Raw genomic sequence first — 144,179 nt, forward strand, 5'->3', positions numbered from 1 at the left:
CTTGAACTAACGGACCTAGACCAAACCATGAAAAACAGCCCCAGAACATTATTCCTCCTCCACCAAACTTTACAGTTGGCACTATGCATTCGAGCAAGGAGCATTCTCCTGGCATCCGCCAAACCCAGATTAGTCCGTTGGACTGCCAGATGGTGAAGCGTGATTCATCACTCCAGAGAATGCGTTTCCACTGCTCAAGAGTCCAATGGCGGCGAGCTTTACACCACTCCAGCCGACGCTTGGCATTGCTCGTGGTGATCTTAGGGTTGTGTGCGACTGCTCGGCCATGGAAACCCAGTTAATGAAGCTCCCGACAAACAGTTATTGTGCTGACGTTGCTTCCAGAGTCAGTTTGGAACTCGGTAGTAAGTGTTGCAACCGAAGACAGATGATTTTTATCCACTACGCGCTTCAGCACTCGGCGGACCTGTTCTGTGAGCTTGTGTGGCCTACCAATTCGTGGCTGAGTTGTTGTTGACCCTAGACGTTTCCACTTCACAATAACAGCACTTACAGTTGACCAGGGCAGCTCTAGCAGGGCAGAAATTTGACAAACAGACTTGTTGGAAAGATGGCATCCTATGACGGTGCCACGTTGAAAGTCACTGAGCTATTCAGTAAGGCAATTCTACTGCCAATGTTTGTCTATGGAGATTGCATGGCGGTGTGCTCGATTTGATACACCTATCAGCAACGGGTGTGGCTGAAATAGCCGAATCCACTAATTTGAAGGGGTGTCCACATACTTTTGTATATATTGTCTATATGGGGGATACAACCATCTCAGCTCTGCAGAATTTGCTGTGAAGAGACAGAATCATTAGATCACTTGTTTTGGTACTGCCCATATGTAGCTTGTTTTCAGTCACAGGTTCAGGAATGGCTGCAGAATTGCAACATTTACCTGGAGCTAACTCTGCAAATAGAACTGCTGGGTGATTTAAAAAGTAATAGTCAATCGATCAATAATATAATAATACTCTTAGCAAAGATGTTTATCTTTAATTTACAATCTGTAGAAACTATGAGAATAGAAAGGTTCAAAACTTTTGTGAAACATCACAGCAGAGTAAAAAATATATGGCAATTAGAAATCAGAACTGGATGGTCTTCAGGGATATATGGGAGGGGTTGAGGGTAGCTGAAGGGTGGGACTAAAAACAAACAAACAAAAGAAGATAACTGATGTAAAATATACTGTGTCCATAAAATGTATATAGTATGTATAAGCTGGAAGTAGAAGCCTAGGTATTGTTGTCCATTTGTTTACTCCAATTAGGGGAGGGATGGGTAGGGTTAGGGGAAAATAATAAAGAAGGAAAATACATTTAAAATTATATATACAATACCAGTCAAACGTTTGGACACACCTGCTAGTTTTGAACCTTTCTATTCTCATAGTTTCTACAAATTGTAAATTAAAGATAAACACCTTTGCTAAAAGTATTATTATATTATTGATTGATTGACTAGTACTTATAAATACACCTATTTCACTTTTGCATGTCAAATTCCCGAATGACCACTGTTGCACATTGCCACTTTTTTGAACAGATTAGATTATACTATTTAGAACGAGCAGCCAGCTCACGAATGAACGAGTGCACCAGGGAGAATGCAACAAGCAGCATGCAGATGCAATAAGTTAAAATACATTATCTACCTGGGGATAGCTAGCTAACATAATGTCACAAAGCATGATATGCGCTAGCCAGTTAACTTTCATTCTGAAATAACTTCATATTTTTCCGAGTTAGATATTAGCATAGAAAGACTTGGTATTGGCATGGGAGCTAACTAGCTAGCAAGCTACCAGCTAGCTATAGCTAGCTAGCTGCTTATGAAAGGTAGATAACTGGTTAATTTGACCCCAAAAATCGACCAAACTATTTCTCAAAATTACTAATGATTTTGATTATGCTTTGTGCCCCACTGGGAACTGTAGTTCAGGGAGACGGTTGTGTTCAGCCCAACTGGGAATTGTAGTTCAGGGAGCCGGTTGTGCTCAGCCCCACTGGGAATTGTAGTTCAGGGAGCCAGTTGTGCTCAGCCAAACAGGTGGACTGGACACGCATCATGAGTTCAGCCTAATTAGACAGTAGTTGGCTGGGAAGTCCTTCCACGGAATACAATGAAATAATAATATAATTGTTGGCCTTTTAAGGTTGAGGTAATTATTCCCTGTTTTGTAACTGGTAACTGCTCTGTGTTTGCTTATTGCAAGTCTTATCTTAGATATATTAATTATTACAACTTGATTGTTTCTCCTCATTAGGAAACAAAACATTTGGAACACCTTCCTAATATTGAGTTGCACCCCCTTTTGCCCTCAGAACAGCCTCAATTCGTCAGGGCATGGACTCTAAAAGGTGCTGAAAGCATTCCACAGGGATGCAAGCCCATGTTGACTCCAATGCTTCCCACAGTTGTGTGTAGTTGGCTGGATGTCCTTTGGATGGTGGACCATTCTTGATACACACAGGAAACTTTTGAGAGTGAAAAACCCAGCAGCGTTGCTCTTCTTGACAAACTCAAACTGGTGCGCCTGGCACCTACTACCATACCTTGTTCAAAGCCACTTCAATATTTTGTCTTGCCCATTCATCCTCTGAATGCCACACATACACCAAGTCTCAATTGTCTCAAGGCTTAAAAATCCTTCTTTAACCTGTCGCCTCACCTTCATGTACACTGATTGAGGTGGATTTAACAAGTGACATCAAAAAGGGGTAATAGCTTTCACCTGGATTCACCTAGTCAGTCTATGTCATGGAAAGAGCAGATGTTCCTAATGTTTTGTACGCTCAGTGTATGACGTAGGTTTTTTTAATATGACTAGCAAACTCTACAGTGGCACCAACCACAGGATCCTACTCAGTTTATTATTCAGAGTTATTTCTAAACTGCATATCACATATCCAGTAAGTTGTGTTTCCATTTCCTAGGAAGTAGGGGTAAAGTGCTTAGCTACAGCTGAGTCAGATTTGGTATAGTATAGGTCACCTCCTTTAACATTGAGGTTTTCAATCTCAGACGCCGAGTGTGCAAAGCTGTCATCAAGGCAAAGGGTGACTACTTTGAAGAATCTAAAATATATTTTGGTTACTACATGATTCCATATGTGTTATTTCATAGTTTTGATGTCTTCAATATTATTCTACAATGTAGAAAATAGTAAAAATATAGAAAAACCCTTGAAGGGCTGGTGTTCTAAAACTTTTGTCAAAAAGTTTAGTTATATTTCAGTCTTCTGTGATGTGTATAAAGTGTAATATTGGGATGCAAACTCAAAATGTAATACATTTCAACTCTGTAGCTGACATGGTACAGGTGTCTTATTTTTTGTAAACCATGTGTGTGACGTGTATACTTTTGTTTCAAAGTAGATTTGTTTAAGACTACCAAGAAACACTGTGTGACCCTTGTTTAGCACACTGCAGTAAAAGGTTACAGCAGAAAGATTCTATCATATCAACTCAGAGCAAGTCTTGACCATTACTAGCTCATCAAAGTGACTAGCTAACCAAATTATGCCAGTCTGCTTTTGGCATCAGCCTCTATTGTTTGGTCAATCCCAAGGCATAAGAAAGTTTTTTTCATTGGATGAGTGAGTCACCATCAACCACATCCGTTTCTGCCGGGACCATACTTAGCACAACAGTAGGGAAAGGAGCTCTGAGCTGGCATACTTCAGAGGTGAAATATGAATGTTAACAGACATAAAAGAAACCACAAAAAAAAAGACGTCTGAGATTGAAAACCTCAATGTTAAAGGAAGTGACCTATACTAAACCAAATCTGACTCAGCTGTAGCTAAGCACTTTACCCCTACTTCCTAGGAAATGGAAACACAACTTGCTTCAAATGAATTATTGGATATGTGATATGCACCATGCAGTTTAGAAATAACTCTGAATAATAAACTGAGTAGGATCCTGTGGTTGGTGCCACTGTAGAGTTTGCTAGTCATATTAAAAAACCTATGTCATACACTGAGTGTACAAAACATTAGGAACATCTGCTCTTTCGATGACATAGACTGAATCCAGGTGAAAGTAATGACCCCTTTTTGATGTCACTTGTTAAATTCACCTCAATCAGTGTACATGAAGATGAGGAGACAGGTTAAAACATGATTTTTTAGCCTTGAGACAATTGATAGTTGGATTGTGTGTGTGGCATTCAGAGGATGAATGGGCAAGACAAACAAATTTAAGTGCCTTTGAACAAGGTATGGTAGTAGGTGCCAGGCGCAACCATTTGAATGTGTCAAGAAGAGCAACACTGCTGGGTTTTTCACTCTCAAAAGTTTCCTATGTGTATCAACAATGGTCCACCATCCAAAGGACATCCAGCCAACTTGACACAATTGTGGGAAGCATTGGAGTCAACATGGGCTTGCATCCCTGTGGAATGCTTTCAACACCTTTTAGAGTCCATGCCCAGACGAATTGAGGCTGTTCTGAGGGCAAAAGGGGGTGCAACTCAATATTATGAAGGTGTTCCTAATGTTTTGTTTCCTAATGAGGAGGAACTATAAAGTTGTAATAATTAATATATCTGATATAAGACTTGCAATAAGCAAACACAGAGCAGTTACCAGTTACAAAACAAGGAATAATTACCTCAACCGTCCCTGAGCGGGAACAGACTCAAAGCTGAATAATAGACTATTGTTGTCCACTCCCAGAGGCTAAATTCTTGGGAGGATTTGAGACCTATGCTTCAATTTGAACTCCCCCTTTTTGAATTAACTGCCAAAGGATCTGTAGGCATGGGGTTGTGTGCACACTCCAGACTTTGAGCCCAGACCCATCACCCCACCCAACAATTATATTTTTATTTCATTGTATTCCGTGGAAGGACTTCCCAGCCAACTACTGTCTAATTAGGCTGAACTCATGATGCGTGTCCAGTCCACCTGTTTGGCTGAGCACAACTGGCTCCCTGGACTATAATTCCCAGTGGGGCTGAGCACAACCGGCTCCCTGAACTACAATTCCCAGTTGGGCTGAGCACAACCGTCTCTCTGAACTACAATTCCCAGTTGAGATTAACATAACCGTCTCCCCGAACTACAGTTCCCAGTGGGGCACAAAGCATGATCAAAATCATTAGCCAGCTACAGTAAGTTTGAGAAATAGTTTGATAGATTCCTTGGGTCAAATTAACCAGTTATCTACCTTTCATAAGCAGCTAGCTAGCTATAGCTAGCTGATAGCTTACTAGCTATTTAGCTCCCATACCAATACCAAGTCTTTCTATGCTAATATCTAACTCAGAAATATGAAGTTATTTCAGAATGAAAGTTAACTGGCTAGCGCATATCATGCTTTGTGACATTATGTTAGGTAGCTATCCCCAGGTAGATAATGTATTTAACTTATTGTATCTTCATGCTGCTTGTTGCATTCTCCCTGGTGCACTCGTTCATTCGTGAGCTGGCTGCTCATTCTAAATAGTATAATCTAATCTGTTCAAAACAGTGGCAACATGTGCAACAGTGGTCATTCGGCTTTTGACATGCAAAAGTGAAATAGCATGCAAAAAAACATGCTGTTTTGTTGACAACTCCAACCACCTCGCGACCCGGTTATTCAGCCAATCAGCGGCCGCCACTGTGACTGACGTGTTTGTGACAGCAGCATCCTGATATGTTATGTGCATGATAGCTGGAGCAGTAGTTAGTGTGACACCCCTCCATCTCTCCTCCTCTCACACATTTTTTTATTCTCACACCTACTTCCCACAGGTCCCTGGTGACCAGTATACATGCACATCCCCTGAGGGCAGAGCCATGATGGGCTGAGTGTCCTACCTCTCACTAGGTCAGCTAGCTCCTCTCTGGACTGTTATACACTCCAGAACCAGGCAGATAACAGCTGGCTGTAGCTGATTGATATGGCCTTGATGACCTTTTGACCTTGATTTGGTGAGGAGGACATAAGAAGAGATATACTAAATATCTGTTGTATGCCCTCTGGATATTGACCAGAAAACTCAAGTCACTATTCGTATTTACTGTAAACAAACATTTACAGGAGGCTGAAGAAATTTGGCTTAACACCTAAAACCCTCACAAACTTTTACAGATGCACAATTGAGAGCATCCTGTCGGGCTGTATCACCGCCTGGTACGGCAACTGCACCGCCCACAACCGCAGGGCTCTCCAGAGGGTGGTGCGGTCCGCCGAACACATTACCGGGGGCAAACTATCCGCCCTCCAAGACACATACAGCACCCGATGTCACAGGAAGGCCAAAAAGATCATCAAGGACATCAACCACCCAAGCCACTGCCTGTTCACCCCTCTATCATCCAGAAGGCGAGGTCAGTACAGGTGCATCAAAGCTGGGACCGAGAGAATGAACAACAGCTTCTATCTCAAGGCCATCAGACTGTTAAATAGCCATCACTAGCACATTAGAGGCTGCTGCTGCCTATTGAAATCACTGGCCACTTTAAGAAATGGAACACTAGTCACTTTAATAATGTTTACATATCTTGCACTACTCATCTCATATGTATATACTGCATTCTATTCTATAATATTCTACTGTATCTTAGTCCATGCCGCTCTGTCATTGCTTGTCCATATATGTATATATTCTTAAATTCCATTCCTTACTAGTTTTGTGTGTATTGGGTATATGTTGTGAAATTGTTAGATATTACTTGTTAGATATTACTGCACTGTCGGAGCTAGAAGCACAAGCATTTCGCTACACCCGCTATAACATCTGCTAAACACGTGTATGTGACAAATAAAATGTGATTTGATTTGACAACAAACTGATATGAAATTAAGTGTTAAATACGTATTCCTCCTCTTGGTAGAAAAAGGTACAATCAAAAAATGTTGGTCAATAGCTACTTTTTATTCATAAGAAACAATGCTGAGTTTGAGGAATAAACAAATAAATAAAGAGACAATCGTCAGCTCCAAAATTAGCATTTTATTCAGATGGTTGGGGTCAGAGATGTATCATTTGTATTCCAGTACATACGATTATCCACAAAGCTTCAGACAAAAACCTTTCCCAGTCTTAAAGCTGATTCAGTAATTAGTGCCAACGGTGGGTGCCACAACACCCCACTCACACCCTTTTTTTTTGGTACAAATTCAAACAGTTGTGCTGACAAGATAGCTATTTTTTCATTTGTTTTGTTCAGATGTTTTTCTTTATTTTATACAAAAGACTCTCTTAACCTAACTTCTACACATGTAATGTCAGCCGGTTGAAATTTATCTGCTTTGTAAATACATTTTGTAAATAACATTTTTTCATTATTTTTGTTGTCGTGAAAAGATAAAAACATGCAAAAACTTTAATTTGTAGTCCAAATTATACATTTACAAGTTCAGAACTTTTTGCACTGCTTCATAGACTACATCAAAAAAAAAAGAAACATTATGTACAAACATTTTCTTTACAGTGAAGAAAAAGTTGAAGGTACCAGATGATGACCAAGGCAAATGAAGTGTACATGGATTAGAATAAAATAAACAGTTGCTGTTTTTGTAAAATACTACACCACTTCAGAAAAAAAGGAAAAAAATGTATTCCGCTACAAAAGTATCATTTATGACTCCCTTTATTTGCAACCAGCTGCATAAGTTAAATGTTTTAGTGAAAAAAGTCAAAAATTCTAGCATACTGTACAGTGCTGTTCTCAATTGTTTCTCCCCATCCAAGTTAACAAAGGATCCTTCATCATCTCTTGCTCTTGGTAATTCACTTAAATAATCATTGTTCAACAAACAGCAGTATTGTGTAACCAAAAAAAGCATGTAGAAGCATACCATAGTTTAACATACTTTATGTTTTGAAAGCACTCCAAAAGTCAGTACCATTAAAGCCTTGAACATAAAACTAATCATTCAGATCCCAAAAAATGTACAAAAAGGCACATTATATCCCAGTGCTTCTGTACTGTGAAATTCAAGTGTAACTGAGCGCTCTCAATATCAACGATCCAAACAGTGACAGTTCTCCAATGTTCCCTCCCCTTCTCCAAAACTGGACCACACTTAAGCCTTCAACAAGCATATGTATGCGTAGACTACAACAATAAGCATAGGTTGGTTGTTTTTGGAAAATATTTTGAAATTATGCTGTAATTTTTTGTACTTTTCTGTCATTGTTCCTGTCACCACTCTTTCAGGGGAATATCGGTAATCAGAAGCTGTCCACGTCCATCGAGAGGAAAACAAAATATATTTTCTATTTTCCTGGGTTCACCATTCTTTGTCATCTTGTTTTTTGTAGGCCTTGTCTCCTAGTCGTCGCTCCCTCCGTACATGTCTGCCAGTTTTCTGAAGCGAGGGCCCCAGTCGTTGAGGTAATCGTAGTCCTGGTCCCCTCCACTGCTGGAGGAGTTGAGGGAGCTTAGGGAGCCGGCTGTGGAACCACTGCCCTCGTAGTCGAACACCAGCAGGGAGTCGTAGGGCGGGGCTGTGGGGTCGTAGTCTGCCGCCTTAAGTCCCTGGACAGACAGGATGAAATAAAATAACACGGTTAGAGGAGTGAGGAGATTAAGGCCTGCCAGTCCACCACGACAGACCCAGACCCTGTCTGACTACAGCTACAAGATGCCATTCTTATCCCCCACTTCCACCTAAACAGGCTAATTTTAGACACATTTCTTTCATGTTTTCCTCCCTTCTGCATGATCAGAAAATCAGGTCCGGCTCTAACTGTCTGTCTGCAGCACAGCATTTTGGCTGTGATTCTCCCTGATGTTTCTGGCATTCAGGATTATCCAGAACTTGATCAAATGCTGAGATTGAGCATGACCAAATGCCTCAGCTCACTGGAAGGCTGCCACTGATGAGCTAGCCCTCCATCCTCAACCCTCCTTTACTCCCATCTCCACGGGTGCTGCCTGAGGGGCTTGGAGCGCTGACAGGAGGAGATCACTGTAGTGGCACTGACAATATGCCAGCTATCGCCACCACATTCTGGACCATGATGTAGTACTACATACCCACTTCATTTAATGTGTTCCAAAACTATGAATGAGCACTGGGGAATGGTGAAGAAGTGCAGAGCAGCGTGTGTGTGTGTGTGTATGTGTGTGTGCGAGTGCATGTATGTATTTGTTCCAGTGCGTGTGTTCCAGAGGGTAGGGTGGGAATGGGGGGGGGGGTTAACATTCCCAGAAACTCTCATAGCTGCGTGAGATGTCCTTATGGGTTGATATTGTTTTCCAAGCCCATTCCTGGATAGATTGCTTATCTAGCATTGGAGATGTGCTCTGGCCATGAACCGAATTGGGCCCAGGCCCGAATCCAATCTCTTATGACTGCCACTGAGGAAATCTAACAAATAATAACTAAATTAAAAGAAACCGAGCACAACACAGAGACACAACCGAGACATTAGGCTCATTGGAAACATGTCAGAGATGTATTGGAGCTCTTCCACTTTGTTATTACAACACTGCTACCACTTTCTCTCTCTTTCTCTGTCTCTCTCTCTCTCTTTCTCTTTCTCTCTCTTTCTCTCTCTTTCTCTGTCTCTCTCTCTGTCTCTCTCTCTGTCTCTCTCTCTGTCTCTCTCTCTGTCTCGGTCTCTCTCTCGAAAAAAGAATAGATTGAAACAAAGTGCCTCGACGCGTAGTGATTATTTTCCACTTGTTAGCCTTCGCTAAATGTTTGCTCAGGGCTGTAGCGCTGATAATTTGGTGGGAAATATGACAGAGGGATCGTTCATTACAATTACAGCGATCACTGGTCCGGTGGATAGAGCCCCATCCGGCATTACCACCACCCCACTGGCAGTGTGACAAAGTAAGCCAATCACAGAGCTTCATCCTCCTAATTCCACTAAGATTGAATCATCCACTGTGTGAGAGAGACAATGGTCCATCTTAAGAAAACATTGTGCTGTCCTGTCCTTCTTTATCTACCCTGACTTCCCCCGCTGTTCCACTGGTCACAATACAGGTCTCTGATTGAATTGAATAAACATCCTATTCAGAGATTTGCAGTAGCAAGTTTCTCTGTTCATTTCACCAGTTGAAATGTTGAATTGAAAAATGTTCCTCCCAATAACACTATCCAAATCTTTAATCTAAAACTGTGTGTGAACTTTTCATCCAGCATCTGTGGCCAACAAAAGGTGATGTCCGGTGAGGCTGATTTCCCAGACATTACCTCCCTGAGCGGGAACAGACTCAAAGCTGAATAATAAACTATTGTTGTCCACTCCCAGAGGCTAAATTCTTGGGAGGATTTGAGACCTATGCTTCAATTTGAACTCCCCCTTTTTGAATTAACTGCCAAAGGCTCTGTAGGCATGGGGTTGTGTGCACACTCCAGACTTTGAGCCCAGACCCATCACCCCACCCTCACCCCCCTCCACCCCCTATCCCTGGGCAGCCAGGTCAGATTCCAACCCCAATGACAACAAGGCATAAACTAGCTGCCAGCAGGGTGTAGTGTATAGAATCTACCATGACCGCCTGTGTGTGTGTTTGTGTGTTTGTGTGTTATGGGAAACAGGCTGACATGTACTGCCTGTAATGTGGATGTCTGGGTCAGGATACTCCGGCCCACAAAGAACACATAAAACAGCAGACTTTTCTCTGCTCCAAGAAGTTGCTCAGTTTCGCAACTTTTTTTTACACACTGGACAAAACACTCAAACTCACTCTATATAAATTGAGCTGACAAGAGCATTACGTGTATTCAGGACTTTTCTGAGAGAGTGAGAGAGCGAAGGAGGGGGAATGGGAGAGATATAGCGTGAGTAGGGGAAGCTGAGCTGAAAGGGCACGTTCTAATCTAAAAACATGGGAATAGGCCAAAAACTGGGAGAGGGAGAGAACTCCCTTTGTAATACTGTGAAAGTATTGTCTGTTGGAGCTGGTGAAGAATATATGACTGTCTTTTTCATTATAAATTCCCTCGCTGGACTCAATGGTGGCCTGAGGCAAGCGAGGCCATGTTGAACAGAACAGGGTGCCTCTATGGAAAGCCAATGTGCTTCTCTCTTTCTCATCCCACTAGATATCTACAGAGTGACGTCTAAAGCTATAACTCCATCCCATGCTGCACGGCTAAGATAAACGTGAACTCTCTTTGAATCCTCATAATATTATAATTACATGTGTGGATTTAGCTCATTTAAATTGGACACATTATAAATAGTGAAGTTTTATCAGAGAACAAAAAAAGTGAGTATCTCAATAACCAGGTTTCCATCCAACCTTTTTATGGAAGTAAAGTACATATTGGATAAAAAATGTCATGACAGGCCTGATGGAAACAGAAACCATTTTTGGTAAACTTTCCAAATAATTTCGACAAAACAACGCTAGACAAGGTGGGATCTTTTTATGTCAGTCAAATTAATTAATGTGAGAAATGTCAGTGGAAACACTTTTCTGCGCAAATATCGATATAATAACCATCATATCAAAGAACATTTGGAGTCACATGATGAGATGTTTTGTGGTCCTCCAACTACGACTTGTCGGGAAAGCATGCAGTTTATTAGGCTACAGATTAAATAAAGTATGATGAACTTCACAGGGTGGTGAAAGTGCAAGGTGATGTGGTCCTCTGTAGCTCAGCTGGTAGAGCACGGCGCTTGTAACGCCAGGGTAGTGGGTTCGATCCCCGGGACCACCCATACACAAAAATGTATGCACGCATGACTGTAAGTCGCTTTGGATAAAAGCGTCTGCTAAATGGCATATTATTATTATTATTTATGAGCTTGATGCTCCTTTCCAATAAATATTGAGGGTCTTATTCTGGTGACCTGATAATTGATGCTTGGTTGACGTTTGACAAATACAAATAATCTTGCTCTTTTGTCCATAATAATAATCTCATCATGTAGGCTATACGTGGACTCTATCTGCACTCTATCTGCGCTGTTGGCTAGAGCGCATGTGCCAATACCAGAGTGGACACACTTTATAATGCAACATTTCTTGTGAGAAAACCATCAATAGAGTTGAAAATGCGATGGAAACCCATTTAACTTGTATTTTTTATTCGGTACATTGGGAATTTAACCGCAAAAGGTATTTTTATGTGCACTACATCATCACGCACAGCCTTTTATCTGCAACAAGTCAATCTGATGGAAACACATCTCTGGTGGGAAAATGTAAGTTGTTTTTATGCAGCTTTTAGAATATTTGCATGACAATTGAATTAAATAATTATCTGAATCCTCCTGATCTTGCCATTGACAATGGACTTTGAGAGGGAGGCGATTTCCTCTCCCTGTTGCATTACTCTAGATGTTTGTTTGTTTACCTCGTTGATGAAGTCTCCGATGTCCCCTGGGTGTGGGGCTGCTGACCTTATGGGGTACTGGGGCTCGGGGTGCAGCGGCCTCTCGTCCATACGCCGGATCCCCACGGGCTTGATGGCATCAGGCTCTATCGTGTCGGGCTGCTGGAGCTGGCTCAGGTCGTAATCCTGGAAGGGAGGGGGAGAGGAGAGACAGATGGGATTCAGCAAGGAGCCAGAGACAAGTGGATATCCTCACAGAGCTGGGGAGAGGAGCTTGGCATGGGCAGAACCCCCCAACCGGACCCAGACTCAGATCCATACACAACACAGGAGGTTGGTGGCACCTTAATTGGGGAGGACGGGCTCATGGTAATGGCTGGACCGGAATCAGTGGAATGGTATCAAATACATCAAACACATGGTCTACATAACGGTGCATTGTTGATACTGTTGCTACCTTGTATCATTAGAGCTAAGAAACCTATCAATGGGTGGACTTTAGACTGTTTGTAAACACCACTTAGACAGTTAGCTGCTTTTAACCAGATCCAGCGTCAGGGTTAAGGCTAAGAAACAGAGCATCAGTCGACAAGACAGTTGCAATAGAGAGGTGTTCTTCTGGAAGCGTGCGCAGGAAACTGTTCTGCTCTAATCAGGCCCGAGGCATGGAATAGCGGATATGCATAAGCCATTAATTATCCTATTAACATTGCCAAGGCAACCTGACTGGCTTGTTTGGTTTGTGCAGTGTCGAGAGAGAGAGAGAGAGAGAGAGAGAGAGAGAGAGAGAGAGAGAGAGAGAGTTGTGATGTGGATGAGAAGACAGCAGTGAGGAGCTGGACTGATATGCTATCAGAGAAGATATGATGGAGAGAATGCCATGGGAGAATAGCTGTGTGTTTAATAAGCGTGTATGATGGATTGTCCCTCAGCAGATCTTCAGTAATCCATCCATCTCTAATATCCCCCTTCAAAATTGTCCCTGCTCACTTGCACATATAACTATGCATATTTACACACACACACACACACACACACACACACACACACACACACACACACACACACACACACACGCACAGACAAACACATGCATGAACGCACACACATGCAAATCCTCCCAAACATTTGCATGATTAAAGATGGACCATACAAACACATACAGTGCCTTCAGAAAGTATTCACACCCCTTGACATTTTCAAAATGTTGTTGTGTTACAGCCTGAATTTAAAATGGATTACATTTAGATTATTTATTTTTTTACTGGCCTACACACAATACCACCTAATGTCAAATTAAAAATTAATTAAAAATGAAAAGCTGAAAAAAGTATTCAACCCTTATGTTATGGCAAACCTAAATAAGTTCAGGAGTAAACATTTGCTTAACAAGTCACATAACAAGATGCATAGACTCACTCTGCGTGAAATAATAGTGTTTAACATGATTTTTGAATGACTACCTCATCTATGTACCCCACACATACAATTATCTGTAAGGTCCCTCAGTCGAGCAGTGAATGTCAAACACAGATTCAACCACAAAGACCAGAAAGGTTTTCCAATGCCTCGCAAAGAAGGACACCCATTGGTAGATGGGTAAAAAATACAAGTTATTGAAGTTATTAATTACACTTTGGATGGTGTATCAATACACCCAGTCACTACAAAGATACAGGCGTCCTTCCTAACTCAGTTGCCGGAGAGAAAGGAATCCGCTCAGGGATTTCACCATGAGGCCAATGGTGACTAAAACGGTTACAGAGTTTAATGGCTGTGATAGGAGAAAACCGAGGATGGATCAACAACATTGTAGTTATTCCACAATACTAACCTAATTGACAGAGGGAAAATAAGGAAGCCTGTACAGAATAAATATATTCCAAAACATGCATCCTGTTTGAAGAAGGCACTAAAGCAATACTCCAAAGCAATTCACTTTTTGTCCTGAATACAAAGTGTTATGTTTGGGGCAGGCAAATCCAATACAACACATTACCGAGTACCACTCTCCATATTTTCAAGCATAGTGGTGGCTGCATCATGTTATGGGTATGCTTGTAATTGTTAAGGACTGGGGAGCTTTTCAGGATAAAAAAAGAAGCGGAATGGAGCTAAGCACAGGCAAAATCCTAGAGGAAAACCTGGTTCAGTCTGCTTTCCACCAGACACTGCGAGACTAATTCAGCTTTCAGCAGGACAATAACCTAAAATACAAGGGCAAATCTACACTGGAGTTGCTTACCAAGAAGACAGTGAATGTTCCTGAGTGGCCGAGTTACAGTTTTGACTTGAATCTACTTTAAAATCTATGGTAAGATCTGAAAATGGTTGTCTAGCGATGATCAACAACCAATTTTGAAAATAATAATGGGCAAATCCCCCCTTTCCTTTCCTTTTTGGAAAGCTCTTAGAGACTTAGAAAGACTCTCTGCCAAAAGTGCTTCTACAAAGTATTGACTCATGGGTGTGAATACTTATGTAAATGAGATATTTCTGTATTTCATTTTCAATACATTTTCAATTATTCCTAAAAACATGTTTTAACTTTGTCATTATGGGGTATAGTGTGTATATGGGTGAGAATTTTTATTTATTTAATGTAACACAACAAAATGTGGAAGAAGTGAAGAGGTATGAATATTTTCTGACAAAACTATATATGAATAGACACAAACAAAGACACACAAAATGTTGTTCATATAAACACATGTATCATGTTTATTTTAATATAAACACATGGCTCATGTTCATCTTAATATAAACATATGTATCATGTTTATCTTAATATAAACATCCAAACACACAGATTGACAGTGCGTGTAAAACAACAATTCCATGGCGAATAACCATTTCCCCTCGCATTGGCTGGAAGGGGACAATGGCCGTTACACATCCTAGAGCAGAACACCATGTGTGCGTCCCCTCTTGCCGCCGTCCTCCTCCCAGCCCATCTCCCTGTGACCCTTCTATTACCTTCTACACTACAGGGTCATCCCAGAGGTCAGGGCTTAGTGACAGAAAACTGCACCATCAAATTACAGACACAGAGCCACAACTGGATAATGATAACACGCTATGCCCTCAAGGTAACCATTCTTCACACATCACACAACTAAGCACCAACCCACGGACATATTGTTTCCCCTGCCACGCCCGGACAACACATTGAATCACAAACACTGTGGCTGGACATTCCAATGTTGGACACTGGCCTCCACTTGATCTTAAAATGGGTGGAGCTGGAAAGTTAACAACCACAACAACATCGGATAAACAAACTCATCATGTAAGGGGAGGCCATATTTTCACTTAAAATATCTATTTAATATTCTGCTTAAAGCGAAGGTATGGCTGACGATGGCCCTGAGCTGCACCTATTGACTGACTCTGCATCCTTCCTCTAAGAGTATTTAAGAGGTTATTGTTTTCCACCCTTTTTTGTCTTTTGACAATTTAATTATTAATTAGGACACCTGCTGTGGCTGCATAAACAGGTTTGTTCTGTCAAGACAAAATAGTCCGGTGGTAATTTAATAACAGGACTGTTTTTCCAGATAATGAAAGGACGCATCTTCAAACTATTTTGTTTGTGTGGCCTCGAAAATATCAATTTCCATATGTATTTGGAAGACTATATCATATGCAGCTTTCTACTGTGGTCCTTTGAAAAACTTGACAGCGATCAACAGGTCACACTTTATTTGGATAGTCCCATGTAGATGATCTAAAGATTGTCATACTATCAACAAACGACCTGTTGATAAGCAAATGCTTGCTAAGGTTAGGGTTAGCTTTAGAATAAGGGTTAGGGTAAGGTTAGGGCTAGGGTAAGGGTTAAGTTCAGGGTTAGGATAAGGGTTAAGGGTTAAGGGTTAGGGTTAGTGGATAATTAGTTGAAATGTTGTTGACAGTTATTCAACATATACAAAGTTACTCCGCATCTACAAACCATCTACTTGGGACTATCCAAATAAAGTGTTCCCCAAAAAAGTACTTCAGTTTGAAACTGCATTTATGTGCAGGCAGGGCTAAATGAACACTCATCACGATTGAGTTTATCTATCAACTTACAAAACTTTAACTTCCACAGAAGTTTCTGGAATTTGATATTCTTTGTGCACCACATTATTCTCCACTTCACCACGTGGTAGAATGAGTGCCACCTGGACTAATAAAAACCCAGGCAATGGCAGTCAGCAACTAAAATAAAATACTTCAAGAGCGCCGAGCGGCCACTGGTCTGACACTTCAATTTCCTCGCCAGCGGGAGAGATAGGGAGAACAGAGGTGAGGCATTATATAGTCCACATCACTGGGGCAGTCCGGTTCATTTTTTACCCACAATACAACCCAGACGGACTGACTTCCAGATTCCATAGACAAGACCATTTCCTTCTGATGTCCAGCCCTCCTCCTCCACCTAGCTCAAAATGGAAGCTTGTTTTCTTTCGATAAATATTAAATATGTTACCCTTCCTGCTTCTACGTTCTTTGAGGAGGGTTATGTCACAGTGTCTTCAGACATTACTGTTTGTGTGTGTGTGCACATCCTTATGCGTGTGTGCCTCTGTGTACGTGTGCCTGTATGTGTGTGTGTGCTTGTTCGTGTGTGGGCCTGTGTGTGTGTGTGTGTGTGTGTGTGTGTGTGTGTGTGTGTGCCTGTGTGTGTGTGTGTGCCTGTGTGTGTGTGTGTGCCTGTGTGTGTATGTGTTCCTGTGTGTGTATATGTGTGTGTGTGTGTGCCTATGTGTGTGTGTGTGTGCCTATGTGTGTGTGTGTGTTTGCCTGTGTGTGTGTGTGTGTGTGTGTGTGTTTGCCTGTGTGTGTGTGTGTGTGTGTGTGCCTGTGTGTGTGTCTGTGTGTGTGTGTGTGTGTGTGCCTGTGTGTGTGCACGCTCCCTCCTGCCCAATCAATGGTAGATATGTAGATGGAGCTTCATTATAACACAGCAGCAGATGTCTGTCTCCCAATTACATTATCCCTGCAATAACCCGCCCTGAACACTCATCTCCAGTCTACACTACCTGGCCCAGTGTGAGGAGTCCATCACAAAATGGGCCCATGGCAAGAACACACTCCATTTGTGAATGATATTACCAGACATTTACTAAATCATTCCCTTGTGTTAACTGGAGTTTATTACAACAAGTGTGGGTTAGTATTGCAAAACATCTGATGTCTTGTGTGTGTGTGTGTATATGTGTGTTTTTCTGTTTGTGTGTGTGTGTGAATGTGTGAGTGAGTGTGTGTGTGTGCGCCTGCGTGTGTGCGTGAGTGTATGTTTGTATATATGTGTGTGTGTGTGCATGCCTGCGTTCATGTGTGTGTGTGCGCATGCGTGCTTGTGTTATTATATGGGAGTGTGTGTGTTTGTTTGTGTGTGTGTGTTACTCTACCTGGTCCTCTTCTCCTCCTCCCTCCTCGTCATACTTCAGGATGTTGTCTCTGACATCGTCCTCCGGGTCAATAAGCAGCTGCTTGGCCTGACGCTCCTTATCACGACGCTTCATCCATACAACAAACAACAACACAAGAACTACAGAGGAGGAAGGGAAAGGGAGGCAGGGAGGGAGAGAGAGATAAAGAGAGCGAGAGAAAGAGAAAGCGAGAGCGAGAGAGAGAGATAAAGAGAGCGAGAGAAAGAGAAAGAGAAAGCGAGAGAGAGAGAGATAAAGAGAGCGAGAGAAAGAGAGAGCGAGAGAGAGAGAAAGAGAGTGAGTGAGAGAGAAATAAAAAGAGAGCAAATTATCCCATATTACAAAACATAAGATATTTTGCATACACATGTAATTCAATCCAGAATTTAGAACTTGCCACGAGACTGATCAGGTCTATTTATCTTTTGGGTAATCCTGAAATAATCTACTGGTATCTCTTGGGCATGACATTTAGCTCCCTTCATAATCCCTGCAGCAGTGTTTGGGGATGGCAAGGGATGGCATTTATCTTGTTTTGTATGTGTGTGGTGGGCGGGGTGATGGGGACACTGGTGTCTGGTGTGTGTGTGTGTATTTGTGTGCATACGTGCGCTGAGGCAGAACGGCAGTGGGACACTCACTGAGCAGGATGATGATGCAGAGCAGGATGGCGATGATGGCGCCCGTGCCCAGCCCTGCAGCGACAATGTGCTGCTGGTCGGTGCAGTCCCCATTGTGGTCACACTGACACACCTTGACCCGCAGGTAGGAGGTGTTGGACATGGGCAGGTTGCCAGAGTCAGTGATTATGATGGGGATCTCGTAGATGCCGCTTTCCAGGAAGCCAATCTTCAGGCTCAACTGGGCAAAGTCACCTGGGGGTGGGAGGGAGTGGGGGAGGGAGGGGGAGAGGGAATGAGAGAGGGAGGGAGACGTAAAGGAAGGGAAAGAGAGAGAAATATAAACATTTAACTCAATTACTAATCACTCAATAACACAAAACAACACTAACCTTAATCTCTACATAAAAAATCCAAGTGCAACTTTTTCTAAACAGATAAGTCCATCTCCGAACTTGCCATTTGTATTGAGTGTACAAATTAGATAACCAACTTATTACTACTGGGAAAAAGCTGAACAGAACAGCATAAATTACTATACCTGGAAGTTGTCAGCATATCTAATCCAAAATATGGTCAGGATTTATATTTATATTTTATAAACCCACTGAAGACCTTTTGATAATGCCGCTTAGGCTAAACCTCCCCAGTTCCTATAATCCATTTGGTTGTTATACTGTTAAGATATTTATTCACTGTGGTTTACATTCACAACATCTAAGCACTAGCAACGCACAACAAATGAGTAATTCCTCCTTTTTTGTGTTGGCATAATTAGCATAATCAATTAGTGAGCTGCTTGATGAAGCGAAGGCCTGCTATTAATCTATTTTATAGTACATTGTCTTCATTAAGGCCATGTGAGGAACTGAGAGCATTGTCTATTGTTATAGGTCACTGCACCTTGTCCTATCGAAAGCCAGAAACCACGTCACCCCATGGACATGAAGCCTATACTGTACTGCCTCTAAGCTAGTGCCAAGCACATACAGTCCCAAACCCTACAGTGTTATTATCACCATCCAAATGACCAGGGCCACACAGTACTGGTGGTTCTCCATTCTCACTGGCAGTTGATTGATGAATGTCAGTTATTGGCCAGAATGGCTCCTGGTGACCCAGGTCTAAATCGGTCACTGATTACATGGGAAGAATGAAAACCAGAAGTACTGCCGACCCACAGGCCCAGGTATATTGATTAGCCCTGATTTTGTTGTTCTTGTGTCTTACCACTGAGCCGTGTGATGGTCCAGTTTCTCCTTACGTCTGAGGGCCTGTTGGCCAGCTCGAATGCGAAGGGTCCGGCGTTGGGGTTGAGGTCTCCGTCCAGCGCTGTGATGTTGATGCCGTTGGGCTCAGGTTTCTCACACACCTCAGTCTCTTGGGGGTAGACGTGGGGCGCGTTGTCATTGATGTCCAGCAGGAAGATCTGCAGGGTGCCTGTACCGCTCGCCGGGGGGACGCCTGGACGGGACAACACACACAGACAGACAGGGACACACGCACACACACACACACACACACGTACATTAATAAAAATATTGATTTTAACAAATCCACATAACGATAAGGGGAAATATATAATGAAGTGATCTGCCTCATTTTAATGCATGATGTCTCACTGCGCTGTGGTAATGCATAAAGTCCTTATCCTGAGCCTGGTGCTTGGTGCTAAACTAAGGCATAGAGGAGCAGCAACAGTCACCCTGCAGAGACAGGACCCTCCAGACAGGGGGGACGGGGACGGTGGTGGGGGGAGGGCAGAGGGTCTGGGTGTGTGTGTGATCTGAAGAGAATGTGTCTTCCTGACGAAGGGGGAGGCCACGGGGTGAGAATACTAAAGCAGACAGACAGAGAAGAGCCCACTGTCGCTGCCTTAGCCCCAGAGCCTCAACTCCTTTATGTATTCATGGGGCTAAGAGGCTTTTTTGCCATTCAGGCCACGCTCAAAGGAGCTAGTCATCCAATTCTAACCTATTAATGCTGAGAAACCTCTATATTGGGTGAGTTTTTAAGCCTATTGGCCTGTGATGTGCTCCGTGGAACAGGCTAAACCTGAACAGAGGTAAATCCAGTCAGGGAAGGAGAGAGGAGAGAGGTGAACACATCCACAGTGTGGCTGTTAAGTCTGGGCTGGCTCGGAAACATTTCCTTCAACAGGGTGGAGTTTGCTACATTGATGTCAGGGACAATGTTAACCTTGAACAAGGTAGCTGTGGTTGACATTTTTGCCTGCTAAAAACAATATTCTAGGCTACTTGTGGGAAGCAGATATTAGAGCCTGGTGGCTAGGCTACGTACCGCTGTCAGAGGCAAGGAAGGTGGCGCTGTACATGTTGTCCTTCACGTAGGGCGACTCACGGTCCAGGACGGCGATAGTTGTGATGCGCCCGGTGTTAGGGTCGATTCTCAGCCAGTTGGCTGGGTCTGAGAGCCTGGTGTATCTGAGAATACAAAGGACGAGTCAAAAGAGAACCACTGCACTCTCCCATAAGCTTGGTTGGTGCGTATTTCAGACAAACAAAAATGTGTAAAGTGTCCGCACTCAAAAAGATGTTGCATAAAGCTTACTTCCTTATTCCATTTTTTTTGGTATTTTCACTGCACAGACATTTCAGCTTTACAGCCTTCTTCAGTGTGTACATTTACAGAGGACGAGGAAAGCTTATAAGAAGATACAAGACAACCTTACATGTTCGTTTTTCTCTCATGCAGACGTGTACATTTAAGGTTGAAAGTGTTGAATGTTCAATAAAAGGGAGTGTTTTCATTGACGTAATGCCAGTCAGTGCTTTGAGCAAACTGTATGGACAATTCTGCATGAATACAGCTATTTAGTGTCATTATTACCTAATGGTCTGCTGCATGAATCTATCAGGGTCCTGTGCTGTGAAGGTGGTCAGTGCTGATTCTGGTTGCATCCCCTCCTCCAGTTTGATGAGTTTGGGGTTGGGTTCAAAGTAGGGGCTCTCGTTGACATCGATGACCCTGATGGAGACCGTGGCGGTGGACTGGCGAGGGGAGTGGATGCCCCGGGCGAGGGACACCTCGTTCACTGCTACCACCGTCAAAACGTATGTCCTGCTGATCTCATAGTCGATTGGCTGTAGGGAGGAAACCAACAGTATGTAAGTATGTTCCATTGAGTGTAAGAGAATGGATGTACAGTGAGGGAGAAAAGTATTTGATCCCCTGCTGATTTTGTACGTTTGCCCACTGACAAAGAAATGATCAGTCTATCATTTTAATGGGAGGTTTATTTGAACAGTGAGAGACAGAATAACAACAAAATAATCCATAAAAACGCATATCAAAAATGTTATAAATAGATTTGCATTTTAATGGGGGAAATAAGTATTTGACCCCCTCTCAATCAGAAAGATTTCTGGCTCCCAGGTGTCTTTTAAACAGGTAACGAGCTGAGATTAGGAGCACACTCTTAAAGGGAGTGCTCCTAATCTCAGCTTGTTACCTGTATAAAAGACACCTGTCCACAGAAGCAATCAATCAATCAGATTCCAAACTCTCCACCATAGCCAAGACCAAAGAGCTCTCCAAGGATGTCAGGGACAAGATTGTAGACCTACACAAGGCTGGAATGGGTTACAAGACTTTCGCCAAGCAGCTTGGTGAGAAGGTGACAACAGTTGGTGCGATTATTCGCAAATGGAAGAATCTCCCTCGGCCTGGGGCTCCATGCAAGATCTCACCTCGTGGAGTTGCAATGATCATGAGAACGGAGAGGAATCAGCCCAGAACTACACAGGAGGATCTTGTCAATGATCTCAAGGCAGCTGGGACCATAGTCACCAAGAAAACAATTGGCAACACACCACGCCGTGAACGACTGAAATCCTGCAGCGCCCGCAAGGTCCCCCTGCTCAAGAAAGCACATATACAGGCCCGTCTGAAATTTGCCAATGAACATCTGAATGATTCAGAGGAGAACTCAACTCGCCGTGTTTGGAGGAGGAGGAATGCTGCCTATGACCCCAAGAACACCATCCCCACCGTCAAACATGGAGGTGGAAACATTATGCTTTTGGGGTGTTTTTCTGCTAAGGGGACAGGACAACTTCACCGCATCAAAGGAACGATCAAATCTTGGGTGAGAACCTCCTTCCCTCAGCCAGGGCATTGAAAATGGGTCATGGATGGGTATTCCAGCATGGGGTTGGGAGCTGAAGGTTCGAGTTGCCAAACGTCAGCCTCGAAACCTTAATGACTTGGAGAAGATCTGCAAAGAGGAGCGGGACAAAATCCCTCTTGAGTTGTGTGCAAACCTGGTGGCTAACTATAAGAAACATCTGACCTCTGTGATTGCCAACAAGGGTTTTGCCACCAAGTACTAAGTCATGTTTTGCAGAGGGGTGAAATACTTATTTCCCTCATTAAAATGCAAATCAATTTATAACATTTTTGACATGCATTTTTCTTGATTTTTTTGTTGTTATTCTGTCTCTCACTGTTCAAATAAACCTACCATTAAAATTATAGACTGATCATGTCTTTGTCAGTGGGCAAACGTACAAAATCAGCAGGGGATCAGATACTTTTTTCCCTCACTGTATAAAGTATTTATTCTGTTTTTCTTATCAATAAAATATTATTCTTATTTTTCTAATGCCATAAGACAAAGAGCCCAGGAGAAGTCAGCTAGGAGCTACTGTAGTTAGTTCTACAACTGTTGACCAATCAGTCTTCAATTGCTACAAACAAACACACACACACACACACAGACAGAGAGTTAAATAAAACAGTTGACATGCACGTTTGCTTTCTCTATCATGAATATGACAGCTCTTAAAGATAAAATTAATAGTTTATAATGCCTTCTATGTTTGTAAGCTATAGGAGTTATCTATAGCTTACAAACATAGAAGGCATTATAAACTATTAATTTTATCTTTAAGAGCTGTCATATTCATGATACAGTGGGGAAAAAAAGTATTTAGTCAGCCACCAATTGTGCAAGTTCTCCCACTTAAAAAGATGAGAGAGGCCTGTAATTTTCATCATAGGTACACGTCAACTATGACAGACAAAATGAGAAAAAAAATCCAGAAAATCACATTGTAGGATTTTTAATGAATTTATTGGCATATGATGGTGGAAAATAAGTATTTGGTCAATAACAAAAGTTTCTCAATACTTTGTTATATACCCTTTGTTGGCAATGACACAGGTCAAACGTTTTCTGTAAGTCTTCACAAGGTTTTCACACACTGTTGCTGGTATTTTGGCCCATTCCTCCATGCAGATCTCCTCTAGAGCAGTGATGTTTTGGGGCTGTCGCTGGGCAACACAGACTTTCAACTCCCTCCAAAGATTTTCTATGGGGTTGAGATCTGGAGACTGGCTAGGCCACTCCAGGACCTTGAAATGCTTCTTACGAAGCCACTCCTTTGTTGCCCGGGCGGTGTGTTTGGGATCATTGTCATGCTGAAAGACCCAGCAACGTTTCATCTTCAATGCCCTTGCTGATGGAAGGAGGGTTTCACTCAAAATCTCACGATACATGGCCCCATTCATTCTTTCCTTTACACGGATCAGTCGTCCTGGTCCCTTTGCAGAAAAACAGCCCCAAAGCATGATGTTTCCAACCCCATGCTTCACAGTAGGTATGGTGTTCTTTGGATGCAACTCAGCATTCTTTGTCCTCCAAACATGACGAGTTGAGTTTTTACCAAAAATTTATATTTTGGTTTCATCTGACCATATGACATTCTCCCAATCCTCTTCTGGATCATCCAAATGCACTTCAGACGGGCCTGGACATGTACTGGCTTAAGCAGGGGGACACGTCTCGCACTGCAGGATTTGAGTCCCTGGCGGCGTAGTGTGTTACTGATGGTAGGCTTTGTTACTTTGGTCCCAGCTCTCTGCAGGTCATTCACTAGGTCCCCCCGTGTGGTTCTGGGATTTTTGCTCACCGTTCTTGTGATCATTTTGACCCCACGGGGTGAGATCTTGCGTGGAGCCCCAGATCGAGGGAGATTATCAGTGGTCTTGTATGTCTTCCATTTCCTAATAATTGCTCCCACTGTTGATTTCTTCAAACCAAGCTGCTTACCTATTGCAGATTCAGTCTTCCCAGCCTGGTGCAGGTCTACATTTTTGTTTTTGGTGTCCTTTGACAGCTCTTTGGTCTTGGCCATTGTGGAGTTTGGAGTGTGACTGTTTGAGGTTGTGGACAGGTGTCTTTTATACTGATAACACGTTCAAACAGGTGCCATTAATACAGGTAACGAGTGGAGGACAGAGGAGCCTCTTAAAGAAGAAGTTACAGGTCTGTGAGAGCCAGAAATCTTGCTTGTTTGTAGGTGACCAAATACTTATTTTCCACCATAATTTGCAAATAAATTCATTAAAAATCCTACAATGGGATTTTCTGGATTTTTTTTTCTCAATTTGTCTGTCATAGTTGACGTGTACCTATGATGAAAATTACAGGCCTCTCTCATCTTTTTAAGTGGGAGAACTTGCACAATTGGTGGCTGACTAAATACTTTTTTTCCCCACTGTAAGTAGCTCCTGGGGGGTATTGAGTCCGAGGGTGCAGCAGCCAGTCTCACCTTGACAACGGTTACCAGGCCCTCGTTAGTGGTGGGGTCGGTTGGCACGGAGAATCTGCCGGTGGGGTCGCCCCCGGTGATCTTGTAGACGGCGTTCCAGGCTGGTGTGTTGGGCTGGTCTTTGTCTGTCACCGTCAGGTTGGCCACGATGACATTTACCCGGTTCTCAGGCACCTCTCCAAAGAACTACATGAATAAAAGATGGGGGATGGGACAGAGAGCAGTTAGACTTACTGCTGCGCCAGCGGAAAACACAGGCTCTGTGCTCCAGCACTACACTCCTGACATTTCAGGTAAATAAATGTCCACAGCAACTTATCATGTTATCTTCACCATCTCGGTCTGATAGAAAAACAATACCATTACATTACACACAGGGGATGCATCTCTCACAAATACATTCAGCACCTTTCTCTGCTCTCCTCTCCTCTGCTCTCGCTCATCTCCTCTCTTTGTCTGCCTGATGTACTTAGGGTGTCAGTACTTACATGTGTCAACATTTGGACAGAGTAGGACAGAATAGTAAATGCATGGCTGGCTAACAGCTAATCTTTATGCCATCTGAAATGCTCTGTAAGCAAGGCTGAGTGTGTGCTATGTGTGGGTTAAGTACATATAGACCGTGTGTCTGCATGGTTCTTTACAGTGCTATGACTGGGCCCACAGCGTGGTGTAGTACATGGATGTGAAGCTGTGTTCTTTCTCACCGTCTCTGCAGTGAACTCTGGTGGGTTGTCATTGATGTCGGTGACTTTGATGACGGCGGTGGCGGTGTTGGAGAGACCGTACATGGGGTTGCCCTCCATGTCTGTGGCCTGGATGATCAACGTGTACTGAGGCACTTTCTACAAGAAGAAAAATAAGAAAAACATGTTGGAAAATAATTCACTATATATATGAACAACACCTAAACCCTTGTGTTGAGCCTTACGTGTAGGTTGAATCTTACATAAACCAAAATAATGATCATTTTCAATTTCTCTTCATTTTTAGGTTAAATTCCTCTTCTCCTAACAACCTACTATCTGTCAAACCACAATGAGGAGTTATTCTCACAATGATCAAGTCTACATCAATTCCCTGTGGAGAGAGAAATAATCTATAGAAGTCTGCTTGCTGTGGGAGTGCAACACTTCCACATTTCCACTCTGTGTAGCATAATGGTGCATGATGGGTAATCCCGCTGTAACAAATGACTCCCTTCACATTAAAAGCCACTCAAGTGACGGACCAGTTGCTAGGTAATGAGAATCGGGCAAATTACTTTCAGGGTGGCAACTGCCGAACATATAACAGCTATAACAGTGGCCCCGGAGGCGAACTTGATATAGCAGGCCAGCTAGTCAGATTGCCCTCGCCGGAATTGCGCAACTGGCTTTGTTTCTTCCCCTTGACTTATATATTAAGTTATTTTTTTATCTTCTTCTTTCATCCAGTATAAGCAAGACCATCGCCATGCAATTAAATAGGAGAGTGTTACCATTAATAGCAACGGGGAGAATAATAAACATTTATCTGCTCAATGATGCATGTTGCCTCCTTGTTAGAGGCAATAAGTACGAAGCGGGCGATGAGTCCATTTCTGGGCTCCGTTGGTAAAATGGTAATCAGTCATGCTTAGCGAACTTAATTAGTTTTGAGACACACTAAAGATTATCATCAGCAAAAACAACCCAAAAGTACACTGTTCTGTTTGTTTTCAAATCTGTATCTGAAATCCACAGCTCATTTAGGTAAACAAAGGAAAGGATATCTTGACTAATGCATGTTAGAGGAGCGCTGTGCAGCAAAGGAGGAGAACACATTCATTAATAAGATAAATGGCTGTGATACTGGGACTGTAACTTTAATGCTACTGTATTGGGGGTTTAATAGGCACACATATGCACGCGCTGTCACGATCGTTATGAGAAGATGCGGACCAAGGCGCAGCGTGGTGAGCGTACATACTTTTATTGAAGTACACACACGAACAAAACAACAAACCAAACGATACGTGAAGTCCTAGGGTAACACCAAAACAAACCTTACGGAACAAGATCCCACAATAAACAGTGCCAAACAGGCTGCCTAAGTATGGTCCCCAATCAGAGACAACAAGCTACAGCTGCCTCTGATTGGGAACCACCCTGGCCAACATAGAAATACACGAACTAGAACAAAACATAGAAAATAACACATAGAAAATCCACACCCTGGCTCAACATATAAGAGTCCCCAGAGCCAGGGCGTGACACGCGCACACTCATTCACAAACTGCTGTATTGCGTACCTCTCTGTCCAGGCCGGCTGCGACCGTAATGATGCCTCCTGTCTTATTGTTGATGGTGAACATGTTGGATGTCGGGCTCTCAGGATTCTGGGATACGATCTTGTAGCGCAGCATCCCATTGGCTGTTTTGGGGTCATCTTTGTCAACAGACGTTACCGTCATAACAAAGGTCCCTGAGTGATGACAAGACAGACATAAGATGCAAATAGGGGATTTAACAAGGGTTTTTAAAACAATATGACCTTGTTTTATTTCAGTACTGCATTTAATTTACCTACAGTCATTAAACTATTTCCCTTTTATGAGGATCCATAGATTAATATGGAGCACAGTCAAAACATATCCCAAATAAAAGCTTTGGCTTTGTCTGAAATGTTGACAAAGCACTTCCACAAGAGAATACGTACTATTGGCAGAGATCTTATCCATATCGAACAGCAGCAAAATTAACAAAATTATTACCCCCTGTGATTGATCAATGCTGTTTTATCTAGTGATAGTCTAGTGGCACTGAGGGCCAGAGGAAGGCTGGGAGGTTGGTCTGGGCTCCTACCTGGTTTAGAGCCCTCAGGGATGGTGCCGTTCCAGATCTGATGGATGAACTCTGGCCGGTTGTCATTCATGTCAATCACATTGATCACAATGTCGATGGGGCTCTCTACTTGGTTACCGTTCAGATCCACAGCATGGGCTCTCAGCTACAGGGAGACACCAGGGAGATATCAGCACGCATGCAAGAACCAAACAATACACATACAGCAAACACACATTTGCCTGAGCAGAACTTTGGCATTGTAATGGCTCTCTTCCTTCGGCTATTTCCAATTATCTCAGGGTAAAAAAATTAACTCAGAAATTTGCCTTTCAATACTGTTAATGTTTGTTTCTTCACAGTGCAGTGCTTCCAGCAATGCCTGCTCCATTTTTGTCTGCCCACTGTCTAATACAAGTCTCACCCTGAATCAAATCAATAGCATTGGATGCTAGACATATCACGACTCCCAAACAATGACCAATGCCATTTAATTAAATAGTTATGAGTGCGTCATGATCTCACTGGAGGTTGTCGTTACATGTAAAACACCTGCTTTTGTAACAAATAAATCCACACATTGAATCTTTCAAATTCTCAAACAGATAAGTCAGTTCCTGAATACCCCTGCCCCCCATCCCCCCTCTAGTGTCCACTATGGAGGGGTGTTTGGACTACCAAGGGACCTTGAGCACATGCCAGCCAGCCTCCTGGAATGTACAGACAATGTATTAGCCAAAGAGGACACATACCTCTGGATAAAGAGCGCTTAATGCTTGGTACTCTGTTTAGAAACCTTTTACTGTAACTGTCTGCTCTGTTTCTCCTATTCACTGCACAGGTTGCAAGGCCAAGGTTCTCTCTCTATCATGAAGAAAAGTCAATACAGTCAAACGCACATCACTTTAGGTGGTGCTGAGCCAAAGAAAGCTTGAGATTAATAGGACCCCCCCCCCCCTACACTATTGCTCCACCATACGTTTATTTGGCTAGAAAATAACAATGTTTTGATCTTGACTTTGTCAGTATGCGTGGTCCTAATAATCTCCTCTCTCTCATGTAGGCCCATGTGTGTGTGTATGAGACTTACATGGAAGTTGGAAATGTGTTCTCTGTCCAAGGGTTTCATGACGGACAGCTCTCCAGAGATGGGGTGGATGATGAAGATGCCAGTGGGCGGCTGGTCAGCTCCGGGTCCGGTCACACTGTACCTCAGGGAGCGGTTCTTGTCATTGTCCGACCGGATCTGTTTCAGAACCCGAAAGTATGTTGGTCAACAATCAATACTCAATTGTGGGTATATATACTGTGCAGAATTCTACTTAAAATAATAATGTTATGGCGGGGATATGTATCGGTGTGGGTGTGTTTCCCCGGCATGGAGTCCCATTGGTGAGGGGTATAGACAGATTTTCCTCCCTTGCTTGTGTGTGTGAACGCGTCTAAACTATATGTGAGTGTGATGTATTTGAGCCTCTGTGTCCTCACTGGCCTGCCTATCTCTACCCATAAGCCTGGGTATCCATGGTGTGTCTGGATGGTGCCTGGTGCCTCACCCTTATGTCATCCATTAAACTCAGCAACATTCCCCCTAACGCTTCTGGATTAATTATAATACATACAGACAGTATATACTGGACTTAGCACTCAGTCAGGAACCAGTAAGCTTACGTTGAGAAAGGATCTACTTCTTAACTGACATGAGAAGGATAGCCAGTCCTCCATCAGTCCTCCACATCCACCCACCCCCTGCCCCTTGAGCCCATGATAAAGTGAGGATAATATCTCAACAGAAAACCTGAGGGAAACAGGCCACTGGAGGACTCTTTTGTCCTTCTCACTGTCATCTCTAAAGCTACTAGCAGGAACATTCATAGTGACGGCCTGCCTGACTGGGAGAGGGAAATCAGATACTTTAGCACCAGCACTTGACCTTTCAGGATGTGGAGTCAATATGGCGGTAGATTGAGTGGTAATGCTGGTAGAATAGAAATGACCGGTCCAAATTCTGCTGCTGCTCCATAGAACCATGAAGCTCAAAATAAGAGCACCATCTCCTTTCAGGTTGTAGATAACTGGTGTGATAGGTGTGTGTGTGTGTGTGTATGTGGCGTCTTACCCGGACCAGGTCCTGGGGGAACTCTCCTCTGGAGTTCTCTGGGACGTTGATTGGGGGGATTACCCAGTCCCTCTTCATGCGTTTGAGCTGGCCCACAGAGCTGCTGTCTGTCTGCCGCGATGGGAACCAGATCTCCTGGAGACCCTGGGACAGAGCTGGGGGAGCTGGGATATCTTGGGCCTGGAGGAGAGAAGTAACATCCGTTTACCAACTGGACACATCTAAAAACCAATGGCTTTAGGTAGACTGTTCATACAGTAGCCACAAGACAAAGTGTCTTTACCTACCAATGAAGTTATGGAAATAATTCAAGAGAATGCAAATTCTTGACTGCCCTAAAACAGTTTTTTGTTAATATCGTTGAGTATGGTTACATGCACACAATAATATGACTAATGTGACTAGTCAGATTAATATAATAGTTAGATTAAAACCTTTACATGCTTTGCAAGAATAATTATTTCCTTAATAATCCTGTTTACATGGACACATCTGAAATCAGGCTACCTGATGGGACTTTGATAAATGCAGAAAATCGCCAATAAAGATAAACGTTCACTCGTGCATAATAAGAGGGAGGCTCGCTCGTCTGGTGCTAGCACATGCGCAGATCAAATACACAGCTGGAATTCAGATTAAGTTGTTTACATGTCCTAATAATTCGAAAGATTGCTCAGAAAACCAGGTGTTTTAATCGGCGTATGCTGACTTCGATCATGACCTTAGGCCGATTAAGATAAGCAGAGTGAGGTGTTTACATGACTAAAGCCATACTTGGCCAACTGCCATAATCAGTTTAATATTCAATTATTAGTGTGCATGTAAACATACTCATTGAACTATACCAGCTAGAGGACCTAATCTAGGAGGGAGGAGGCTTTTTGATGTGATCACATTATATTTTAGGATCTATTTAGTCTTTGAGAAATCAGTGAAGGTTAACATTTCCTTCATACGTGTGATGATATTTTTGAACAGCCTCTCTTTCCAGGCTCTCTTCTCCATGGCTGGGAATGAGAGTAGCGTTTGAGATTATTTGGCGAGGATAGTACTGTAGCCCCTCAGTTAGCTTTAAATCACAGACCTCCTCTCATGTCCTGATAAAAGCATGCATGCACGCACAGGCACACACACAAACAGGCACACACACACACACACACAGGCTTGTAAAATGGATGTGCCATCCTCCCTTGGCTGTAATGAATGTGATTTGAAACAAAGGAGGATGGTACCTGCAAGCCAGACTCTATATAGCCAGATGGCTCCATTTGCCTTTGCTGTTCCACAGAGAGAGAGACTGTTGGGCGAGAGACCCAAGTAGCGCCAGAGAAGTCATAATAGCCTTGAACGCCCGATGGAAAAATGAAACTTAGGTAGAACAGTCATGCTTCAGAAAGTCCCTTCTCTCTCCTCCGTCTGCAATTACTGATCGTCAATTCGTTACACAATATCCAAAGTACTAAAACTAGCCTAAAGCCACAGTGTGCAAACAGCTAAATTAATTACAGTTTTGCCACCTTACAACACGAGTCCCATCCCACGCAGCCTCACCAAGCACGCAGCCTCTCCTTGACCATCTGCAGAGTTGTCGGAGCACCTCCACTAATCATGTTTGAAATCCGATTATGCTGCATTCACACATTTGAAATGCAGAGAGGCAAGCGGACAGATAGCGGGGAACATGCATCAGAAATATCTATTACCCTATTAAACCGAAGGAGAGAGTGAGAGTGGTAATTATTTCTGACCTGGCGGTTGGAATGATGAATGGTGTGGAGGGTTTGCTTAGCAGTCTCAGCCCCAGCACAGTCACATCTATCTATCTCTGGAGTTTACTGGAGGTCTCTCTGCCCCCTACATCCTCTGACTGCTAGACTACACTTCAGTATCCCTGAGAGCTTGGGAGTGTTTGTGTAATGTGTGTGAGAGAGATGTGTTTGTGTATGTGTGTGTGTGTGTGTTGCTATAGACAAGTACAAAATCACCCTCTCTAAAGCCTAGGGTGGGTCTTGGTTTTCAGCCTGTCTCCTGTGGTGACGTTTATGCTGATGGTAGGGAAGGTTACTGATGTTAATGAGCCAATCGTTATTTCTTTATAGATTAAAACATTCCCCTAGGGCCGATGCGTTCACAGTGTTTGCTAATATAGCATCTAATCTCTGATGTGATTATGGATCGCATGATGATGATTCATGACAATCATTGCATTGGAGAGAGAACCACATAACCAGATAACCACACCAGTGTTTCCCCTATATTCATTTAACAACGGTGGGCCGCTGCTGCTAAATTGTGGCCAGCTCTGTGGCCAAGCCCCTTGTTTATCTGCCCTGGACAAGTGTGCAATTCTCTTTAAATGAGCGACACGAGTGACTAATGGTGTCATTAAAATCACATACCTGCAGGAGTCACTATGGTAAATGAGCATCAGCGCCTAACAATGCTGTTTTCAAAACTCTTGCTAAATCATCCCCCATAGAAGTTTAATTTGACTTCATCGCTGCTGCTGCTGCTGCTGCTGCCCTACTGCACTCACATCTATTTGACATAACTGTAAAAATGTATGTTTAATCTGGAGGCTTATAAAAGAATGCACTCGCCTTTTATGTGATGTTTCGAAGAGGTGCTTTTGAAATGGGCTGCTTGTGCAGCTAATTTGTTCTGTATATGACTGGAGAAAGAGACAATGTATTTTCAGATGGTGTCTTTCTTGAACAAAGAGGCTCATTGTGCTGTATTTAAGAGGCATTCATTAACAATGAGAGTCCACAATGCATGAAGATCAGACAATGCTGACTTCAATAATTCAACCTAAAAATTGGAGAGAGAGAGCGAGAGAGAGAGCTTAAATGTGAGTCTGTGCACTCTAGCCAATTCACACCATTCCAGCTAGTGAGAGAGAAAGACTGTCACAGATTATGGCCATTTAACTGAACAGAAACACATAATCCAGTACTGAGTATGAGGTTATAAATACAAACACAGCCGTTTGAGTCTTGTTTCTCCTCATCTCCCTGTTCTCTCTCTCAATTACACACTTGATTACATCACCACATCACACGGCCTCTCTCCTCTACAGCCAATCACAATGTTGACTGATGAGCACATGGTCAAGCGTTAGCGGTGCCTGTCGAGCTCAGCAGAACATTGACTGAACGGTAGGATCTTTGAAGCCTAGAGACAGATGCTCCCTGTCCTCTGAATCACCACTAGGGGTGCACTGCAATGCATTCCCCTCTGGTTGGATGACAAACATACAGCCATAAACCTCGCCGCTGCCGCCACAAGGAGGCTGATTGAAATCAGTCTTTATGAGGAGCTATTTTGCATGTGTTGTGTGTGGCGCCAATACCCACTGACCGTGTTGAGTATGTGATTGTGCTCCCCTTTAAAATGATACGTTACGTTTTAATTAGTGAGCATCCATCCAGTCTCCCGGAACACCTGCTACAATTTAGGGAACAAATAATCTGTGAATGCTTGGCACGGCTACTAAGAGGAAGGAATTGGATGCAGGGGCGGAATTGGAATTGGAACTTTCCAGATTCCACAATGCTACCCGAAGTCACAAATAATCAAGAAACATTAGAGAGAGAGAGGAGAGGGTGGAAACGAGAGAGGATGTGTGTGGAGGTGTTGGACGTACCTGCTGGCTCTGGCCTATAGGGGGCATTAATCTCACTTGGGTCTGCCATTTCTGCTGATTGGTCTCGTCCCTGGCCACAATCACTAGGGGCACCGCCCGGAGGGTGGACACGGTCAAGGGCCTGAGGGCGTAGACCACCCCGTCAGCCTCTATACGGAAGTCGGACGGGTTACTGCACTCAAACTGCACCAGTCCATCTTGGCCGCAGTTCACAAACTTCACTGTAAGAGAGAGAGGGAGAGAGGAGACAGAACATGAGATTGAAGCTGATGCAACCAGGGAGAGAGAGACAGAACGACAGCGAATAGACACTCAGAGAGACATCCAGATAGACAGACAGGTGCCCTCCTCCCACACCACTCCCAGACTGTGTGGTACAGTCCACAAAGGTTCTCCAATTCCTCCTAAAACTCATACATAATGTATTTCAAGCTGTGCCCCAAAAGTATTGTTAAAAACTGGTGTGGTAGAAAGAGAGAAGGAGAAAGTGAGAGAAAAAAGAGAAAAAGAAAGAAAGCAAAAGGGAGATGTGCACCCCTGAAGGGCACTTGCTGAATCACAACGAATAAATCTAAAATACCAAAACATTGTTTTTTAAAACTGATGTGCCAATTAGACTGTGGCTAAATGCACTGTTCTGTCTGGGTAAATAGAAGCACCAGCTTAAATAAATAGAGGAATCATTTACATAGGTTCCAGACTTTTTTCTTATTGCTTTTAGCTCAAGTCGTTGCATGCTAGCTTTCTCCCCAATAACAAACACGGATGCTTCGCCGTGGTCGGCTAGCAATCCTGACTCCAAGGGAGTGAGAAGTGTGTGATGTTTATTTCATCAGTGTGCACACATACACACATACACACATACACACATACACACACACACACAGCTCCTTGGAGCTCTAGTACACAGTCCCAGAGCACTTCAGTGGCAGTGGTCTGATATTGGTTCATGTTACAGGTGAGTGACAGTGCATCTCAAACACCACACATACACACACAATTCTACACGTTAAAACACACACACACACACACACACACACACACACACACACACACACACACACACACACACACACACACACACACACACATAATCAAACATCTATGTACACACACATGCACACACACACACACACACATACACAAAGAGAGAACAGAAAAACAGCCAGCATACACATAATACTGAAACTCCTCCAAGCTAAAGAGATAAGACGTAAAGATATATCATTTCTGTGTAGGCTGCGCCGATGCCATTTTGAATTATTAAACCAGACGGCAAATTACTTAACAAAAGCCTTGAAGAAGGACATCTAATCTCCCATTCTTGTGTTACCTTGAGGACAGACAGAGCTACAGAGAGCTGCGACTTCAGCGGGTCTTTACACTGGGAGCACAGCAGTGGGAGGGATCACATCACCTGTGGGCCTGTAGAAGGAGGGAGGCTGAGCCCTGGCTCTGAACAGGAACTAACGTTTAACCCCCGGCCCTATTGACTGGGTGCTGATCTAGGATGTTGGGAGTGTGAAAAGCAAAAATAGGAGCCTCAATTTTTTGTGCACACTCGCACACACACACACACACACACACACACACACACACACACACCGAAATACAATTAACTACCTACGAATAACAACCCTTCAGTGACAGAAATAATTAACACTGTCTTGCTAGTTAAACTAAAGAGAAAGCCTTTTGAGTTCACTTGCATCCGGCTTTCAACATAATACACAACATGTACCAGTTCCTTTCTATTCTGGAACATAAAGCACAATGGCTAAACCACCACAGCAGGTGACAGAGCTATTTTCCCAATGGCAAAGTATTGTGAAATTGTGAAAATGAGCAAAGAATAAAGAGAGGGGAAAAAACATTCACTTGATCAGACAGTTGACTTTTACAGTGGACACAAAGGTATCCAGTGAAGTGTGTACCTTACTGAATGAACCACCATGTCCTCATGAAAAGAGGACCAAAATACAGGCATTTTCTATGTATAAAAAAAACAGCCAGAAGAGACTAGAGAGAGACCTAGAGATAGATAGAGAGAAGAGAGAACATACAGTGGGGGAAAAAAAGTATTTAGTCAGCCACCAATTGTGCAAGTTCTCCCACTTAAAAAGATGAGAGAGGCCTGTAATTTTCATCATAGGTACACGTCAACTATGACAGACAAAATGAGAAAAAAAATTCCAGAAAATCACATTGTAGGATTTTTAATGAATTTATTTGCAAATTATGGTGGAAAATAAGTATTTGGTCAATAACAAAAGTTTCTCAATACTTTGTTATATACCCTTTGTTGGCAATGACACAGGTCAAACGTTTTCTGTAAGTCTTCACAAGGTTTTCACACACTGTTGCTGGTATTTTGGCCCATTCCTCCATGCAGATCTCCTCTAGAGCAGTGATGTTTTGGGGCTGTCGCTGGGCAACACAGACTTTCAACTCCATCCAAAGATTTTCTATGGGGTTGAGATCTGGAGACTGGCTAGGCCACTCCAGGACCTTGAAATGCTTCTTACGAAGCCACTCCTTCGTTGCCCGGGCGGTGTGTTTGGGATCATTGTCATGCTGAAAGACCCAGCCACGTTTCATCTTCAATGCCCTTGCTGATGGAAGGAGGTTTTCACTCAAAATCTCACGATACATGGCCCCATTCATTCTTTCCTTTACACGGATCAGTCGTCCTGGTCCCTTTGCAGAAAAACAGCCCCAAAGCATGATGTTTCCACCCCCATGCTTCACAGTAGGTATGGTGTTCTTTGGATGCAACTGAGCATTCTTTGTCCTCCAAACACGACCCGAGTTGAGTTTTTACCAAAAAGTTCTATTTTGGTTTCATCTGACCATATGACATTCTCCCAATCCTCTTCTGGATCATCCAAATGCACTCTAGCAAACTTCAGACGGGCCTGGACATGTACTGGCTTAAGCAGGGGGACACGTCTGGCACTGCAGGATTTGAGTCCCTGGTGGCGTAGTGTGTTACTGATGGTAGGCTTTGTTACTTTGGTCCCAGCTCTCTGCAGGTCATTCACTAGGTCCCCCGTGTGGTTCTGGGATTTTTGCTCACCGTTCTTGTGATCATTTTGACCCCACGGGGTGAGATCTTGCGTGGAGCCCCAGATCGAGGGAGATTATCAGTGGTCTTGTATGTCTTCCATTTCCTAATAATTGCTCCCACAGTTGATTTCTTCAAACCAAGCTGCTTACCTATTGCAGATTCAGTCTTCCCAGCCTGGTGCAGGTCTACAATTTTGTTTCTGGTGTCCTTTGACAGCTCTTTGGTCTTGGCCATAGTGGAGTTTGGAGTGTGACTGTTTGAGGTTGTGGACAGGTGTCTTTTATACTGATAACAAGTTCAAACAGGTGCCATTAATACAGGTAACGAGTGGAGGACAGAGGAGCCTCTTAAAGAAGAAGTTACAGGTCTGTGAGAGCCAGAAATCTTGCTTGTTTGTAGGTGACCAAATACTTATTTTCCACCATAATTTGCAAATAAATTCAATAAAAATCCTACAATGTGATTTTCTGGAGAAAAAAAATCTCAATTTGTCTGTCATAGTTGACGTGTACCTATGATGAAAATTACAGGCCTCTCTCATCTTTTTAAGTGGGGGAACATGCACAATTGGTGGCTGACTAAATACTTTTTTCCCCCACTGTAACGAGGATTATAATTGATGAATACTGTACAAGCACTGAGCCTTGTTGGTTGCAGCTTTTACCCCCAAGCCATAAGACTCCTGAACAGCTAATCATGGCTACCCGGACTATTTGCACTGCCCCCCCACCCCATCCTTTTTACGCTGCTGCTACTCTGTTAATTATTTATGCATAGTCACTTTAACTCTACCCACATGTACATATTACTTCAATTATCTCAACTAGCCGGTGCCCCCGCACATTGACTCTGCACCGGTACCCCCCTGTATATATAGCCTCCCTACTGTTATTTTATTTACTTCTGCTCTTTTTTTCTCAACACTTTTTTTGTTGTTGTTTTATTTAAAAAAAACAAATAAATAAATGCACTGTTGGTTAAGGGCTGTAAGTAAGCATTTCACTGTAATGTCTGCACCTGTTGTATTCGGCGCATGTGACCAATACAATTGGATTTGATTTGATTTGATTTGAAAATAAAACACTGAACTAAAATGTATTCAGAGGGTTCTCAAGAAGATGAATGAAAATACAATCCTGCTTTACTTTAACACGTTTGTAGAGAGGGAGGGAGAAACTGTTGAAAGGGCCTTGGATGCAACCCATTACACTGTGCTACAGTTAAAGCATCGCATCTGCAAACAGAGCCATAGTACTGCACTGATCTGCTGCACCTGAGGAATTGCTATTCATCTAAATATTGATGAAAAGCACACAAAGGTGTCTCAGAGAGTGGCTCGGCATTGTGGGGGAAAGAAGCAAAGTAAACACTATGAAATTAAGATATACAAGAATATCTATCCTATGCCTATATTCTGGAACCGAACACACCATGAGCCTATATATTGACCATCCGCACAGAGCTTTTGTTCAAGCAACCTCATCCCATTAGTTTTTTTCTGTCTGTTTGAACCTGGCAAAGCCGACTTCAGAGCGCTATGTGACCTTGGTTAGCTGAAGTTGTTTCCTTCCAGCCTTCAGGCAATCACCTCCACAGCACTAGTCCGTCTGATGCTCAGACACATACAGAATACAGAGAGAAGTGTCAGAACGGCTCAGCTCACAATGACAGCTTCTACTGGGTGGATGAGACTTGAGAGACAACATATCGTTGAAGGGAGAGGTGAGACAATCTACTTCACACACTCTATTCTTAATGAGGTATATTGATTGGTTGGCTAAAGTGCTTTGTGCTTTGTTTATTGTGGCCTATAGGATCAAAGAGATGATAGGTCCAATGAATGTTTTGATCTAAATTACCCCAAAACTATGTACTGTACACATTCTATATGTATGCACCTGGATGGAACATATGCTGATTTGTATAGTGAGCATATAGTTTGAGAGCGAGAGCGAGAGCGAGAGCGAGAGCGAGAGCGAGATTGAGAGAGAGAGAGAGAGAGAGAGAGAGAGAGAGAGAGAGAGAGAGAGAGAGAGAGAGAGAGAGAGAGAGAATGACTGGGTGGGTGGGTGGGTGGGTGTGTTTGGCCTCTTAATATTGCTTCATCTTAATTATCACAAATTGTATTTCTTCCGGTGAAGTATAACTAAAAAACAAGTCTGCAATGTTGCTCCCTGTGTGTCTGAGGGTAGACAGTGTGTGTGTGTGTGTGTGTGTGTGTGTGTGTGTGTGTGTGTGTGTGTGTGCAATCTCTCGTGGACAGACTATGTAAACATAACTGGTACCGTAGATCTGTCATGATACAATGGGATGTGTGAGATAACGAGCACCATTAGGTCTTGGATTTCTTGTCACTGGTTATTTGGACAAATCACGATTTCACAGGTGTTAGCATCTTTCGAATTTCTGAAGGAAATGGGACATTTGGCCCATAGACCTGCCCGTAACTTGCAAAGAGAGAGGGTGGAGCTCTTCTTTCCAGTTCCGATCCTCGTTCTATCTCTTCTCTTAACACGCATGGACCCAGAACTTAATTGAGCATCAATTACGCAAGACTTCAGTTCTGGGTTAACTGATATTAGTGTGTACGTAATACCATGGGTTAGCCTACACTTGACTGCAGTGGTTTCCCTGTGAGTCTTTGTGGCACCGAGGCCTGTTGTTTGGCTGCTGAGCTGAGCTCCTGTTCTCTAGCTCAGTCTGAGATTTGGCCATGTGAACACCTTTGGGAGGCCCTTCAGCAGCCAGGCGCCATGGAAATCACTGTGCAAATTCCCAGCAGGCAGCAGAAATTCCAATAATAATGAATGGGGATGTCCAGCGTGTGTCTATTCATTTATCATGGCCAGCTTCCCAACACCTATCCCCCAGCCCCCAAGCTCCCATAGCCCATAGGAGACCAGAGCAGCATGTATTGTACTAACCCTGGATGTTCCAGTTTATCTACAGTACATCTAGATTTATTAGCAAAACTGAAAGAGATCCTCGCTGCCACCACCACGGCATATCAGACATGTCGTCATGGCCACAGGCCCAGGGAGATAAAGGTCTTTGGTTTGGACATAAATGCCGATGCAGCAGAGAGAGGGGTATATACTGCTGCTGCTGCTGCTGCTGCTGAGGGCGGGGGAAGAAAGCAGGCCAGTCAGCAGAAAGGCCAGTCCAACTAGTGCCCCACGCCAGGGCCCAAAATTACCTCCGACTCAACGAGCCCATTCACAGGCTTATAGAAACACTCGTAGCTGACTAGCAACACACAAACCACAGCTAACCTCCCCAAAATGCCACTCTTTTGTCTGTCTCCATCACGTGTTGCTGCTTACAGACAGGCACAAATACAGAGAGCAAATAGAGAGAAAGCAGAGAGAGAGAGAGAGAGAGAGAGAGAGAGAGAGAGTGAGAGAGAGGGATACTTAATTTGGTTAATTTGCAGCGTTCTCGAGAACGTCACAAGGGACAGTCTTTTTTTTTTTAAGATCTAAACTATCTCAATCACATGCAGCATATCTCACAGTGGGAACACATAAAGAGGCTGTCTGTGGTAGCCTAACGTCGAGAGAGTACATCAAATGTTCCAGCTTATACCTTTTTATGCCCGTCTGCAAATCCAATATAGTGGCAGTAAGCTAGTAAACATGTAAAGGTCCCTGTAATGTGCTGTAAATGCGACAAGGGTGAAGCACCACGTCATGTGGTTCCTCCTGATATTTCCATCTTTCATCTCCACCTGGTGACGTCACTGACAGGTGTGAAATACTCAGCATAGGTGTTTCATCAGTCGCCTAACAGAAATGCAGACCCCAACGAATGCTCCAGAGGCAATCCCATCGGGCAAATGCCAGGACGCCACTGACAAAATGCATTATTCACGAACACAGTTCACCAAATCTAGTTCATGCTCCAACGCTGGGCCTAGCTGACTGCATTGGGGATGAGACAATGCAATACAGAAAATAGGATCCAAATGAGCTGTGCTCGGTGGCACGTACATGCAAGAGGACGTTGATTACGAGATGGTTGCTAAACTGTAGCTCATCCACGTCGTACTTCAGTGTCTTAATTCAAATTAAAGTGCTAAGAAAGTCACTCTGCTGTTGGAAAATGTAATAGGGGCTAAATGAACAAATGGCAATTTAGAAATGACATTTTTCCGAGTGTTTAGTTTGGAGATCACAACATTTATTTTTGGAAAAATGGCATGTGAAATTAGGACTGTACACAATATACAGTGAGTTTACAAAACATTAGGAACACCTTCCTAATATTGGCTGGATGTCCTTTGGGTGGTGGATAATTCTTGATAAACACGGGAAACTGTTGAGCGTGAAAAACCCAGCAGCGTTGCAGTTCTTGACACACTTAAACCGTTGCGCCTGGCACCTACTACGATACCCCGTTCAAAGGCCCTTAAATATTTTGTCTTGCCCATTCACCATCTGAATGGCACACATATACAATCCATGTCTCAATTGTCTCAAGGCTTAAAAATCCTTCTTTAACCTGTCTCCTCCCCTTTATCTACACTGATTGAAGTGGATTTAACAAGTGACATCAATAAGGGATCATAGCTTTCACCTGGATTCAGCTGGTCAGTCTATGTCATGGAAAGTGTATTCCCTGATTGCACCTCGTCTTTTCCACTATGGCGGTAATACCCTTCACAATATTTTGTCCTATAATTAGCCAATTATTATATAAAAAGAGAAAGGAACACCATACTAATGCTTTTAAAGTATCATAGCTGGATACTAACCATAATTATGCATGCCTGTGTACTTCTTTCCCCTGTATGTGGTGTTTAAGCATTTACTATGAATACATTTTCTATAGCCTCAAGGGTAATAAGCAAACAACTGCCATTTTAGCTGGTAAGTGTCTATAGCTTAGTTTTTTCTCAAACTTTTTTCCCATCTTAAGAATCTAAAAACCCATTTATTGTGAGGGAGATGAGGCTTGAGCAGCAATAACCCTGTGTTCAGTAAAAGGAAACTCTTGAGAGAAAGTAAACCGTTTACAGTTGATGTCTGGATGGTACGAAGATGAGGCTGGGCTTTGCCAGACTTCAGCCTTGCTGGAAGGGGTTTTACTAATGCAGAGCACTTCAAACACCATGGAGTGCCATGTGTTTAAGGCTCTGACTAAAATATGTACAACATTCACATGAAAGAAACATGGAGAATGTCGACTTCCTCCAATAATGTCTTTCTGCAAAATAAACTTGTGAAGAAGGCCCTCTGTAGCTCAGTTGGTAGAGCATGGCGTTTGCAATGCCAGGGTTGTGGGTTTGATTCCCACGGGGGGGCAGTATGAAAAATGTATGAACTCACTAACTTTAAGTTGCACTGGATAAGAGCGTATGGAAAATGAAAAGGCTATGAAGTCACACGGGCTACGCTATAGCCAGCAGCCTTACTTTCTAATGGTGACCAACACCCACAACAATTATGTGTTATTGCAGAATATCTAGTCCCCTCCTGAAACAGAGGCTTCAATTAAAGGATGAAAACACACTAACAAATTGCATTGATACCACCTTTCTTTAATTGCTGTTTTCTACAGCTAGCATGTCGAAATTAGCCTTAGTCTTCTCCTTGTTAGGTTACATCATCATATGAGAACCTCTTATTATGAAGGCTTTTGAAGAGCTTTTAGTCACCGAATGAAATGCTGCCTGTTAGCTGCTGCTGGAGGAGGAACGTTCTGACTGGTCTAAACGGGTCACTTTGAAAGGCTCAAGGAGATACCACATATTTAGAAGTCCATCAGTCTTTGTTTGGTAAATTACATAATTCTAGTGTGTGTTTTCTGGTGCCACAGCATCTAGCGCCTAGCTGGATTACTGTGTCATTGGCGCCTAGAGCTGATAACGGCTAAGCTACATCCTTCTATACTAATCAGCAACATAGCTACTGGGATTTGGGTTCTGCGAGCGGAGCGATCAGGATGGCCGCTTGATACAGCGGCTCAGGCTTTTGGAGGATATTAAACTGACCATATTATTAATAGGATGTCAAGTAGCTCCCTACAGCTCTTTATGAAGACTTTAGCATGGCTAGCTAGTAGGTAACTCAATGCTAATACATCCACGTGAATGGAGAATATCAGACCAATATGATAATATTACACTCATTTTAACTACTAGGGAGCTAACACTTACCACTGTCTTTCACTCTGCTTAGTAGTGTCCTGAGTTTCTTCTGACCACGTGAAACGGACAGATAACGCATTGAAGTAAAAATACCCACTTCTTCGAAGGAGCTCACCAGTAGCATAATATAACCTTGAGCATGTTTCACATCTCCTTCGCTCTCTCTGAGATCAAAGGGAGATAATGAAAACGTATTTATTTGAAGAATTACAACTGTAGTTTTAACTGTAAAACGATGATGGGGCTAACGGAGGGGCCAGTGTGTGTGTCCATATAAAACCCCTGTAACCTCTCCTCCTCCCGTTGGGATTTGACTGTAGCTGGCTGGGCCGGCACCGCCCAGAACCCTTTGGACAACGTTAAATCAATGTTATTAGAAATAACACTGTTGAACTTTGTGTCTTTAACAGCCCCCCACCTCCCATAAAGGTCATCCAGTTTTAATTGCTCTCTACCCATGTTCAATTTTTAACTGCTGAACATTGCTCACTCTGTCCAATCTGCCGGCTAACGCCTTCCATGAGAGAGGGATGGAAGGAGCGAGGGAAGAAGGGAAAGAGAAGGAGTGCAAGGAAAGCAATCTATGTGAGGATAGATGCCAGAAGGGCGGATCCTAAGATGCCTTTTCAAAATCAGATTGTGAATAATAAGCCACTTTCCGTGTCCACATTCATTGGACCTTCCTGCAGCAGTGTGTATAACCAAGGTTATTTCCCAGTGACCATACAGTGGAGGGAAACACATTTGGCCAATGTTACACAGCCTTCTGCATCCCTTTCAACTGGGCTACAGTTCTGTTAAAGTGCCATCACTTCTGAGGCACTGAGAATTTGACACGGGCCAGCCCTGGAATAGAAGGTTGGGAACAATTCAAGAAATACTGTGCCATCAATGGAAATACTGTGCCATCAATGGAAATACTGTGCCAGCAATGGAAATACTGTGCCAGCAATGGAAATACTGTGCCATCAATGGAAATACTGTGCCATCAATGGAAATACTGTGCCATCAATGGAAATACTGTGCCATCAATGGAAATACTGTGCCAGCAATGGAAATACTGTGACATCAATGGAAATACTGTGCCATCAATGGAAAATAACAATATATAATAGAAATACAATTTTGCCAAAACTAATGAATGTGAAAGGAACTTTAGATTCACTGCCAACATAAAATGATATTATTTCACTCACAAAACATATTGAAACAAACAGACACCCACACAAACAAAAATAGAGCCAACAGTCTCACTCTCACATACAGACACACAGTACCACTGACATCAAATCAAATTTTCAAAAACATGGAAGAAAGTGAAAAGCTATTACCCTTAACTCTGCACTGAAATAACTGAAATCACCTTTTGAAAACCACTCTGGTACAATATAAGGGCCATTACTGAGTCCACTCAGATGGAAAAACAAAACAATAAACATGGTAAAAGCAGTTCAAACAGGTCCTATACCTGTATAAGACCTTACTTTAATATACCAGTACTCTAACTGCACTCAGAACATCTGGCTCTAATACAAAACCTTGAAAGAAGAAGGAAGGCCATCAACCTTGCCATCATCAGCTGATCAGTTAAACCCCTGGTGAGGAAGGCAGGGTCCAGGGCTAGAAATGGAGCCAAGCAGAGAGAGGGAACATATTTTTGTTGGCTGCATTACTGGATCACGAGGGGGCTGGCCACTAAAGTGCCTGAGTGCAACCTGTAATGGGGCATTAGCCGGGGCTTTTGATCTGAAACCCAGGACTTCAAAGCTTTTCATTTTACCTCCTTGATCATTTCTGTCAGAATACCTCTGTCATAAAAAACGTTATGGCCAAGAGAAAACAATGATTGGTGAGGTCTCAAATGTGGGCATGTTTTAATTGGGGCTCGTAAGTTTTTTTTATCATCACTCATTTTATCAGCAAACAGAAAGGGGACTGTCGCCGGGTTGTTCCTGACAGCAGGGTCTGGCTGGGAGTTTCCAACAGGCCAATATTCTTCATAGTTTAGTGCAGATAACGTGGTAATTAACTACAATGACCATAATCCATTGCGCACCTACTTGTCGAGTCTGTGTTTCTTTTACACCTGCTATGTAAAAGAGACAGAAGAATGCACAATTGAGGGATAGGGAGTAGTTGCTTCATGAGGGATCTCTACCTGAAAATACATTATCTAAGTCACGTGTCAAATTCATTCCACGGAGGGCCGAGTGTTTGCAGGTTTTCGCTCCTTCCTTGTACTTGATTGATGAATTAAGGTCTCTAATTAGTAAAGAACTCCCTGGTTGTGGTCTTAATTGAAAGGAAAAAACTAAAACCTGCAGACACTAGACCTTCCATGGAATGAGTTTGACCTCCCTGATCTAAGTGATTGATAGTTGGTATTCAGCAGTCATAAAAGTACAGTGGGGAAAAAAAGTATTTAGTCAGCCACCAATTGTGCAAGTTCTCCCACTTAAAAAGATGAGAGAGGCCTGTAATTTTCATCATAGGTACACGTCAACTATGACAGACAAAATTAGGAAAAGAAATCCAGAAAATCACATTGTAGGATTTTTAATGAATTTATTTGCAAATTATGGTGGAAAATAAGTATTTGGTCAATAACAAAAGTTTCTCAATACTTTGTTATATACCCTTTGTTGGCAATGACACAGGTCAAACGTTTTCTGTAAGTCAAACGTTTTCTGTAAGGGCAACACGGACTTTCAACTCCCTCCAAAGATTTTCTATGGGGTTGAGATCTGGAGACTGGCTAGGCCACTCCAGGACCTTGAAATGCTTCTTACGAAGCCACTCCTTCGTTGCCCGGGCGGTGTGTTTGGGATCATTGTCATGCTGAAAGACCCAGCCACGTTTCATCTTCAATGCCTTTGCTGAGGGAAGGAGGTTTTCACTCAAAATCTCACAATACATGGCCCCATTCATTCTTTCCTTTACACGGATCAGTCGTCCTGGTCCCTTTGCAGAAAAACAGCCCCAAAGCATGATGTTTCCACCCCCATGCTTCACAGTAGGTATGGTGTTCTTTGGATGCAACTCAGCATTCTTTGTCCTCCAAACACGACGAGTTGAGTTTTTACCAAAAAGTTATATTTTGGTTTCATCTGACCATATGACATTCTCCCAATCCTCTTCTGGATCATCCAAATGCACTCTAGCAAACTTCAGACGGGCCTGGACATGTACTGGCTTAAGCAGGGGGACACGTCTGGCACTGCAGGATATGAGTCCCTGGCGGCGTAGTGTGTTACTGATGGTAGGCTTTGTTACTTTGGTCCCAGCTCTCTGCAGGTCATTCACTAGGTCCACCCGTGTGGTTCTGGGATATTTGCTCACCGTTCTTGTGATCATTTTGACCCCACGGGGTGAGATCTTGCGTGGAGCCCCAGATCGAGGGAGATTATCAGTGGTCTTGTATGTCTTCCATTTCCTAATAATTGCTCCCACAGTTGATTTCTTCAAACCAAGCTGCTTACCTATTGCAGATTCAGTCTTCCCAGCCTGGTGCATGTCTACAATTTTGTTTCTGGCGTCCTTTGACAGCTTTTTGGTCTTGGCCATAGTGGAGTTTGGAGTGTGACTGTTTGAGTTTGTGGACAGGTGTCTTTTATACTGATAACAAGTTCAAACAGGTGCCATTAATACAGGTAACGAGTGGAGGACAGAGGAGCCTCTTAAAGAAGAAGTTACAGGTCTGTGAGAGCCAGAAATCTTGCTTGTTTGTAGTTGACCAAATACTTATTTTCCACCATAATTTGCAAATAAATTCATTAAAAATCCTACAATGTGATTTTCTGGATTTATTTTCCTCAATTTGTCTGTCATAGTTGACGTGTACCTAGTTGACGTGTACCTATCTTTTTAAGTGGGAGAACTTGCACCATTGGTGGCTGACTAAATACTTTTTTTCCCCACTGTATGCCTTATTTACTTTGAAGAACTACTAAAATAGTGATTTTGTCAGACAGCATAGGCAGCAGCTCTATAGAGATGAGATGATTACTTGGAATGAAACAATAAAGTCATCAAATAAAACAAATATAATATACACAACAACTGAAATATTTAAGTAATAAGTGATAAGCAGTAATGGGCAGTCACTACCATCATGGGATGGCATTCAACCCATATAATGAATAGTGCATTTAATGTTAAACAAAATAATCAAAACCAAAATAGAAAACCGTGATTTTTTTTAAATAATCGAACTGAAACCAAACTGACCTCAAAAAGCACTAATCGCGCAGCACTAGTGGTGTGGTATGTGTGTGTGTGTATGTGTGTGTGTGTGTGTGTCCTGTACTGTACTCTGTTGTCTTCCCAAGGGACGATAAGTCATTATCCCAGGGGTTGGGGACAAAACATTTGACACCAGTGGCGACGGCTGTGTCTCTCTCACACCTCCCACCCCAGGTCAGAACTGTTGACAGCGTTAAAATAATGGCCTGCTCTCTGGTCTCCTCTTTCACTGTCTTCTACCATGGTAAACACTATCCATCAGACAAAAGTGCGACAACATGCTGGCTGATGTTAGCCAATGGCACGACACACTGGCTGGGCCGCAAACTGAAGCGAAGGCTTTGACACCTAATTAGACTTGAAAGAGTCCCTTAATATGTGTGTACCTGTATAGGGTATTCAGAAACATCCTACACCAAACAATCAATCCCCTGTGTGCTTCTAATCAGTGGCAGTAAACTCAAATGAAATGCTCAATTCAATTGTCTAGATTCACTATCGACAGACAGTGGCGTGTGGCTGAGATCGAGAATGATCAATAGGCTGAACACACTCAAAGGCTCAGATCTTCTGATTGAGGGGTAGCATTATCATAAATTAAACCCCAGATAGACATGTAGAGAGAAAATGGTATTGCCGCTGTCAGGAAGTATGTGGCAGATGTACAAAATAAAGGGCAGAGGCATCTGCAAACTCAACCAGACACGATTTGCATCACCACCCAATTCAAATGACCTCTCAGCACAGCAGCTTGTTGGGAGATATTCTCTTTCTATGGAGGTGTGGAAACGGACAGACTGGCGTTCAGCAGTATTTCAGCATTTCCGTTCAGTGAGCGGGTGAATTTTTTTAACGTGCCTGTTTGCTCATTCCAGCCAAAAACCCATCATCCCCAAGTGTTGCAGCGTTTCTGCCAAGTTTCAGGCACTGCACCTCTCAGGTGTTTGACATGGGTGAGCTACTGAGCTTCACTTGACAATGACATTTGTAGGGATGGGTAGGGGCAATTAACTATTTGTCAAGTCATCTATGCTTTGAAGGCATTTTGAGTGTTAAATTAAATCAAACTGGACTTGCCATCATTTCTGTGGCGGTTAGGAGTGGGATTTACACCACTTATAAAACAGAGTGGTGAATATAAAACAGACCAAACTACTTCAGTGGTTTAGCAAAGGTAACAAGGAACAGCTCTTGACCTTTTTACATCATTTGAATAGTCATCATAAAGTGATTGAGAGCTTGTGATGACCAAATAATGAATAAATCTATTTAATTAGATGACTATAAGTTCTAAATTAATTTATCACTGGGAGATAAAGCTAGCACAAAGCAGCGCTATGATAATAAAGCAATAAGGCCTGAGGATAAAAGCAATAAGGCACCTTGGGGGTTTGTGGTATATGGCAATATACCACGGCTAAGGGCAGTATCCAGGCACTCTGTGTTGCGTCGTACATAAGAACAGCCCTTAGCCGTGGTATACTGGCCATATACCACAACCCCCCGAGGTGCCTTATTGCTATTATAAACTGGCTACCAACGTAATTAGAACAGTAAAAAAAAAAGAATGTGTCATACCCATGGTATACGGTCTCATATACCACGGCTTTCAGCCAATCATCATTCAGGGCTCGAACCACCCAGTTTTTTATGCAGGATAAAGAACCTGAATCAAAGAGAGCAATAGAACTTTGATTTGTAACGGACAAAGGGCTTAAAGAGTAAGAAAATAAAGGAGATTTCCCAAGAGCTCCGTGAGAGAGAGAGGGAGCCATTTGCACATGATCAATTCTGATCAAATTAACACGCCTGTATATTTGGGCATGATTAAATTCTGACAAATTGTCCAACCTCCTGCACTTGTGCTCGACATGCAGTTCATTAAATGACACTCTCTCAGAGCCGCCAGCCAGCTCCATCCACCGCAAATAATAAACGTCACGCATGACAGAGGGAACACCCGTTAGGTGGCCCTGTAATCACACACGTGACACGCCACAGCCCCAACACAGCCAGATGAATCCTTGGGCCTGCGAATTGCTCTGCCTAAAAGAGATCATTCTTATTATAAGTGTCATATAATCCCGCAATGGTATCTCATTAAATATTTAAAAATAATTCAGCCCCCCCAGACCGACCTCGGTGTTGAGTAACGGCACAGACAGACTGTCTCTCCCTGTTAGCCTACACAGTGGCACGCACATCGTCTGAGGATCAAGGCACTCTGACAGAATACAATGAATATTCCCAATTACATGCACTAGTTCCCACTATCTGTTGAACTAGTAATTTGCAGACAAGTGTCCAGACATCGAGGCAGTCTGTTACTCTGAATGTCCCTTAGATATAAACCTGAATAACACTTGGATTCAACAAACAGCCTATTGGCAATATAACAAAACCAATCAATACTATTGTATGTTGTGTGCTGTTCTATGTCATAAATGTGATACCATCAGATCTTTGGCACTGACTCTGAGTTAGAGTACTTTGGCTGCAATTATCATAAAATTACTTTTATGCAATTAAAAACCGCTAATTTGCCAGGAGAAAAGCTTATTGAGGTATTGAACTACTCTCTCCCCACTTTTACTGGAAGAGATGACACTTGTGCCTGCTTTGCATAGCCTCCCTGTCGATCAAACTGATGCAAATGACTACCCCAGGTAAAGACTGATATGGTCCACTGCATCCAATTACAAAAGTAACCACACACACAAACATGCACACGGACGTGCACACATACGCACCCACACACACACACACACACACACACACTGCGAGAGGCAATACGGCTGCTTCTGTGACGTTAAATGCTTATAACAAAACGTGGTTAGCTTGTCCATAGTAAGTGAAAATAGAAAGAACATGCTTAATGTCTTTAGAGTGGTGCATTTAGGCTACCCACAATGTGCTCAAGAAAGAAGACAGAGAAAAATACAACAATGAACGGGACATTGGAACAGTCCCCACTCTCCATGCAATTATGTCACAACGCATAAAGAACAGTTGTGTGCTGCACAAGGAGGAAGGCTGGGTAGGCAGGGAGCAAGCAAATGGGATTCATGCACTATGCGCTTTGCGAGGTGAGACGTGGGGAGATGGAGGGGCGGCGAAAGGGGAAGTGTGAGGAGATGAAAGGTCGGCTCTTGGAGGTGGGGGGACAAAGGAAGGTGAGTCTGAGTCTCTCTGGAGAAGACCAGAATAAGATAGCTGATAGTCTGCCCCTCTCTCTCTCTCAAAGAGAAAACCAGTGATTTACTAAGGCTAACGAAAACACACAAACACACTCAGATACACGCATACTTGGTGGAACGTACATTAAGTTGTCTAGCAATACTGTTAACACCAATTGTATAGGCCTAATCAGTATACCACAGATTGACATCCAAGTTGTTCTCCCACATAAAACCATACGAAGAAAATGAATATGAACATTGAATCTGATTCAAAAAAATATCAAATTTCTGCTGGGAATGTAATTGAAATACACTATTTTTGTTATATATATATATATATATATTTTTTTTTTTAATATTTTTTTATTTTTTTATTTATTTTTTTCGGGGGGAATGGATCAGCTTAATATTGCAGATAGATTGTATCTTCTATCAATATTGTCTGCATCACTTCCAATCCCCCATGTTTATTTTTATTTTTTATATATATATTCCCCTTTATTACTTTTCAACCCCACCATCCTTTCCCTACTTGGAGTAAATTAGTGAACAACAACGCCCAGGCCTCTACTTCCAGTCTATACTTACTATCTACACCTTATGGACAGAGTTAATTTTACAATAATTCTATATATATATATATTTTTTTTTTTGCTCCTGAACGTCTTCTACTCTCAACCTCTCCGATCATTTTCATGATGTCCATCCGGTTTGCTTCTAAATGCCATATCTTTCTAACTGTGCTCTTTCCCAAAAGCTCCCAACATACAACCTATATACTTATTATGGACACAGTATGCTTACATTATTAGCTATCTTTGTTATTATTTGTTGTTATTTGTTATTAGTCCCATCCTTCAACTCTATTCAATACCTCCCATCTATCTCTTAACACCATCCATATAGGATTTCTATTTGCCATATATATTTCAACCGTACTGTGATGTTTTACAAAAGTTCTGAACCTTTCTATTCTCATTGCTTCTATAGATTGTGAATTAAAAATAAACATTTTTGCTAAAAGTATTATTATATTATTGATTGATTGACTATGACTTTTCAGATCACCCAGTAATGCTATCTGCAAGGTTAGTTCCAGGTAAATATTGCAATCCTTTAGCCATTCCTGGACCTGTGTCCAAAAACAAGCTACAAATGGACAGAACCAAAACAAATGATCTAATGATTCTGTCTCTTCACAGCAAAATCTGCAGAGCTGGGAAGATTGTATCCCCCATATAAATAACATTCTATTGGTAGCAAGAATTTTATATAATAATTTAAATTGAAAGATTCTAATTTTTGAATCCGGTGTCGTTTTGCGTGTCAGTTCATAAACACTATGCCATGGGATCGGTACGTCAAAGATCTCTTCCCAACTATTTTGCAATCTATATGGGACGGCTGTCAATCCTTTGGTCCTTAAGTGAAATACACTATTAATAAAAATGCCATATGGACACAGCCGACTTGTATTTCAGATTTCTATATATTGACAAACAGACAAAACATTTCTCATTATCAATAGATTAAGCAGACAGTATCCCCCTCACTCCACCTACCTTCCCACCCCCATTAACACCACCCACCCATTAACCCCTGTACCACACACAATGGGGCATTGCACAGGAAAAACTCTCTGATCCCGACACCAAAATAAACTCTCGTTTTCTGAGGGGCCTGTCAGAAAACAGAAATAGATAAAGAGTAGGGAAATAAATAACACTCCTCAAAACAATGACTCTCGCGAAAGAGAGAGAGGGTTCTTCAAAGAAAGTAGAATTAGTGCAGCTGCCAATAGACAGGTAGGGTAGGGTAGGGTGTGCATTCGCCAGCCACCACACGTTTGAGTCAATGCGTGTTAAATTTCGCTTGAAACACAATTACTGCAATAAAAAAGAAGAATACACACAGGGAAGATTAAAGGACGCACGCAATGTTTCTCTCAAAAGCTTTAAAATTCAACACATATACAGGCTTTTCAGACACATGACAGCTTGTTATGCGCCTGCTCAAGTTGAAGAAAGCAGAGGAGAGCTGAGCAGGGAGGAAAGCAAAGCATGCATCTGTATGAATATCCAAACACCTTCTCAATGTGTCTGTCAACTCCACTGAGCCCTTTGTGTTGTATTGTGGGTTTCCTAAAGATATCAAGCTACAACAACTGGGACACAACACACCATTACAGACACAGCATCTCATCTCATTACAAACCTACTTCGACCTGCTTGATTGTAGATTCCATCCCCCTTCATCCCCCACACAAAGTTAGTGGCTCAAAGGATATCAACCAACTGAGTGCAATGAAATTGAGAGGGGGGAGGTGGGGAAGTGGGGGTGGAGGAAGTGAGACTGGAAGGGATGGAGTATAGGGGGTAGTGGGATCATCCATCTGTGCAAGCAATTCATGTCTGTATACTTTGAAATTGATGGCACAGACTTCTGTAATAGCGCTGATGGTCGGTCGCCTCTCTGTTCAAGGAAATAAATAAAGAAATACTGCGTTTGTAAAGGAACCTATTTGAGATATCCTGTAGACGGTGTTATGCGCAGTCGGTGTTGTATGTAAGTAACGTAAGCCGTTCCCGTATATAATAATAAGCCATTTAGCAGACGCTTTTATCCAAAGCGACTTACAGTCATGCGTGCATACATTTTTTTTGTGTACGTGTGGTCCTGGGGATCGAACCCACTACCTTGGCGTTACAAGCGCCGTGCTCTACCAGCTGAGCTACAGAGGACCAGGAGCTACAGAGGACCAGGAGTGTCCCCTGTTATATGCAAGATGAAGGGAAAAACACTGCAGGTCAGTAGAAATGAAACATGAGAATATCTCATGTACAGAGGAGGTAGTTATATATCTGCCATCTTTCTCTCCCATGAAACTTCTGAAGCTCAGATGTAGCATTCATTCTTGAGAGACGACAAGGACACATCTTTCAGTTAAGGCCTGCTGCTTGATTTCATATGCATGACTTTCTTTTTACTTGGCAGCAGAAGCCATTTAAAACATTCCCAACCTACAAATTGATGTACTGTAATGTTGCAGAGTGAGACTCAGGTTAATCTAAGTAACACAGCACCAGGATTTGGTCATTGAGGATGCACAAACAATCATTTAGACCCTTTCTAAAGGGCTCTTATCAAACACACTGTCATATTTTATCCCTTTTCAAAGATGCTTGTTTGAAAATAAAATGCGTAATTTTATAAGAATGCAATACATATTTGCACATGCCACAGATGGGACGTGTGAATGTTTAAGATTTCCCTGTATTTTATAGGAGAGCACTATAGCTTTACTAACAGCGAAGGATATGATTAAACCATGCTGTTACATATGGCTATGATGGTGTGAGTACAACTGCATTGCTACATTATGTATAAATGTATGGCTCCAGCTGCATGCGACTAGCCTGCAGGTATTGGCTGGAGTCCTGTATGTAAAGTGGTTCAGATGGCTAGGTCATTTACCTAACGGTAGGGGGATATATATACACTGAGTGTACAAAACATTAGGAATAATAATAATAATAAAATTGAGTTGCACCCCCTTTTGCCCTCAGAACAGCCTCAATTAGTCGGGGCATGGACTCTACAAGGTGTCGAAAGCGTTCCACAGGGATGCTGGCCCATGTTGACTCCAATGCTTCCCACAGTTGTGTCAAGTTGGCTGGATGTCCATTGGGTGGTGGACCATTCTTGATAAACACGGGAAACTGTTGAGTGTGAAAAACCCAGCAGCGTTGCAGTTCTTGACACACTGAAACCGGTGCGCCTGGCACCTACTACCATACCTTGTTCAAAGGCATTTAAGTATTTTGTCTTGCCCATTCACCCTATGAATGGCACACACACACAATCCATGTCTCAATGTATTTAAGGCTATATTAGACCAAATGGTAACACTGGTAGGGTAATACGTATATCTGTATGACTGTATGGTTGGTTGGCTGTATGGCTCAGTCAGATAACTAATAGTGACAATGGTAGTGAATATGTATACAGTATCTATCCATATGTAGGTCCCCTATAACTCAGTTGGTAGAGCATGGTGCTTGCAACGCCAGGGTTGTGGGTTTGATTCCCACGTGGGGCCAGTATGAAAAATGTATGCACTCACTAAATGTAAGTCACTCTGGATAAGAGCGTCTGCTAAATGACTAAAATGTAAATGTACGGGTATGTCTGTATAGCTGTATAGCTGTATGGCTGTCTGGCCATAGACGGCGGCTCATGGGAACAGTCTGTTGCCTGGCTGTTGATAGCAAGATAGCGCCGGGAGAAAGGGGTCATGATGGCATCCGCCCGCCTTGTGGAGCCGTGTGGTGCTACAAACAAGTCATCACGTTCTCACTCATCAAGACAGCATACCACTTCGTGGCTGAGCCGTTGTTGTGCCTAGATGTTTCCACTTCACAATAACAGCACTTAGAGTTGACTGGGGCAGCTCTAGCAGGGCAGAAATTTTATGAACTGACTTGTTGGAATCCTATGACTGTGCCACGTTGAAAGTCACTGAGCTCTTCAGTACGGGCCATTCAAATCAAATCAAATCAAATCAAATCAAATTTTATTGGTCACATGCGCCGAATACAACAAGTGCAGACATTACAGTGAAATGCTTACTTACAGCCCTTAACCAACAGTGCGTTTATTTTAAACAAAAAAAGTAAGAATAAAACAACAACAAAAAAAAGTGTTGAGAAAAACAAAGAGCAGAAGTAAAATAAAGTGACAGTAGGGAGGCTATATATACAGGGGGTAACGGTGCAGAGTCAATGTGCGGGGGCACCGGCTAGTTGAGGTAGTTGAGGTAATATGTACATGTGGGTAGAGTTAAAGTGACTATGCATAAATACTTAACAGAGTAGCAGCAGCGTAAAAAGGATGGGGTGGGGGGCAGTGCAAATAGTCCGGGTAGCCATGATTAGCTGTTCAGGAGTCTTATGGCTTGTGGGTAGAAGCTGTTGAGAAGTCTTTTGGACCTAGACTTGGCACTCCGGTACCGCTTGCCGTGCGGTAGCAGAGAGAACAGTCTATGACTAGGGTGGCTGGAGTCTTTGACAATTTTGAGGGCCTTCCTCTGACACCGCCTGGTATAGAGGTCTTGGATGGCAGGGAGCTTTGCCCCAGTGATGTACTGGGCCGTACGCACTACCCTCTGTAGTGCCTTGCGGTCAGAGGCCAAGCAGTTGCCATACCAGGCGGTGATGCAACCAGTCAGGATGCTCTCGATGGTGCAGCTGTAGAATTTTTTGAGGATCTGAGGACCCATGCCAAATCTTTTTAGTCTCCTGAGGGGGAATAGGCTTTGTCGTGCCCTCTTCACGACTGTCTTGGTGTGCTTGGACCATGATAGTTCGTTGGTGATGTGGACACCAAGGAACTTGAAGCTCTCAACCTGTTCCACTACAGCCCCGTCGATGAGAATGGGGGCGTGCTCAGTCCTCTTTTTTTTCCTGTAGTCCACAATCATCTCCTTTGTCTTGGTCACGTTGAGGGAGAGGTTGTTGTCCTGGCACCACACGGCCAGATCTCTGACCTCCTCCCTATAGGCTGTCTCATCGTTGTCGGTGATCAGGCCTACCACTGTTGTGTCGTCGGCAAACTTAATGATGGTGTTGGAGTCGTGCCTGGCCATGCAGTCATGGGTGAACAGAGAGTACAGGAGGGGGACTGAGCACGCACCCCTGAGGGGCCCCCGTGTTGAGGATCAGTGTGGCAGATGTGTTGTTACCTACCCTTACCACCTGGGGGCGGCCCGTCAGGAAGTCCAGGATCCAGTTGCAGAGGGAGGTGTTTAGTCCCAGGATCCTTAGCTTAGTGATGAGCTTAGAGGGCACTATGGTGTTGAATGCTGAGCTGTAGTCAATGAATAGCATTCTCACGTAGGTGTTCCTCTTGTCCAGGTGGGAAAGGGCAGTGTGGAGTGCGATAGAGATTGCATCATCTGTGGATCTGTTGGGGCGGTATGCAAATTGGAGTGGGTCTAGGGTTTCTGGGATTATGCTGTTGATGTGAGCCATGACCAGTCTTTCAAAGCACTTCATGGCTACAGACGTCAGTGCCACGGGTCGGTAGTCATTTAGGCAGGTTATCTTAGAGTTCTTGGGCACGGGGACTATGGTGGTCTGCTTGAAACATGTTGGTATTACAGACTCGGTCAGGGACATGTTGAAAATGTCAGTGAAGACACTTGCCAGTTGGTCAGCACATGCTCGGAGTACACGCCCTGGTAATCCGTCTGGCCCAGCGGCCTTGTGAATGTTGACTTGCTTAAAAGTCTTACTCACATCGGCTACGGAGAGCGTGATCACATAGTCGTCCGGAACAGCTGGTGCTCTCATGCATGCTTCAGTGTTGCTTGCCTCGAGCGAGCATAGAAGTGGTTTAGCTCGTCTGGTAGGCTTGTGTCACTGGGCAGCTCGCGGCTGTGCTTCCCTTTGTAGTCTGTAATAGTTTTCAAGCCCTGCCACATCCGACGAGCGTCAGAGCCAGTGTAGTATGATTCAATCTTAGACCTGTATTGACTCTTTGCCTGTTTGATGGTTCGTCGGAGGTCATAGCGGGATTTCTTATAAGCTTCCGGGTTAGAGTCCCGTTCCTTGAAAGCGGCAGCTCTACCCTTTAGCTCAGTGCGGATGTTGCCTGTAATCCATGGCTTCTGGTTGGGGTATGTACGTACGGTCACTGTGGGGACGACATCATCGATGCACTTATTGATGAAGCCAGTGACTGATGTGGTGTACTCCTCAATGCTGTCTGAAGAATCCCCGGAACATGTTCCAGTCTGTGCTAGCAAAACAGTCCTGTAGCTTGGCATCTGCGTCATCTGACCACTTTTTTATTAACCGAATCACTGGTGCTTCCTGCTTCAGTTTTTGCTTATAAGCAGGAATCAGGAGGATAGAGTTATGGTCAGATTTGCCAAATGGAGGGCGAGGGAGAGCTTTGTATGCGTCTCTGTGTGTGGAGTAAAGGTGGTCTAGAGTTTTTTTCCCTCTGGTTGCACATTTGACATGCTGGTAGAAATTAGGTAGAACGGATTTAAGTTTCCCTGCATTAAAGTCCCCGGCCACTAGGAGCGCTGCATCTGGATGAGCGTTTTCCTGTTGATTAATGGCCTTGTACAACTCGTTCAGTGCAATCTTAATGCCAGCATTGGTTTGTGGTGGTAAATAGACAGCTATGAAAAATATAGCTGAAAACTCTCTTGGTAAATAGTGTGGTCTACAGCTTATCATAAGATACTCTACCTCAGGCGAGCAAAACCTCGAGACTTCCTTAGTATTTGATTTTGTACACCAGCTGTTGTTTACAAATATACAGAGACCGCCACCCTTTGTCTTACCGGAGCCAGCCGTTCTGTCCTGCCGATGTAGCGTGTAGCCTGCTAGCTGAATGGTATCATTGTTGTCGTTCAGCCACGACTCCGTGAAACATAAGATATTACAGTTTTTAATGTCCCGTTGGTAGGATAACCGTAATCTTAAATCGTCAATTTTATTCTCAAAAGATTGAACGTTGGCTAATAGTATTGATGGGAGAGGCAGTTTACTCGCTCGCCGTCGGATCCCTTACAAGGCACCCCGACCTACGTCCCACGATATCTCCGTCTCTTCCTCAGGCGAATGACGGGGATCTGGGCCTTGCCGGGTGTCTGTAGAATATCCTTCGCGTCCGACTCGTTGAAGAAAAAGTCTTCGTCCAATGCGAGGTGAGTAATCGCTGTCCTGATATCCAGAAGCTCTTTTTGGTTATAAGAGACGATGGCATAAACATTATGTACAAAATAAATTACAAATAACGCGGAAAAACACACATAATAGTACAATTGGTTAGAGGGCTGTAAAACGGCAGCCATCTTCTCCGGCGCTGTTAGGAGTATATACTCTACTTCCATTCTACTTCCAATGTTTGTCAATGGGGATTGCATGGCTGTGTGCTCAATATTATACACCAGTTGTGGCTGTAATAGCCGAATCCACTAATTTGAAGTGGTGTCCACATTTTGTTACGTTACAGGCTTATTCTGAAATTGATTAAATTGTTTTCTCCCCTCATCAATCTACACACAATACCCCATAATGACAAAGCAAAAACAGGTTTAGAAATGTTTGCAAATGTATTACAAATAAAAAACAGAAATCAAATCAAATCAAATTGTAATTGTCACATGCGCCGAATACAACAGGTGTAAACCTTACAGTGAAATGCCTCCTTAAAAGCCCTTAACCAACAATGCAGTTTTAAGAAAAATACATGTTAAGTAAAAAAATAGATAACTAAAAAATACAACAAAAAAATAATTAAAGAGCAGCAGTAAAATAACAGTAGTGAGGCTATATACAGGGGCTACCGGTACAGAGTCAATGTGCGGGGTACAGGTTAGTCGAGGTAATTGAGGTAATAAGTACATGTAGGTAGAGTTAAAGTGACTATGCATAGATAATAAACAGAGAGTAGCAGCAGCGCAAAAAGCCATTTGATTACCTGTTCAGGAGTCTTATGGCTTGGGGGTACCGCTTGCCGTGCGGTAGCAAAGAAAACAGTCTTAGAATAGGGTGGCTGGAGTCTTTGACAATTTTTAGGGCCTTCCTCTGACCCTGCCTGGTATAGAGGCCTTGATTTGCAGGAAGCTTGGCCCCAGTGATGTACTGGGCCGTACGCACTACCCTCTGTAGTGCCTTGCGGTCGGAGGCCGAGCAGTTGCCATACCATGCAGTGATGCAACCAGTCAGGATGCTCTCTATGGTGCAGGTGTAGAATTTTTGAGGATCTCTTTTCAGTCTCCTGAGGGGGAACAGGCTTTTTCGTGCCCTCTTCACAACTGTCTTGGTGTCTTTGGACCATGATAGTTTGTTGGCGATGTGGACACCAAGGAACTTGAAGCTATCAACCTGCTCCACTACAGCCCCGTCTATGAAAATGGGGGCGTGCTCAGTCCTCTTTTTCCTATAGTCCATAATCATCTCCTTTGTCTTGATCACGTTGAGGGAGAGGTTGTTATCCTGGCACCACACGGCCAGGTCTCTGACCTCCTCCCTATAGGCTGTCTCATCGTTGTAGGTGATCAGGCCTACCACCGTTGTGTCGTAGACAAACTTAATGACGGTGTTGCAGTCGTGCTTGACCACGCAGTCATGGGTGAACAGGGAGTACAGGTTGAGACTAAGCACGCACCACTGAGGGGCCCCCGTGTTGAGGATCAGCGTGGCAGATGTGTTGTTGTCTACCCTTACCACCTGGGGGCGGTCCGTCAGGAAGTCCAGGATCCAGTTGCAGAGGGAGGTGTTTAGTCCCAGGGTCCTTACCTTAGTGATGAGCTTTGAGGGCACCATGGTGTTGAACGCTGAGCTGTAGTCAATGAACAGCATTCTCACGTAGGTGTTCCTTTTGTCCAGGTTGGAAAGGGCAGGGGTGAGTACAATAGAGATTGAGTCATCAGTGGATCTGTTGGGGCGGTATGCAAATTGGAATGGGTCTAGGGTTTCTGGGATAATGGTGTTGATGTGAGCCATGACCAGCCTTTCAAAGCACTTCATGGCTACAGACATGAGTGCTACGGGTCGGTAGTCATTTAGGCAGGTTACCTTAGTGTTCTTGGGCACAGGGACTATGGTGGTCTGCTTGAAACATGTTGGTATTACAGACTCAGTCAGGGACAAGTTGAAAATGTCAGTGAAGACACTTGCCAGTTGGTCAGCGCATGCTTGGAGTAAACGTCCTGGTAATCCGTCTGGACCTGCGGCCTTGTGAATGTTGACCTATTTAAAGGTCTTACTCACATCGGCTACAGAGAGCGTGATCATAGAGTCGTCCGGCACAGCTGATGCTCTCATGCACGCTTCAGTGTTACTTGCCTCGAGCATAGAAGTAATTTAGCTTGTCTGGTAGGCTCGTGTCACTGGGCAGCTTCCCTTCAGTAATATTTTGCGAGCCCTGCCACATCCGACGAATGTCGGAGCCGGTGTAGTACGATTCAATCTTAGTCCCGTATTGACGTTTTGCCTGTTTGATGGTTCATTGGAGGGCATAGCAGAATTTCTTATAAGCGTCTGGGTTAGAGTCCCGCTCGTTGAAAGTCGCAGCTCTACCCTTTAGCTCAGTGCGAATGTTGCCTGTAATCCATGAATTCTGGTTGGGTTATGTATGTATGGTCACTGTGGGGACTGCTATGGGATCCCCTATGGCTCCTAACTATGCTAATTTGTATGTGGGTTACATTGAGAAACAGTACATTTTCAATCCTCTCCAAAAAAAATTCTTGCCTAACATTATTATTTGGAAACGGTACATTGATGATATTTTTGTTCTATGGAGGGGTGATTTAAAACAGCTCCAGGCATTCCATGCTTTTCTTAACTCTTGTTCTGAGCACCTGAGATTTACTATGCAATCTGACACACGTCAAATCAGTTTCCTTGATCTTCTGATTTTGTGTGAGGATAATGTTCTATACACTGATCTTTACATGAACCTACTGATCGTAACAGTTTGTTGAGGGCTGATAGTTGTCACCCGCTTCCCTTGAAAAACAGTTTGCCCTACAGCCAATTCAGTTTATTCAAAATAATTTGTAAAAGGAGAGGGGTTACATGGTCAGATTAATACTGCCATTGAGAAAGTTCAAAACAAATCGAGACTTGATCTCTTTCAGGGACAGTCTCGCAAAAATAAGCATTATTGCGTTCTAACTACACACTATTCAAAGTGCTCTGAACAAATGAAGGGAATCGTTCACAAACATTGGCACATTCTAAGATCCGATGACAGTATTGGTAATGTGTTTTCGGACCCTCCATTGGTTGTATTCTCGCGGGGCAGAAACCTCAGAGATCAATTGGTAAACTCGGATTTATCACCCCTAAATATCCCTGCACAACGTCTATTTGCGCCTCTACCGGATGGAAACTACAAGTGTAACGGCTGCGCTCAATGCAATGGCACTTACAAATGTAGATCCTTTAAACACCCCCAAACAGGGAAACAGATCCCAATCAAAGGTGTTATTACGTGCTCCACTAAGGCAGTTATTTATCTTATAACTTGTCCTTGTGGTAAACATTACGTGGGTAAAACAAAGCGCGAATTAAAAGTATGAATCTCGGAGCATCGTAGCACCATTAGGTGCAAAAACGCGACATACCCAGTCGCTGCCAACTTTTTGGAAGCGAACCACTCGATTTCGTCCCTACGTTATATCGGCATCGAACATGTCACCCTCCCTAGGAGAGGGGGTGACCTCAACAACTTATTGTTAAAACGTGAGGCTGCCTGGATTTTTAATTTAAAGACCTTTGCTCCCTTCGGTCTCAACGTAGACTTTGATTTGAAGCCATTCTTGTGATTATTGTGATTTTGCTATTCATTGTAAATGTTTGTGGGCCTATGTAGCCAAGTTGTATCTATGATCGTATGCTATCCATGTTTTTTGTATGTTCTGTTTATATGTGAATTAACCAATGCTATTAGGCCACACCCGGCCATGATTACAGACACCTGCGTGTGTCCTTTGACACTATATAAACTAGTGACCCGCAGTGTTTGAAGACAGCTTGTCTGTCGAAACGTTGGTTATTAGGATATGAAATTATTGCATCTGAGCTCCTAGAGTGTGTGGCTTTCCTTTTCTTTTTCACTGTGGGGTCGACGTCATCAATGCACTTATTGATGAAGCCAGTGACTGATGTGGTGTACTCCTCAATGCCATCGGAAGAATCCCGGAACATATTCCAGTCTGTGCTAGCAAAACAGTCCTATAGCTTAGCATCTGCGTCATCTGACCACTTCTTTATTGACCAAGTCAATGGTGCTTCCTGCTTAAGTTTTTGCTTGTAAGTAGGAATCAGGAGGATAGAGTTCTGGTCAGAATTGCCAAATGGAGGGCGAGGGAGAGCTTTGTACGTGTCTCTGTGTGTGGAGTAAAGGTGGTCTAGAGTTTTTTTTTCCTCTGGTTGCACATTTAACATGCTGGTAGAAATGTGGTAAAACAGATTTAAGTTTCCCTGCATTAAAGTCCCCGGCCACTAGGAGTGCTGCCTTTGGATGAGCATTTTCCTGTTTGCTTATGCCTTATACAGCTCATTGAGCGCGGTCATCGGTTTGTGGTGGTAAATTTATTTTTTATTTTACCTTTATTTAACTAGGCAAGTCAGTTAAGAACAAATTATTATTTACAATGACGGCCTACACCGGCAAAACCCGGACGACCCTGGGCCAATTGTGCGCCACCCTATGGGACTCCCAATCACGGCCGGTTGTGATACAGCCTGGAATCGAACCTGGGGGTCTGTAGTGACGCCTCAAGCACTGAGATGCAGTGCCTTAGACCGCTGCGCCACTCGGGAGCCCAATAGACACTACGAAAAATATAGATGAAAACTCTCTTGGTAAATAGTGTGGTCTACAGCTTATCATGAGATACTCTACCTCATGTGAGCAAAACCTAGAGACTTCCTTAATATTAGATTTTGTGCACCAGCTGTTGTTTACAAATATACACAGACCGCCATCCCTTGTCTTACCGGAGGCAGCTGTTCTATCTTGCCAATGCACCGTATATCCCGCCAGCTGTATGTTATCCATGTCGTCGTTCAACCATGACTCGGTGAAACATAAGATATTACAGTTTTTAATGTCCCGTTGGTAGGATATCTGTGATCTTAGTTTGTCTGTTTTGTTATCCAATGATTGTACGTTGGCTAATAGGACTGATGGTAGAGGCAGATTACCCACTCGCCGTCGGATCCTTACAAGGAACCCCGACCTACGTCAACAACATCTCTGTCTCTTTCTCATGCGAATGACGGGGATTTGGGACAAGTCGGGTGTCTGAAGAAAATATTTTTTGTGTCCGACTCGTTAAAGAAAAAATCTTTGTCCAGTACGAGGTGAGTAATCGCTGTCCTGATACCCAGAAAGCTATTTTCGGTCATAAGAGATGGTGGCAGAAACATGATGTACAAAATAATTTACAAATAACGCGAAAACACACACACAATAACACAATTGGTTAGGAGCCTGTAAAACGGCAGCCATCTACTCGTTTTTCTTTTTACTGTGCATTCGGAAAGTATTCAGACCCCTTGACTCTTTTTCACATTTTTTTACGTTACAGCCTTATTCAAAAATGGATTAAATCGTTTTTTCCCCTCATCAATCTACACACAATACTCCATAATGACGAAGCAAAAACAGGTTTTTAGACATTTTTGCAAATGTATAAAAAAGAAAAGAAATGAAAAATCACATTTAGAATAGTCAGTCACAACTTTGGACACACCTACTCATTCGAGAGTTTTTATTTATTTTTAAAAAAAATTACATTGTAGAATAATAGTGAATATATCAAAACTATGAAATAACACATATGTAGTATTTTTGTAGTAACCAAAAAAGTGTTAAACAAATCAAAATATAGTTTATATTTGAGATTCTTCAAATAGCCACCGTTTGCCTTGATGACAGCTTTGCACACTCTTGGCATTCTCTCAACTAGCTTCACCTAAAACGCTTTTCCAACAGTCTTGAAGGAGTTCCCACATATGCTGAGCACATGTTGGCTGCTTTTCCTTCACTCTGCGGTCCGACTCATCCCAAACCATCTCAATTGGGTTGATTGTGGAGGCCAGGTCATCTGATGCAGCACTCCATCACCCTCCTTCTTGGTCAAATAGCCCTTACACAGCCTGGAGGTGTGTTGGGTCATTGTCCTGTTGAAAAACAAATGATAGTCCCACTAAGCCCAAAACAGATGGGATGGCGTATCGCTGCAGAATGCTGTGATAGCAATGCTGGTTAAGTGTGCCTTGAATTCTAAATAAATCACAAACAGTGTCACCAGCAAAGTACCCCCACACCATAACACCTCCTCCTCCATTCTTTAAGGTGGGAACTACACTTGCGAAGATCATCCGTTCACCCACACCGCATCTCACAAAGACACGGCGGTTGGAACCAACAATCTCCAATTTGGACTCAAGACCAAAGGACAGATTTCCACTGGTCTAATGTCCATTGCCCGTGTTTCTTGGCCCAAGCAGGTCTCTTCTTATTATTGATGTCCTTTAGTAGTGTTTTTTTTTGCAGCAATTCGACCATGAAGTCCTGATTCACACAGTTTCCTTTGAACAGTTGATGTTGAGATGTGCCTGTGACTTGAACTCTGTGAAGCATTTATTTGGGCTGGTAACTCTAATGAACTTATCCTCTGCAGCAGAGGTAACTCTGGGTCTTCCATTCCTTTGGTGGTCCTCATGAGAGCCAGTTTCATCATAGCGCTTGATGGTTTCCGCGACTGCACTTGAGGAAACGTTCAAAGTTGTTGACATTTTCCGTATGTCTTAAAGTAATGATGGACTGTCATTTCTCTTTGCTTATTTGAGCTGTTCTTGCCATAATATGGACTTGGTCTTTTACCAAATAGGGCTATCTTCTGTATACCCCCCCTACCTTGTCACAACACAACTGATTGGCTCAAACACATTAAGAAGGAAAGAAATTCCACAAATTAACTTTTAACAAGGTACACCTGTTAATTGAATGCCAAGAGTGTTCATAGCTGTCATCAAGGCAAAGGGTGGCTATTTGAAGAATCTCAAATATAAAATATTTTTTGATTTGTTTAACACTATTTAGGTTACTACATGATTCCACATGTGTTATTTCATTGTTTTGATGTCTTCGCTATTATTCTACAATGTAGAAAAAAATAAAAAATAAAGAAAAACCCTTTAATGAGTAGGAGTGTCCAAACTTTTGACTGGTACTGTTAGTATTCAGACCCTCTGCTCAGTACTTTGTTGAAGCACCTTTACAGCCTCGAGTCTTCTTGGGTATGACGCTACAAGCTTGGCACACCTGTATTTGGGGAGTTTTTCCCATTCTTCTCTGCAGATCCTCTCAAGCTCTGTCAGGTTGGATGGGGAGCGTTGCTGCACAGCTATTTTCAGTTCTCTACAGATATGTTTGATCGGGTTCAAGTCCGGGCTCTGGCTGGGTCACTGAAGGACATTTAGAGACTTGCCACTCCTGCGTTGTCTTGGCTGTGTGCTTATGGTCGTTGTCCTGTTGGAAGGTGAACCTTCGCCCCAGTCTGAGGTCGTGAGCGCTCTAGAGCAGGTTTTCATCAAGGATCTCTCTGTACTTTGCTCAGCTCATCTTTCCCTCGATCCTAACTAGTCTCCCAGTCCCTGCCGCTGAAAAGAACCCCACAGCATGATGCTGCCACCACCATACTTCACCGTAGGGATGGTTACCTCCAGACGTGACGCTTGGCATTCAGGCTAAAGAGTTCAATCTTGGTTTCATCAGACCAGAGAATCTTCTTTCTCATGGTCTGAGAGTCCTTTAGGTTCCTTTTGGTAAACTCCAAGCGGGCTGTCATGTGCCTTTTACTGAGGAGTGGCTTCTGTCTGGCCACTCTACCATAAAGGCCTGATTGGTGGAGTGCTGCAGAGATGGTTGTCCTTCTGGAATGTTCTCCCATCTCCACAGAGGAACTCTGGAGCTCTGTCAGAGTGACCATCGGGTTCTTGGTCACCTCCATGACCAAGGCCCTTCTCCCCCGATTGCTCAGTTTGGCCGGGCAGCCAGCTCTAGGAAGAGTCTTGCTGGTTCCGAACTTCTTCCATTTAAGAATGATGCAGGCCACCATGTTCTTGGGGACCTTCAATGATGCAGACATTGTTTGGTACCCTTCCCCAGATCTGTGCCTCGACACAATCCTGTCTCGGAGCTCTACGGACAATTCCTTCAACCTCATGGCTTGGTTTTTGCTCTGACATGCACTGTCAACTGTGGGACGTTATATAGACAGATGTGTGCCTTTCCAAATCATGTCCAATCAATTGAATTTATCACAGGTGGACTCCAATCAAGTTGTAGAAACATCTCAAGGATGATCAATGGAAACAGGATGCATCTGATCTCAATTTCGAGTCTCATAGCAAAGGGTCTGAATACTTATGTAATTTTTTATACATTTGCAAACATTTCTAAAAACCAGTTTTTGCTTTGTCATTATGGGGTATTGTGTGTAGATTGATGAGGGGAAAAAACTTTTTCATCTATTTTAGAATAAGGCTGTAACGTAACAAAATGTGGAAAAAATCAAGGGGTCTGAATACTTTCCGAATGCACTGTATATACTGTATATGCACGGCAATGGACAAGCACTAAATATTGACAATAAGCCCCAGAGAGAATAGCACTGATGCCTCTATCTCTCTGATTATGATGTTAATAGAAACAGGCTGTTTATATTGACAGAAGAAAACTGTTGTCTCATTCTTGTTTTTTACCATGCTGACTGGGTCTTTTTGAGTTTTTTTTTGTTGCAAAGGCACACTGTCCGTTCTGATAATTAAGTATCATTAAACGCAATAATTGTTCGGCAATTAGAAAATGCTTTTAGACCATGCCTGGCGAGCATTTTACCCAGCTGTTAAGTGGGTTGAAGAGCTTCAGGAGAGCAGAATGAATACACCTGTGTCACTCTGAAGACCAAATCCACTGAGAGAGGGAGAGAGAGAGATACAGAGAGAGATAGAGCGATACACAGAGAGAGAAAGAGAGAGATACAGTGAGAGATAAAGAGAGAGATACAGAAAGAGATACAGAGCGAGAGAAGGAGAGCGACTTACAGTTTTAGTGAGTGCATACATTTTTCATACTGGGACACAAGAGAGATGAGTGAGAGAGAGACAGTAGGACATGAAGAGTTTAATTCCAAAATGCTATATGTCTATTTTCAATTAAGCTTTTTTTGGTTTAAAGTAATTATGATCGAGATTGGTGTGTTTTTTCACTATCTAATCATGACAGACATATAGTTGTTTGAAACCTATCACTAGATGGTTGCATTTCAGAGAGACAAATAATCACATACTGTTGCAAAACGAGATATAACTGCCTCACTCTCAGAGAACAAAGTAACACTGCAAGGTTTTACACAGTCAAATGTGACGAATAATTTCATTTTTAATAAAGAACTGTACAAATTATACATTTGTGACGTCAATATTTAAAAATATATAATTCAAAATGAATCAATAAAACAATATGAGATCTGGGCTCTGGTCAAAAGTAGTACACTATATAGGGAATAGGTTGCCATTTGGGACAAGGGCCTAACTCTAACCAAACACTATAGCATGAGGCTAGATTTATGATGTGATAGATTTATATGTTAAATATAGAGGATAAGAATTACTTTGGATGAAAAAACGTGAAAAATGTGTGTATATAGCATTTTGGAAATAAACTCTTCATATAGAGACAGAACGCGAGACAGAAAGCTAGAGAGAGAAAAAAAGAGAGAGATGTGTTATGTTTGGTCTGGCTAGCCTTGTCATCCTTCCATCCTGCCTAACCGGTCCCTCCCTCTAGGGCAAACTGACAAACTAGTTCACAGCGTGTCATGACCACGGTGGAAAAGAGCTTGATCAGGAAGACATCCCACTGCCATTAGAGCTCCTCTGTCTGTATGTCTGTCTGTCTGTCTGTCTGTCCGTCTGTGTTTACTGAGTGGCCCTTTCTTTTCTCTATGAACAGCTCACACACAATGACTTATTAAACATCAAACCACAAAGTTTGTCGTAGACTAATCCACTGGCCAGTTCCTTGTTTTTCACAGGAGGTGGAGGCGGGCACAGACAGAGAGATGCTAACTGCTACTGAGAAACATGATGAAGAATATTTAAAAAATAATCTAATTTGACACAATGCTGATTATGATATTTGTTTATATAATTTAAGGAAGAGTGATACTAGGCTGTTAGTGTTGTTGTATTGAGGGAAGACACTTGCACTTGCAAGTATAACCTAGCCTTGAATGTGATCCGGGTTGCTACTAAGTATGCTGTTCTCATTCTCGGGGTAAGGGTGGGGAAATCTAAACTTGGCAGCGGCTGGCCCGCAGCTATAACATAGACTGACTGGGTACAAGGCTGCCACTTCGCTTCCGGGTTGGAAATAGTTGGCGGATTAAATTGTGCCAGGTGGTGTCCCATTTTCTTAAAAAGTCCCCTGCCAGGCCTCATGGTACAAGAACAGCAATTTTAGAGACTGGGATTCTGGGATTGAACCTATTCTCTCGAACATGTGAATAGCAGCCGACCAGGAGCCTAGACTGTGGCTAGTCCTGTTAGCCAGATTACTGATCAAGGCTCTTCAGAGGCAGGCTCATGGCTCCAAGGCAGGTCTGTCTGTCTGTCTGTCCGTCCTATAGTTATCCAGAGGCCTCTGACTGTTCAGGGGAACTACTGGAGCTTGTGCATTTCACTACTCTAAGCTCATCGTCGTCTTTATTGGATTATAGAGCGCTTGCTATGCATACTAAAAGTAATCTTAGTTTGTTTTCATTAAGCACTGGTGATTGTTATGTGTGTGTGTTTTCTGTTTCTTCTTCTTCCTATTCCTCCCTCTGTTTTCTCTATTGTCTAGGATTATATCGCTCGGACAGATACTGAAGAAATTCAAGATGTGCGGCCTAATAACTCACATCACATGAATTCAATAACACATGCATATAGCCCTCCATGGTTGTTAATGGGTGTAGTAAAACCAACTTTAATATCCCAGTGTGCTAGAAACGCTAATCTTCAGCGCTAAGGCCCGGAAGGCCTGGGAGGCAGTAACTCACCATCCACAGCAGTGTTACCTCTGGAGAAATGTGTAGCAGTGGGGGGAAAAGGTCGTGGAGGGGGGCGGGGGTTTGAAGGGGGACTCCCTCCCTTGTATTTAGGGGTCCGGGTCACCCCCGGATAACTTTTATGTAGAAGGTATGAGAAGCTCAGTTCAGGTGACTTTTTAAATGGACATTGTCCTCCAAAATGAATGAAAATACAATTATGCTGACACCATCTAATATAATTTCCACCTCCAGAAATTAGCCCAATAACATATTGGTAAAATGATTTTATATTGCCTATGCATATTATCAGGTATGCTATTAGCAATAAGTATTATCACCTGTAGCCCAACTGATGAAGCATAGTGGCTATAAATAAATAGGCTGAAGTATGGGGTTGCCTATCTGCATTTACCCTATTGAGTTAATCAGTAGCTAGATCCCAAATGTGATCTTTTCCCTACTTAGCATTATATTTATTAATTGTTTGTCCCCAAAAACTTGCATAAACACAGTGAATATAATGTATAATGTTAGGGTAACTTGGGGTAATCCCCCCCCCCCCCCACCTGTACTTCTCACAGAAACCACTTAATGTCACCATTCCCCGCCCCCCCAACACTTTCCTTGGTTGCTACTACTCTTGCTCAAATAAAAATGTCATATGTCTCATTATAATTTTTTAAGTCACTCCCCCCCAAAAAATATATATTTTTAAGGAATATTTATCTCGCATAGAACACACGGGACAAGAACACAAAACAACAAGCCAGCCAGGTAAATAAATAAACTATTCTACTATGGGTTTGTCAGATTTTTCGATTCATTACTCGTTTTTTTTGCAAAGGAAAAGTAAATGTGGACTGTTTTAGCATCTTCAAAGTGCGCCTAGGCAGAAATATTTGTTCATGTTCCATATTTTTTTGCCGTGGCGGCAATGATTTTGCCGTTGCTCAGCACCACAGTTAAATGACTGCAGCGGAAACACTGATCCATACACAGTATGCATTTCTGTATTTTTCACACTACTAGGGTGTCACACTATATGGCTTTATAGAGAAGGTGTTGGGCTTCTCCTACACAGACCTAGCTCCAATAAACATTCCATACAGCAGACACTTTTACAGTCTTACCATTTCTATGTCAGTATTGTGCCTCCAGAAAACCCTCTAAACGTCGTAACACTGTCTGCCTCGCCATAATCATTCCACGGGAAAATATGACATTGACAGTGAAGGTAGGCGCTGGCTGCTCACGTGATGGCACGACTTGGCATCGACAGGCAAGGGCATCGAGTCATCATCACCACCACCAGCACTGTGGCTTTAGTATTTTTTGTACAGAGTAATTGCATGGCAGAAACCATAGATGGCAGGTCAGGCAAGAACACAGTCCAAGCCTGGTCTGTTGATGCTACGCTACTACGCTCTAAACCCCCCAAAACAGATGGCTGGAATCATGTTGTTGGGAGATGAGTAAAAGGCATCAACATATGAGCAAAAAAAATAGTGTCCCATTACATATCAGATCATGGGCTCTGAAAATATAGAATTATTGACCTAGTTATTGACTTATGTGGCCTCTCTGTTAAAAAATAAAACAGGTTGGAAAAAAACCTAACGTCCAGCGATTGCAGTAGCAAGCGACTCCATCAGCTGTTTATTTTATATTTATTTCCCCAACAGTTGCCTTCCAGCAGACATCAGAGTGACGTCTGGAAATGACAACGTTTCACAAACACAACAGCACTGTGCATTTAAAATCCCACTACAGTACGAATCCATGCTGGGCTATTGAAAAATCAGAATGGCTTGATTTTTCACCTCACGTCAAAATATTGTTACAAGCGAAAGAAAGTGGTCTAGCTATCACACTGGCACAGACTCAGAACATTTTGATATTGTTGTCTGTTGTCATAAATATTGTGCTTTTGTGCTGCCAAACATTCATGTATGTAGTGTGATAAAATTCTAGGAACTAAAAACTGGAATACACAGACACCAATCGTCAACAACAACAAAATCCCATTTAAGTCAAACTTTTTTTAACCCACATTGATTCTGAAGGTCTTTTCTCTCTGTATCCCTCCACTTAAACTCCCTCATTGTCCTGTTCAGAGCCAACCACATGAAAGCAAAAGGAAAGAGGGAAGAAAACACAGAAAATCCATTAAGACCACCTGTGCTTCTCTTCCAACTTCCATTAGCGATGTGTCAAAAAGAACCAGCAGGACTAGCATCCCCATATTTATTACGTACCAAGGGAGGGGCATAACATATGTTTTCAGCCTCTAGTTAGAGACAGCAGGGGAAAATCTAGTCAATGAATGTTAACTTGGTTTCACGGGGGGCACTTCAGAGGTATCACGTTTCTCAGAAGAGACTACTAAAACCATTAGAACTGGTAATGGTTACTGCAAGCAAGATAGCGAGGTTCTGGGAAAGGCCGTTGTCCGTGAACCTCAACACCACGTTGGCCCATATTCTGTTACATGTCCCCCATCCTTTATGTAGTGGGGACAATGACAGAGTTTGGGAGTGGGGCCCGGAGGCACGGTGGGGAGCTCTAGTTACCATCTCTAGTCTGACAACACCAGGCAGCTTGTGGGGTTGGTGTTCTAGTTCAGTTACATGACAACCAGTTTAGCCTGGTGGTGTCGTTCTCCAGAAAACAACATGTTAACGTGTAACACACACACAGATGGAGCACAAACACACACACATGAGTAACACTGACAAACGAAAAATATGTGTGTGTGTGTACGAAAATTTTTGAATCATCCCTCTCCTTTGTGCTCTCATTTACATAATGTGGGAGTGAGAGGGCAAAGGTCGTCCCCAAAACAAACCGAACCCTTTGAGACGACTCACAATGGGCAGTAGCTGAATGTCTTCAGCGTAGTCGGCAGGGGAGAGTATCTCCTACCAGACAGTGTTCCCTCACTTCCTCCCTCCCTCCCCACCCACCACTCTGCTGCGATATCACATTATTCTCTCTGTTCACATTTTGAAAAGTATCTGCGAGCCAGCACTGTAACCTGAAGCAGTCTTTTGGATATTAGTTTTCGAGAGAGAGAGAGAGAGAGAGCGAGAGAGAGAGAGAGAGAGAGAGAGAGAGAGAGAGAGAGAGAGAGAGAGAGAGAGAGAGAGAGAGAGAGAGAGAGAGAGAGAGAGAGAGAGTCAAACTGCCTCTAAAAACAAAAGGGAGGAATAAGGGGGTAAAAAGAGCTAAAGCTTTGCACTGTTCATAGCTTTCCTGTAAAGTAACATCCCAGTGCAGTGCAAGGAGGAAACCATGGAGTTGTATTCAGATGTCCCATTAAAAGAGATTAATCTGTCAGAAACAGAGACCTCCACTGTGATCTCTACAGCCTGTCCAGGGAGCAGTTTCACCGTAAAGGGCCAAAAACCCAACAAAACAGACTCATGTAAATAAAACTTTCCATTGAATCTCTCTCTGAGCCGCAGCCAAAGAGGAGCCATAACATTCCACTAAAGTACTGGAAACAATGGAGTTTAAAGAGAGAGAGCGAGGGGAGATTTATTTTTTGTGTGTGCGGTAACCAAGGGCAACAGAGTGGCGAGTGGAGAGGATACCTTATCCAAACACCATTTTAATTACAAATTGATCCGGATGTTCGGTTCATTTGAAATTCACTTAACACCACTAGGAAGAGAACCCAGCATTAAACCAAGCATTTAATCAGATTTCTTCTTCCTCAAAATCTTCAAAACAGTTCTTGTTTTCCAGTTGGGGACTTAAGCCTCAAAAGAAGAGGCGCATTGAACCGGAAGCCCTAATGATTAAGTATGCAGACTTCTGTCGTTCAACGGAATGGAATATTAGCAACAGCGGATATCTTAAATCGTCTGCAGCTGGGATGCTAGCGGATATTGTGCTGCATTCTGGGTTGGGGTGGGCAGTGAGGCAGGTTGTGTGTGTGTGTGTGTGTGTGTGTGTGTGTGTGTGTGTGTGTGTGTGTGTGTGTGTGTGTGTGTGTGTGTGTGTGTGTGTGTGTGTGTGTGTGAGAGAGGAAATAGCAGCTGTGGCGACTCGGGATACCAGGAGGTCCCTGGACAACTAACATTTGCCTTTCTGCCTCACTGGAATCCTCATTAGGAGGTCATCACCATTCCACGGACCCCCGGCCCATGGACCCCCAGCCCAACGCAAACAAGAGATAGAGTGAGAGGTGCTTGTGGCTGCTGCCACGCCTTGGCTATGTGACACCTCAACCCCTTCACGCTGCCCAGTGTAAATCCAATCTCTATTTCAAAAAAGGAACCGTAGTCTATGACTAGGTAGTAGAATATAAAAACCAAGGCCGTATTTGTTTTCATTGTGTTTGGAAGAAAATAATGAGGGCAAAGCATACAGAGTGGTAATGTGAGAAACCCCAATGGCGCCATAAATTAATCACGATGATATGACCAACAGGGCCAAATTATTTTACACCAAATACTGGAATCCTTAATGTTTGTCCTTGCATACGTTCCATTCAATCATCCAGTCTTTGGTGAAGAAACAGTTTGAAGCAGATCAGTGGGAGCCGTCCAGTTCAGTTTCAGATCAATGCTGCTGTACATATGGCACACACCGTAACCGGAGGGGGCCGGCACCCACGTGTTAGATTTAAACAGCTGGTACCGAGAGCTATGACAAAATGACAGCGGATAATCTTGGGGAATTTGGCTCGTTTTTATGACTGTGTGCAAACTGTTGGAGCTTGGAGTTCCTCCTGGTAAGAACATTAAAGGGGTCTTCATGGGGCCCGCCAGCCCAGTCCCCTTTGATGAGGGACAGTGTCCAGCCCACGTCCCCCTCTTTACTGCCACAGCCTCCCCCCTCAGCCCACTGTGGACCCCCAGCCACATCGACGACTAACGGCATCTGGCCCCTCCATCTCCAGCCTCCTCCATCGTATATATACCAGGCCTAATGGCCAATTACAAACTCAAGGGCCAGGGAACAGGAACATGGTCCCGATTTATAGTTCCACTGTATCCACTGCCTCCCACCCCAGAATCCTCTGCTCCTGCTCCGTCGATCACTCCCACATTAGGTTATAGGAGACAGGAGGTCCATCAGACCTAATCAGGCTTATCCTTTCCAGAGGACGGCCATTAAGCCAGCCTCCCTCCTACCATGCCACGCCAGACATCAACTCCCAGTCCAGTGAATTAAACAAATTAATGGCTTCCTCACTTTTACAATTAAACTAGCAACAGCAAAAAAACTAGAAGAAAAAAAAAACGATGAAACCTCATTCTAGGAGCAAAGACTCTATTCCATGCCTCAGCTTGACCGAGCCAGAGCCAACTGAATTATAAAACAGTTATGAAGTCAGAATGGTATGGAATGCATGTATGCCTGATGTATTTTGTTTCAGCCTTTCAAAGCCTGGTTCATATTCTGCCTGGAACTCCCCATGCAGTCTAGAACTAGTAGGAGAGGACGGGGAAGAGAAGAGTTAAACAGGTTGCAAAAAGCAATTCTGCCTGGTCGTCCCTGACAACCCATTGCTTTTGCCCATTTTGAGCCCCTCTTCATTTGAGTTTCTCTTCTTCTCGTTTGACTTCTTATTTTCACTGGCTGGGTGTCCCCTCCTTTATTAGCTCCCCTCCCGCTTTCATTACAAACACAACAGTGTTATCCGTGTCAAATCCATTGGAGACGGCCTGAGGAAGTAAATACGGAGCCAATAGATTCTCTCCCTCCACTGAGTCACTAGCTCTACTGCTCTAGGCTAGACAGACAGAGGGAGAGGGTGAGCAGCAACCTGCTTCAAAACAGAAACATAGCGCCACAAATCTGTATCTTATATAAACCACATGTAGTGGAATATGTGATATATTCTGTGTATGTCCTAAGCTTTTCAGAATTGCTTTGCAAATCAGTATAGTAAAGGTTATTCAACATACAGTATACAAGGCTCTTTGCCACATAATGGTCTATTATACATTGCTTACACCAGTAATGATATTATGTGCATCACACATTAAACCTGTGAATGTGGTTTCACACATAAGGCTTCCCCATTTGTAAGAGGTGACATGTTTATATCCTAGCACATTGTTATTTCATTCCTCCAAACCAAATAAACTCTGGTTGAGGATGTTAAAGGCCTAGAGCCTCCATGTCTAAAAGAAAAGCTAGACACATAGAGAGAGAAATAATTAAACTCTGGAGTAGTCCTGGTAAGCTCAGAGCCACTGAAAAGAGGATTTTGTATAAACACGTTGATCTGCGTACTGTATTGAAGTGCTTAACAGACTGAGTGCAGACCAAATTCCTATGCAAGGCAGGCGGGAGGAACAAAACAATAGCACCTGACACATTTTAATCCTCTCCTTAAAGTACAACAAAAAACTGGGAAATATATTCACTGGAAAATGTAACATTATGACTACTGTTCCCTGAAGGAGGGAAATGAGGTACAACATACTATGGGGAGTTGCACTCTTGCGACTTCAGTTGAAGGATCAACAATCACGCCTGACAAGGCCAATGAAATGGAAGCCCAACCTTCCACAAGTGATAAGCGTGGGGCTCGGATTCATGCCTTTTGTTTTATTACCGCTCTTCACTGAGCACAGGAATGGCGGCGGGGGGACAAACAGGTGGTGTACCTCATTTCCCTCCTTCAGGGAACAGTAGTTATAGTCGTAACGTTACGTTCCCTTTCAGTCAGTCAACTTCGGTACAACATACTATGGCAGTCTGGGTATTCCGCACACGGCGCGCTGCTAAGTGACTTTCCCCTGTCCCAGCCATAAGCACCGTGTGGGCTACACTGGGAGCAGTGACATCCAAGTAATAAAACCTCACAAAAGTGTGTGGTGATGCCCAACTCGCCGCAGCACAAATATCTCCTATAGTCAACCCTTTAAACAACGCCCAAGTTGCTGCCAGACCCCTGGTGGAAAGGGTGCACACCCCGCTAGGTAACCCTTGCCGCTATATGCCAGGGACATAGCCTCCACAATCAAGTGGGATAGACGCTGTTTAGGGAGCACCCTGCTGTGAGCTGGATTAGCACAAAAGACAAAAAGATGGTCACAAAACCAAGTAACCCGGGTCCGTTTATTGTACGCCTGTAAAGCTAGCACCGGACACAGGGCATGTACTGAGTCAATGTGTGGGGGTACAGGTTAGTCGAGGTAATTTGTACATGTACCCCTACCTACATGTACAAATTACCTCGACTAACCTGTACCCCTGCAGATTGACTTGGTACCGGTACCCCCTGTATATAGCCTCGTTATTGTTATTTTATTGTGTTACTTATTTATTTATTTATTTTTATTTAGTTTATTTAGTAAATATTTTCTTAACTCTATTTCTTGAACTGCATTGTTGGTTAAGGGCTTGTAAGTAAGCATTTCACGGTAAGGTCTACACCTGTTGTATTCGGCGTATGTGACAAATAACATTTGATTTGATTTGATGTCACCGCTGTTGCTCTTCAGAAGCAAAAGGAGAAAGCAAAAAGGGAAATAGCTCAAAAGCTAAGGACCTGTAGGACATAGCCATGACTTTCGGTGGCGAAAGCCGCATTTGGACGCAACATCATCGTAGAGTCGCCCAGGGCGAACTGAGTACCAGATAACGCATGAAGGTCCCCAACACGTTTAGCCAAAGCCATGAGCAGGGAGGTTTTGTAGGAGAGGATCTTCAGATCCACCGACTCCAGAGGCTTAAAGTGGGCTGCACACAATGCCTCCAAAACCAGAGCAAAGTTCCTTGTGGGCGCAATAGGTTCAGAGACTGGTCTGAGACGAAGTACACCTTTCAGGAACAGCACAACCAGGGGATGGGCCCCCGGTGAGGCGACATCAATTCCCACATGACACGCTGAGATAGCGGCCATGTACACTTTTACCGTGGAGAATGCCCACCCCTGCTCGAAAAGCTCCTGTAGGAACATAAGGATGTCCCTCACAGAGCACTGAAAAGGAACAAGTTCTTTATCTTGGCACCAAAGCTCAAACGCTTGCCACTTATACGCATACAGCACTCTTGTGGAGGGCGCCCTTGCAGACAGAATGGTAGCAATAACATTCAGACGTAAACCTCTAGGTGTCAGATCCATAGGAACCGAATCTCCGGCCTTGCTTGCCAAACCTGCCTGTGAGCCTGGGACCACAGGTCCCTGCGCGACGGGAGTTGCCACAGGTCCCCACCTGAAAGACAAATTATCTCCACAAATCAAGACTGCCTGGGCCAACAGGGAGCGACAAGAATGAATGATAAGCACTCCCGGCGTGCCCTTTACAATGTGGATGAGAACTACTAGTGGAAATGTGTAAAGGAGGGTCCGAGGCCACTGGTGCGTCAGAGAGTCCGTTCCCAATAGGGCACTCGGGTCCCTCATCGAGAAGATTAGACACTTAGGCATTTCCTCGGGATGCATAAATATCTACGTTGGCCCTGACAAAAATGTCCCATACCTGGGAGACCACCTAGGGGTGTAGCCTCCACTCCTGAGGGAGAGGGTCACACCTGGATAAAATATCTGCACCCGAGTAGAGGCAACCGGGGACATGCGTCGCCCAAAGTGAGAGTATGTGTTCACTGCTCCCCAGCAATAGAGAGCAAGCCAAGGTTAGCATGGAGAGAGACAGAGTCTCTACCCGTCTGTTGATGCATGGAATTTGGCTAAGCAGAGCTGGTACCCGGACACCCCCTCCGTGGGGATAGAGTCTAGCTCAACACCCAGAAACGGAATGCACTGAGGTAGAGTCAGACAGCTCTTTTTCTGGTTTCTTATGAAGCCTAGAGACTGAATACAGGACAGTTGCATGTAGTTGAGGTGGCGATGTGGTGAGGTTGAGTTTCTCTAAGCGGGAGGTAAGCTTGGCTTCTTCTTTATATGGTGTCGAGTAAAGCTTAAACCATGTATTTAGATTGTAGGTAGGTATTGTAGTTAGGTATTGTAGGTAGTTTATCTAGGTAGTTATTGTAGGTGATTATTGTAGGTACTGTAAGTATTGTATTCGGATGAGCCCGGTGAAGCACGAGGCTAGCTAACCCACTACCTGGACCAATAAAGCTAGCTAGCTAGCGGGTAGCTACTGGTAACTATCAGCAACTGTGGATAGTTGTTTCCAATGTTATTTCATGCTTAAGAGTACCTGTAATTATGCCAGCTAGGTTTTTCTAACCTCATTATCTGAAGCGTTAACGTTAGGTAGTTAGTAGCTACTGTACTCGAAATGTAGCTAGCTTGTTGCTACCTGGATAGCTAACTAAACAATAGCTGGAACGACCTAGCTGTAATGTTTGGAGACGCTTTCTCTCCGTTGGGGCAGACGCAAACTGGCTAAATCGATTCAGTAGCTAGATTTACACTTAACTAGTTAACAGTAGCTACTAAGGGTAAGTTATAACCTACATTTATTTAAAAAATAAAAGTACATACTGGTAACCAGAGTCGTTCAAGAGGAATTCAAGACATGGGTGACTAGTTAACGTTAGCTTGGCTCTCTCTGTGCATTTCATACCGTGGGAGGAGGGGTTGGTTCGTTGACAGACAGCAATGGCTAGCTAATATGCTAACTATTCTAGCTAGCTAACTAACTGGCTGAATAAATTGACGACGTACTCACTCAAACTGTCAACTTTACACAACGTTAGACACGGACACGAATGATCTGTTTAGCGTGTTAACACACTATTGGTAGTTTGTTGTAACCGAGTATTGGTGCTAAACCGTGTTATTGGAAGCTAGCATGCTAGTTAGGTATGGCGTCATAGGATATGGTGCCCTGGGCGGTTTTCATGGAAGAATACTGTACCAAGTTAGCTAGCTGAATAAACTAAGTTAGAGTCTATTCCTAGAAAACATTGAACCGCTGTAGTTTAAAACAATTATAATTTCTAAAGTGGAAGTTGGGAGAGTGATATTTGAGTGTTTCAGTGAAACGTAAGTGATGAAAGGCCCCGCTCTCTCGCTTTCCCAGATGTTTAGTTAATTTCATTCCGATCTCCTTTGCATTATTGTAGCTTTTTCTGTAGCCTGTCAACTATGTGTCTGTCTATCCCTGTTCTCTCCTCTCTGCACAGGCCATATAAACGCTTCACACCGCGTGGCTGCTGCCTCTCTAACCTGGTGGTCCCTGCGCGCACGACCCACGTGGAGTTCCAGGTCTCCGACAGCCTCTGGAACGGCCGTTCTGCGGCCAACAAGGCAGAGTTCATCTCAGCCTATGCTACCCTACAGTCCCTCGACTTCTTGGCGCTGACGGAAACATGGATTACCACAGAAAACACTGCTACTCCTACTGCTCTTTCATCGTCTAATCATGTGTTCTCGCATACCCCGAGAGCATCTGGTCAGCGCGGCGGTGGCACAGGAATCCTCATCTCTCCCAAGTGGACATTCTCTCTTTTCCCCCTGACCCATCTGTCTATCTCCTCATTTGAATTCCATGGTGTCACAGTCACTAGCCCATTCAAGCTTAACATCCTTATCATTTATCGCCCTCCAGGTTCCCTTGGAGAGTTCATCAATGAGCTTGACGCCTTGATAAGTTCCTTTCCTGAGGATGGCTCACCCCTCACAGTTCTGGGTGACTTTAACCTCCCTACGTCTGCCTTTGACTCATTTCTCTCTGCCTCCTTCTTTCCACTCCTTTCCTCTTTTGACCTCACCCTCTCACCGTCCCCCCCTACTCACAAGGCAAGCAATACGCATCTTTACTAGATGCTGTTCTTCTACTAATCTCACTGCAACTCCCCTCCAAGTCTCCGACCACTACTTTGTATAATTTTCTCTCTCGCTCTCCTCCAACACTACTCACTCTGCCCCTACTCAGATGGTAATATGCCGTCGCAACCTTCGCTTTCTCTCTCCCACTACTCTCTCCTCTTCCATCCTATCATCTCTTCCCTTTGCTAAATCCTTCTCCCTCCGATGTCCTGATTCTGCCTCCTCAACCCTCCTCTCCTCCCTTTCTGCATCTTTTGACTCTCTATGTCCCCTATCCTCCCGGCTGGCTCGGTCCTCCCCTCCTGCTCCGTGGCTTGACGACTCATTGCGAGCTCACAGAACAGGGCTCCGGGCAGCCGAGCGGATATTGAGGAAAACTAGACTTCCTGCGGACCTGTCATCTTTTCACTCCCTCCTCTCTACATTCTCTTCCTCTGTTTCTGCTGCTAAAGCCACTTTCTACCACTCTAAATTTAAAGCCTCTGCCTCTAACCCTAGGAAGCTCTTTGCCACCTTCTCCTCCCTGCTGAATCCTCCTCCTCCTCCCCCTCCCGCCTCCCTCTCTGTGGATGACTTCGTCAACCATTTTGAAAAGAAGGTTGACGACATCCGATCCTCATTTATTAAGTCAAATGACACCGCTGGTCCTGCTCACACTGCCCTACCCTATGCTTTGACTTCTTTCTCCCCTCTCTCTCCAGATGAATTCTTGCGACTTGTGACGGCCGGCCGCCCAACAACCTGCCCGCTTGACCCTATTCCCTCCTCTCTTCTCCAGACCATTTCCGGAGACCTTCTCCCTTACCTCACCTCGCTCATCAACTCATCCTTGACCGCTGGCCATGTCCCTTCCATCTTCAAGAGAGCGAGAGTTGCACCCCTCCTCAAAAAACCTACATTTGATCCCTCCGATGTCAACAACTACAGACCAGTATCCCTTCTTTCTTTTCTCTCCAAAACTCTTGAGCGTGCCGTCTCTAGCCAACTCTCCTGCTATCACTCTCAGAATTACCTTCTTGATCCAAACCAGTCAGGTTTCAAGACTGGTCATTCAACTGAGACTGCTGTTCTCTGTGTCACGGAGGCTCTCCGCACTGCTAAAGCTAACTCTCTCTCCTCTGCTCTTATCCTTCTAGACCTATCTGCTGCCTTTGATACTGTGAACCATCATATCCTCCTCTCCACCCTCTCCGAGTTGGGCATCTCCGGCATCTCTTGGATACCTGACAGGTCGCTCCTACCAGGTGGCGTGGCGAGAATCTGTCTCCGCACCACGTGCTCTCACCACTGGTGTCCCCCAGGGCTCAGTTCTAGGCCCTCTCCTATTCTCTCTATACACCAAGTCACTTGGCTCTGTCATATCCTCACATGGTCTCTCCTATCATTGCTACACAGACGACACACAATTCATTTTCTCCTTTCCCCCTTCTGATAACCAGGTGGCGAATCGCATCTCTGCTGAAGCTGAACCTCGGCAAGACGGAGCTGCTCTTCCTCCCGGGGAAGGACTGTCCGCTCCATGATCTCGCCATCATGGTTGACAACTCCATTGTGTCCTCCTCCCAGAGTGCAAAGAACCTTGGCGTGACCCTGGACAACACCCTGTCGTTCTCCGCTAACATCAAAGCAGTGACCCGATCCTGCAGGTTCATGCTCTACAACATTTGCAGAGTACGACCCTATCTTACACAGAAAGCGGCACAGGTCCTAATCTAGGCACTTGTCATCTTCCGTCTGGATTACTGCAACTCGCTGTTGGCTGTGCTCCCTGCCTGTGCCATTAAACCCCTACAACTTATCCAGAACGCTGCAGCCCGTCTAGTGTTCAACCTTCCCATGTTCTCTCATGTCACCCCGCTCCTCCGCACACTCCACTGGCTTCCAGTTGAGGCTTGCATCTACTACAAGACCATGGTGCTTGCCTACGGAGCTGTGAGGGGAACGTCACCTCCTTACCTTCAGGCTCTGATCCTACACCCAAACGAGGGCACTACGTTCATCCACCTCTGGCCTGCTAGCCTCCCTATCTCTACGGAAGCACAGTTCCCGCACAGCCCAGTCAAAGCTATTCGCTGCTCTGGCACCCCAATGGTGGAACAAGCTCCCCCACGACGCCAGGACAGCGGAGTCACTGACCACCTTCCGGAGACACTTGAAACCCTACCTCTTTAAGGAATACCTGGAATAGTATAAAAGTAATCCTTCTACCCCCCCCATAAAAAAGTGGTTGTCCCACTGGCTATCATAAGTTGAATGCACCAATTTGTAAGTCGCTCTTATCCAGTCTGCTAAATGACGTAAACGTAAATGTAAATGTGTGTAACACTGCTTTCCCTCTCGACTCCGACGCCACCAGCCAATGCTGTAATAGCCAGCAGCTCGTGAGCATTCTGAGTTTGTAGACTCTCAGGTGCTTGCTGAGGGCAGGTAGGTCTAAAATGGGACGCAAAGTCCCGTCCATTTTCAGAACCAGGAAATACTGTCTGTACCAGCCGTCCTGGATCTTATAACATAGGAACCACTCAGATTGCCTGCTTCTGGAGACGGCAGGATATTTTCTCATTCAAAACGGGTGCTGAGGCCTCGGGAACAGTTGATGTGATGACGCTGCAGAAGCATTGGGGATGCACAACACATTTTAGTCTGTGGCCTGATGTCAGGGCGACACTGCACATGCACGCCATTGGTCTGAGCAGACAGCGAACATCCCGTGAAGTGCCATCTGAAGGGGTGGGACACCACTTTGTGGACTGGGAGAGATTGGTTCCTCTTCTATTTCCACCACTCTTGACAACAATGTGTGTCTGGACATGGAGAAAGGACACTTTTCATCAAACTCATATGCAGTGGTGTAAAGTACTTAAGTAAAAATACTTTAAAGTGCTACTTAAGTAGTTTTTTGGGTATCTGTACTTTACTTTACTATTTATATTTCTGACAACTTTTACTTTTACTCCACTACATTCCTAAAGAAAATGATGTACTTTTTACTAAATTAATTTTCCCTGACAAAAGTGCTCGTTACATTTTGAATGTTTAGCAGGACAGAACAATGGTCCAATTCACGCACTTATCAAGAGAACATCCCTGGTCATCCCTACTGCATCTGATCTGGGTGACTCACACAAATGCTTCATTTGTAAATTATGTCTGAGTGTTGGAGTGTGCCCCTGGCTATCCGTAAATAAAAAATACAAGAAAATCGTTCCATCTGGTTTGCTTAATATAAGGAATTTGAAATTATTTATACTTTTACTTTTGATACTTAAGTATATTTTAGCAATATTGTTTACTTTTGATACTTAAGCATATTTAAAACCAAATACCTTTAGACTTTTACTCAAGTAGTATTTTACTGGGTGACTTTCACTTTTACTTGAGTCATTTTCTATTAAGGTATCTTTACCTTTACTCAAGTATGACAATTGGTTACGTTTTCCACCACTGCTCATATGCAGGAAACACAATCCTTTCAACACCTGTGAACACTGTGGAACTTGGGGTTGAAAAAACTGTGTTTATGTGGCAAGGTTTGCCGAAAGCCCGTCCCACTCTGGGTACAAGGGCTCCGTCAATCAGTGATGTACCCCGATTGGCAGTGCCACCTGGGGGTACTGTTGTCACAACGAACCTCACTCAGTTTAGGCAGTCCTGTAACAGGCTGGCACCCAGCGCTGAACCGCACGCATTAAAAATAGACTCATGGTAAAAAACGTTCTCATGGAGGTTACCCTACCAACCAGTCATAGGTACTGGCGACAAAGCTCTTGTAACTTACCGTGAGGGAAAAAAGTATTTGATCCCCTGCTGATTTTGTACGTTTGCCCACTGACAAAGAAATGATCAGTCTATCATTTTAATGGGAGGTTTATTTGAACAGTGAGAGACAGAATAACAACAAAATAATCCAGAAAAACACATGTAAAAAAATGTGTGAATTGATTTGCATTTTAATGAGGGAAATAAGTATTTGACCCCCTCTCAATCAGAAAGATTTCTGGCTCCCAGGTGTCTTTTGTACAGGTAACGAGCTGAGATTAGGAGCACACTCTTAAAGGGAGTGCTCCTAATCTCAGTTTGTTACCTGTATAAAAGACACCTGTCCACAGAAGCAATCAATCAATCAGATTCCAAACTCTCCACCATGGCCAAGACCAAAGAGATCTCCAAGGATGTCAGGGACAAGATTGTAGACCTACACAAGGCTGGAATGGGCTACAAGACCATCGCCAAGCAGCTTGGTGAGAAGGTGACAACAGTTGGTGCGATTATTCGCAAATGGAAGAAACACAAAAGAACTGTCAATCTCCCTCGGCCTGGAGCTCCATGCAAGATCTCACCTCGTGGAGTTGCAATGATCATGAGAATGGTGAGGAATCAGCCCATAATTACACGGGAGGATCCTGTCAATGATCTCAAGGCAGCTGGGACCATAGTCACCAAGAAAACAATTGGTAACACACTACGCCGTGAAGGACTGAAATCCTGCAGCACCCGCAAGGTCCCCCTGCTCAAGAAAGCACATATACAGGGCCGTCTGAAGTTTGCCAAATAACATCTGAATGATTCAGAGGAGAACTGGGTGAAAGTGTTGTGGTCAGATGAGACCAAAATCGAGGTCTTTGGCATCAACTCAACTCACCGTGTTTGGAGGAGGGGGAATGCTGCCTATGACCCCAAGAACACCATTCCCACCGTTAAACATGGAGGTGGAAACATTATGCTTTGGGGGTGTTTTTCTGCTAAGGGGACAGGACAACTTCACCGCATCAAAGGGACGATGGACGGGGCCATGTACCATCAAATCATGGGTGAGAACCTCCTTCCCACAGCCAGGGCATTGAAAATGGGTCGTGGATGGGTATTCCAGCATGACAATGACCCAAAACACACGGCCAAGGCAACAAAGGAGTGGCTCAAGAAGAAGCACATTAAGGTCCTGGAGTGGCCTAGCCAGTCTCCAGACCTTAATCCCATAGAAAATCTGTGGAGGGAGCTGAAGGTTCGAGTTGCCAAACGTCAGGCTCGAAACCTTAATGACTTGGAGAAGATCTGCAAAGAGGAGTGGGACAAAATCCCTCCTGAGATGTGTGCAAACCTGGTGGCCAACTACAAGAAACGTCTGACCTCTGTGATTGCCAACAAGGGTTTTGCCACCAAGTACTAAGTCATGTTTTGCAGAGGGGTCAAATACTCATTTCCCTCATTAAAATGCAAATCAATTTACAACATTTTTGACATGCGTTTTTCTTGATTTTTTGTTGATATTCTGTCTCTCACTGTTCAAATAAACCTATCATTAAAATTATAGACATATCATGTCTTTGTCAGTGGGCAAACGTACAAAATCAGCAGGGGATCAAATACTTTTTTCCCTCACTGTAGGTGTGAATGGGACAGTAGCTCTGAAAAAAGGACCCCTTCTGTGGTAACAGACAGGGGTGATTCGTAATTGAATCTAATTCCTAGGAATGAAAAGCCCTGAGTTGGAGAAAGACAGCTCATTTCATGGTTCATATGAACCACAGAGACTGTGTGTGGGATAATAGCATGGTCGTGTCCAACCCTGCTTGTTCCCTCGATGCCGCTACCAACCACCTATCACCTACAGGGCCCATAACCTGTATCACTAAACATCTCATAGGGACTAGTGAGCTACAGGCAGGAATCAGCAATTAATCCCAGTAATGAGCCAAAATAGGAATGGGGTTGCCATAGCGCCAGGGGAACACTAGTAAACTGCATTCACCGGAAGTTATGCATGCTAGCCGACATTAGCCAGGAGGCTCTTTAGTCTAAGCTAGGCTAGCTAGGGTCTTTGACCGCAGCACGGCCCGTTTAGAATAACCAAGCGACTTAACGCTACATATACTAAACAAGAGATCTACCAAGCAACTTCACCTTGGGGAAGCAGGAATAGCTAGTAGTAGCAATCTCACCTCGGTGAGTTAGCTAACCTGGCTAGCACACTATGCAGCGCTTGTTAGCTAGCCTGGTCTTGAAAGCCTACGTAGGACCGGATCACCAAGGTGGGACCCAGACCCATCTGGGAAGAGAGGCAAGCGGTGCTTAACCAAGACAGACACAGGCTGCGAGGGGATACTGTGGTGGAAATTCTTTAGTAGCATGAATCGTTCCTCTTCACACCGAGGTGAAGAGCGGAATAATTTGAAGGAATTAATACGAGCCTCATGCTTATCACCTGTGGAAGGCGGGGCTTCCAGCGAGGCACAGATTTCACTGGCCTTGTCAGGTAGATCCTTAGAGAGTGTGACTCCACATAGTATATTTTACTGAAGTTGACTGACTGAAAGGGAACAATTATGCTCTCGACAACCATTAAGTGTTTGCAGTTGCAAAGAAGAGAGAGAGAATACAAAAAGGGGAGCTTTTTATGACTCATTTTGTCACCTCTTGTTTTAGGTTGAGTCATTCTAACGAGTGACTTCTAACAATTAACACCTCGGATCATCTTTCACCTTCTCTTCCTGACTGCGACACAGGTGTGACATGTGGCAAGGTGCGACTAAATGAAAGACACACCAGAGAAGTGCCAAATGCTCATTCATTAATTTTAACACCCACACTGATAGATAGGCCATCACTTATCTGGCCTAGCCTAGGGAGGTATGTTTAGCCTCTCTTAACGCCTCTCCAATGACAAAAGCCCTGCACTAAAAATGAACCATTACTACACTGTCCAACCAGTTGGGAAGAAACCGTTATTTACTGGCAGGCAGTTGCAACACAAACTAGCCATTCGCTAACTCCTTAATTGTGAGGTAGGCACACAAGCTTTTTGAGCTGCAGAAAAATAGATCAGAGCAGACAGATAATACTAAACATGGAATCACAGGTGAGGCTATGAATCAGGGTCTGCACGCCACTATTTCACCCTGGTTGTCTCCGCTTCGACAACGGCCATAACCATAGAAGTTGCAGTGAATACTAACAATGTGAGCCTCCGAGTGTCACAGAGGCCGCTCCAAACTACCCCGGCACACACAGTGCACGGCAGCAGAATCATAAATAAGTAACTTTGACAGAAAACACATAGGCTTAAAGGGGGGAAATCAGGTTGAAGGATGAGAGACAGCCAAGGCAATGAATTTAGTGGTTGGGGGGGGGGGATTTGGGATATGACATAGGTGGTTTGTTGCAGGCAGCGAGCGTTGAGCCCCCTCCACCTACAAAGAGCCTTTCATATTTCCTGTGAACAGCAACACAGACTTTCATTAATCCCCAGGGGGAGGGCTCATCTTGGCCTTCTCCTCTCCTCTCCTCCGCACATAAATTACTTTCCTCATACCCTTCCTCGTATTACTGCTCAGTGTTTTAACCCCAAGAAAGTAGGAGGAAAGTGAAGAGCGCAAAGGAGCTGGCCACACCACATCTTTAAAGTGTTAGGCCGCTCTTAAAACAGTTATGTCGTTGCTCATTCTTAACACATGCTCTCACTTCGTTGAGCTTTGGCTAGAACCAAAACCAGAGGAAAGCAAAGACACTGTGGAAAGAAAAGAGGCTGTGGAAGTCTCTCTCTCTCGATGGCCATCTCTGATCAGAAAGAGTCAGTAGAGGAGCGCAGTAGAAGAGACATTGGTGTGGTCCAAAGCTCAGTCCAGCTGTCGCGTTTTGCGAGCAGATGAAACGCACTATGACAGGCAGAGCAGAGCAGAGTAGAGCAGAGCGCATGCCAATCCCCACTTATCCCCCACAGAATGTCGCTTAACAGCGGGGCACAGCTGCCCGGCTGAGGCCAACAGACACACAAGCTCAGACCCCTCAGTGGTCAGTGGGGCAATGCATGACAAGACGCTAAGGAGTCACGGCCACTCACACAGCACAGCAGGCTCAGGAAGTAGTCACAATCACAGAGAAAAGAGAGAGCGAGAGAGAGAAACAAGAGAGAGGGAAAAGGGGGAGGAAAGAATTCCCACCTAACTGTGTGTCTTTCTGTCTGGCCCACCTTATTTCAAACAGGCACAAATCGATGGTGGTGCAAACACATTTTCCAGGCGTGCTGTGCCGTGGACAGGCCAACCAATAAATAGACGCCAGGGATAATCACAGGGCCCAGATTGGAGTGGATTGGGCGAGGAGAGGAGAGACCAGACATTACCTCAGCTGTGTCCAAGTGGCATGGAATACTGTTCCAGCTGTCAACAGCAGCCAGGCAGCACCTAATACCCCACACACCACCCCCTTAACGGCTGCAATAGGGGGGAGCTCCCGCAGCAACAGAATAATTACAGCCTCTTATTGTTATCTTGACTATAAAAGCAGTAGGCCACATTGTTTGGCTGTGACGTTATAGTGATACATGTAGTGTGACAGGTAGGCGTGTGGATAGTTGGTCATGGTGGTGAGGTGTTCTTGTAGCGTTAGCATGTCACACAGGTTATTCTCCCAGGCAGCTCTACTTTAGTACCAGCCTGTGCTGCTGCTGCTGCTGTCATTGGTTGATATGATTCAAGCCCATGAATCATGGGTAGTGTGCTTACAGCTGCAGGCATGGCAAAGCGCCAGCCAGGCAGCTCTGCCTGCCTGCATGCCTGTATGCATTCAAATCCATGCAATACTGAACAAAGACATAAACGCAACATGTAAAGTGTTGGTCCCATGTTTCATAGGCTGAAATATGACATCCCAGAAATTGTCCATATGCACAAAAATATAATTTCTCTCAAATTTGGTGCAGAAATTTGTTTATATCCCTGTTAGTGAGCAATTCTCCTTTGCCAAGATAATCCATCCACCTGACAGGTGTGGCATATCAAGAAGCTGATTAAACGGCATGATCATTACACAGGTGCACTTTGTGCTGGGTACAATAAAAGGCCACTCTAAAATGTGCAGTTTTGTCATACAACACAATGCCACAGATTTTTCAAGATTTGAGGGAGCGTGCAATTGACATGCTGACTGCAGAACTTTCCACCAGAGCTGTTGCTAGTGAATTGAATGTTAATTTCTCTACCGTAAGCCGCCTCCAACGTCACTTTAGAGAATTTGCCAGTACTTCCAACCGGCCTCACAACCGCAGACCACGTGTAGCCACACCAGCCCAGAACCTCCACATCCGGCTTCTTCACCTGCAGGATCGTCTGAGACCAGCCACCCTGACAGCCGATGAAACTGAGGAGTATTTCTGTCTGTAATAAAGCCCTTTTGTGGGGAAAACATATTCTGATTGGCTGGGAAATCATGTGAAATCCATAGATTAGGGCTTGATGAATTTATTTCGATTGACTGATTTCCTTATATGAACTGTAACTCAGTAAAATCCTTGAAATTGTTGCATGTTGCGTTTATATTTTTGTTTTTATAAAATCAAACACACTGAAATGCTGTTTGATGTCTTCACCCTTCATTGGAACACACAAAATAAATCCGTAGTTTAAACCTCCCACTCTACATATAAACATAAGGAATTTTAGAATGTGCATGAATATAAAAAAGTAATAAACGTCAATATCTTCCTATTCAACACACATGGAAGGCAAATTGCTTAACCAGTTACTCGCTAATACAGTGCATTCGGAAAGTATTCAGACCCCTTGAGATTTTCCACATTTTGATACGTTACAGCCTTATTCTAAAATGGATTAAATTGTTTCCCCCCCCATTGAATCTACACACAATACCCCATAATAACAAACTAAAAACAGGTTTTTAGATTTTTTTGAAAATGTATAAAACATTTAAAACTGAAATATTCAGACCCTTTACTCAGTACTTTGTTGAAGCGCTTTTGGCAGCGATTACAGCCTCGAGTCTTCTTGGGTATGACACTACAAGCTTTGCACAGCTCTATTTGTGGAGTTTCTCCCATTCTTCTCTGCAGATCATCTCAAGCTCTGTCAGGTTGGATGGGGAGCATCGCTGCACAGCTATTTTCAGGTCTCTCCAGAGATGGTCGATCGGGTTCAAGTCCGGGCTCTGGCTGGGCCACTCAAGGATATTCAGAGACTTGTCCTGAAGCCACTCCTGCGTTGTCTTGGCTGTGTGATTAGGGTCGTTGTCCTGTTGGAAGGTAAACCTTCACCCCAGTCTGAGGTCCTGAGCACTCTAGAGAAGGTTTTCATCAAGGATCTCTCTGTACTTTGCTCCGTTCATCTTTCCCTTGATCCTGACTAGTCTCCCAGTCCCTGCCGCTGAAAAACATCCCCACAGCATGATGCTGCCACCACCATGCTTCACCGTATGGATGGTGCCAGGTTTCCTCCAGACGTGACACTTGGCATTCAGGCCAAAGAGTTCAATCTTGGTTTCATCAGACCAGAGAATCTTGTTTCTCATGGTCTGAGAGTCCTTTAGGTGCCTTTTGGCAAACTCCAATCGGGCAGTCATGTTACTTTTACTGAGGAGTGGCTTCCGTCTGGCCACTCTACCATAAAGGCCTGATTTGTGGAGTGCTGCAGAGATGATTGTCCTTCTGGAAGGGTCTCCCATCTCCACAGAGGAACTCTGCAGCTCTGCCAGAGTGACCATCGGGTTCTTGGTCACCTCCTTGACCAAGGTCCTTCTTCCTCGATTGCTAAGTTTGGCCAGGCGGCCAGCTCTAGGAAGAGTCTTGGTGGTTCCAAACTTCTTCCATTTAAGAATGTTGGAGGCCACTGTGTTCTTGGGGAACTTCATTGCTGCCGACATTTTTTGGTACCCTTCCCCAGATCTGTGCCTCGACACAATCCTGTCTCGGAGCTATGGAGACAATTCCTTTGACCTCATGGCTTGGTTTTTGCTCTGACATGCATTGTCAACTGTGGGACGTTATATAGACAGGTGTGTGCCTTCCAAATCATGTCCAATCAATTTAATTTACCACAGGTAGAAACATCTCAAGGATGATCAATGGATACAGGATGCACCCGAGTCTCATAGCAAAGGGTCTGAATACTTATGTAAATAAGGCATTTCTGTTTTTAATTTTTAATACATTTGCAAACAAATCTAAAAACCTGTTTTCGCTTTGTCATTATGGGGTATTGTGTGTAGATTGATGATAAAAACAAATCATTTATTCAATTTTAGAATAAGGCTGTAAAATAACAAAATGTGGAAAAAGTCAATGGGTCTGAATACTTTCCGAATGCACTGTATGTTGTAAGTCTCATACAGAACAGTTATCAATGCCAAAATCATATTCATCAAATCTCCATTCAAACACAAGTCATTCAGAGACCATATAAAAGATCCCTAACAATGGCCATTGCTGGTCAGGGGAGTAGCACAGCAGAATAGCGCTGGTAAATACACTGCTGATTCACCCAACACAATGGCTTTGTTTGTGTGACTGTGACCTTAGCACTCCTAGACAATGCATTCTCTGTGGGACGCAGCATAGAGAAAACAAGCCTTTCACATTCAAATGGCCTCCCAACCAACAGTTGCTTCGTTTTTTCTGCTCATCCGATAAGGTCCACTTTATGGGAACTAGGCAGTGATGCCCCCTTTTCCTCATTCCGGCCCTAAACAAAACAATCAAACTAGAAGTCATAGTGTTGTGTCAGTCGGTTGGTTTATTTCCTGGCACGTCCTCCACAACATACACTAACAGGTAAAAGTTTGGACACACCTACTCATTCAAGGGTTTTTCTTTATTTGTACTATTTTTTACATTGTAGAATAATAGTGAAGACCTCAAAACTATGAAATAACACATATGGAATAATGTAGTAACCAAAAAAGTGTTAAACAAATCAAAATATATTTTATATTTGAGATTCTTCAAATAGCCACCCTTTGCCTTGATGACAGCTTTGCACACTCTTGGCATTCTCTCAACCAGCTTCATGAGGTAGTCACCTGGAATGCATTTCAATTAACAGGTGTGCCTTGTTAAAAGTTAATTTGTGGAATTCACTTGCTTCTTAATGTGTTTGAGACAATCAGTTGTGTTGTGATAAGGTAGGGAGGGGGGAGGGGGGTATACAGACGATAGCCCTATTTTGTAAAAGACCAAGTCCATATTATGGCAAGAACAGCTCAAATAAGCAAAGAAAACGACAGTCCATCATTACTTTAAGACATGAAGGTCAGTCAATACGGAACATTTCAAGAACTTTCAAAGTATCTTCAAGTGCAGTCGCAAAAACCATCAAGAGCTATGATGAAACTGGCTCTCATGAGGACAGCCACATAAATGGAAGTCCCAGAGTTACCTCTGCTGCAGAGGATAAGTTCATTAGAGTTACCAGCTTCAGAAATCGCAGCCCAAATAAATGCTTCACAGAGTTCAAGTAACAGACACATCTCAACATCAACTGTTCAGAGGAGACTGTGTGAATCAGGCCTTCATGGTCGAATTGCTGCAAAGAAACGACTACTAAAGGCCCCAAATAAGAAGAAGAGACTTGCTTGGGCCAAGAAACATGAGCAATGGACATTAGACCGGTGGAAATTGTTCTGGAGTCCAAATTTGCGATTTTTGGTTCCAACCCCCATGTCTTTGTGAGACGCAGTGTGGGTGAACGGATGATCTCTGCATGTGTATTTCCCACATTAAACCATGGAGGAGGAGGTGTTATGGTGGGGGTGCTTTGCTGGTGACACTGTTTGTGATTTATTTAGAATTCAAGGCACACTTAACCAGCATGGCTACCACAGAATTCTGCAGCAATACGCCATCCCATCTGGTTTGGGCTTAGTGGGACTATCATTTGTTTTTCAACAGGACAATGACCCAACACACCTCCAGGCTGTGTAAGGGCTATTTTACCAAGAAGGAGAGTGATGGAGTGCTGCATCAGATGACCTGGCCTCCACAATCCCCCGACCTCAACCCAATTGAGATGGTTTGGGATGAGTCGGACCGCAGAGTGAAGGAAAAGCAGCCAACAAGTGCTCAGCATATGTGGGAACTCCTTCACTACTGTTGGAAAAGCATTCCAGGTGAAGCTGGTTGAGAGAATACCAAGAGTGTGCAAAGCTGTCATCAAGGCAAAGGGTGGCTATTTGAAGAATCTTATGATTCCATATGTGTTATTTCATAGTTTTGATGTCTTCACTATTATTCTACAATGAGTAGGTGTGTCCAAACCTTTGACTGGTACTGAATACGAGAGTGAAAAGCCAGAAGAGGGGACTCATCTCTGTTTACATTATCCAATCATTGGGCCAGGCGAGACAGCCCAATGATATGGAGGCCCAAAATAAACTGACAACCCCTGCATACCTCCACTATCCACTGAAAAAAACATATTCCTCTAGATTGGCTATGTTTTGTCTGGGAATTCCATGCATGGAATGGATCCCCTCTACAGACACACACACACACCATCCTCATTCATCCATCCTACCTCATACTTTGGTATATATCTATCAAATAAACAAACACTTGATGAATTCAACAGGCTAATCTAAATGAATGACTCAGAGTGCTAAGCCAGAATCATCCATTCTCTGTCCTCTCTCTGTCCTCTGTCTTCTTCCCTTTCCTAACCAGACTAGAGCTAGGGTCCTGGTTTAATGTGTACATATATGAATAACTAAACAAAGGACCAACAGCAAGAGATAAGCTTCTCCAGCATTATCAGAAATATGCTTTCAGATGGATCCCACTAGGGACACTTTGCAATAACAAACAAACAGACATGGTGCTGGCTTCGCCCTTTTTCTTTTCTTCATCTGTTTTCGTCATCTAATGAGGAGAGATAGTGATCTTATGTTAATATGTGCGTCCAGGATTCACTAAAGAATGATAATCTTCTCTCCAAAGTCAATAAAAAGTGTTTAAGTTGAACCACACGAGGGACACGGATGGTTATGTGATTACAAACACAGAAGTACTTCGGTACAGACAGCTGCGAAAAAATAAATAAATAAATAAAATCATAGAGAAGAGAATGCAATAAGAACCCAATAACAGTGCTGCATGCCTCCCTCACCTCCCACTAAGACATTCATACTGGGGCCTTTGAGGGCAGAGCAGGGCCTAATAACATGGGGTCAGTCTCCTCAACCCACCTCTCTCTCCGACATCCCCCTGACCCCCGTCCGTCCAGCCGACATTCTTTACATAGTACATTCAACTCTGCATCTCTTGCCTCTACTCAGTTTTATTGTTTTCCAGCTATAAACATATCAAATCAATCACACACAGTACAAAGAGCTAGCAGAGAGAAAGAGAACATATTTGAGATTGAAAATAAAACATTGAAGCGACTCTAGCCTTAAATCGCTGTTGCATAAAATCCTTGAAACACTAGCTTTTCAAATCCCCCCGCAAATCCTTCATCACATCCAGTAATAATGACCTCAGTTCAAGATTGAGATGCAGTAAGTAAGTCAGGAATACAACTGTTAATCCTACAATCAGTTCACACATTTAACCCTCTGCTTGCACAGATGTATTTGGCTTGAGTAAAGGCATTATGATTCTGTGTGACTTTCACTCTAGGCCTACACTGCCGGCGCCATCAATTTCTATTCTAGCAGAAGGGAATTGGTCAAATAGTGTAAGACAAAGACTTTGATATTTCCACTGAAAGAGAAAATTGGAGGATAAAGCTGCCCCTAGGTCTTTGATTCCAATCCCTGGTCCTTATTAACAGCAATTCATTCTCCTCCAAGGCCCAAGTCCCTCTATCACTAGTGACAGGCAAGAAAGGTCAATAACTTTGGCTCATAGCCCTCAGGTTAGCAATGGCATAAATTAATGGCTGAGGCTGTTATTCCAAACTCTTAAAGTCAGCCGAAGGAAGCTTATCTTTGCCAAAAGGTCACGGTGCTTAGAACACTTAGTGGGGAGAGTGAAGGAGTGACACAGTATCTATAGAAGATTGAGTGTGTTGCTCTCTAGTGGGGTACAGCGGGGGGTGGAAGGTTTACCAGAAAGCAATGCACATGGAATGTAATGCTAGTAGGTGAGTTAACACATATAATGTATGGCACCCTGGAATAAATGTACTATGCCTATACACTGAGTGTACAAAACATTAGGAACACCGTCCTAATATTGAGTTGCACCCTCTTTTGCCCTCAGAACAGCCTCAATTCATTGGGCATGGACTCTACAAAGTGTCAAAAGCGTTCCACAGGGATGCTGGCCCAATGCATCCCACAGTTGTGTCAAGTTGGCTGGATTTCCTTTGGATGGTGGACCATTCTTGATACACACGGGAAACTGTTGAGACTGAAAAACCCAGGAGCGTTGCAGTTCTTGACACACTCAAACCGGTGTGCCTGGCATCTACTACCATTCCCTGTTCAAAGGCACTTAAATATTTTGTCTTGTCAAATCACCCTCTGAATGGCAAACATACAAAATCCATGTCTCAAAATCCTTCTTTAACCTGTCTCCTCCCCTTCTACACTGATTGAAGTGGATTTAACAAGTGATATCAATAAGAAGTCATAGCTTTCACCTGGATTCACCTGGTTGTCTATGTCATGGAAAGAGCAGGTGTTCCTAATGTTTTCTACACTCTGTGTATAAATGATAGACCTACTTACAGCTTGAATAAAACATATAATAAACCCCTGCAACTTATCCAGAACGCTGCAGCCCGTCTGGTGTTCAACCTTCCCAAGTTCTCTCACGTCACCCCGCTCCTCCGCACACTCCACTGGCTTCCAGTTGAAGCTCGCATCTACTACAAAACCATGGTGCTTGGCTACGGAGCTGTGAGGGGAACGGCACCTCCTTACCTTCAGGGTCTGATCAGACCCTACACCCAAACGAGGGCACTACGTTCTTCCACCTCTGGCCTGCTAGTCCCCCTACCTCTACGGAAGCACAGTTCCCGCTCAGCCCAGTCAAAGCTATTCGCTGCTCTGGCACCCCAATGGTGGAACAAGCTCCCCCACGATGCCAGGACAGCGGAGTCACTGACCACCTTCCGGAGACACTTGCAACCTTACCTCTTTAAGGAATACCTGGAATAGTAATCCTTCTACCCCCCATTTACTACCACTGTCTTTTGTCTAAACTAACACATGACATATTTCACCTGCTAGCACTGACTTGTTTAAAGAAATGTACTTATTGTGATCGAGATGTAGTTGTCCCTGGTTGCACTGACTTTGCTCACAGCTGCTTGTTTGAAGAAGTGTACTTACTATGATCAAGATGTGGTTGTCCCACTGGCTATCCTAAGTTCAATGAACCAATTTGTAAGTCGCTCTGGATAAGAGCGTCTGCTAAATGACTTAAATGTAAATGTAATATATTAAAAATAATATATATGTTGGTTCATGTTGTTTGATGAGATGCGAGAAGCAAACACAACACATTTCCTTGTTGTTATTGCTAAGCTGGCTGGTTAAGTGGTCTTCACACAGCTACTCAAGCATTGTGTGCATAGTAAAACAGTCACAAATCCGTAATCAAATGTATTTATTTAGCCTTTCTCTCATTGGACACCTCATTGGGTCATTTAATGTGCAGGGCTTAAATAATACACTGCACTGCAGACCAGGCCCAACATACAGTACGTAGGCTACATGGTGCATAGAGCAACCAGGCCTATCAGCTCCCAGTAGTGTACATCCACCCCCCTGACTACATCCCCTCCCTCCAGCCCCAGCCCAACACTTGCTGAGCCCACGGTAACACAGCAAATAAAGTGGCGACACGCTGCACGCTTTTTAAGGCCTCAGTAAATATCGACACAGGGTGAGATAATATAAACCCAGGATAATGGCGGTGAGCGGAGGGAGCGGGAGTGAATCTCTGTTATGCAGCAGCCCGTATACATACGCCTGCCTCCGATGGTAACTAGGAATCGCCGCGGGTCAATCATAACGTCCGCAGTGTGAAGGCGGGAGGCGGCAGTGTCAGCGCGGACTGGTAACGGTATATCACTTTGAGTGGGACAGTAATACGGACAGGCGCATCCGCTCATCTGATGAGGTAAACAGTTTGGGTGGGAGACGGGAGGCGAAGAGAAACCGTTGCCTCCATGTTCCCAATCACCAGATGCCCAAGATTAAACAGATATACAGGTAAATCAACTTAATTAGTTTTTTTTTCCAAAGACCATGTTGCCAAATATCAACAACCATCCCTTCGGAGGTGCACTGGCTTGATATGATCAGTGAGTAGTGGACGACAGTCAGCGTTACTCATATCCTGCCTCTGTCTCTGCTTCTCTCTCTCTCTCTCTCTCTCTCTCTCTCTCTCTCTCTCTCTCTCTCTCTCTCTCTCTCTCCCTCCCTCCAGCCCACCTTAGCCAGACACAGAGGCCTCTTCAGCTGAAGCATAGAGACCTCTGGGAAATATAAAAACACAAACCTCCACAAAACAACACCGGGCCAGGCCATTTGTCAAAAATATTACCAGCACTATTTTAATGGTGCTTTATGTGCTCAGCTCATGACTAGAACTCATTAGATAGGCAAGGTTTCCATAAGGAACTAAATCTGTGGTTGGTTTTGACGCGGTATAATGGTAAGCAGAACGCTTCAGTAGTGTCAATGTATTACTCAATTAAAGCACATCAATCATCCAATGGAGGATAGGAGGGGCTCATCCATCACACTACTCCTTACATGAATAGGAGGGGGAGTGGTCGTGGTAATAGGGAGGGGGAAGGGACGGGTGAGAGTCGAGAGGAGGATGCTTCAGGGAGGGATGTCACAGGATAGGACCTGGCGACTCATCAGAGAGTAACGTCTAAAGAAGCGCTGGTGTGTTGAAATAGAAGCCCCCTCCGGAACACAATAGTTGGCATAGCCCACGGCGGGCGGTGGTGAGAGAGAAAGGAGGCAGGTAGGCTGCCTGCCTCCTCTGTCTCATCCCAGGCAGGATATTGGCATATGTGGAACATGGTTACAGTATCTGGGTCAATTAATGTCTCTTTGCCTCAAACGTCCCCTTTTGTAGTCAGTGAAATAATGGTGTGTCAATTCCCTTAGCCTCTCCAGCTCAGTATGGGGCTTAAACCCTGAGCTGAGCTTTACATTTGACAAGAAAAAAAGAAATACACTGTAAATACACACTCAGGCATTGGTTTTCCTCTGTTTCAATAAAAAAAGCCCTGTATTCTCTCCGTTCAGTGAAGCTGTCTCAAATATATTCATTTGATTTCCATCTATGACGCTACAGACAAGAGATGGTCCTGTTCTGGGCTCTTCTCTCCGGCACTTTATTTATTGTTAAACACCTACAAGCTCTTCTCGTTCACAGATAAGTGAGATAGGTAGTGCCAGAGGATCAGACACATGTGCTGCCGGGGCCACACCCCGGTTGCCGGGGCCACACCCCGGTCTAGTGCCAACAAAACGGTAGTTATGGATTGAAATGTATTCTAAAGCAAACAAATGCTCACTGAAGGAGAGAAAAGCAGTGAGTTCCTGTGGTACGATGAATATTTGTTCTTTTTGTGTTTTATGCTTAGCAACGCATGAATTGTGGGATGCAGTGGAAAACATGAGGGCTACCCTCCACACACTCAGCTAGCTAGCAGCATAATGAGAAAAACAAGTGCACGACACAGAGAGAGGGAATGAACGAATGGGAGCAGGACACAATAAAACATTTTATTTTTTAATACTGCTCAATCGACTGCTGGGCCAACACTGTAAGCAGGGCTATCTTTATGGAGCTAGAATCTAGCAGAAGAAATATGGAGTTGTTCGCTGTGCTGCTGCCCAAACTAAAGTTGCCTGCCTACTGGAGAGAAAACAACAACAAGTGAAAACCACAAGCCTGTCGGTCCTTTAGTAAAATAAACATTTCACTCCACTGTATTGATCTGTTGTCTGCCTAGTGCAAGCTGGACAGTTATTTTTTTCTCCACCGACGTCTGGAGTTTCACTGGTAAAAAATAACACTAACCTACACATATGGAAGCATATTGTTTGGAAAGCGAGGTCAATACAGCCATTTATACCTGACCTCATTACATAGAAGGGTCATGTTCTGCACTTTCCAGATGTTTTTCATGTTAAATAAAACTCACACCTCTGAATTAGAGTCAAAACCACCATGGACAGGAACCATTGTCTTTCTCCTCAGTCTCACATCACCTCATGACAGAGTGCTTACAGGAAAGGATTGTTTAAGAAAAAATTAAATAATATTTGCCTTCTGACAGTCTTTTAAATTGAAGCACACACATCAATTTCAGAAACCCAAGCCAGAGTGGTTCATGGCTGGAGGGGCCCAGGTGTGATTCAGAAGCAAATAACCAATAAAAGCACATAACCTTCATATGACTGAGGACAGACCCGTGTACCTATTGTATGAAGACCTTGTTTCCATATCTAATCCCCATGGATACGTAGTCAACACAATTATTATTTGAAAATGTTTTTAGAAACGACACTCAAAGAACCGCATCTAGGCTTATGACGTTAACCCTTATAGAAAGCATATTGGATGCTGCTGAATGTCAGTTGAGATATTTGAATGATAGGTAGGTCATGTGACTAACGATAAGGCAAGGCCCTTAGCAACAGCTGTGGTTTCCGGAACTCTCCTCTGACTGGTGGAGAGGGAGAGTAGACCCACTGGCTCTCAGGGCTGTCTGGGGTGAGCGAACAGGCTAATTATATATGCCAAGGACAAACACCCACACACACACTCACCCTTACACACACATACACACTCACACACACACACACAGGCACAATGGAGAGGCACCTTAACTGCTGCCCAATGTCAGTGTCACACACTCTAACAGGGGGCAGGGCTAGCGGCTGATATGACCGATATAAGCAGGAGCGCTGTGTTGAGAGAAGTGAGCCAGACTAAAGGGTTAGCGAGGGCCAGTGTCAACCCTCCACCAACCACACTCCACACAATAATACCTTTATCTGCATTCAAGTCCCTGTCTGCGCCCAAAACGTGCAGAAACACTGAGCAGACTACCTGTTCGATAAGGAGGTGTTGGAGAGAAAAAAGGTCAGCCATAAATAACATATGTCCTCTCCAGTCACACCGCCGAGCATCATAGCCATATACAGTGCCTTCAGAAAGTATTCACACCCCTTGACTTTTTCCAACTTGTGTTATGTTCCAGCCTGAATTTTAAATGGATTAAACTCAGATTTTCTTTGTCACGGACCTACACACAATACCCCATAATATCAAAGTGGATTTACTTTTATTTTTATTATTATTAAAAAATGAAAAGCTGAAATGTCTTGTGTCAATAAGTATTGAACCCCTTTGTTAATGACAAGACTACATAAGTTCAGTTGTAAAAATGTGCTTAACAAGTAAAATGGACTCACTCTGTGTACAATAACAGTGTTTAACATGATTTTTGAACGACTACCTCATCTCTGTAAGGCCATCTGTAAGGTCCCTTAGTCGAGCAGTGAATTTCAAACACAATTCAACCACAAAGACCAGGGTGTTTTTCCAATGCCTTACAAAGAAGGGCACCTATTGGAAGATGGGTAAAAATAAAAAAGCATGGTGAAGCATGGTGAAGTTATTAATTACACTTTGGATGGTGTATCAATACACCCAGTCACTACAAAGATATAATGGCGCCGGAGAAGATGGCTGCCGTTTTACAGCCCTCTAACCAATTGTACTACTTTATGTGTGTTTTTCCGCGTTATTTGTAATTTATTTTGTACATAATGTTTCTGCCATCGTCTCTTACAACCAAAAAGAGCTTCTGGATATCAGGACAGCGATTACTCACCTCGTATTGGACAAAGATTTTTTATTTAACGAGGCTGCCGCGAAGGATATCCTACAGACACCCGACAAGGCCCAAATCCCCGTCATTCGCATGAGGAAGAGACAGAGATATCGTGGACGTAGGTCGGGGTGCCTTGTAAGGATCCGACGGCGAGCGAGTAAACTGCCGCTCCCATCAATCCTATTAGCCAATCTTCAATCATTTGAGAAAAAATTGGATGACCTAAGATTACGGTTATCCTACCAACGGGACATTAAAAACTGTAATATCTTATGTTTCACCGAGTCGTGGCTGAACGACGACATGGACAACATACAGCTAGCGGGCTATACGCTACATCGGCAGGATAGAACGGCTGACTCCGGTAAGACAAGGGGTGGCGGTCTGTGTATATTTGTAAACAACAGCTGGTGCACAAAATCAAATACTAAGGAAGTCTCGAGGTTTTGCTCGCCTGAGGTAGAGTATCTTATGATAAGTTGTAGACCACACTATTTACCAAGAGAGTTTTCATCTATATTTTTCATATCTGTCTATTTACCACCACAAACCAATGCTGGCATTAAGATTGCACTGAATGAGCTGTATAAGGCCATAAGTCAACAGGAAAACGCTGATCCAGAGGCAGCGCTCCTAGTGGCCGGGGACTTTAATGCAGGGAAACTTAAATCCGTTGTACCTAATTTCTACCAGCATGTTAAATGTGCACCAGAGGAAAGAAAACTCTAGACCACCTTTACTCCACACACAGAGACGCATACAAAGCTCTCCCTCGCCCTCCATTTGGCAAATCTGACCATAACTCTATCCTCCTGATTCATGCTTATAAGCTAAAACTAAAGCAGGAAGCACCAGTGACTTGGTTAATAAAAAAGTGGTCAGATGACGCAGATGCTAAGCTACAGGACTGTTTTGCTAGCACAGACTGGAACATGTTCCGGGATTATTCAGATAGCATTGAGGAGTACACCACATCAGTCACTGGCTTCATCAATAAGTGCATCGATGATGTCGTCCCCACAGTGACCGTACGTACATACCCCAACCAGAAGCCATGGATTACAGGCAACATCCGCACTGAGATAAAGGGTAGAGCTGCCGCTTTCAAGGAGCGGGACTCTAACCCGGACGCTTATAAGAAATCCCGCTATGCCCTCCGACGAACCATCAAACAGGCAAAGAGTCAATACAGGACTAAGATTGAATCGTACTACACCGTCTCTGACGCTCGTCGGATGTGGCAGGGCTTGAAAATACCACTTCTATGCTCGCTTCGAGGCAAGCAACACTGAAGCATGCATGAGAGCACCAGCTTTTCCGGATGACTATGTGATCACGCTCTCCGTAGCCGATGCGAGTAAGACTTTTAAGCAGGTCAACATTCGCAAGGCCGCAGGGCCAGACGGATTACCAGGACGTGTATTCTGAGCATGTGCTGACCAACTGGCAAGTATCTTCACTGACATTTTCAACATGTCCCTGACTGAGTCTGTAATACCAACATGTTTCAAGCAGACCACCATAGTCCCCGTGCCCAAGGACTCTAAGATAACCTGCCTAAATGATTACCGACCCGGAGCACTGACGTCTGTAGCCATGAAGTGCTTTGAAAGGCTGGTCATGGCTCACATCAACACCATTATCCCAGAAACCCTAGACCCACTCCAATTTGCATACCGCCCCAATAGATCCACAGATGATGCAATCTCTATTGCACTCCACACTGCCCTTTCCCACCTGGACAAGAGGAACACCTACGTGAGAATGCTATTAATTGACTACAGCTCAGCATTCAACACCATAGTGCCCTTAAAGCTCATCACTAAGCTAAGGATCCTGGGACTAAACACCTCCCTCTGCAACTGGATCCTGGACTTCCTGACGGGCCGCCCCCAGGTGGTAAGGGTAGGTAACAACACATCTGCCACACTGATCCTCAACACGGGGGCCCCTCAGGGGTGCGTGCTCAGTCCCCTCCTGTACTCCCTGTTCACCCATGACTGCATGGCCAGGCACGACTCCAACACCATCATTAAGTTTGCCGACGACACAACAGTGGTAGGCCTGATCACCGACAACGATGAGACAGCCTATAGGGAGGAGGTCAGAGACCTGGCCGTGTGGTGCCAGGATAACAACCTCTCCCTCAATGTGACCAAGACAAAGGAGATGATTGTGGACTACAGGAAAAAAAAGAGGACTGAGCACGCCCCCATTCTCATCGACAGGGCTGTAGTGGAACAGGTTGAGAGCTTCAAGTTCCTTGGTGTCCACATCACCAACAAACTATCATGGTCCAAACACACCAAGACAGTCGTGAAGAGGGCACGACAAAGCCTATTCCCCCTCAGGAGACTGAAAAGATTTGGCATTGGTCCTCAGATCCTCAAAAAATTATACAGCTGCACCATCGAGAGCATCCTGACTGGTTGCATCACCGCCTGGTATGGCAACTGCTTGGCCTCCGACCGCAAGGCACTACAGAGGGTAGTGCGTACGGCCCAGTACATCACTGACCTCTATACCAGGCGGTGTCAGAGGAAGGCCCTCAAAATTGTCAAAGACTCCAGCCACCCTAGTCATAGACTGTTCTCTCTGCTACCGCACGGCAAGCGGTACCGGAGTGCCAAGTCTAGGTCCAAAAGACTTCTCAACAGCTTCTACCCCCAAGCCATAAGACTCCTGAACAGCTAATCATGGCTGTTCTTTTTACGCTGCTGCTACTGTTAATTATTTATGCATAGTCACTTTAACTCTACCCACATGTACATATTACTTCAACTACCTCAACTAGCCGGTGCCCCCGCACATTGACTCTGCACCGGTACCCCCCTGTATATATAGCCTCCCTACTGTTATTTTATTTTACTTCTTCTCTTTTTTTCTCAACACTTTTTTTATTGTTTTATTCTACTTTTTTATGAAAAATAAATGCACTGTTGGTTAAGGGCTGTAAGTAAGCATTTCACTGTAATGTCTGCACCTGTTGTATTCGTCGCATGTGGCCAATACAATTTGATTTGATTTGATTTGAAGATACAGGCATCCTTCCTAACTCAGTTTCTGGAGAGGAAGGAAACCACTCGGATTCCACCAGGCCAATGGTTACATAGTTACATAGTTTAATGGCTGTGATAGGAGGATGGATCAACAACATTGTACTTACTCCACAATATGAACCTAATTCACAGAGTGAAAAGAAAGAAGTCTGTACAGAATAAAAATAAGGCACTAAAGGCACTAAAGTAATACTGCAAGAAATGTGGCAAAGCAATTCACTTTTTGTCCTGAATACAAAGTGTTATGTTTGGGGCAAATCAAATACAACACATTACTGAGTACCACTCTCCATATTTTCAAGCATAGTGGTGGCTGCATCATGTTATGGGTGTGCTTGTAATCGTTAAGGACTGCAGAGTTTTTCAGGATCACAAATAAACGGAATGGAGCTAAACACAGGCAAAATCCTAGAGGAAAACCTGGTTCAGTCTGCTTTCCACCAGACACTGGGAGCAGAATTCACCTTTCAGAAGGACAATAACCTAAAACAAAAGGCCAAATCTACACTGGAGTTGCTTACCAAGAAGACAGTGAATGTTCCTGAGTGGCCGAGTTACAGTTGTTACCTAAATCTGCTTGAAAATCTATAGCAATACTTGAAATGGTTGTCTAGCAATGATCAACCACCAATTTGACAGAGTTTGAAGAATTTTGAAATAATAATGGGCAAATATTGTACAATCCAGGTGTGCAAAGCTCTTAGAGACTTACCCAGCAAGACTCACAGCTGTAATTGCTGCCAAAGGTGATTCTAACACGTATTGACTCATGGGTGTGAATACTTATGTAAATGAGATATTTCTGTAAAAACATGTTTTCACTTTATTATTATTGGGTATTGTGTGTAGATGGGTTAGAGAAAAAATCGATTTAATCCATGTTGAATTCAGGCTGTAACACGTGGAATAAGTCAAGGGGTATGAAAACTTTCTGAAGGCACTTTATACCACTGAGATCCAATCAGCTGACACAATATATGGTGGTTATCTAGGCCATGGTGGCGTGGCATGGGGCAAAACCAACACAGACGGGCAGGTGATGAAAATGTATAGGTTCTCATAACAATAAAGAATAAAGCAGATTCTTCCAAAAGCCGGCAGGCAGCCATACTTTAGCTGGGAATTGGAGCACAGCCTTCATTACAACATATTGATCAGGCCTAACAAAGACCCTGGATCTATTGATCCGCTTGGTGGGGGAAAAACTGAGAAGGGGGGAATGAGAATGAGAGCAATGGACTGGTGCTGCAAACAGGATCACCCTGAGAGAAGTGCTGCCTCTGCTTAAAACAAGGGTATTTAGAACCCCCATCAAATGAGATGGGGAGAGAGGTGCGGTCGTGGGGTTGCACTTGATGTCAGACTTTAAAAAACAGAGATGGAGGAACTGGTGTAACATGCAGCAATCCTCGTAATGAAAAAAAATAAAGAGCTGGTTGTCCTGCTGTTCCTAGCCCCTGTTCCTCTCCTCTTCTCATCTGACTGAAGGATGATGGCTCCTCTGTATTTATGGTTCTCATCTCACCAAGGGATTAGAATATTAAGGCAGCCTTGTTTGACTATTGAATAATTCAGGATTGAGACAGACATCAGTGCTTCAGACAGTTCTTTACTACACAACCTCATCTGCAGCAAGGCGGCCAGGGAGAGGCTTCATTGCACGAGGCTATTACACATTATCTTATCTATGACCATGATGTGCTGTGCCATGACACTGACTCAGGCTAACCCTCAGATACACATTATTCACAAAAGGAATGTGTTTTCTGATCATCCCATCCCCTGAACTTCTGTATCTTTGTTATAATTTATAATGCTTTACTCATCTCATATGTATATACTGTATTCTATTCTACTGTATTTAGTCAATGCCACTCCGACATTGCTCGTCCTAATATTTATATATTTCTTAATTCCATTCTTTTACTTTTAGATTTGTATATTATTGTGAATTGTTAGATACTACTGCACTGTTGGAGCTAGGAACACAAGCATTTTGCTACACCTGCAATAACATCTGCTAAATATGTGTATGAGACCAATAAAATTTGATTTGATTTGATTTATATAGTTACGGGGGCCTATTGGGCGTTCATAAATTAGAAGATAATCTCATTCCCTCAGTGTTCCAGTGTTCCGCAGGCAGCCTCTCATAATTAATGCAGATGCCTTTGATTACGCTGTGATAGTCACGTTAATTCATTACCATTCATCATGTATTGTATGGAAGATGGTGGAAACATCCATAGAGATCCAACCGACCGGTGCTCCCTCTGAACGTGCCGCCTCTCCGCCTCTCCTTTTCCCGGTGATAAATGTTCATTTTGGCAAGTCAGGACAACGTGCACTGAGAGGTGTCGTGCACATGGGGCGGCACGTGCACATCTCTCCATTCAGTATGAGCTCACCAGAATGCCATGCCACCACCCCCTCCACACACACACACAGAAGCACCACCTCCTCCTTCCTGGAGCCGTAAGAGGTTGAGTCGGTTGCTGAGCACCGGCCCCAATTTACAGGACGGAGTCGACCAGAATCACATCTCACCAAACACACAGGCCTCTCAAGCAATTCTGAGAGCTGCCCCAGCTGTACTCTATACCAGGGGTCATCAGGAACCTTGACAGAATGCAGAGAACCAGAACAACAACACCATACAAATGGAGTCTCACTCTCCACCCCCCAAAAAAACAAAATAAGCCAGAAAAAGGTGTATTATTTATTTTTATTTGTTGGTTTAAGAGGTTTGTATTAATCAAACAGAGCAGGGAAAGGTAACTATACTAAAAAACAAAGTCATGAAAAGTGTTGTGATTTCTTATGCCCAGGTCTTTCCATCCAGTATACCGTACATTTCATTAGACAGAAAAAAAAGAGCTGATGTTGTACACCCAAAGTGTCTCTCTCTCTCTCTCTCTCTCTCTCTCTCTCTCTCTCTCTCTCTCTCTCTCTCTCTCTCTCTCTCTCTCTCTCTCTCTCTCTCTCTCTCTCTCTCTCTCTCTCTCTCTCTCTCTCTCTCTCTCTCTCTCTCTCTCTCTCTCTCTCTCTCTCTCTCTCTCTCTCTCTCAACTCATAGCTAATGTTGACACTGCTTGTTTAAACCATATAGTGAAATCAGTCAACTGTGTCTCCCCAGGCCAGGCCGACTCAGGGTTTGAACCCCCAGTCAGTGGAGCCAGATACAGACAGCTCAGTGGACACGGTCGACGCACTGATGTTAAAAGCACTTGAACTGAGGTTGAAGTAGACTGTAACCACAGTCGCCTTTCATCAGCCCAGCACACTTAATTGGCAAAAACATCTGAAACTAAAGGGCTTGTGGGGGGGGGTGGAATAAATAATAATTAAAATTGAAAGTAGGGTAACATAGGTAGTGGGGGGTTGGGGAGGCAGGGTGGCTGCTTGTGAGAGGAGTATGTATTAAGTTCAATTAGGCTTTTGGGCTTTTTCATTAACCCAGTTTTGGAGAGGAAAGCCTCTGCTGAATAATGCTGCTGTTACTGGTTCACTTTACATTCCTGCTTAAAAAGCCTCCTAGTCTGAAAGGCAGGACAATACATGTCAGCTCTCTATAGCCAATTCTCCATTAACCACTACCATCGCCAGCCATACCGGCCATTTTACCTGCTGATTTCATCAGATGAGTCATTTTGATCAAACAGGAAACGAACACGACATGAATGTTAAAACGTCCTTTCTATAAGAACACTCACTGGTTGTGACACAGTGTTAGCTTAGCTGTGGTAGTGAATGGTGATGAGTGTAGTGAGTGGGAGTAGATATATAGGCCTCTACTCAGGGACTCGGTATCAGCCAGCCCTAAACAAATAGGGTTGCTTTAAGACAAGGTCACTAGAGGACCTTGGGGCCAACAGTGGGAAACCGCCTGAGCCTGACGCGGCATTACGTTCACAAACAAAGAGCTAAAATCCTCCTTTCCACATCATCGGATACATAGGAGAGGATGCCTCATAGCAAAATAATTGTCCTCCCTCACTTTCCCCTCCACTGCTCTGCTAACCAACTTCAGATCCACCTGAACGATTCCATTGAAAACCGATGGAGCGTTCGCTAGGGCCAACCAATAGTTAATCTCTGGATCTGCATCACCTAACAAATCATTACGTCTTCACAATTAAACAATTACTTCTGCTTATTGTGGAGCAATTGCCATTACAGAGAATACCCAAGCAGGGCTGAATGTGTTTTGGGCCTAGAAAACTTTTAGTTTTGTTATTCATTCCAAATAATTTGCATGTGAATGCTGATGTTCTCTCAGATCTACTCAGGGTGTGTATTCTGGTAATCAATTACTGATATGAATCACCTTCAGGGACAGTAGGGTAGGCTATAACATCTTCTCCTACTGTCTACACTCTCCACAGGGTCAACTGCGCAAGAACAAAGTGATCATATTACCGTTACCTAGTACTGTATCCTGATAGGGTTACAGTCATATTCAAAACAATCCTCTTTCCCAACTTGGAGGAAGGAATCTGTCCCAGCTCTACAGAGCGAGCCTAGTATAACTACACTCCCTAATAGCTTTTCTAAAGGAGGACCATGCATATTACAATGAAGCTGCTAGATTATTTCTGACATAACAAGTAAAGATTTTCTGCTACAATGAGCATGAACACTCAGGTATGGTTGAGGAGAATGACTGCTACAAGATTCACTCAGTCCTCATTCATTCATTATTTAGGGCCTAAGGGTGCAATTAAGAAAAGTAATTAAACGCACAGGAGGCAGGCATTCTCACAGAAAGAAAAAAACACAAAGGTGTCATGGCGTTAGTCTCCACACTACACCTCTTGTGGCTAGGAGCCTCTCAAAAAGCCAGTTTCCCTGCCTCCTGGTAAAAACAATATTCACAAGCAGCATGGTGAAAGTGGAGTTAGAAAACAGGAGGGAGGGCTTAACACTCCCTCCACACCGTGGGAGCTTTGTCTTTCAAAACATGCCACAGGAGCCTTTCATTAGCGACTGGAGCTTTCATTAGCATCCTCCCATGCCACTGAGCTACTGAGCCCCATGCAGCCCCAGCTCCAGGCCAACGCATTACAATGACACAGGAGTGCTGTGCCTCTCTCTCAGGGAACCTCTCTCTCCATAGAGGGCTGAGGGCTAGGGGAAGGGAGGGTAAAGAAAGAGAAGAGGAGAGAGGAAGGTGAGGGGAAGGGTGAAGGGGGGCAGACAAAAGGGAACCTGATTACCCCTGGTCACGGCCCATCCACAATTCAACTGAGAGGGAAATCCATCACCTGGAGGATCAAACTGGAGGTTGGGCTGTAGAGCAGTTATAAGGAAGGGCCAGTGAAAGCTCTCTCTTTCCATTCCAACCACCCCTCCATTACTCTCTCTCTTTCTTTCCCCCTCGTTCTCCTTCTTTCCCTTTTCCCTCTCTCTCTTTTTTATCTCTCGCTCTTCCCTCTTTCTCCTTCTCTCCCTCTCTCTCCTTCCTTCTCGCCCTCCCAGTCTCTTCTGACTCACATTCTCGGCTGACTGTGACTTCTAAGAACACACTGTGAAATCCAACGCCACTGGAGCTGTTTTCTGGTTCAGATGACCTCAAGGCCCAAATCCCTGGGATGGCACATTGGTGGTATATTCCTATTTTATTATCGGCTGTCACGCTCAAGGCGTTCGTATCAGAGGAGGCTGTTGGGAGGAGCTATAGCAGGACGGGTTCCATTTATCCCATTCCAGCCATTACAATGAGCCCGTCCTCCTATAGCTCCTCCCACCAGCCTCCACTGGTCCGCAAGCATCCCAGCCTAAACATGACGACACTTTGTGACATTTTTGTTAGTTTTGGAGTTTGGCAAGGGTTTTTTCGGCTGTTCGGGCACACACATTTTTTTCAGAGGCAAGCCGAAATCGGTAGCCGAAGTCTATGCCCCCTCGTCGGCGATTGGTCAACAGTAGGGATTCTTCAATTAAGTGCCAGTTGTTATTCAACAAGAAATGACTCGTCCTGGTGCAGATTTTTTTACTTGAGAAATAATGCACCAAACATCCTAGTCAGATGCAAAATTGTGCAACTAAGATCTCCTCTGCAAAATCATCAAAATTAATGACAGATTTCTTGAGTTTTGAGGAAGAGTATATTGGCTACGGCGTCTCAAAATGGACAAACAGCACTATTGCCGCTTTATCCACATTTTTCAAGCGAAGGTCTTTTAAGGGAGTATGCGAGCACACTCGTATGGTTCGCCTTGCTAGGCACCAGCCGAACTGAAGCATGCTGACGACTTCAGTCTCAGCAGTGTTCAGAGGTGCTATTGGTGACTGTCACCATAGTAATTGTGTGATATTTGTTTGTGTGGCAGCACTTTTACTTTGGGAATGATTCATCGAAAATAAGTGATTCATTGGTCATGTTTTCCATTATACATTGTAATTACCGTTTCCAATCATGTTACGGTTCAGTATCATTATAATTATTAAAAACAAAACATTACATTGATTGTGTCTTGTTTTTCTGAGGGATATGGTTTAGAAGCAAAATGAAACAGATACAAATGAAACAGATAAAAGCGTAGTCAGATGTAGCAAGCTGTGCTTTTCGATGTTGGATTTCCAACAGAGCAGATACTGAAGCTGTGTTGAAAGGAAATGACAGCCATTGAGAGGGGTTGGGGTTATAAAACAGCCTTCTTTCCTTTATGTTTCTGCCATGTACTTGCAAGTTTTACACATTTCCTTGAAGCTATGTTTAAGGCTAACATGGCAGAAATAATGACTTAATGACTGTGTGAAAGCAACATAATAATTTACTTGCATAATAATTATTGCATATATCAGCGAATAGCACACAACATATAAAAGCTTTGACCATTTGATCTGCGTGCCACATGGGTTAGCATATGTGTAATAATGGTGTTTGACATACAGAAACAGACATAGAAGATAGAAGTAACATTTCCATTCCATGACTGTGCTTTGCACCCAATGTGCACCCAAGTGCATCCAATGTGTTAACTTTTTGAATTACAACTGCCATGGTTCCATTTCAAAAGTGGGTCTCCGTCTTAGAAACTTTCCATGACTTCAAGTTTATGCATTTTCCATGAGGGGTACTGTATAAACTAATCTAATTTCAAATGGTTTTAAATTGTTACAATTCTTTAAATTCAGAGCTCAAAAACTATTTTTAAAAGCAAAGTAAGCTGGAACACATTGTCCTACTGTTTATGCATTGGCCTTTCAGCAACACTGTGCTAAGATTGGAGAGAATAAATTATTGAACTCTGTTGTTTCAAAAAGGCCAGTGTAAGCAAATGATTAGAAGTAGGGCTACATTTATCCAGATTGAGATTTCATTGGTTTCTAAGCCAAATAACATGGGGTTTTAGGCCCACATAACAGCAACGCTAATTGTTTAAATATGTTTGATGCTTGTTGTCAACCACCACCGCACTCAACATCATACATGTGTTAAGCGAAACACAGTACAAGCATGCACACACACACACACACGCACACACACACACACACACACACAAGAAAGGCATTTCACTGTACTTGTGCATGTGACATTCAAACTTGAAACTTGAAATACACACACAAACACTTAAGCACATGTGCACAAACATCCTACAAACAGGAAGCGAAGAGTGTAATGGAAAAAAAATCAATTCAAACCAGGACTTACCATTGAAAAGGGCCTGTCCCTTCTCTGCACTCTCTGGGACCGCTGCTACGTACACATCTTCAGAGAAGCCGGGCCGACACAGAGGAGGGGTGCCCCTGCCCTCCGTTGCGATCTGAGGGGGGTAGGAGAGGGGGGGTTAGAATGATTCAGAATCACAAATCACCCCCCTCCAAAATGCACTTTCGACTACCCCGAAAACTCCTGGTCACGTTCTGAACCCTCCACTCCACTCTCCCTCCACAGTTATACAAATGCATCTGTTGTTTTTATAGCAGGGACTGCAATTAGGATAATGAGGCCAAAAGGGTTAAGCATTAGCCAAGGAGCATGGCTATGCTGGGAACAGGCCCTATTTGTCTCTTTGAGGAGATAGAGAGGGGCCCAGACTCAGCCCCAGTCCCAGGCAGTGGTTATGGCTCTATGTTGGGTCTATGGCTCACTGCTGGCCGCTCCCCCTTATCACTACTCTGCGCTTTGAAGTTCAGGAACAGTAAAACTAGGCTACAACTCCTAACACTCCTACTAAACTGTAGGGGTGAAAGTCTCTGTGTGTGTGAATTCCTGTGTCTACTCAAACATAACACTACATCATCATCCCTCTTTATCCCCCCCCCCCCACACACTCTATCTCTGATTTAATTAAAACAGTCTGATGTTGTTTCAGATAAGTTATATTTCTGCCATTTGTTACATAATAAATGTCAATGTATTTATTTGTATTTATCTTATTTCCAAAACAAAATACAAACATTTATGGAACAAATTTAATTTAACACAAATTAGATTTTAGATAGACCTAGAGTTTGACACTTATCTCATCAAGTGTGAGTAGTCTTTTACAATATAACACATCATCTATTACTAGCCTACCACATAATGGGCATCAAATTGATAAAAACGATCCAAAATAAAATAAAACAAATCAGAAGAAAAAATAAATAGGCCTAAGCTATTCAGAGTTTAGTTGAAAGATTAACTGATTCTGTACAAGCATGTTCATATCCAGTCAGATATAGTAAGTGGGCATCAGCGTAATGACCCCACCTCCCAAAATTCACTTAATACTATTTATTTAGAAGGACCGGACCCCAAAAGAATGTGAAACGAGAAGAGTTCCACAGAAAAAAAGCATTGGGAGTATCCGTGCCACTTGCCATTCTTAATCAGCAGAATTTTAAATCGAATATGCTGGGGGAGGGGCGGGGGGAGGTGTAGGACTGCCTTTCTAGCATAGTACATCATCAACTGACAGAGCACACCACCATGCATTGAACAGCTTAGTTCGTTTTTGAAATAAATAAATAGGCCTACCTTTGATTTAGACTGTCTCTCCCTACTGGTCTGTCATATTAGAGCTTTAATTATTTAAACATTTTGTCCATTTAAAGAAAAAATCCTTAATTATTATTTTACAACTCAAGTAAGTAAGCTAGGTTATGCCTAAGTTACTTATTAAAATATACATATTTTGGAAGAAAATAGAATATTCAGAATTAACTATAAAATGTGAGAAGTACAAGGCTGGATGGACTAGGCTACTTTGGTAACCTACTTTAAATTCTGCCTAAGCACTATAAGCAGCTGAGGTCAAGGCGATTATGGGGTTAGGAAATCAAAAATTAACTAAGCATTGTCCCTGGCAGAGTTTGTGGATTGCACTAACCTAGAGAAACTCATCAAAAGTGCACCGGTGTAACTGTTGTTTGCACTGATAGCTTAATTACAAGACGGAAAGGGCCATTGCCTCGAGGCTCATTCCGTGTCCATTTGGAATAAATAATGGTAGGCTTTTGTAACCTGCATCAATAGACCGCAACTTTCTAACCATATCATGTTAGTTCGTGAAAACGTTACAAATGTAGCCAACAAACATGCAAGTATAACATCTCAGCAAGTTCAACAAAAACAAATACTTCAAGAAGAAACGTTGTATTTCCTGAGGCCCATATGGACTAATAAACCACGTTTATTATACCCTAATAGATAAGACTATGTTTATAATAGATTATGCGGGCTAGACTAATTTTCATGATTTTCGAAAGCAAGTGAATAGGGTACTAGTGAGTGATACATTGTAGTCAACACAATAACATATTTTGAACAAGCGTAGCTTTTTAAATGGCAAAGCATCCCATCCTTCAAATAGACTACTGTAGCGCTTTCGGCTCCAATCTAACCAGGGTTGATCTTCACGCAACATCAATCTCTTACATCTTGTCATTATTTGTTGACGCATCACATATCCAAGTTCCCAATACTAGATGCATTATATCTAGCATCCATCCTAAAAATACCCATGTAGCCTTTTTCCATCGTGGAAGCCAGCTATAACCGACAACCAGGCACGTAACAAGACAGATCACAGCAGCACCATCGTCACAGAAAGCAAGCAATTGTCCTAGAACTGTCCTGTGCAACTCAACAAAACCGTTCCAGAGACATTACCTGCAAAGCGGCCAAGAGCGTGAGCAGAAGCAGTCCCCTGCCCTCGTATAAGTACATTGATATGCCGGTTGTTATGTATTTTCCCTTGCAATGACTGATGAATATCCGTATGTCTGCTGCAGTCTGGATGTAGTGGTGAAACCAAACGTTTCCTGCTTACAACAAAGGCGGCAGCGGCAGCAGCATGTAGCAGCCTTCCCTATCCACTCTCGGCTCCGATCTGAGATCACAGCCTGGTACTGAGGCTGCTGCTCCCTCCCATGCATGCAGTCCCTCCAACAGAAAATACCCTGTCGTTGTGCCAGGATCTCTCACTGTCTCTCCCTACTGGTCAATTCGCCAAGTTCACTAAACACAATGTGGCTCCTTGAGACTCGGTCGACTCGAAACTCCTCCTTCTCCTTTCTAAAAACAAACATACAATCTGTTGAAAAGCACTTTAAGGATTTTATCGCCAGTCTGCTGCCCTCCTCTCGCTGCCTGAAAATCTTAGGGGAAGCTCAGAATGGGAGAATTAAATACATGCCCTTAATCTTGCATTATTTTTATTGTAGGCCTATGAATGAATGATGATTTTGAGCTTTATCCAAATTAATGACACACTTGGGTTTCTACTGAGCATGATTACGCCCTACATTAATCATAGGCAATTGAAAATTGATCAGGTTTAGTCTTCATCCATCCATAATCTAGGCCTATCTGACAAAAAATGAAGAAATCAGTCTGGCACATGTGCTGAACAGTAAATAGGCCCTTATAATCCACTGATTCAACGTTGCCATACTTTCCTACCTAGACCTGATTTCATATTTTACTGCAATTGCAATTAAATGTATAAGATTCTATAAAGGGTATCCTATTCCTAATCTTCCCATTTAGTTGCCAATTAAGGATCAATGAAGGGTGACTTCAACCTGCTAGAAGTGTATTGATCATTTAATAGAGAGGCTTTGATCTATATTGGTCACAGCAAATTGTTTATTTTACATTTCACATTTATGGAAGAATATTAAGTGTCAATTAATTGCTGATTAATGCAGGGTTAATTATTTTTTGAAGGGTATGCAAATCAAATGTGACATCTCTCTCAATCTGTGAGGTAGGCCATTGTGGTGGATGTTGCAGTGTGTGGAGGCAGACACAGATATTAGGGGAATTTGGGGCAACTTCACCTTATATGAAAGAATATTACGTGTCAATTACTTGCTGATTAATTAGGGGTTAATTATTTTTGAAGGGTATGCAAACAACTGCCTCAATGCTAAGCAAATTGCTGACACAAAAAAGCAAAGTTTGTTAAAAAAACATAAAAAATCCCACTGGACACACACTGGTTGAATCAACGTTGTTTCCACGTCATTTCAATGAAAATAGACGTTGAATCTGTTCCCAGTGGGATAGCTATGTGGATGATGGTCATGCTTAGGCAAACAAACTATGAAGGGAAATGAATGTCTAGAATTGACAAATGTTTAGTTATTTAAGAAATAATATTATTATTTTTTACAAAAGGGGCATTTTGCCCACCCCATGGGGTAACGTGCCCCCTGAAGATTAGTGTGTTAAATCTATTTTATGCATTCTGTTTTTTTTTTTTTGTAATTAACTCTGAAATGCTAAAGTCTAGGTATCTTATTTTAATTAAATAAATAAAATATTGAAACAAAATGGCATTGCACATCTCATTATTAATATCCTCACTATGATGAGGCTTTGATGTATTTTTGTGCCAAATCATTTCCAAATCATCCTAACTGTAAGTCGCTCTGAATAAGAGCGTCTGCTAAATGATTTAAATGTAACTCAATTAAGTTACTTATAGATGATTTGGAAAATGCTAATTTATGTACCATTGGATTGCTCACCTTAAAATGTACCTTAATTTTGACAGCTTTATTAAAGCTGCAATTTGTAACTTTTTGGTCGACCTGACCAAATCCACATAGAAATGTGAGATATAGATCTGTCATTCCCATTGATACTAAGTCTAAAAAGCGATAGATCTGTTGTTCTACAGTACCAATCAAAAGTTTGGAAACACCTACTCATTCAAGGGTTTTTCTTTATTTTTACTATTTTCTACATTGTAGAATAATAGTGAAGACATCAAAACTATGAAATAACACATATGGAATCATGTAGTAACCAAAAAAGTGTTAAACAAATCAAAATATATTTTATATTTGAGATTCTTCAAATAGCCACCCTTTGCATTGATTACATCTTTGCTCTCTCTTGGCATTCTCTAAACCAGCTTCATGAGGTAGTCACCTGGAATGCATTTCAATTAACAGGTGTGCCTTTTTAAGAGTTAATTTGTGGAATTTAATTGCTTCTTAATGCGTTTTAGCCAATCAGTTGTGTTGTGACAAGGTAGGGGGGGTATACAGAAGATAGCCCTATTTGGAAAAAGACCAAGTCCATACTATGGCAAGAACAGCTCAAATGAGCAAAGAGAAATGACAGTCAATCATTACTTTAAGACATGAAGGTCAGTCAATACGGATCATTTCAAGAACTTTGAAGGTTTCTTCAAGTGCAGTTGCAAAAACCATCAAGCGCTATGATGAAACTAGCTCTCATGAGGACCGCCACAGGAAAGGAAGACCCAGAGTTACCTCTGCTGCAGAGCAGAAGTTCATTAGAGTTACCAGCCTCAGAAATTGCAGCCCAAATAAATGCTCCACGGAGTTCAAGTAACAGACACATCTCAACCTCAACTGTTCAGAGGGGACTGTGTGAATCAAGCCTTCATGGTCGAATTGCTGCAATGAAACCACTACTAACACCAATAACACCAATAATAAGAAGAGACCTGCTTGGGACAAGAAACATGAGCAATGGACATTAGACCGGTGGAAATTTGTCCTTTGGTCTGGAGTCCAAATTTGAGATTTCTGGTTCCAACCGCCGTGGCTTTGTGAGACGCGGTGTGGGTGAACGGATGATCTCCTTATGTGTATAAGGAGGCTTCCTGTAGCTCAGTTGGTAGAGCATGGCGCTTGCAATGCCAGGGTTTGATTGCCACGGGGGGGGCAGTATGAAAAATGTATGCACTCACTAACTGTAACTCGCTCTGGATTAGAGTGTCTGCTAAATGACTAAAATGTAAAATGTGTATTTCCCACCATAAAGCATGGAGGTGGGGGTGCTTTGCTGGTGACACTGTCTGTGATTTATTTAGAATTCAAGGCACATTTAACCAGAATGGCTACCACAACATTCTGCAGTGATACGCCATCCCATCTGGTTTGGGCTTAGTGGGACTATCATTTGTTTATCAACAGGACAATGCCCCAACACACTTCCAGGCTGTGTAATGGCTATTTTACCAAGAAGGAGGGTGATGGAGTGCTGCATCAGATGACCTGGCCTCCACAATCCCCCGACCTCAACCCAATTGAGATGGTTTGGGATCAGTCAGACCGCAGAGTGAAGGAAAAGCAGCCAACAAGTGCGCAGCATATGTGGGAACTCCTTCAAGACTGTTGGAAAAGCATTCCAGTTGAAGCTGGTTGAGAGAATGCCAAGAGTGTGCAAAGCTGTCATCAAGGCAAAGGGTGGCTATTTGAAGAATCACAAATATAAAATATATTTTGGTTTGTTTAACACTTTTTTGGTTACTACATGATTCCATATGTGTTATTTCATAGTTTTGATGTCTTCACTATTATTCTACAATGTAAAAAAACAGTAAAAATAAAGAAAAACCCTTGAATGAGTATGTGTCCAAACTTTTGACTGGTAGTGTATTTATAATGAAGTTTATGCTGGGTTATTGATACTGGGTTAATTATTTTGGATTCTGGTTTGTTCCGGACTGGAGCCACTGACCGGAGCTGGACTGGACCCCGGTGGAGCGGACTGCTCTGGCTCTGGAGTGGAGCAGCTAACCGGAGCTGGATCAGGCACCGGTGGAGCAGACTGCTCTGGCTCCGGAGTGGAGCAGCTGACCGGTGCCGGACCAGGAACCGGTGGAATGGGCACGGGCCGTGCCGGACTGGACACACGCACCACTGGTCTGGTGCGAGGAGCAGGCACGGGCCGGACCGGACTTGGAACACGCACCATTGGCTTGGTGCAAGGAGCAGGAAGGGGCCGGGCCGGACTGGCGACATGCACCACTGGCTTGGTGCGAGGAGCAGGAACGGGCCGGGCCGGACTGGGAACACGCACCACTGGCTTGGTGCGAGGAGCAGGAGCAGGAACGGGCCGGGCCGGATTGGGAACAAGCACCACTGGCTTGGTGCGAGGAGCAGGAACGGGCCGGGCCGGACTGGGAACATGCACCACTGGCCTGGTGCGGGGAGCAGGAACGGGCCGGGCCGGACTGGGAACACTCACCACTGGCTTGGTGCGGGGAGCAGGAACGGGCCGGGCCGGACTGGGAACACGCACCACTGGCTTGGTGCGGGGAGCAGGAATGGGCCGGGCCGGACTGTGGAGGCGGACTGGAGGTCTGGAGCGGAGAGCTGGCACAACCCGTCCTGGCTGGATGCCCATTTTCGCACGGCACGTGCGTGGTGCTAGCACAGGACGTACAGAGCTGTGCCGGCGCACTGGCGACACAGTGCGCAGCTCCGCATAACACGGAGCCTGCACGGTCACACGCTTCCTAGCGTGAGTACGGGGAGTTGGCTCTGCTCTGAACCCAGGCTCCGCCAACCACCCTGTGAGCCCCCCAACATTTTTTTCTTGGGGCTGCTTCTCGGGCTTACGTCGCGACCGCGTCCTCTTGGGTCGCCGTTTCACCTCTCCTGCCTGGGCTTCCTCCTTCGCCCAGTGTCCGCTATCGGCTAATCTCTCCTTCTCCACCCTCATCCCTTTCAGGGCCTCCATCTGCCTGGCCAGATCCTCTCTTATCTCCCCCCAAGTCCATGATCTCTGCTCCACTACCTGTGTCCAGGGTGTCTGCTGCTCCTGGGCACGCTGCTTGGTCCGAGTTTAGAGGGATCTTCTGTCACGTTCGTTTAAGGACGAGTCAGACCAAGGCGCAGCGTAAGATGCATACATGTTTATTTACAACGAATGAACACACGACAAAACAACAAACCAAACGAACCGTGAAGTCCAAAGGCTGAACACAAAACTAGCCTAAACACAGAACAAGATCCCACAACTAACGAGTGCCAATAGGCTGCCTAAGTATGATCCCCAATCAGAGACAAAGAGCGACAGCTGCCTCTGATTGGGAACCACACCGGCCAACATAGATCTACACATACTAGAACATAACATAGAAAACACAACATAGAACACCACACCCTGACTCAACATACCAGAGTCCCATAAGTCAGGGCGTGACAGGGTGGCTATTTGAAGAATATAAAATGTAAAATATATTTTGATTTGTTTAACACTTTTGTGGTTACTACATGATTCCATATGTGTTATTTCATAGTTTTGATGTCTTCAATATTATTCTGCAATGTAGAAAATAGTAAAAATTACGAAAAACCCTGGAATAAGTAGGTGTGTCCAAACTTTTCACTGGTACTGTATATATATGTACAGTTGGGAGAACAAGTATTTGATACACTGCCGATTTTGCAGGTTTTCCTACTTACAAAGCATGTAGAGGTCTGTAATTTTTATCATAGGTACACTTCAACTGTGAGAGACGGAATCTAAAACAAAAATCCAGAAAATCACATTGCATGATTTTTAAGTAATTAATTTGCATTTTATTGCATGACATAAGTATTTGATCACCTACCAACCAGTAAGAATTCCAGCTCTCACAGACATGCTAGTTGTTCTTTAAGAAGCCCTCCTGTTCTCCACTCATTACCTGTTTTAACTGCACCTGTTTGAACTCGTTACCTGTATAAAAGACACCTGTCCACACACTCAATCAAACAGACTCCAAACTCTCCACAATGGCCAAGACCAGAGAGCTGTGTAAGGACATCAGGGATACAATTGTAGACCTGCACAAGACTGGGATGGGCTACAGGACAAAAGGCAAGCAGCTTGGTGAGAAGGCAACAACTGTTGGTGCAATTATTAGAAAATGGAAGAAGTTCAAGATCGGTAATTCACCCTCGGTCTGGGGCTCCATGCAAGATATCACCTCGTGGGGCATCAATGATCATGAGGAAGGTGAGGATCAGCCCAGAACTACACGGCAGGACCTGGTCAATGACCTGAAGAGAGCTGGGACCACAGTCTCAAAGAAAACCATTAGTAACACACTACGCCGTCATGGATTAAAATCCTGCAGTGCACGCAAGGTCCCCCTGCTCAAGCCAGCGCATGTCCAGGCCCGTCTGAAGTTTGCCAATGACCATCTGGATGATCCAGAGGAGGAATGGGAGAAGGTAATGTGGTCTGATGAAACAAAAATAGAGCTTTTTGGTCTAAACTCCACTCGCCGTGTTTGGAGGAAGTAGAAGGATGAGTACAACCCCAAGAACACAATCCCAACCGTGAAGCATGGAGGTGGAAACATCATTCTTTGGGGATGCTTTTCTGCAAAGGGGACAGGACGACTGCACCGTATTGAGGGGAGGGTGGATGGGGCCATGTATCACGAGATCTTGGCCAACAACCTCCTTCCCTCAGTAAGAGCATTGAAGATGGGTCGTGGCTGGGTCTTCCAGCATGACAACGACCCGAAACACACAGCCAGGGCAACTATGGAGTGGCTCCGTAAGAAGCATCTCAAGGTCCTGGAGTGGCCTAGCCAGTCTCCAGACCTGAACCCAACAGAAAATCTTCGGAGGGAGCTGAAAGTCCGTATTGCCCAGCGACAGCCCCGAAACCTGAACGATCTGGAGAAGGTCTGTATGGAGGAGTGGGCCAAAATCCCTGCTGCAGTGTGTTCAAACCTGGTCAAGACCTACAGGAAACGTAGGATCTCTGTAATTGCAAACAAAGGTTTCTGCACCAAATATTAAGTTCTGCTTTTCTGATGTATCAAATACTTATGTCATGCAATAAAATGCAAATTAATTACTTAAAAATCATACAATGTGATTTTCTGGATTTTTGTTTTAGATTCCGTCTCTCACAGTTGAAGTGTACCTATGATAAAAATTACAGAACTCTACATGCTTTGTAAGTAGTAAAACCTGCAAAATTGTCAGTGTATCAAATACTTGTTCTCCCCACTGTATATACAGTTTTACCATAAATGCACACATTTCAATCAAGGTGCTAACAGATGCCTTCAGTGATATTTGAAACATATTTGAAAGTTGACGGCTATGTTCTGTTCTTATGCGCGACGTAACTTGGAGTGCCTGGATACAGCCCTTAGCCGTGGTATATTGGCAATATACCACAACCCCCAAGGTGCCTTATTGCTCTTATAAACTGGTTACCAACGTAATTAGAGCAGTAAAAATAAATGTTTTGTCATACACGTGGTATACGGTCTGATATACCACTGCTGTCAGCCAATCAGCATTCAGGGCTTGAACCACCCAGTTTATAATACTTAATTTAATTTAATAGGATCTCTATGGTTAAAATGTTGAGCTATTGAACGGGCCTCCGTTTTTGACACACGCGCACATGGGAACAAACAAACCCCTCTTCAAGTGCGAGGAAAATCAGTAAGAAGTAATTGTTTACCATGACCAGTTTTAGTAGTAAACATTTAATAATAAAATGCATGAATTGAAACAGAGTAATACTGTATACAGTGTGGAGCCAAACAAAAGTGTGGCACCACATGAATGCACTTGTGACCACACACTTTTCTCTTAAAGTAATTAACAATCAAATTATAGCGGTGAACTCGTGCTACATTTACAAAACGTAAACAGTTTTAACAAATCACTTTTTCTGCATTAGTTTGCCAGGGCACGGGGAGTAAGCTAGTCATTGATATCTTAGGTATCTTGAGGCCTACCTGGGGAAAATATTGCCCATCCTCGTCATTCTTGAGTAATATCTACAGAAAGCTGAATCAATTTAGTTTAACTTAATAAGTCTGATGTGATTCATTAGAATCCCTCTCAGTGTGAAAATATGTCTACTGATCTTCAGGGATGGATGTAAAGCAGCTTTCATGTTCTCTTAATAAAACATGGGATGAATAATGCTCTTTCAAGTTCCCAACAGGCAGCAGACGTCAGCAGACAGAAGACCATCCAGATATTTCCTCATATCATACAGGTTGTCATAAGTTAAAATCTGTAATCACCTCTACTGTGCTTTTGAGATTTAGGTAGATAATTAAGATAAAGGTTAAATAAGGATTGTGTGTAGCCTATGTTTGTGCAATAGCATGTGACTTTTTTTTCCAAGCATGTCCACTATGTGCATAGGCTATACATGTCCTTGCCTTTTGACTTTTGGTTGCCTTTTGGTTTTGGCTTACTGCGTGTGTGAGTCCCCAATAGACAATCTATTGTAAAGGAAGATAAAGTGTCTCTCTGGTTATTGGTGTGTTAAAACTAATGGGGAATTTGTGTGTTAATGCTAACAGTGTTGACTTGCTAACTCCCTCTCACCCACCACACTAGAGATTCCCCAGTACCAGTAATCCTGAGCAAACAGGTGGTACTATCACCTATGACTGGCTCAGGGTTAAGCATACTCAGTGAGAGTGTGGGTTGCATATTTGTTTTAACAGATGCTTACAATCCACTGCATGGTACTTTTGTGTTAATTGATCATTATCATTTTGGCCTCCCTTTGCATTCAATTCTACTTACCAACACCCCTACTTATACCTATTCCAGTTTGGTTAAGCAGTTACGGTATTTGTACTTACATGTAATCAAACAATTCCAACTTCGATAATTTAATTTAATTCAATCTACTACACTGTATTGGAGAAACTTATTGTAAAATGTATTTGAAATTTCAACTGATGTATTTTCCAAAGGAAATACAATTACAGTGGCTTGCGAAAGTATTCACCCCCCTTGGCATTTTTCCTATTTTGTTGCCTTACAACCTGGAATTAAAATTGATTTTTTGGGGGTTTGTATAATTGGATTTACACAACATGCCTACCACTTTGAAGATGCAAAATAATTTTTTGGTGAAACAAATAAGAAATATGACAAAAAAACTGAAAACTTTAGCGTGCATAACTATTCACCCCCCACATAGTAAATACTTTGTAGAGCCACCTTTTGCAGCAATTACAGCTGCAAGTCTCTTGTGGTATGTCTCTATAAGCTTGACATTTAAATGTTTCGCCTTAAACCACTCGAGTGTTGCTTTAGCAGTATGCTTAGGGTCATTGTCCTGCTGGAAGGTGAACCTCCGTCCCTGTCTCAAATCTCTGGAAGACTGAAACAGGTTTCCCTCAAGAATTTCCCTGTATTTAGCGCCATCCATCATTCCTTCAATTCTGACCAGTTTCCCAATCCCTGCCAATGAAAACCATCCCCAGAGCATGATGCTGTTCTCGGGGTGATGAGAGGTGTTGGGTTTGCGCCAGACATAGCGTTTTCCTTGATGGCCAAAAAGCTCAATTTTAGTCTCATCTGACCAGAGTACCTTCTTCCATATGTTTGGGGAGTCTCCCACATGGCTTTTGGCGAACACCAAACGTGTTTGCTTATTTTTTTCTTTAAGCAATGGCTTTTTTCTGGCCAGTCTTCCGTAAAGCCCAGCTCTGTGGAGTGTACAGCTTAAAGTGGTCCTATGGACAGATACTCCGCTGTGGAGCTTTGCAGCTCCTTCAGGGTTATCTTTGGTCTCTTTGATGCCTCTCTGATTAATGCCCTCCTTGCCTCGTCCGTGAGTTTTGGTGGGCGGCACTCTCTTGGCAGGTTTGTTGTGGTGCAATTGTGATGAGGTGTGAATGAAGTAGTCAGGCGCATGAGGTAAAAGTCCAGAGAAGTCCAGAGTTTATTCTGTTTACATAAATAAAACGCACCCAGCGTCAATACGAAACTATCACAAGGGAAATATTCCACCTTGACAATAACAAATGGAAGAGTAGCTCAACCGAGCTACTCGCTCTCACAATGAAACAATCACTCACAAAGACAAGGGGAACAGAGGGAACACTTATACACATACTAATTAGGGGAATGAGCACCAGGTGTGTGTGATTGACAAGACAAGACATGACAAGTGGAGTGATGAGAATGGGATCGGCAGTAGCTAGTAAGCCGGTGACGACGAACGCCGAAACCTGCCCGAACAAGGAGGGGAGGCAGCCTCGGCGGAAGTCGTGACAGCCATATTCTTTCCATTTTTTAATAATGGATTTAATGGTGCTCCGTGGGGATGTTCAAAGTTTCAGATATTTTTTTATAACCCAACCCTGATCTGTACTTCTCCACAACTTTGTCCCTGACCTGTTTGGAGAGCTACTTGGTCTTCATGGTGCCGCTTGCTTGGTGGTGCCCCTTGCTTAATGGTGTTGCAGACTCTGGGGGCTTTCAGAACAGGTGTATATATACTGAGATCATGTGACAGATGATGTGACACATAGATTAGACACTTGTGGACTTTATTTAACATGTTTTATTTTTTTTATTTTTTTTATTTAACCTTTATTTAACTAGGCAAGTCAGTTAAGAACAAATTCTTATTTACAATGAAGGCCTTCTGAATTATGTGACTTCTGAAGGTAATTGGTTGCACCAGAACTTATTTAGGGGCTTCATAGCAAAGGGGGTGAATACATATGCACGCACCACTTTTCCATTATTTATTTTGTAGATTTTTTTTTTAGAAGTAGTTTTTTCATTTCACTTCACCAATTTTGACTATTTTGTGTATGTCCATTACATTAAATCCAAGGGGGATGAATACATTTGCAAGGCACTGTACACTGTGCAATGTCTAAATTGGGTTAGAGATGAAGTTGAATGACCTGTTGACAATTCGTATTGCATTTTGTACAAATTGCTTCAGTTTATGTAATCTAATTTAATTGAGAGTGGGATCAAAACGCTCCCTGTCTTTGATTAACGCTGTCGCAGTATTCTTCTGTCGGGGGAGACGAGGAGTAGGAGAGGGGAGATGAGGGGGAGGAGAGGGGAGATGAGGAGGAGGAGAGGGGATACTAGGAGGAGGAGAAGGGAGACGAGGTGGAGGCGAGGGGAGGGGAGACAAGGGAGAGGAGAGGAGAGGGGAGACGAGGGGGAGGAGAGGGGAGACGAGGAGGAGGATAGGGGAGACGAGGAGGAGGAGAGAGGAGACGAGGGGGAGGAGAGGGGTTACGAGGAGGAGGAGAGGGGAGACGAGGAGGAGGAGAGGGGAGACGAGAGGGAGGAGAGGGGAGACGAGGAGGAGGAGAGGGGAGATGAGGGGGAGGAGATGGGAGACGAGGGGGAGGAGAGGGGAGACGAGGGGTAGGAGAGGGGAGATGAGGCAGAGGAGAGGGGAGACGAGTGGGAGGAGAGGCGAGACGAGGGGGAGGAGAGGGAAGACAAGGGGGAGGGAGGGGAGGGGAGGGGGAGGAGAGGGGAGGGGAGGGCAGGGGAGGGGGAGGAGAGGGGAGACGAGGAGGAGGAGAGGGGAGACGAGGGGGAGGAGAAGTGAGACGAGGGGGAGGAGAGGGGAGACGAGGAGGAGGAGAGCGGAGACGAGGAGGAGGAGAAGGGAGACGAGGGGGAGGAGAGGGGAGACGAGTGGGAGGAGAGGGGAGACGAGGGGGAGGAGAGTGGAGACCAGGTGAGGAGAGGGGAGATGAGGGGAGGAGGAGAGGGGAGATGAGGAGGAGGAGAGGGGAGACGAGGGGGAGGAGAAGTGAGACAAGGGGGAGGAGAGGGGAAACGAGGAGGAGGAGAGGGGAGACGAGGAGGAGGAGAGGGGAGACAAGGAGGAGGAGAGGGGAGACAAGGAGGAGGAGAGGGGAGACGAGGGGGAGGAGAAGTGAGACGAGGGGGGAGGAGAGGGGAGACAAGGAGGAGGAGAGGAGAGACGAGGGGGATGAGAGGGGAGACGAGGGGGAGGAGAAGGTAGACAAGGAGGAGGAGAGGGGAGACGAGGAGGAGGAGAGGGGAGACGAGGGGGAGGAGAAGTGAGACGAGGGGGAGGAGAGGGGAGACAAGGAGGAGGAGAGGAGAGACGAGGGGGATGAGAGGGGAGACGAGGGGGAGGAGAAGGTAGACGAGGAGGAGGATAGGGGAGACGATGGGGAGGAGAAGGGAGACGAGGGGGAGGCGAGGGGAGGGGAGACGAAGGGGAGGAGAGGGGAGACGAGGAGGAGGAGAGGGGAGACTAGAGGGAGGAGAAGGGAGACTAGGGGGAGGAGAGGAGAGGGGAGACGAGGGGGAATCAAATTATGACTCAGAGCATTCAATCAAGCTATATCAAGATTCATATTTCATAAAGCCACTCTGCGGCCATGAGAAATGTGTACACAGCATATTTCTCCTGTGGGCTGCCTTTTATGAAAACAACATGATATAAAACCGCATGCAGCCTGAAGTGGAATATCATTATCATTACTTCGAATCAGAATTGTCTCTCCCCATATCATACATACACAGACTTGGATGTGTAGAGTAGATAAGGCCAGAAGAGGAATTGTATAGATGGAGCCTAGAGAAGAAGTGTTTATGTGGAGGTGGTTGGGTATAGAGCAATAGCACTGCTCTCAGGTCAGCTGTAAGGTGAGTGTTTATGTAGAGGTCGCTGGGTAAAGAGAAATTGCACTGCTCTGAGGTCATTTGTAAGGTGAGTGTTTATGTAGAGGTCGCTGGGTAAAGAGAAATTGCACTGCTCTCAGGCCAGCTGTAAGGTTGCTGTATGATGCATGTGGCCCATGTTGCTGATACTGCTGTTGACTCCTATAAGTGCAGGTGTCTGGTGGCTGGGGCCGGGGGATGCTGGTGGGGGCTGGTAGCCTGGGGGGATCCTTTGACTCCAGGCCCATTACTCTGCAAAAACGTCTCTTGCCTCCAGGACCATGGTGGCCTTGATCGCTCCAAGGGAGAGAAAATGGCCGAGGTCAGCAGCACCTTTATAACACTTACACACATCTGTACTTAATTCCTCTTTAGGTAATGAACTAACCTGGGCCCCAGGCTAATTGCTACGACATTGTGGACGAGACTAGTAATAAACAGACAACCACTTTGAATGGATAGCTATCTGAAAGTGCTGTAACAATGGCATTCCCCAATGTGTCAAAGGTTGCCCTTTAACAAATGAGTCAGCTGAGAGGAGCATCCTAGCTTTCAAAGCAGCTTTTAAGCTTAATTGTTATGCATTCAATAGAGCCTCTGAGGACAATAGTAACGATGTGATTATTTGTTTCTGCTGCCAAATCTGCTACTTTCAATCTTTTATGCCATTTGAATAATAGGGCCAAATAGAGTTATGCTGTGTAGTGTGTCTGTTCTGTCTAAGTCTACATATGTTTCAGTCGCCCACATATTTGAATGATTAAACCTAGTTTGGATGGATTTGTGGCCTGGCTCGTTTTGATGGTCTAAAGTGCCGTCTGAGCTAAACCGATAATTGCATTTAAAATCAAAACAATATTTTAGAGCCATATTGTTCCCTGCTGTACATCATATATAGTTTCAGCACAGAGGGTTCATCATCATTCCTTGTGAAAGGAAGTGTCAACACAGCAGAGCAGAGCAGAGCAGTGCCATCGCCTTGTCCACAAACAATGGGAAGATGTTACTCTGCAGGCTCTGGCATGTAATGTTTGTGTGTGTGTGTGTGTGTGTGTGTGTGTGTGTGTGTGTGTTTGTGTGTAGTCTCCCTGTGTCTTCTACAGACCAGCCAGACCTAGACTGAGTGAGCGTCTGGCTTAATTGAGGGGTTGTAGTTATAGCTGAGGCTGTAATAGCAATTGATTGGCTGACTAGGGAGGAACGTGGACCGTGGCAAACTCAGGGAGAGGGGCGAGCAGTGTCTGTCCTTAAGAGATGAGATAAAAGCCATAGCTATTGTTTATTGGTGGTGTGTGGCAGGAAAAGTGTTTGTTGGCATGTTTGTTTGTTTATTAATTTATTCATTCATTCATTCATTCCATCACCATCAGTGGGATTTCAGTATAAATAATTTATCCTTGAGGTATTCAAACTGTACTTTTCTGTCAAAGTGTCCGCATGGACAGATTATACTGACAGTGTGCTCTACACTACAGTAGAGGACACGAGCAGTGGGAAGCATTTGAACAAGTTTCTATTTTCTCTCTCCTTCAACACCAAATGAGAAAATGATAAATGGCTCTGGGATTTTGCAGTGAGTTCTGAGAGTGAGACCAGAAAGTCTTTTTCACAGAGCATGATCTCCCAGCACACTGCAGGTCAAATAGAAGAGACAAGTAAATTCAATGAAACCATCTTAAAATCATTGCAATATTCATATTTATTCATTCATACACTAATCATTTTGGCATGATGCCAATGAAGGGGATTCTGACTGAATTATATTCATACATACACATACAAACACACATGCATGCACAGTCCACACACACACACACACACACACACACACACACACTCACACACAATTATACATCCCCACTCAGGGAGAGGTGTGATCAGTCACGGTTAATCAATACCCAACTCCAATCAGTCTCCTCCTCAGCACCATTCCAGCATCCATCTTCTTCTCCTTCTCCCTCCAATCCAAATGGGCATTAATGATTAAAGACAGTGCAAACAGAGAAGTTATTGAGGATCTAAATGAAATATCCACCTCCTCTCCCAGATCCAGTCCCAAACCATTTGCATACAATATGTACAGTGGGGAAAAAAAGTATTTAGTCAGCCACCAATTTTGCAAGTTCTCCCACTTAAAAAGATGAGAGAGGCCTGTAAATTTCATAGGTACACGTCAACTATTACAGACAAAATGAGGGAAAAAAATCCAGAAAATCACATTGTAGGATTTTTTATGAATTTATTTGCAAATGATGGTGGAAAATAAGTATTTGGTCACCTACAAACAAGCAAGATTTCTGGCTCTCACAGACCTGTAACTTCTTCTTTAAGAGGCTCCTCTGTCCTCCACTCGTTACCTGTATTAATGGCACCTGTTTGAACTTGTTATCAGTATAAAAGACACCTGTCCACAACCTCAAACAGTCATGGGAGAATGTCATATGGTCAGATGAAACCAAAATAGAACTTTTTGGTGAAAACTCAACTCGTCGTGTTTGGAGGACAAAGAATGCTGAGTTGCATCCAAAGAACACATTTACATTATATACATTTTACATTTTAGTCATTTAGCAGACGCTCTTATCCAGAGCGACTTAACACCATACCTACTGTGAAGCATGGTGGTGGAAACATCATGCTTTGGGGCTGTTTTTCTGCAAAGGAACCAGGACAACTGATCCGTGTAAAGGAAAGAAGGAATGGGGCCATGTATCGTGAGATTTTGAGTGAAAACCTCCTTCCATCAGCAAGGGCATTGAAGATGAAACGTGGCTGGGTCTTTCAGCATGACAATGATCCCAAACACACCGCCCTGGCAACGAAGGAGTGGCTTCGTAAGAAGCATTTCAAGGTCCTGGAGTGGCCTAGCCAGTCTCCAGATCTCAACCCCATTGAAAATCTTTGGAGGGGGTTGAAAGTCTGTGTTGCCCAGCGACAGCCCCAAAAAATCACTGCTCTAGAGGAGATCTGCATGGAGGAATGGGCCAAAATACCAGCAACAGTGTGTGAAAACCTTGTGAAGACTTACAGAAAACGTTTGACCTGTGTCATTGCCAACAAAGGGTATATAACAAAGTATTGAGAAACTTTTGTTATTGACCAAATACTTATTTTCCACCATAATTTGCAAATAAATTCATTAAAAATCCTACAATGTGATTTTCTGGATATTTTTTCCTCATTTTGTCTGTCATAGTTGACGTGTACCTATGATGAAAATTACAGGCCTCTCTCATCTTTTTAAGTGGGAGAACTTGCACAATTGGTGGCTGACTAAATACTTTTTTCCCCCACTGTATGTCATCCCTTTCAAAGTGATGCATGGTCTGTATTTATCTAGTCCCCTCTGATACACTCCGCAATAGGTCTCATTGGGCATAAACAATGTTGACCAAGCCATCATCATCACTCCAAGGGGTTCAATTTTCCCTTTGACATTCAAATATGCATGATACTTATGGACCTCTCACTCTCTGGCTGGAACCTGAGCAGTTCTCTCCCCTATCTCAGATCTTGCGGCTTGAAATCCATTTCCCCTTATCGCTATTGATCTGTGAGGAGACAGGCTGTCAGTCCTTGACAGTCTGGCCTCTCTGATTTAGGATGGGATCATCAGCCTGTCTGAGCAACAGAAGCACTACAATGGATTTATATCATATTCAGGTTGCTGGGAGGATCCAAGATGTCCGCCGGGCTGCATTTGTCTCACTGGGCATCCTCCGACACAGAGTTTAGGGTTTGGACTGGAGATAATCTGGGACTGATGAGACACAGTCTGGGGTTTTAATCACTTAAGCAATCACTTTAATCACTTAAGAAATTAACCTAAAATAGGGCTTATTGTTTCACTGTTTCTCCTGTTTTTGAAGGACATAGTTTGAGACATTAGATAGGCCAAGTTCATGTGACATTCCATAAGGTAGTAATAGATTGGATGTAAACCATGATTATTGATTATCATTCAGTTGATTTGATCACAATTGCCTGTTTTAGTGAGGGAGTTAGATCACGGCCAATCTACCCCATCCAGTCAATTCTGGCATTTCCTTGCACTGTCAGGGTTTTGAAATTGCAATTTGAAACATAACATCTTCAAGCAATTCTGAACGGCTCATGAATACTCAGCAGGTTATCACATAATGCTTAAGATGCTGTTTTTCTTTCATTAATTCAGAACACATCCATATTTTCCACTTGAATTATGGGTATGCTGAGAACAGAGCTACAAAACAGCTAAGTCATTATCTGCATATCATACTCTGTGTGTATAGCGAATTGTTGTTCTTTGCAGTGCTCTTGTTTGAAGTGCACCCGGGGAAAGGAATATCCAACCACTTTAGCGATTCATAGAAGCACCTATATTGGCTTGTCTTCGCTCTCTCTAATTAGTACAACATAGACTTTAATTACTCACAACAAGAATCACAATTTCAAATGCAGTAGTGTTATGATCTTGTCTTTGGAATGATGATGATCACATTTAGTTTGTAACGATCATGGCGTGTGTGTGTGCCTGTGTGTGTGTGTGTGTGTGTGTGTGTGTGTGTGTGTGTGTGCCGGTGTGTGTGTGTGTGTCTATTTGTACATGGTTTATATTGTAAGGTTGAGGAAGCCTGGTTTCAGATATAACTCTGGCATAAAGAAGAAAGGCATATGCTTCCAACACAACAGATGTTAGTGGCAGGCTGCTTGGAGCGAAGGTTTCCTCATTTGGCCGGCTCACAAGGTGATCATGAAACATATTGCTTCATATTGCTCAGTGTGGACACAGCACTACATTACTATCCCAAAAGGAATGTCATCACATTATATCTTAACTAAAATGGTAATTAGAATAAAATAGATGCCTAAATTATGTATTTTCCACAATCCCTTAACTTCCAGTAGGCAAAACATGAAAATGCATGGAGGTGTGACCGTGTGACACCTTGCACACCATTATGATTCAGAACACTGACAAACACCTCCCACATACACAACAGAGGGCTCTCTGTGCACTCACTGCACTGTGCCTCTCCACCCACATGTGACACAAAACACAAGCCACGCTGTCTCTAGGAAGTGTATGGCAGTCTCAAACATCATAACTTGCGTTGGGCTTTTTATAGCACAATATCTCAATTCAGCAGATAATTGACAACACCTCACTAGCGCTAGGTCCTGGATAGTGTTGTAGTGTTAGTGTTAGTGAAACTGAAAAAAGTTTAATTCAATCTCAGGCGTTTTCACAAAGTTGCCTCGGAGGGAGAAGGGTTGAGGATCCCTTTAAGTCTAACTGTGATATTTTGGTGCCATTCAATTTCCCTCTCACCTTGGCTTTTCTCAGTGTCTAATTGGGTTTAATAGATTTATCCGCCATGACGCTGGCTTGGCCCCAGCCTCTGCTCACCCTGCAGAAAAATATCAAGCCTGCCGTCTAACAGCACTCTCTCTGCTCCACTCCCCAAACACACCCTATATATGTCAGAGAGCTGGAACTGCGTCAAACTGCCTGCCTGCTCTCGCTAGCTCCCGCTAGCCCCACACACAACACCAACAGAGCTGGGAGATTAGCGTCTCAGGGATAACCATAAAGAGCTCCGGGGGTTGATTGATGGTGTTGGTGTTTGTACCGTAGCTTACGCTCTGTTCAGGGGCTCTTGTTTGGAGCTTTGCTGGTGTAGGTGGAGGAAAGGAGGACAGGTTCGCTGGTGGCGTGAGGCCCCAGAGTGACCCTGGGACACGGCCATAACCAGTCATCAGCAGCCTGAGTAAAATGTGTGTCACCTTGAGCTCTCTGGAGGAGGTGTCCGGAGCTCCGGATACACATCCACTGGGCCAGACAGGACGTGAAGAGGAAGGCAAAGGGAGGGAGAGGAGAGAGGGGAAGGAGAGATCTCTGTTTATGACAAGTGTGACTTCAGGGCTGAGAGAGAGAAAGAGCTGGGTAATAATCTGAAGGAGATTCAAGCTGAGAAAAAAACTAAAACACACTCACACATACAGTGCATTCGGAGAGTATTCAGACCCCTTCACTTTTTCCACATTTTCTTACGTTACAGCCTTACTCTAAAATGGATTTAAAAAATTTATAATCTCATCAATCTACACACAATACCCCATAATGACAAGCGAAAACAGGTTTCTAGAAATGTTTGCTATGAGACTCGAAATTGAGCTCAGGTGCATCCTGTATTCATTGATCATCCTTGAGATGTTTCTACAACTTGATTGGAGTCCACCTGTGGTAAATTCAATTGATTGGACATGATTTGGAAAGACACACACCTATCTATATAAGGTCCCACAGTTGACAGTGCATGTCAGAGCAAAAACCAAGCCATGAGGTCGAAGGAATTGTGTCAAGGCACAGATCTGGGGAAGGGTACTAAAAATGTCTGCAGCATTGAAGGTCCCCAAGAACACAGTGGCCTCTGTAATTCTTAAATGGAAGAATTTTGGAACCACTAGGACTCTTCCTAGAGCTGGCAGCCCAGCCAAACTGAGCAATCGGGGGAGAAGGGCCTTGGTCAGATAGGTGATCAAGAACCGATGGTCACTCTGACAGAGCTCTAGAGTTCCTCTGAAGAGATCGGAGACCCTTCAAGAAGGACAACCATCTCTTCAGCACTCCACCAATCAGGCCTTTATGGTAGAGAGGCCAGACGGAAGCCACTCCCCAGTAAAAGGCACATAACAGCCCACTTGGAGTTTGCCAAAAGGCACCTAAAGGACTCTCAGACCATGACAAACAAGATTCTCTGGTCTGATGAAACCAAGATTAAACACATTGGCCTGAATGCCAAGTGTCACGTCTGGAGGAAACCTGGCACCATCCCTACGGTGAAGCATGGTGGTGGCAGCATCATGCTGTGAGGATGTTTTTCAGCGGCAGGGACTGGGAGACTAGTCGGGATCGAGGGAAAGATGAATGGAGCAAAGTACAGAGAGATCCTTGATGAAAACCTGCTCCAAAGTGCTCAGGACCTCAGACTGGGGCGAAGGTTCACCTTCCAACAGGACAACAACCCTAAGATCACAGCCAAGACAATGCAGGAGTGGCTTCTGGACAAGTTTCTGAATGTCCTTGAGTGGCCCAGCCAGAGCCCGGACTTGAACCCGATCTAACATCTCTGGAGAGACCTGAAAATAGCTATGCAGTGACCCTCCCCATCCGACCTGACAGAGCTTGAGAGGATCTGCAGAGAAGAATGGGAGAAACTCACCAAATACAGGTGTGTCATGCTTTTAGCGTCATAGCCAAGAAGACTCGAGGCTGTAATCGCTGCCAAAGGTGCTTCAACAAAGTACTGAGTATGTAAATATCATATTTCAGTTTATTTTATTTTATACATTTGCAAAAATATCTAAAAACCAGTTTTAGTTTTCTTATGGGGTATTGTGTGTAGGGAAAAAACAATTTAATCCATTATAGAATAAGGCTGTAACGTAACAAAATGTGGAAAAAGTCAAGGGGTCAGAATACTTTCCGAATGCAATAGAGAGCAGAAGAGAAGTGAGTTTAAAACCCTTAAAACCCAGAACTTTGATACTGTCTCTGTCCGCAAATTCTCTCTCTCTCTCTCTCTCTCTCTCTCTCTCTCTCTCTCTCTCTCTCTCTCTCTCTCTCTCTCTCTCTCTCTCTCTCTCTCTCTCTCTCTCTCGCTCTCGCTCTCGCTCTCGCTCTCGCTCTCGCTCTCGCTCTCTCATATGCATTATAAATGGCTGATGTTGACAACGACAGCTCCTTAGGTGTACACTGTACCGGATTTTGTCTGCTCACAGGTGTAGCAGCCCTTCCCTCTAACCACCTGTGTTGGCACGACACACACACACACACACACACACACACACACACACACACACACACACACACACACACACACAAACACACGCACGCACACACACATACACACACACACAAACAAACACAGCTGCTGTGTCAGAGGGATGCTGGGGCCAGAGAGAGGGGGGTGTTCTCTTTCTACACAAATCTGTTTCACACAACCATCGGGGGTATTCATACAGTCATAACACCATCATAGATATCCTGCTTTACTTCTCTGTTTAGACAGACCACACATGCTAATCATTCATATTCAATTCGAAACTTTGAACATATTATTTCAGCTATACTACAAAGGTATTGTGGTGATCAGTATATTTAGTTAGTATGGATGCTGTGGTGGTGCTCAGTGTGAGCTTCATTGATAACACCTGTTGGTGTGATGTGATATGAGAGGTCATTGGCCAGTTAGACAGTCCGATGAGAGAGACAGCCTCCCCAGGTAAAGAGGAGTCTTTTCAGCAGGTTGTCAGGGAGGCTCTGCCTGCCTTCTCCTTACTGAGTCATGTCAGAACATAACACTGAGCATCTGTTCCTGCTGACTTCAACATTCTGGACTCTTTTCCCTGCTATTTTTAGTATAAAGGGAGGGTCTGTGTGTCCACTGTGGTCAATGAATGGAAAGAAGAGAAAAAGGTCCTAGAACCTAAAAACAATCAAGGCCTTTGGTATTCATTATTGATCTGAAGGAGCACTGTGGTAAATGGAAGAAGTAAAAATAATCAAGGTTGTTGGTAATAATATGAGGGCCTAGTTAATAATAATATTGATGATGATGATGATGATGATGGTCTTAAAGACTCACCACACTGTGTGTCTCAGAGTGTCTGTGTTGTTTCTGCTGAGCCCTGTGGCTCAGGCCTCTTTAATTTGCTCCAGCACTGGACCCACTCTACCATGTAAATGCATTCAATGTTGCTGACAAAGTATTTCTGTTGGCAGTGTTGCCATCTGCCCAATTCTCTGCCTTGCCTTCTCTCCATTAAAATAAATAAATAAGATAGCCCAGGCAGGCCTCATCGTTGGAAGCAGGAACTTACAGAGGGTTACAACTTCCCTATTTATCGATCCACAGAAACTAAGCAACATCGATTTCACCAGGCATTTTTTTTATTTCACGGAGGGTTCATTATGCATCAGTAATATTTTTCATAATCCAAGACAACTAGGTTAATTTAACGAGAAGCACAGTCAGACAGATTGCTGACCTCTTACCATACATATACCCAGTCAACTCTTAATTAGGTTGCCCTTCACTTCATTACAGTAGATCTAACCAGAGAAGGTTAACAGATTATTGGCCTTTCTTAGATGAAGACTGATTACCCAACCTTACACATGTTAAGGTTGCGTCAACCTTCAAATAAGGCTTTCTTTCACCATATTTATTCCTGTCTTTCTTCTGCCACGCAAAGCATGCTGTGGACGTTAAAGGGAGTGACGGGTCGGGTCAAGAGCACCAAATATTAACGTCCTAGTACCTAATTAACTCACGTTCACTCGCAGTCCAGAATTACCACTCATAAATGCATCATTAAGTTTCCATTCAAGGTCTGCCTCAGGGGCTGAACATCTTAAACACGTCATCTTGATGGTGGGTTAGCTAATGGTGGGTTAGCTAATGTGTTGTTACAAGGCTTTCGCTAGGATAAAAAACACATAGCTGGACATTTCTGGGAGAGTGTTGATTTCGTTGAGCTATGGTAAACACATACAAAAACGTTTAATATCTGCATAACAAGGAAAACACATGAAGGTATCAAAGACTGAGCCCTAACCCAATTATTTGTTTAAAGTCTAGATAAAGTCTATTTTCAGTGTCAAACATTTGCACTTGTTCAACATGAGAATGTGATAAATATTACACACTAAAAGGTGTCTCAGCGAAGGAGCGTCAGAAATAGATGTATGTTCAGCAAGGTGAATGTGCTTCCAGTTAACTGTTTTCTTCAAACATAACAGGGCCTGCTGAAAGATCTGAATGAGCATTCCAAATCTTCCAGAAATGTGAAGAAAATCCTTAGTGTTTAACTATAGAAAACTGTTTTGATAGATGGCTGATGATTTCCTAGCAGTACTTCTGCACCATTTCCAATAAATATCACTCTGCCATTTGTAATATATGTACTGGAACACATTAATCATCACATCACTGTTGGAAATGGAACTTTAGATTCTCAAACTGGTGTTTGTGCATATTGTACAGAAGATTTGGGTTAGCTAATGTTAGCAAATGTCTACTGTGAATAAACACTTCTGAATTGGTTAGCAAATGTTTGTCAATGTGAGCGATTTGCACCGTTGAGTGCATGTTCACAGAATGAACATGTACTCTTTGATTTGGCTGTGCAAGTTAAAACATGTATTGGTCGTACTGGTGAGATCTGCACATTCTACGTGGTAAACAATAAAGTGCATTATCCTCATGATTTCTGTAAAAAAAAAAATGGTCTGCCCTGCCGCTGTGCTTTTTTCGCTGGGGTCGGCTGCCTCTCACACTCTCTCTTCCACCTGTGGTGTGCTCCCCGAAAGATGCCTCTCTCTCCTGTCACTCAAGCAGGGGCAGCACACAGTGCCTCCATGCTGTTTTTGTGTTTATTCTCTCAGCATGCTATCAGTACATGCACTCAACAGATTCTTCCAACAGTTTATTAGGTACACCCATCTAGTACTGGGTCGGACCCCTTTGCCTCAAGAACAGCCTGACGCAACAGGAACCAGGCGATTTTTTCCACTCCTCAATTGTCCAATGTTGGTGATCGCATGCTCACTGGAGCTACTTCTTGTTTTTAGTTATAGGAGTGGAGCCAGGTGTGGTCACGTACTGCAATAGCCCATCCGTGACAAGGATTGACGAGTTGTGCATTCAGAGATGTTGTTCTGCACACCACTGTTGTACTGCTCCATTATTTGTCTGTTTGTGGTCCGCCTGTTAGCTTGCACGATTCTTGCCATTCTCCTTCGACCTATCTCATCAACAAGCTGTTTTCGACCCACAGGACTGCAGCTGACTGGATATTTTTTGTTTGTCGCACCATTTCAGTAAACCCTAGACACTGTCATGCGTGAAAAGCCCAGGATGACGGTCGTTTCTGGGATATTAAAAAAAATATCTAAAAAATAAATAACGGAAAGTGGTGCATGCATATGTATTCACCCCCTTTGCTATGAAGCCCCTAAATAAGATCTAGTGCAACCAATTACCTTCAGAAGTCACATAATTAGTTAAATAAAGTCCACCTGTGTGCAATCTAAGTGTCACAAGATCTCAGTGTATATACACCTGTTCTGAAAGGCCCCAGAGTCTGCAACACCACTAAGCAAGGGGCACCACCAAGCGGCACCATGAAGACCAAGGAGCTCTCCAAAAAAGTCAGGGACAAAGTTGTGGAGAAGTACAAATCAGGGTTGGGTTATAAAAAAATATCAGAAACTTTGAACATCCCACGGAGCACCATTAAATCCATTATTAAAACATGGAAAGAATATGGCACCACAACAAACCTGCCAAGAGAGGGCCGCCCACCAAAACTCACGGACCAGGCAAGGAGGGCATTAATCAGAGAGGCAACAAAGAGACCAAAGATAACCCTGAAGGAGCTGCAAAGCTCCACAGCGGAGATTGGAGTATCTGTCCATATGACCACTTTAAGCCGTACACTCCACAGAGCTGGGCTTTACGGAAGAGTGGCCAGAAAAAAGCCATTGCTTAAAGAAAGAAATAAGCAAACACGTTTGGTGTTCGCCAAAAGCCATGTGGGAGACTCCCCAAACATATGGAAGAAGGTACTCTGGTCAGATGAGACTAAAATTGAGCTTTTTGGCCATCAAGGAAAACACTATGTCTGGCGCAAACCCAACACCTCTCATTACCCCGAGAACACCATCCCCACATTGAAGCATGGTGGTGGCAGCATCATGCTGTGGGGATGTTTTTCATCGGCAGGGACTGGGAAACTGGTCAGAATTGAAGGAATGATGGATGGCGCTAAATAAAGGGAAATTCTTGAGGGAAACCTGTTTCATTATTCCAGATATTTGAGACTGGGACAGAGGTTCACCTTCCAGCAGGACAATGACCCTGAGCATACTGCTAAAGCAACACTCGAGTGGTTTAAGGGGAAACATTTAAATGTCTTGGAATGGCCTCGTCAAAGCCCAGACCTCAATCCAATTGAGAATCTGTGGTATGACTTAAAGATTGCTGTACACCAGCGGAACCCATCCAACTTGATGGAGCTGGAGCAGTTTTGCCTACAAGAATGGGCAGAAATCCCAGTGGCTAGATGTGCCAAGCTTATAGAGACATACCCCAATTGGATTGAGGTCTGGGCTTAGTACTATTATGTTTTTTATTTTTCGCGTTATTTGTAATTTATTCTGTACATAATGTTTCTGCCACCGTCTCTTATGACCAAAAAAAGCTTCTGGATATTAGGACAGCGATTACTCACCTCGTATTGGACAAAGATTTTTTCTTAAACGAGTCGGACGTGAAGGATATACTACAGACACCCGACAAGGCTCAAATCCCTGTCATTCGCATGAGAAAGAGACAGAGATATCGTGGACGTAGGTCGGGGTGCCTTGTACGGCTCCGACGGCGAGTGAGTAAACTGCCTCTTCCATCAAGCCTATTAGCTAATGTTCAATCACTTGAAAACAAATTGGACAACCTACGATTATGATTATCCTACCAACGGGACATTAACTGTAATATTTTATGTTTCACAGAGTCGTGGCTGAACGACGACATGGAAAACATACAGCTGACGGGATATACGCAACATCGGCAGGATAGAATGGCTGACTCCGGTAAGACAAGGGGTGTCGGTCTGTGTATATTTATAAACAACAGCTGGTGCACAAAATCCAATACTAAGGTTACAATACAAGTTTTTGCTTGCCTGAGGTAGAGTATCTCATGATAAGCTGAAGACCACACTATTTACCAAGAGACTTTTCATCTATATTTTTCGTAGCTGTCTATCTACCACCACAAACCGATGCTGGCATCAAGATTGCACTCAATGAGCTGTATAAGGCCATAAATAAACAGGAAAATGCTCATCCAGAGGCAGCGCTCTTAGTGGCCGGGGACTTTAATGCAGGGAAACTTAAATCCGTTCTACCTAATTTCTACCAGCATGTTAAATGTGCAACCAGAGGAAAGAAAACTCTAGACCACCTTTACTCCACACACAGAGACGCATACAAAGCTCTCCCTCGCCCTCCATTTTGGCAAATCTGACCATAACTATATCCTCCTGATTCCTGCTTAAAAAGTAACAACTAAAGCAGGAAGCAACAGTGACTCGGTTAATAAAAAAGTGGTCAGATGACGCAGATGCTAAGCTACAGGACTGTTTTGCTAGCTCAGACTGGAATATGTTCCGAGATTCTTCAGATAGCATTGAGGAGTACACCACATCAGTCACTGGCTTCATCAGTAAGTGCATCGATGACGTCGTCCCCACAGTGACCGTACGTACATACCCCAACCAGAAGCCAATGATTACAGGCAACATCCGCACTGAGCTTAAGGTTAGAGCTGCCGCTTTCAAGGAGCGGGACTCTAACCCGGACACTTATAAGAAATCCTGCTATGCCCTCCGACGAACCATCAAACAGGCAAAGAGTAAATACCGGACTAAGATTGAATCGTACTACACCGGCTCTGACGCTCATCCGATGTGGCAGGGCTTGAAAACTATTACAGACTACAAAGGGAAGCACAGCCACGAGCTGCCCAGTGACACAAACCTACCACACGTGCTAAATCACTTCTATGCTCGCTTCGAGGCAAGCAACACTGAAGCATGCATGAGAGCACCAGCTGTTCCGGATGACTATGTGATCACGCTCTCCGTAGCCGATGTGAGTAAGGCTTTTAAGCAGGTCAAAATTCACAAGGCCGCAAGGCCAGACGAATTACCAGGATGTGTACTCCGAGCATGTGCTGACCAACTGGCAAGTGTCTTCACTGACATTTTCAACATGTCCCTGACTGAGTCTGTAATACCAACATGTTTCAAGCAGACCACCATAGTCCCTGTGCCCAAGGACACTAAGTTAACCTGCCTAAATGACTACCGACCCGTAGCACTCACGTCTGTAGCCATGAAGTGCTTTGAAAGGCTGGTCATGGCTCACATCAACACCATTATCCCAGAAACCCTAGACCCACTCCAATTTGCATACCGCCCCAACAGATCCACAGATGATGCAATCTCTATTGCACTCCACACTGCCCTTTCCCACCTGGACAAGAGGAACACCTACGTGAGAATGCTATTCATTGACAACAGCTCAGCGTTCAACACCATAGTGCCCTCAAAGCTCATCAATAATCCTGAGTGGCGCAGTGGTCTAAGGCACTGCATCGCAGTGCTAACTGTGCCACTAGAGATCCTGGTTTGAATCCAGGCTCTGTCGCAGCCGGCCGCGACCGGGAGACTCATGGGCGGCGCACATTTGGCCCAGCGTCGTCCAGGGTAGGGGGGGGAATGGCCAGCAGGGATGTAGCTCAGTTGATAGAAGAGGGTTGTGGGTTTGTTTCCCACGGGGGGCCAGTATAAAAAAAATTAAAATATATGTATTCACTAACTGTAAGTCGCTCTGGATAAGAGCGTCTACTAAATGACCAAAATGTAATGTAAATCTAATAAGCTAAGGATCCTGGGACTAAACACCTCCCTCTGCAACTGGATCCTGGACTTCCTGACGGGCCGCCCCCAGGTTGTAAGGGTAGGTAACAACACATTTGCCACGCTGATCCTCAACACGGGGTCCCCTCAGGGGTGTGTGCTAAGTCCCCTCCTGTACTCCCTGTTCACCCATGACTGCATCGCCAGGCACGACTCCAACACCATCATTAAATTTGCTAATGACACAACATTGATAGGCCTGATCACCGACAACGATGAGACAGCCTATAGGGAGGAGGTCAGAGACCTGGCAGTGTGGTGCCAGGATAACAACCTCTCTCTCAACGTGATCAAGACAAAGGAGATGATTGTGGACTACAGGAAAAAAAAAGAGGACTGAGCACGCCCCCATTCTCATCTATGGGGCTGTAGTGGAATAGGTTGAGAGCTTCAAGTTCCTTGGTGTCCACATCACCAACAAACTATCATGGTCCAAACACACCAAGACAGTCGTGAAGAGGGCACGACAAAGCCTATTCCCCCTCAGGAGACTGAAAAGATTTGGCATGGGTCCTCAGATCCTCAAAAAGTTATACAGCTGCACCATCGAGAGCATCCTGACTGGTTGCATCACCGCCTGGTATGGCAACTGCTTGGCCTCGGACCGCAAGGCACTACAGAGGGTAATGCGTACGGCCCAGTATATCACTGGGGCCAAGCTTCCTGCCATCCAGGACCTCTATATCAGGCGGTGTCAGAGAAAGGCCCTCAAAATTGTCAAAGACTCCAGCCACTCTAGTCATAGGCTGTTCTCTCTGCTAGCGCACGGCAAGCGGTACCAGAGCGCCAAGTCTAGGTCCAAAAGGCTTCTCAACAGCTTCTACCCCCAAGCCATAAGACTCCTGAACAGTTAATATAGCTACCCGGACTATTTGCACATTTTTATTTATTGGTTAAGGGCTTGTAAGTAAGCATTTCACTGTAATGTCTACACCTGTTGAATTCGGTGCATGTGGCAAATACATTTTGATTTGATTTGATTTGACTTGCGGCTGAAATTGCTGCAATAGGTGGCTCTACAAAATATTGACTTTGAGGGGGGTGAATAGTTATGCATGCTCAAGTTTTCTATTTTTTTTGTCTTATGTCTTGTTTGTTTCACCCCAAAAAATATTTTGCATCTTCAAAGGGGGGGGGCATGTTGTGTAAATCAAATGATGCAAACCCCCCAAAAAATCAATTCCAGGTTTTAATTCCAGGTTGTAAGGCAACAAAATAGGAAAAATGCCAAGGGGGGTGAATACTTTTGCAAGCCACTGTAGTTGTTAAAGAGAGGAGGGTCTCAGCTTTTTGTAGGTATAATTTGTATTTCTTAAGGCTAAATATTGAGCTCAAAGCAGACTGTTTTACAATCGAGATACAGTGGGGAGAACAAGTATTTGATACACTGCCGATTTTGCAGGTTGTCCTACTTACAAAGCATGTAGAGGTCTGTCATTTTTATCATAGGTACACTTCAACTGTGAGAGACGGAATCTAAAACAAAAATCCAGAAAATCACATTGTATGATTTTTAAGTAATTAATTTGCATTTTATTGCATGACATAAGTATTTGATACATCAGAAAAGCAGAACTTAATATTTGGTACAGAAACCTTTGTTTGCAATTACAGAGATCATATGTTTCCTGTAGGTCTTGACCAGGTTTGCACATACTGCAGCAGGGATTTTGGCCCACTCCTCCATACAGACCTTCTCCAGATCCTTCAGGTTTCGGGGCTGTCGCTGGGCAATACGGACTTTCAGCTCCCTCCAAAGGTTTTCTATTGGGTTCAGGTTTGGAGACTGGCTAGGCCACTCCAGGACCTTGAGATGCTTCTTACGGAGCCACTCCTTAGTTGCCCTGGCTGTGTGTTGCGTGTCGTTGTCATGCTGGAAGAGCCAGCCACGACCCATCTTCAATGCTCTTACTGAGGGAAGGAGGTTGTTGGCCAAGATCTCGCGATACATGGCCCCATCCATCCTCCCCTCAATACGGTGCAGTCGTCCTGTCCCCTTTGCAGAAAAGCATCCCCAAAGAATGATGTTTCCACCTCCATGCTTCACGGTTGGGATGGTGTTCTTGGGGTTGTACTCATCCTTCTTCTTCCTCCAAACACGGCGAGTGGAGTTTAAACCAAAAAGCTCTTTTTTTGTCTCATCAGACCACATGACCTTCTCCCATTCCTCCTCTGAATCATCCAGATGGTCATTGGCAAACTTCAGATGGGCTTGGACATGCACTGGCTTGAGCAGGGGGACCTTGCATGCGCTGCAGGATTTTAATCAATGACGGCGTAGTGTGTTACTAATGGTTTTCTTTGAGACTGTGGTCCCAGCTCTCTTCAGGTCATTGACCAGGTCCTGCCGTGTAGTTCTGGGCTGATCCCTCACCTTCCTCATGATCATTGATGCCCCACGAGGTGAGATCTTGCATGGAGCCCCAGACCGAGGGTGATTGACCGTCATCTTGAACTTCTTCCATTTTCTAATAATTGCGCCAACAGTTGTTGCCTTCTCACCAAGCTACTTGCCTATTGTCCTGTAGCCCATCCCAGCCTTGTGCAGGTCTACAATTTTATCCCTGATGTCCTTACACAGCTCTCTGGTCTTGGCCATTGTGGAGAGGTTGGAGTCTGTTTGATTTTATACAGGTAACGAGTTCAAACAGGTGCAGTTAATACAGGGAATGAGTGGAGAACAGGAGGGCTTCTTAACGAAAAACTAACAGGTCTGTGAGAGCCGGAATTCTTACTGGTTGGTAGGTGATCAAATACTTATGTCATGCAATAAAATGCAAATTAATTACTTAAAAATCATACAATGTGATTTTCTGGATTTTTGTTTTAGATTCCGTCTCTCACATTTGAAGTGTACCTATGAAGAAAACCTGCAAAATCGGCGGTGTATCAAATACTTGTTCTTCCCACTGTATATGCTATGGCTTTGAAATCGTGAGTGCTCTAGTCCTCCTTGCAAAGTTTTTTAAGGACATTACATTTACTATTAGATTAATACATGGCTACTAGCAGTGGCTGTTAAATTTAGAGTTAGCGATCTAGCTGTGTTTTGAGTTTCCACTTTGTCAGGTGGTGAATTAGCACCAATTGAATTAGGCCTATATGTAATATTAGTGCCCAAATTAATCTATATTGAACACAAAAAAAACCGGAAGATTCTGGAGCCCTATTTTTTTCACCCCAAAATTCACGACAATCACTGGATTTATTGATTTATTGAATACCATCTCAGTAGTTTATAACACTTAATAAAGCATTGTGAATGACTTTATACAATTATTACTCAGATTTCTTCTATTGTGTGTATTTTTTTGGGGGGAGTGCAACCAAATCATGGGATGGTGCCACAACTGAAAAAGTTAGTGGCACCAGTGCCACCATGGGAAACTGTTAATCTGGAGCCCTGATCTGTAGGAGGGGAAGCATGAACGGCAAAGATCCAAAAAGTCCAGAAAATTAGACTGGAATGGATAGTGACAGAGAATATCTTGTAAATGTCATGCATTCCTGACTGTGATGACAGATTGTACAGTGGCTGTGTTTTGGATTCTGGTGACAGAATGTCGACTCACATTAGCCCAGGCAAAATAGGCGGCTCAGGGAAAACAAGTTGGCAGCGAGGTGGAGAGAGGGAGAGAAAGAGGGAGAGAGAAGGGAAAGACAGAGAGAGGGGGGAAGACAGAGAGAGAGAGGGTGTCAAGGCATGCAAGGCTGTTCACATACACAGTGTATCAAGATATTCACATTTTGAGAGAAGGGGGTAGTGGGGATGGGTGAGATTGGCATATTGTCTGGTCGGTTGTCATCATCCGAATTGAAAAGAGAGAGTCATACCTTACCCTTGTCTCCTCCACAGCGGGGGAGTCAACTTGTGAAGCAGGTCTCCCACAGGAGAGTTCCAGCGAGT

The 144,179-nt window shown here is 43.8% G+C and overlaps 1 protein-coding gene across 1 annotated transcript; it reads right to left on the reverse strand.

The window, feature by feature from the left end:
• Positions 1-6,937: 6,937 nt before the first annotated feature.
• LOC121535303 (cadherin-2-like) lies at positions 6,938-113,482 on the reverse strand. Its single transcript, XM_045205879.1, has 16 exons — positions 113,187-113,482; positions 110,742-110,853; positions 33,442-33,662; positions 29,796-29,975; positions 28,767-28,922; positions 27,698-27,842; positions 27,145-27,317; positions 25,580-25,717; positions 24,873-25,058; positions 21,148-21,401; positions 20,599-20,741; positions 19,528-19,761; positions 18,319-18,552; positions 17,657-17,796; positions 12,279-12,443; positions 6,938-8,488 (listed from the first exon to the last, which is right to left on the reverse strand). Exons 1-16 carry the CDS (start codon positions 113,241-113,243, stop codon positions 8,282-8,284), a joined length of 2,745 nt encoding a protein of 914 aa, XP_045061814.1. The 5' UTR covers positions 113,244-113,482; the 3' UTR covers positions 6,938-8,281.
• Between the last annotated feature and the right edge of the window lie 30,697 nt (positions 113,483-144,179).

The sequence above is a fragment of the Coregonus clupeaformis genome, chromosome 21 (genome assembly GCF_020615455.1).
Source record: "Coregonus clupeaformis isolate EN_2021a chromosome 21, ASM2061545v1, whole genome shotgun sequence".
Lineage (NCBI taxonomy): Eukaryota > Metazoa > Chordata > Actinopteri > Salmoniformes > Salmonidae > Coregonus > Coregonus clupeaformis.

Coding starts and splice junctions, on each gene's coding strand:
- LOC121535303 (XM_045205879.1), bottom strand. CDS start 113,243: ATGTACTTATACGAGGGCAGGGGACTGCTTCTGCTCACGCTCTTGGCC. Junction 110,854..113,186: donor CGCTCTTGGCCGCTTTGCAG/GTAATGTCTCTG, acceptor TACCCCCCTCAG/ATCGCAACGGAGGGCAGGGG. Junction 28,923..29,795: donor TCCCCCAGGACCTGGTCCGG/GTAAGACGCCAC, acceptor GTTCTGAAACAG/ATCCGGTCGGACAATGACAA.